General features: G+C 34.7%; 2 protein-coding genes across 3 annotated transcripts; one reads left to right on the top strand and one right to left on the bottom strand.

Annotated features, from left to right (window-relative positions):
* Positions 1 to 13176: 13176 nt before the first annotated feature.
* On the bottom strand, positions 13177 to 77151 carry LOC149785653 (26S proteasome non-ATPase regulatory subunit 2-like). The gene is made up of 22 exons (XM_089979481.1): positions 77043 to 77151; positions 72271 to 72327; positions 66565 to 66729; positions 65797 to 65918; positions 63932 to 64156; positions 56436 to 56594; positions 50437 to 50581; positions 45839 to 45899; positions 43105 to 43251; positions 42423 to 42529; positions 40346 to 40473; positions 39534 to 39621; positions 38402 to 38564; positions 37615 to 37716; positions 36136 to 36206; positions 33453 to 33549; positions 28155 to 28237; positions 27406 to 27574; positions 25710 to 25931; positions 21248 to 21366; positions 18523 to 18637; positions 13177 to 13991 (listed from the first exon to the last, which is right to left on the bottom strand). Exons 1-22 carry the CDS (start codon positions 77127 to 77129, stop codon positions 13924 to 13926), a joined length of 2700 nt encoding a protein of 899 aa, XP_089835607.1. The 5' UTR covers positions 77130 to 77151; the 3' UTR covers positions 13177 to 13923.
* A 2921-nt stretch (positions 77152 to 80072) lies between these two features.
* On the top strand, positions 80073 to 120425 carry LOC149785652 (vesicle transport protein GOT1B-like). Of its 2 annotated transcripts, XM_089979478.1 has the most exons (7): positions 80073 to 80210; positions 90316 to 90407; positions 103161 to 103339; positions 104670 to 104751; positions 105137 to 105169; positions 116167 to 116182; positions 120017 to 120425. In XM_089979478.1, the coding sequence occupies exons 1-6, from the start codon at positions 80186 to 80188 to the stop codon at positions 116176 to 116178; spliced, it is 423 nt and encodes a 140-aa protein (XP_089835604.1). In that variant the 5' UTR covers positions 80073 to 80185; the 3' UTR covers positions 116179 to 116182; positions 120017 to 120425. The 2 variants fall into 2 exon arrangements, with proteins under 2 accessions (XP_089835604.1, XP_089835606.1); XM_089979480.1 differs by lacking the exons at positions 116167 to 116182; positions 120017 to 120425 and having other exon boundaries at positions 105137 to 110874.
* The last annotated feature ends 6224 nt before the right edge of the window (positions 120426 to 126649 follow it).

Raw genomic sequence — 126649 nt, 5'->3', positions numbered from 1 at the left:
TGGTAGAATATGCTGGATCGGTTGAAAACTCCATGCACCTCGATTTACAGGCCTGAAGGCCACACTCTGACATACAGGTGGTTTTACGCCACCTGGGTTGCCTAAAAGTGGAGGACTAACCAACACTGTATCAGAATTACCTAAGAATTTAAAACTTTACGTCATCGTCACCCACTTTCTTTTTTTGGTCGACTTTTGATAAAACCATTGTCCAAACACTCTCGGACCATATGAAGCCCACACTACATGGTACTGATGCAGTACATTTTGTACACGCAAGGCACGACTCGTGCAGGTCTTCCTTGCCTACAACTTGTTGATTTTATTACACTTCGTTGACAGGTTTTTTACTTCAACAAAAATGAATAAATTAATAATCCAGCATGTTAATACGTATATTGCTAACTGGTAGGCAAGAAATAGGCAGTGTACACGAAACCTTCAATAACAACATGCATCAACGATAGGGTTTCATCATGCGATAAAAAATGACGAAGTCCAAGAAAGTGAAAAATTTAATAAAATATTTGCAAAATTTTAAATAAGTATTTACCATCTGTTTAGGAATGAATATTAATAAAAATAAATCCCAAATCCTGTTTGGTTAATTCAAAGGATTATATGGAAAAAAGGCCATTTTCTGCCCCCCCCCCCCCCATGTCATTATATGATGTATACTGCTCACAAGACATGGTTAACATTTCTGACATCGGTTTTGTGTTCACATGTCTGCTGCCATGGTTACTGGGTGTCAAAAAAGACATGAAATGTAATCTTGTCAATTTACTTATCATAGATACTGCTTTACCATGAACTGTTCCCTCAGTTTAAAAGTTTGTAATATGCATTTTTATTATTTTAGGGGTTATAAACTCTATAAATAAAGTATAATTTTTGAAATTATTCCAAAATGGTCCCTTGAGGCAAAAAAATCCAACATATGTCGGCTTAAAACTGCTAATAAAAAAAAAATGTTCCAAATTAAATATTATTTAAAATTAATGAATGTTAAGATTATAAACGAGGCATTAATAGGGGCCTGTAAGTTTGCTTCTTTGCTAAATATATTGGTTTGTTACCTTCACTGGAAATGACAAATGTTCTTGTTATATTTTAATCCTTCTACTTTCATGGGAATATAACACAAAAACACACACATACACAAACATTTTATGTTTGATATGTTTTTTTTAATGGTTAGTGAGCTCCCCCCCCCATGTTTGTTTCCCGTATAATAGGTAGGTGGGCTCTATCTTTTAGTATTATTACTACTGCTGTTTATTATTTATTATTACTAGTAGTAGTAGTAGTAGTAGTAGTAGTAATTAAAATTCAAGCATGTTGTCCTTTGAAGAAAAGATTTTTAGCTGTAAATGTTAATTCATTAAGTTTGGTTTTGTTATTATACCTGATTAATAAGTGTATGAAGTTATGAGATAAACATTTAATAAAATAATGAAATTATGCCATTAAAATAAATATGCAGTATTTAGATAAACAGATTGAACTAACTTTTTTGCTGGTTTTGGGGTAGAATTATATAACTTTATTTATATCTCACAAAACAAGTATTGATACATACTGAAAAATGTTTGGCACTAAGTAACTTGGCAAAGACTCTAATATCTAAGTCAGTATTGTTTTGCACAACTTAGAAAATGCATACTTGTATTTTAGTATTATTTATTTTAACAAAGATTGTATGTTTAAAATGCTTTACTTTATTGTTGCTACCCACTACCCCACCCAAATATCATTTGATAAAGGAAGACCATGCACATATACTGTAGAAAATACAGAGATCACATTATTTATATGGCCACCTTATATGATACCAAAATGATAAAAGTAGTATGGAGACAATCTCACAGAGTACCCTATTGCATTATGACATACTTATAACTGATATGAAACTAAATATAAAAGGTTTTAACATGGGTCACTTAAATGTACAAGGTAGTGTGGAGAAGAGAAAAACAGATTGAGGTAACATTGTCTTCCAAGGAAAATAATGTGTTTTAGGACTCACTGAAACTAAATTAAATGCTAACCACAATGATAATCTATTTCACTATCAAGGCTACAATAAACCATTACGCAGGGACAGAGAGACAGCAGGGAGAGGTCTTGTATACATTAGGGAAGATGTATATGCAGAAAAGCAACCAGACTTGGAGTCAAGTGAAATTGAGAGTATTTGGGTGGAAATTTCTCAAAATAATGCAAAATCATTCCTAGTTGGTTTCATTTATAGGCCACCTTCCTCCAAGGCAATTTCGAATGATAATTTTTTGAAGCAAATAGAAAATGTTCTTGCACAGGAGAAAGAAACATATATACTTGGCAATGTAAATAAGGACCTACTCAATACTCAAATAAGGAGTAACTGGATGGAATTTATTGACTCATTAGGCCTAGTCCTGCTGGTAAATGAGTCCACAAGGGTAACATAAATATCAGGCACCCTTATGGATCACATTTATACCAACCTACCAGACAATGTGGCTTATGTTACTGTACCAAGTGTTGGTCTTAGTGACCACTATCCTACTTTTTTGACAAGAAAGGCTAAATGCAAGAAAAATAGGAAAAATACACTCAAAACTATCACTTACAGATCTTTCCAAAATTGAAGTAAAGAACAATTTCGAGATGACCTATATAAAGTTCCATGGAATATTATCCAAAATTTTGATGACATAGATGAAGCTCTGGAGGGTGGGTGGGGTGGACTGATTTATGGATGTAGTCTCTAAGTATGCACCACTGAAAGTACATCAAGTATGAAATCCAACCTAATTGATTTACTACTGAAATCCTAGATACTACGAAGTCACAAGACCATTTGAAGGCTATGGGAAATCATGCACAATATAAGTATGGGGAAATAACATAACAAGCATGATTAAAAAGGCTAAAAAAGTTTTATCAATCAATGCTTGAAAACACAAAGAGCAACACAAACTCCATTTGGAAAGTCTTCAATGAACTCATTGGGGGTAACACACAAAGATCAGACAAATAACATTCACTCACTTCTGGTAAATGACACCGAAGTCACTGATGACACTGACATTGCAAATGTTTTCAATGATTTTTTTTCACTAACATTACCACTAAGTTAAAAGAACCAGTGGTAGAAAACAACTTTAATGAACTGAAAAAATCCCTATGCAGGTAAGTTTCTCTATCCCACAGGTATAAAGAAAATTTTGTTAAAAAAATGTCTTAGTAAACTTGATACAGGACATGATCAGATTTGTTCACCACTCATTAAAACTTCTGCCTCAGCTATTTCAGATACCATAACATTCACAATCAATTTAAATCTTGCAAAATATGGAAAACTGCGAAAGTAATGCCTATGCACAAATCTGGTTCTAAGAATGATGCTGATAACTACCAGCCAATTTCAATACTACCAAACTTGTCAAAATTGATTGAAAAACATGTCAATGACTCGTTCATGTCATATTTAATGAAACACATGCTGTTAAACCCTAATCAATCAGGCTTTAGACAGAAACATTTATGTGAGACTGACTTGATGTCTTGAACTGATAAATGGCTTCAAGCACTTTATCAAAGTTGAATAATAGGATCTCTATTTGTAGACTTCAGGTAAGTTTATGACATGGTGGATCATGAAATTCTTTTGAAGAAACTGAAAATTTACCAGTGTGATGAAAGAACAATTAGATGGTTTACTTCATACTTACGTGAGAAAACACAACATGTTTATATAAATAATGTTCTATCTGAACCTGGAACAATTATATACGGAGTACCACAAAGTTCAATTCTAGGTCCATTACTATTTATATTATTTATTCATGGCCTACCACTTTTTACTAAGGGATTCAATTTTATCAACAGATCTCTATGCTGATGACACAACATTGTCAGACATCCAAAACACAAAGCATGAACTAGAAATTTCTTTACAGGATGCCCTAAACAAACTGGACAACTGGTGCACATGCAATGGCATGGTGGTGAATACTGGTAAAACTAAAATATTACTTATCTCAACATGGCAAAAAAGAACAAATCTTGGTAGTGATGAACTATGTCTGACAAGGAAGGATAAAAATTTGCAAATGGTTTGTCATGATAGACTACTTGGTGTTTTGGTAGATAATAACCTATTATGGACTGAACATATCAAACATGTCAGTAAAAAGTTGATTCAAGTTTATGGCTTTTCAGTAGGATAAGACATTTTCTCTCTGAAAGGTGCAGAAAACTATTTTATAACAGTTACATACAACCCTATTTACACTACTGTAAAAACAGTGTGTAGTAATTCAAATGATAAAAACATAGCAAAGCCAGCACATCTTCAAACAATAGCACTCAGGCTAATATCAATCCAGAAGGAAGCAAGGAAAATTTAGCTGGTAAGTTAAAATTATTACCTATAAAAGACTGAATCCAGTTGAGAAAAACCAAATGATGTACAGGATATCCAATAACAGTGCTCCTGAATATTTACAATCACTATTCCAGTATAGGCTACCTGGTAATACTCCCCATCTGCGATCCATGTCTACCAAACAATATAAAATTCCCAAACCAAATAAGGAGTTATTCAAAAAATGTTTCCAGTACTCTGGAACTTTGCTCTGGAATAGTATTCCAGTTGACATTAGAAATGCCAACTCTATTTCCTTCTTCCAGACCCAATATATACAGTGGCTTCAGAGATGCTAAATCATTTCATGTATAGGTATTAGTGATCTACACTAGTGGCAAACAAATTTTCAATACTGTAAGATCGACTTGCTGTTTTTCCATTTTAAGTAATAAATTTATTATTTTTATCTTTTGGGGCCCTGAGTGGTCTAAATCGCTTACCATTACGGATCACTGCCTTCTCACTTCTGTATGGGTTTGAGTCTCGGGTTTGGCCTATATGGGTATGTGAGAAAGCTTGCCAGTAGCTTCTCATATGTCGGTGGTTCTTTCCGGGGTTTTCCCGGGTTCTTCCTCCACCATCAATACTGGCCGCCAATTATAGCCTATCTTGTGCTGAAAAATGGCGTTAAACCCAACAACAACATCCTTTTTTATTTTAAAAATATACAAAATAGTAACAGAAATTCATTGCAATCTTACTTTGGAGTTCAGTGATTAGACCGGACTAGATTGCAATTTTTTAAATTAAAATTAGACCTGTACAAAATTCATATATCCATTTAAGTCTTGTAAAATAAATACTACACTTTTATTCTTCTGATTTAAATATAATGCTTGCCTTAATGTGTATTTCTAAAGCCCCAAAATATGTTAAGATAGTACTATAAATGCACTAACATGATAAACAAAAGGGCTTAATAATCCTAAAATCTTTTATTTGTCCAGAAGTTAGACTGACATGAAGGCATGCAAGAAACAGATTTTCTTTTATCATATCTGATCTAACATTTTTGGGTAAGAATTGAAATTGCTCAGTCTGCTTGACATTCAATTTTTCCACCTCTGAACTGGTGATTACTGCAAATGATTTCTGTAATAAAATTTTTACTTGATTTAATGGCAATTTTGAAACTTCTTTAATTCTTTCAATAACTTGTATGCATTCCTTGAGCATGTTATTGCTAAAGCTTAACATTTTTATGTACAAAATATATACATATCACAAAAGGTATGAATAACTTGAGAGTTATGTTGGCTACATTACAGAAAACCTCTTTCTGTATACAGGATATGCGTAGCAGCTGCCTATGAATGTGTAACTTGCACTTTGCACAGATAAAATCAAAATACTGCATCCATTTACACACAAAATTAAAACTTTGGTAGTTACTCTTACAATACAACATTTGCAATGACTTCCATTTCCAAGGTGGACTTGCAAAGATTAATAATTGATGTAAATACATGATTGTTGTAAATGCTGAAATTTCCATGGTATCATGATTTTAGCTTTCAAGCTTTTTGTACCACATACATACAGGGATTCAGTATGCTTAATCTTTTAAACAAATTGACATAACTAAAAACTGAGAGATCTTCTCCTTCGCCAAAACTACAGTTGATGGTGATTCTTGAGGTGCCAGGTTTCTACAAATTCTCCTGTGATCATCTTCCTTTAGTCCTCTTCACCTCCACATATCCGGCTTTCCCTCAAGTCGACAGATGAAGGCATTCTGCATAAGCTCCCTGATGTGGGGATATGTTATCTTTTCCTTGCAAGGGTAGATCGACCATCTGCTGCTTTTATTTGTTGTAACATCGATACCTGATTAAAGAAAATTTTATTTTCTTAACTTGTTTGACAAGCATCCCCATGCTAACCCATATTAAATTTTCACCCAATATTAGAGCCTCATGACCAGTTCTCAAGGAGTTGCTGAGGGTTTTTTTTTGTTCTTATTTGTTCTATCTACAAAGTATTATGGGAGACAGAATGCATTTCTGCCCATTCCTTCAGAAGGCAACATGTTTTCATAAACAGGTATTAGCTAGTAATCATCATGATGACAGGATCTTCCCCAAACGTCCTGAGGAAATTCCATAAACCCCATATATCCCTAATAAAGTGTGTCAGTCCGCTGGGAAAGTGCTATACATATCATTGGATCTAATTATTAGACTTGCGTTGCTCAAATCAAAATTAATATCCACTAGAATGATAACAATACTATTTACAAGATCTGTATGCATGAAAATATTAAGATTCCTTACCACAAATATTAAAAAAATACATGCCAATTGTTGCAAAATGACTTGTATCTAATACTAAGTTTTCATGACTTGTACATGTGAATAACATTCCATTGGCTTGATGTCCAAGAAGGGATCATAATGTACAATCAATATATAAAATTATTTCTAATTTCCTGTAGTGAAACAAACTTACGCTATCTCCCCTTCTTTGTTTCTCATTACACCCCTGCCACTATGGATATTGTGATCCAAAGCAGTCAGCTCATTCCTAATCCTGTACACAGGAGGGATGTATGAAACTCTTGGCACAGTACATCATGATCTGCTGATGAAAAACTTCAAGCCCAGTTGTGCTTCTGCAATTATCAATAACATGTACCTTGTAACATGTGTCATTTGTAATCTGCTAACAGATTAATACAATTATTAAATAATCATTACTGTTGGTAAATTTTGCATACGTAAAATCTTTACTGCAGTGTTTATTGATAGAGTGTCATGGAATTGTTTATACCTAATGTGCATGTATTATATCTGAACTTACCAAAGACTTGAGAAGGAGAGTCACTGTATCATGTGCACACATCTTATGAATACATACTTATTCAGATCCTTCAAATGGTAAATATATACAATAATTTATTCTTAAGTTGAGATTAACACCATTTAAAGTGGTCTTCACATTTTTCTTTTAAATACCATGCAATTGCTGCAATCCTGAAATGGCATACCTGAAATTTATGTAATACTCCACTGTTTAGAAACCTTTGGTCCAAGAGCAATGTGCCAAAATTTTCAGCACTTTGGCATCCTTCTTGGGATCAAGCCAAGGTTTTGTCCACTCTTCATTCTCCAACAAAGGTTGATGTAAACATTTTATTAATGCCTTGGCCATGTGAGAGGATCCATTCATGTGTATTGGTGATGTGATGTAGGACACTCTTCCAGATATTCTGAAGGAATGCCACAATCTATACCTATAGTACCTAAATCTGGTCTCTTTTGTCATGGTGACCCCATATTGATAAGACAACTTGATTTAAAGTGAAAGCTACATTGTAGAATTGGCTAATAGTTAATGTAGCAGGATTGCAGTTTTGCTCAGATCACTGTTCCTTCAATATTCCACATTACAGTGACATTTCAAATAAATTACTTTTAACAGACTACATACCTAGAAGATTTGGTGATGTATATATATGGATAAAATATACATTAAAAGAAATCAGAAAATAAGGATTATGCACTGTAATTTTGATTTTATACAAAAGTATACAGCAGCAAATATTTACATACATCTGTTTCAAATAAAAGGACTGAAAACTCACCAAAAATTGTTCATAGTTGGTAGCAGTCTTGCACAAAAACCAAAACTGGTTCATGATGTCTTGGGACCATTGTAATAAAGCCATATTTTTCTTTTGTTTGGCAACCTTGAAAAGAAGGTAGATTAAAATAAAGTTAAAAGTACATGAAAAGCAATCATCAAAACAGAAACAGTTTTCCAATTCCAAAAGTTTTAAAACAGTAGAGTGAAAACCAACAAGTTTTGTAAAAATCAACAAATCATTTCATTCCCAAGAATAAAAAATGAAAATTTAAAAAGAACTTACAGTATTGTGAATTAAATCCCAAATAAGTTCTATCACCAGTCCTAATGAATAAAGTTCTGATTAAATGCCAGTGGTGTCCCCCGCAAAAATTCAACTCTGTTATCTCAGTATTAAAAAAAAAAAAATTAAATATGTCCTATGTGCATTCATCATGAGCTAAGTGGATAGATGGGAAGAGGGTGTTAGCATGAACTGCACGGGGGACATAGCTATAAATGGGAAACTGCATAAAGAAAGCATATGAAATATGTAGACACATACTCAATATACAATCACTGGTCCTCTAAGTATTGAGTGGGGGGGGGGGGGAAACCAGCTGTGATTATTGGGTTAGCCAGCACAGTATACTAGAACTTTTTTGCCTAACCAAAACAATGACAGTTCAAATTATGCCTTTTTTCCATGCATCAGGTGGCACAGTTGAAGTACCCCACCCCACTTCTGAGAAAGAGAAATTCAATGTTTTTTTTTTTTCTAACTTAAACTAAGAAAAGTATGAAGTGGGAACTCAGTTATAATAATGTCCTTTATCAGGATTGCATTTGTTACATCAATGTTTTCAGCAGAATGACAATTGTATGACACCCCCAACAACAAAAAAATCTGCAAGAAATTTTTAATTTTTAACTTCCTGATTCAATAGCAAATACTTCAGATACTGAAGGTGTCTTCATTCTCTCAGTATGTTGCAAAAGCACTTGGCCAGGTGTTGATGTGAAGTATGATTATTGACCTTGGGTTCATCTTTTGCTATATTCTTTGTAACTTTGTAACTGAAAAAGTGAATTAAATATAATTTATGTTTTAAATGTTTCTTTGTGCACTGTGTTAAACACTTAGAACTGAAATACTTAATTTTAGCAAGAATACATAATAATAGATCTAAAGAAATTCACATCAATAAAACTAACTTGACTGCAGCTCAAAACTTTAACTGATAACATAACAACCTGTGAGCCATATATTCTGGTAGCACTACAACATCCTTTCCTATCATGACTAGAGATCCTTTTGTAATTGTAGTCAATACTGTGCTTTATAATAAATTTACTAGTAGCTGAAACGTATACAACAAAATCTTAGCATCCAGCCTACTGTAAGCATGAGATCAAAACTGTACTGGATCATTTCTACATTCAGATACAGAAAACCCTATGAACAGATCAACATTAAACGTGTATTATTTGTTCCATCACATTTACATGATAAGGTTAATAAGCTTTTATGCAAGCATTGTACTTGTCACATTAACCCAAGGTATGTGTGTGAGGGAGAGAGAGAGGGTATACATATTGATAACACTTGTATATGCATCCAAGTTCCTTAACGGAATTTAAAGAACCTCTCTCACGAAGGTAGCCTAATGGACATGTATACAAATGACCTTTATGAGCATGCTGTTAAAAAAAAAAAATTAAATTCCACCCCAACATATATAATACACACTATGCAATCACTGAGTGAAATATTGATCAGCCGATCACATTTATTTTGGGAATCTTACAAAACAAATCAAGTCCTTGTGCAAAGATAGTAATAATAAAACAGTGCGCTTTCAAACGTAGGAACAAGATGCTGACAACTGAAAAACACTTTATACATAGACACAATATTGTTACAATTTAGAAACCCCCTCCATTGATTCATGGACGGATACTCCAAATTTTCTTTGTAATGAACCCCTGTGCTGTGCACTGGCCTACCTGTCCAACAACAACTTTGTCATTTCAGTGTCTTATGCCAGTCCCAACTCTTCCATCACTGCTCTCCATCGAACAAACTGGTCCCCAAGATAGGTTCCATTTGGTTTCTCTGACAGCTTTTCGACGTTTCTTCTTGAAAAGCAACAAGCGTAGGCAACCTTTATGTTGTTGACACTCGTGTGTCTGCCATTTTTGTTTATAGTAGATATTTAAATTAGTACCACGTGACTCATAACCCACCCACTAGACAAAGATGACGTGTCTGTTTTTGTGGTCACGTGCGGTTTCCATAACAGTTTGTGACCTACAAGTTTCAATTAAAGCAGGCCCCATCAAAATTCATTTTTTCTCGTTTATTTGTCAATTATCTAATTGAATCTTCACAAACTCTTGGATTTGTGAATTATTTCAGCTTATAAGCTGAACATTTCATTATTTTCATGACCTTTAGAATTCATAAAATTACAGACACTCTGCACTATTGTGCCTTTAAGTTGAAATGAGGAAAAAACTCATAACAAATATTCAACCAGTGGAAATTCCTTCTTGGAGCAAGCCTGCACTCAGATCTTATTTCCAGTTCAATTTCCTAAAGGAACATCTTCTCTTAAATTTTTCATACCAGCCAATATTCAAAGGTCATGTTTTGGTATGAAAAAGAAATTTAAAAGCATATTTAATGCAGAAGAGTGTGATTTATATATCAAATAATACAATGAAACACATGGGCATGAAATTTACAAGAATTTGTTTTCCCCCATAAAAACAGGGGCAGGAAATTGCTTTTATTCAACGTAGTCTTTTAACACAAATTTAAACCACCATTTCACATATTACTAAGTCAGATGTGTTAGAAGAGCCTATTGTGTTAATTTTCATAGGTAAGCTCAGCACATGGAACAAACCCAATATTTAAACCAAAGAGATCCTAGCTGTGATTCATTTTCAAGTGTGATTCATTTTTGAAGCTGATTTAGGAAGCAATTAGCTATAAATCAAGCAGAGAAGTTTGAACACCAGGAGAATCCAGTCTCTAGTGAATGTAGTGATGAATATTAATAACACCTGCATTACCTTCAAACCCTCATTGAATTTATATTTGAATTGTAGCAACTGCAACATTGTGTGACAAATAATATTAAAATAGGGGCAATTTTTGGGCATATGGAAATTGGGAGTCCAGACTTGTGATTTTTTTAACTCACCAGCCCTGAGCCTGTGTCAACAAAAAATTCTTTGAACACTGCTGAGATATATATAATCTATGTTGGGGTTTGGACCGAGACAAGGAAATCCCAGTCAAGGGTTTATATTATTTGTCTCCCCAAGAGGCTTGCCAGAGTAGGGAGACATATAATAAAAACCTGCGACTGGGATTTCCCTGTCTTGGTCCAAACCTCAACATAGATTATTTTTCTTACCCAATATTTTCCCTTAAAGTAAAAAGAATTCTTCACTAGTGTTCACGTCCAATGTTTACATGCGGCACATGAATATAAATATGTTAATGAGGGCTGTGGTGTGACCGTTGCGTCCGAAGTACACAGTTTATACACATGAGCAAAGAAAAATAACATAAAATGTCGCATAATAATGAGGTATTATCACATTTAATATATGGATGTTATATGAAACTGACAATAAATAATTAATATTTATTACAAAAAACTCTTTTATTTTCATCAATTCCAATTTTGAAAAGTTATATTGTAAATAATAAAATGATATTGGCTATTCACCTGTTATACTTAGCATAAGCTGTAATGAAGAGCTTTAGATTATTCATTGGTAATTAGAGATCTGTGTCATTATCGTATACAACTATTCTTTTCTTTGGAGGAGGTGAAACTGTGTGTGACATGCTGCTGTTGTTGTTGTGGGGCTTAACGCCATTTTTCAGCACATGATATACATGACGGCCAGTATTAATGGTGGAGGAAGAACCTGGGAATACCCCAGAAAGAACCACCCACCGACAAGAAGCTACTGGCAAGCTTTCTCACATACCCACATTGGCTGAATCCAAGACTCGAACCGCCGCAGACAGAGGTGAGATGGCAGTGATCCGTAATGGACAGCGCTTTAGACCACTTGGCCACTCGGGGCCCCCGTGTGTGACATACTTGTGTTGTATTTAATATTGATTGTAAAATTACCCCCGTGTATAAGAGACCCTCCAAAAATGTACTCTAGCGGATAACCATGTGCTAAACTTTCAAGTTCACTGATTCTTTGAACATTTATTTTTCTGTCCTGGAAATATGGCAAGTACTACAATGAAATTTGCTTAGGGATTAACGTATTGACAGATAAATGATTCCTTCTGGCTGATAAGTGCATTATTTGTCATTAAATAGTGTAGGTATATTTTTGATTCAACCGGGGTACAATGGTAATGCTTAACATAATTAGAATAAAGCATGTTTTATATAACACTTTTCTGGCTGTTATTAAGTTTTCTGTAGTTGTTAAGAGAGTTGGGAGGCTAAGAATTGTATAGGTCTATAGTCTATGTGCTTAGATCAGTGTTTTCTGTTATAGTTCATTTCATACAGCACTGAGAATTTTATCCTATCTGTAGCACAGTCATTTTTCAGGTCAGCGTCATTAAATGTTGCTAACAGTATATAATTTGTTTCACACAAAGTATTTAAAACCAGTCAGGTAGTTTTAGCTACATTTAATGACGCTGACCTGAAAAATCTACTGAGCTAGGCCTGCATATAGATAAAATTGGCCATGCTGTGTGGAACGAAATAGCATAATACCAAAAAGTTCGACATCATATGTGTTTGTGTCTTTGTCTCTCTCTAAATGTTTTTTATGGTGTGTTCTCAAAGATGGATTTACCTTAAGTTACTATGTTTTTGTTATAGATTTGTTGCTGTTGTTGTTTGATATTAGTACAACTACATCAGGCAGAGCAGAAGACAACAAGGGTTTCTTATTTTAAAAGTAGTTCTGAGCGCGTGGACACACTGACTGAGATAACTGGTCTAAAATGACAAGACTGAGATAAGAAAAGTAAGGTTAGCAAAACAGCTAGATTTCTCTGTCACATGGGTGAGAAAATGGAAGAATCTCATAGAGAACAAAAACGCCTGAAAATCTTGTAACTGAAAAAACAATAATAATAATTTTAAAAAACTTCAGATCAATGTGACATCAAATGATAATCAACTAAAGTGCTGGATTAAACTGAAAATAATTTATTTCACTGACGTATTACGTTACAAATAAGAGAAATCATTTAGCAGAAAATATGGATATTGTTTATTCTTATAAATGAACAACTAAAGATCAGATGTACTTTAAGTGATAAACTGCCCGTAAATCCCATACTTGATAAGCTAATTGCAAGCAGAATTAACCCCCTTTTTGGACTGTCAATCAAGTCACAGACTTTTAGCAGCTTACAGAGGATTTCTTGAATTTTTATGTGCATAACGCCCAAGCAATAAATGACGTAAGGAAAATATGCACATACAAATGGTCTTACGAAAACATGCTTGAGATTTATTTGTCTGAGACCTACTGACAGAAGATATGACTGGTAAAGATGCATAAAATACAAGAAATGAAAGGAATCACATTTCACCCTGGTAATTAACCTATTGTAACATGCCATGTAATAATTCAATAGCTTTAATTATTGACCCAACTGGGTACATATGTGTCACGTAACATGAAAACACTCTTGACAGAGATCAAGAATTAAAATGTGATGCCTGAATTCAATTCATACAAGAACATGTTAAAAACAAGTTCTGGTTTATACGATCTTTACATGATAATAAATGCATGTCATAACTCATGTGAAATAGTTCCACAATAAAGACAAGTAATATATTAAATGAGTGTGTCTCATATGCTGATGTAGTAGTCAATGATTTTAATCATCATAACGCTGAAGAGTGCAACAATTTTTTTCTCCATCATCCATCATAATCTGGGTTCTTCTTGAGAATCACAAATCCTTCCATCACAGGTGTCTGGGGTAGATCTTCACTAAGGTTGAGGAAATATACTAAAATTCTTTTTAATTATTCAAATTAAAATGTGCAATAACGAACATAAATGCATATAATCAATCCTTCACTTTTATTATCCTATTATATCACTCAAATTTACCAAAAGATGTGAAAGATGGAAAGTGTGTACACATGACATGGATGCCAGTTCTTAACATGATACAACCAAAAAGCAAATTGCCAAGATAAACAAGAGCCATAACTCTAAAAGATTTTGTTTACAGATGACAAGACTTATCTTCCTCGTGTAATGACCAATACCATGTTTGATTTTAATCCGTGAAGTGTTACTGTACAGAAACAAACTTAATGAGGGATGTGACATGAAATGGTGCGATGGATGGACATGAAATAGTGGGATGAATGTCATGTAAAATGGGATGGATGGACAAAAAATGGTGGAATGGATGGACATGAGATGGTGGGATGGATGTGACATGAAATGGTGAGAAGGATGGACATGAATTGGTGAAATGAAAGTGACATGAAATGGTGGGATGGATGGACAAGAAATGGTGGTATGGATGGATACAAAACCAATTTTTTCTAATAAAACAAATGTTTCCTCAATAGTATTTACACAATTATAATACCTTAGGAGAACTACTATCATCTCACAAATCCAGCTCTCACAGGCTAAAACTTTAAGCTAAAAAGCTAAAAGTTATCTGCCCACAGAGGTGGAATTAGTGATCTCCCATTGACACTGTGAAAGGTGCAAAATCCCATAAAATCATCAGTTACAACTTGGAGCAGAAGGCACACTGCCTATATGGCTGTAACTGTGGGGAGGCTGGGAGGGTTTATTATGACTGAGTGAATATTATCAAAGAAACATATTTTACTAGAAACAAAAATTGGTTTCTTCTTCAAATATGTTACCCATTCTAATACCTTAGGAGAATAGCTAAGAGGTGGAGGGAGATACATCTATTTACCTCGGAAAGACCAGCTTTGGTCTCCTAAGGTATTAATAATAATAATAATAATGAGGACTTTGTATAGCGCCTAATCTTTAGAAGCTCTAAGCGCTTTACAACATTAGACAATACCTATAAGATAAAAAACATATAATAATATTATTGCAAAAACAAACACCATGAAATTAGAAAAACATTAAAAATAAAAAACATGCTGAGAATATTTCAGGTAGGAAACATTATTAGGTCTTTAAGTTTGTTCTTGCAGTCGAAATAAGTGAGTTTTGAGAGCCCTCTTGAATGTGATCACTGTGTCTTTGTGTCTTCAGTGGGCAATTCATTCCACGTTGCTGGGCCCTGGTATGCAAAAGAACGCTGTCCATGTGACTTTGTTTTCATAGTGGGAATAATGAGTATACGATTGTCAGAAGAGGAGTGTAAGTATCTTGCTGGTGTGTACACATAGGTGAGGTCGGATAGGTATATTGGACTAGTGTCCGACAGTGAAACGTAGCACAGAGAACAAATTTTGTATTTGATTCTGGATCGAATGGATAGCCAGTGTAGGGTACAGAGCAGCGGGGAGGTGTGCTCTGATCGTGCTACTCTAAGTATGATCCAAGCAGCTGTGTTTTGAACTTTTTGAAGTTTCTGGAGCAGATATTGAGATGAACCAGACAGAATTGAGTTACAATAGTCCAGTCTTGAAAGTACTAATGAACATACAAGTGTTTTGGTGGCATCAACTGAAAGATATTTGTGAATTGAGCTGATGCATCTCAGCTCAAGATATGCAGCCTTGCATATGTTCATGACATGTTGGTGCAATGTGAGAGTACTGTCCAGAGTAACACCTAGGTTTCGTACTGATTGTGTGAATTTAATGTTGGTGTTGCTGATATTTATTGTTTGAGGTAAAGGATGTGAATGAGAAAGTCTTTGTGTTGTGATCAGAATGGCCTCAGTTTTATCATCATTCATCTGCAGCTTGTTACATGTTATCCATGATTTCACATCAGAAATGCACCTCTCTCTACACCTTGGATGGTAGCATCAACTTCAGTTGGGTGGCTAGATTTGTATATTTGGGTGTCATCAGCGTACAATTGGTGAGACACTGGAATGATGATCTATGACACTTGAGAGCGAATGTGTGTACATAATGAAGAGAACAGGTCCATGAATAGACCCCTGTGGAACACAACAACATAGATCAACTGGGCTGGAGTGTATTCCATTTGCAGATACAACTTGTGTCCTGTTGACCAAGTAGGACTTGAACCACAGTAAGGATACATCATGAATGCCAAATACATGCTGGAGACAGTGAAGTAATATATCATGGTCTATTGTGTCAAATGCTGCAGAGAAATCAAGGAAGGTGAGGACTGTAATCTTTCTGCTATCCAATGCAGAGAGAATGTCATTAACTACATTTAGAAGAGTAGTTTCAGTACTGTGGCAAGGGCAATATGCAGATTGTACATTGCTAAAAAGACTGTTTGAATTTAGATGAGATACAAGCTGGGATAGAACAAACTTTTCTACGATTTTTTATATGAATGGGAGATTAGAAACTGGGCTAGTTCTTTAAATCGTTATGGTCTATTGTTGGTTTCTTCAGCAGAGGCTTTACAATGGCAGTTTTGAAAAATGATGGGAATTCCCCAGATGAGAGAGAGGTATGAATAACATCAGTTAGTGAGGGCAATACTGGATCTAAGCACTCAAGCAGCAGTGATGATGGAATTGGATAAAGTTCACATGACTTTGGTGCACTCTTCATCAGGATTGTTCATACGAAATCCATAGAGACAGGTAGTTGGAAATGGTGTTGATTTGTTCCTTGACATTAGCTTGTTAGTAATCTCGAAGAGCTCTTTGCAGCTAGAACTTTCCATGATCTTAGTAGTGTAGTGGGCTGATTTTGCTGCATGGACTATATTTGTGACATATTAAGACAGCTTCTAGATAACTTGATCACATATGTTGGGGAGCTATTTTGGAAGGGATGGCCATCTCATTGGAGGGATTCTCCAGCAATTGTTGTGAGAACCATTTGTTCTTAAGGGCGTATTTTTTTAAGATCCAGATGTGCAAGTTGAGTAGCTCTGGTTGGAATGAAACACCTGCCATCATGGCTGCTAAGATGAGGGAATATCTCAAGTCCTGGTAATTCTGTTGTGAGATTCATGGGGTTGATCCAAGATTTCCAACTGAACCTTGCCAGAGGTCATACCTGCACAGGTATTCCCAACAACAGTCCAGAGTTGTTTCCCTGCCTTCAAGATGCAATCTCATATTGTGCGGATTATGAAAGTTGGTCCATGGTCAAAGGTTTGGCATCCAGTTGGACCAGTAAATGGAAGAGGGAACTGACAAACAGAATTTGGTACTAATCCGGCTATCAAGGGGAGATCACTCTATTTGACTGCCACCAAGGTGGGCTGTTAACCTTTAGCATTTTTAGCTAGAAGTTTTGTCTGGAGGGCTGTATTTGCATGGTAGTTCTCCTAAGGTATTATGACTGGGTAACATATTTTTGAAGAAATGGTGGGATGGATGGACATGCATAACATTATATGTTCTCTCCAAGGTTAAGACACAGATAAAAATTAGTTTTAGAATCCCTGAAATCAATGTGCTGTGAACATTAAATACACATCCCATAGTAAGGAAATAATTAAGTGCATGTTAAATTTTTGTCCTACTCTACTACTGATCCAAAAGTATTAACTATAAAACAGGAGGTATTTTAAATTCATAGTATGAAAATTTACCTTGAAATACTTGAGATATAACTGACATACAACAATGTAATAATTACCAAAGTTAGAGAAGTCATTTCACATTAATTATGAAAAGTTGATACATTTCAAATGAAATGCACACCGAGATATACATGGGTAAAACTTCTGAATATACCAAGTATTATCTACAAGCCTGCAAATGAATAACTGTGCCTAAGGAAAACGACTTTCCAATTTTCAACCCCTTTCCCTATGAATTACACCACAATGGTCCACCTACTGGCACATGGATAATTTTTGTAGGTGGCCAGTGCTCATAAAAAAAGTCAGTTCTAAAACTTTAGTACCATTACTATAATATATATGTATGGCCCACAAACTGCATTTCTGGTGCATGTGTTAAAGATGTTGGACCACCCTAAATTATACCATATGATGTAGCTTCAAAAGATTACTGTATATACTCACTTATAAGATGAGTCTAACGGCAAACTGCACAGACAGAGATCTGCTGTCGCATAATGCATATGCATGTCTGGGTGTGTGCAGTTTGCTAGGAGTAATCAGCAGAATATACAATGAAGACCCTGTTCTACAGGTGCATATTGCTATGGCAGATCTGGAACTTTGTTGTTTGCAGTTTGATTTGACTTATATGCGAATATATATGGTATATAAAAACCATTAAATGATCAGTATACAGCTGGGTAAGAAATTCAGTTTACTATCATAAGCTTCAAACTGCTAAGCCTGCCTGCCATTCATGACATTTACCAGAATGTGGATGAGAAGACTATAGCTACCGCAATTAGGATGATTATATAAAAGGATACATTCATCTGTAGCAAGCTCTGCCCTCTCTCCATAAGCAAGCAGGACTGGTGTAGTATGAGTCTGAAATCCTGTGATAGTCTTTGGTTTCCCAGCTTGACCCACTACATCAACAGCCTGCAATAATTAAGGACAAATAAAATAAAATGATGAACAAAAATAACATTCAACAGTTAAAGATCAATATCAATCCCAACCTGATTGTTTCAATATCATACATTTATGACTTTTTTGTTGAGTTTAATATATTGTTTTACTCAGCTGTGAAATGACATTAGCTGATGCAAATATATGCTTTACACATTTCAATGAAACAATGTAATGAACTAAACAAAACCCATAATTGTTTTATTACTTTCATACCATGATCTTAAAATATTGTCCTAAGAGTGTAATATCAAATCACTGAGAAGAAATCAATGCACTGTATTACTCTTAGCGCATGTGACTTTTCAGCTGTCAAAATTCAAAATAATTTTTGTGAAAGTAACAAGTTTATTGCAGTAAAATCTGTACAAACAAATAAAAAAGCCTTCTTTCCAACAACTAAAGGATTTCTTGTTGTTGTGCTGTTTAACACCATTTTTCAGCACAAGATATGCTATATATGGAGGCCAGAATAACTGGTGAAAGAAGAACCTGGGAAAAATCGGGGAAGAACAAGCAATGCATGAGAAACAGCTAGCAAGCTTTCTTATGTTCCCACGCACAAAGATTTGTTTTATTGACTACAATTAATATTGACATGAAAAGTAAATGTTTATCAGTTACTATGGCAATGATATCCCAAATCTTTTAAGTATTATCATACTTTTCAAAAATATTATTGACAGAAAACAAAGGTTACTTTACATGTATAATAGTAAATTGTTGACTTTCGTTCAAACACAAAGTTCAAATGTGTCCGACACTGCTCAACTGGCTTACATAACTTAACAGTGGATCATTTCACTAAACAGGCTTGTGTATTATTATAAGTAAACAACCTATGTCAACTATCCCCCAAACTTTATATCATGCTGATTTTAAATATTTTACTATATCCTGATATAAAATTATTTCTAAATATAAGAAGCATAATTAATATTCAAAGGCTCTTGCACAATTAAGTTTGATGTAGTGTGGTAAGAAGCACAGCTGATGCATGGATCTTGATCTTAATCATTATAATCAATGAACTCATCCAAGAGTTGTTGTTGTTGTAGGGTTTAATGCCATTTTTCAGCACATGATAGGCTATACATGGTGGCCAGTATTAATGGTGGAGGAAGAACCTGAGAAAACCCCGGAAAGAACCACCGACCCACGAGAAGCTACTGGTAAGCTTTCTCACATACCCACATTGGCTGAATCTGAGACAAACAACCCATGTAGACAGAGGTGAGATGGCAGTGATCCATAACGGAGAGCGCTTTAGACCACTCGGCCACTCAGGGCACCCTCCAAGAGTTGAAGATACAAGTCATACTCCAGGTTTTATAAAAATCCTATCAGTTATGGTTTCTGAGTGTCAAGGTAAGCCAATCTGATGCAAGATAACCTCATTATTATGCATCCATGTCAGTCATAAACAAAAAAACCAGTCTAAGATCTCGATGATACAAGCATAGATTTTGAAGTTTGATACAAACTTATTGATGCATGAATAATGCTTATCATTAAACTTGTCTAGATCTTGATGATATGAGGTGAGCAAAAAAGGTAGAGGTTTTTGTTTAACCCTTTACCTCATGCAAGAGCATTTGGACACCTCTACTCCATTTGCATGGAAGCCCCTTTTGATGCTTCTACTCCATTTGCAAGGAAGTGCCTTTTGATGCCTGCTGTAAACATTGGCCATTTTTAGCGGGTTTTCGTAGCGCCACCTTCGGGGGAAACCCCCTATTAGATACCTCATTCATTGCTGTGAATGACCATTATGTCATATTACGTCAGATCACATAGTTGCTGTTTATGCTCTGGTCGAAATCTGCTAATCAAATGAACTGAGTCGCATTCTCCACTCTCCAAAATGGAGGTTGCGGATTTTGTTCAGTACTTTTCATGATTAGAATCACAACTATGAAAGCTTCAATAACTTAGGTAAAGGCTCTAATATTGATGTAGGTAGCAATTAGTTTTTATAAATTATCAAATTCAGATGACTTAATGATGTAGATGCAGACAAAGAATTTGTAAATTTTGATTATGAGAAATGGCAGCTACAGGTGGTCACGTGGCTTCACTGACTTGATGGTGAACAAGTTCTCTCAAGATTTTAAAGCACATAAAAAATTCTTACGTGAAAAATAATTACACAGCTATAATGAATAGACTTTACTCTTAAATTTTCCATACATAATAGATGTGTACCAAAAATGTAAAATGGTTAAAATTGATGTTAAACTTAACATACACTACACTGCTCAACAGTTAACAGACAGGCCTATGTGCATGGAGTTGAATAGGTAACAGGAGTTCTATTTATAGCGCACTGCACTGGGTAATTTTGCTACATGTGTATCGGAGGGCTAAAAGCCATACACTCTATGAGGTAAAGGGTTGATCTCAAATCTTTGTTGCAGACTTTTATACAAAATCTGACTCACGAGTTTTATCAAACTAGATTAGATGTATCACAAGCCAATTTGAAAAAGAGACCATGGTTAAAACGCCAATCAAGATTTCTTTTTATCATGAATGAATGCTTATATAAAAGCTGACAGAAAAAGGAGTCAAGTGTCATACCTGACCGACTCTCACTGCCACAGGCAAGGGTCGTAACTCTTCATCAAATGTGACAAGCATTCTGGGTTGCATGGCTGCTACTAGATGATACAGTAAGTAGTGTGACTTGCCCAGTATAACTGAAATAAAACAAACTCACGTTAAATGCTGAACATTCTGAGGGAGTAAGAAAACAGTCCTTTTGACTTTTGTGAAACATCTTGAAAATGGGACAGGCAAGATGTTTGGATACCTATACTTCTGAAAAAGTTATACCTTATGTCAACCTCAAATATAAACCCTTCCATTCCAATGGCATTTAGCGCTCTAAAAAGCCAGTTTACAAAATAAACCCTCCAACTACCTTGACATTTTGACTTCTAAAGTAAGCTAGCCTAAAAATATAAGCGCCACCCTGCAACTCCTATGAAATTTTGCCTTCTAAAGTAAGCCAGTCTAAAAAATAAGCCCCCTTCCAATAAACTCCCATGTCATTTAATCTAAAAATAAGCCCCACCCCCCATCTCCTATGGAATTTTGCCTTCTAAGTAAGCCAGTCTAAAAGTTAAGCCCCCCTCCCATCAACTCCCATGTCATTTAATCTAAAAATAAGCCCCCCCATCCCAATCCCAATCCTACGGCATTTTGCTTTTTAAAGTATTCCTATGGCATTTTGCCCTCTAAAGTAAGCCAGATTAAAAAATAAGCCATTCAATTCCCTTGCCATTTGGCCTTATAAAATAAGCCAGCCTAAAAAATTAGCCCTCCAATTCCAGTGACATTCTGCCTTCTATGGTAAGCTTATCTAAAAGAATAAGCAACCTAATATATTTAATGTACACATTAAATGGAACAAGTCAGAATGATGAGAACAAATTTACATCTCCCATAAGAAAGAAAAATTGTAAACAAAATGTAAAAATCTAATACAGTAAAACCTGCTATGAGACACCACCCCTTCTGCCAACCAAAACTGGTCTCTCAAGACAGGTGGTCTCTCATAAGAGGTGTGTGAAAATGGACTGGTTTCCAGGATCAATAGCAATATTTAAGAAGACAAAATACCCATACTCACTGTACATGTATCATATCATTCATTCATAAATCTTGTTAAATATTGCATGCATTTCTCTCAAAATAACGTTATATAATAAAGATATACATTTTCAAACAATGTGAATCAAATTTATATTTGAACATCACATGAATACGTTCTTTCTTCCAGTGTTAGAATTTTTTTTTTTTCATCGGAGGTTCTGCCATTGTTATAAGTGCTGACATAATAATAACTAGATGTATTTTGGTTTTTATCAGGTTTTGGGGAAATGTGGAATAAATGTATTTTATTTACCAATGAATGAAACCAAAAGACATAATTATCTCATCAAGAAAAAATACATTTATTTTGAGACAAAGTTTAAATCATAAGCATTATAGCTTGATAAACAAAGGCTGCAACCATCTGCACCTGGGTAAACTGATGGTGGCTTGGTGAAACACTAACAAAAGAAAGAAGAAGGAAAAAATCTGGAAATGATTCTCACTTACTAGTATTAAAGACAAATAGCTCATTCACCCCCACCCCCAAGCATTACAGATTACATGGAAAGACAAACAACCCTACACTGAAGTTCTTTCAAAAGATTTCTCTCTGGGACATTAGGATTACCTGCATTGTGTGGGTTTTCACAAAGATAAAGAACAAATGCAAACCTCTAAATTGACTGCATATGTCCATCATTACTCCCTTTGATGAAAAAATGGTTAATCTTACTGGCTATTCACATGACTTCGGCTCTACAGTGGCAGTTAGTGAAATGTACTTTAGTCTGGTTTACTGCTGTTTACAAATGATACCATACCCTGGACTTGTAAAGTTCACAAAACTTACAAGCCAATTTTTTTTTTAAATACCTTATTAGAACAATCTTTACTATTTATGCGGTTGTTGTTACAAAGGATTAAATTATGGATAGTGTGTTTATCTCGCTATATGGTTGTTCAAATGTTGTGTTACTTAATGTGCACTTTGTTTACATACTACATGTATCCTGAGCTTTCATGTTTACAAAGGATTAAGTCAAGGTCAGCGGTGTCAATCTGGTGTTTTTTTGCGATGCGGTCAAAATGCATATTTTGACAAGACATCACAGTATCTGGTCACGTTCAGCAGGTGGTCGCTCATAACAGAGCATTTATCATCTTATTTCTTCAACAATATTTATTAGTGGTTTTTGAACTAAAATCCTAGCCTTAGGTAAAATATCCCACATTTCTGTCTTTAATTTCTGCTCTTAATTTTTTAACTTGATGTTATCAGTCTTTATGTTATACAAAATTTTTTTGCAGGTTTAATTACACTCTTTTTGATGCTACATCTGAGAGTAATCATTTAATTAAAAAATACCAATATTTTATTTATTTTATACAGTGTTCCACCAAACGTTTGCTGCCTGGATTCTAGCCACCCTTCATTACTGCCAATAAATTTGAACTGATTTGCTCCTGAATTCCCTCTCTGATTTACAACCCTTGCTATCAACCTAGCCAGATCAATGTACAAAAGATGTATAAGCAACAGTCACAAATCACAAACATCAGCTATGTTTGTCAGTTTAAATGATTCAATCAGTGACTTAATGCTAATAGCTAAGACCAACATGAGTACAAATAGCTTAATTAGAAAGCCAATGTCAGTTTGAGTAACATCATTGCCATATAATTTTCTGCAAATTGGGAGAAGCTTAATTTAATTAGTTCCTTTTATTCATCAACAACTCATTTTTAATGATCCAATGGTTGAATTTACCTATATCTATCTACCTATATACAGGTCTCCCTCCATGTTTTACCTTCAAAACAGATCAAAGAGTGCAACTTCCACATGCAATGGAAATCTCACCTATAACAAATCCGAATGTGGAAGGGGATATCACTAACAACCAAATCTTTCACAATGTACTTCCTGCAGGTGCAAAAAAAAAAACTGCCATGGCCATAGACACTTGTTTCATTTCTGCCAGTGAAAAGGAAGCTGTTGACAACACCCACTTCCCTTCCACACATTAACACAATGACTATAATTCATGTTGTTAAAATGTGGCACCTTTCCAATTCTGTCCTAATTTTTTAAGAACCCTGTTGGCATGCTCTGTCACTGATTATATACATTAGCATAAAAGGAGACATTACAAACTTGTTCCCTCACGTGATTTATGTAATTTAAGAGCATTAAACAACCACTTTTGCTGAAAATTTCTGTTGTTTTGTATTTAAATGGACCTAGTTTGAATGCCAATATTTTTGGTGTGTCATGCAGTGAATATGACACAGCTAAATGAGAGCCCTATAAATACACACTTGTCACTAGCCAGATAAGAGTAATATATTTTTTAATTTTTTTTATCTCCTTTCTACTAACCATTCAATAATATTATACATACCTGCTTGCCACTATCCACCCAAGAACACCATATCTACCTGCCTGCCACTAGCCATATACACACCTGCTTGCCACAAGCCAAGTAAAAGCACTATATAGGTGATGTTCATTATATGCCAATTTGATTTATGTACTTTCATTTTAACACCATTCATAATGAAGAAGTAACATATAATTTGTGCCACTGTGTTCGTTTTTATGCCATTGCTGGTGCCATGTGATGTAACCTGTATGCAGATCACATATGTATTATATGTATTGTTTTAAATTATGCATACATAAATTTTTGAAACCTCAAAGGTATAATGTACCCAAGAATTTAATTTACAAATATCTTATGGAAAAATTACTTTCAATTTATGCCAATTTTAATAAGCCATAACCTCAGGATCACATCTAAGGCATAAATCGAGTGCCATCTGTACATACCTGCTTGCCACATGCCATTCAAGAGCATCATACATATCTGCTTGCCAATAACTATTCCAAGTACCATACATACATGCTTGCCATTAACCATTCAATGTACCATACATACCTGCTTGCCATTAACCATTCAAAGTACCATACATATATGTTTGCCATTAACCATTCCAAGTACCATACATACATGTTTGCCATTAACCATTCCAAGTACCATACATACATGCTTGCCATTTACCATTCAAAGTACCATACATATGTTTGCCATTAACCATTCCAAGTACCATACATACATGTTTGCCATTAACCATTCCAAGTACCATACATACATGCTTGCCATTTACCATTCCAAGTACCATACATACATGCTTGCCATTTACCATTCAAAGTACCATACATATGTTTGCCATTAACCATTCAAAGTACCATACATATGCTTGCCAATCACAATTTTATTCACTGATATAATGTCTCTGTCTTAAAAGGTATGAGTTGGAAACATAACACACACAAACACTTATGCATGTGAGTAAAACTTAAAGAAAATATAAAACTTCTTTCCATAAAAGATGTAGGGGCAACGAGGCTAAATCTAAAGTACAAAGAGAAAAAAAGTACCATTCTTAACATCCAAACAAGAGACAAGGGTAGCCAGTAAACCTGCAACAGCTACTGGACTCATTAGGGCTCTGTCACTGTGGTATGGACAAAGGGTCAATGTTCCCTTTCCCAAGTGGGTAAGACCCTGGGCAAGGCGAACCATGAACAAGTTGTTGGCATCCTTGGAGTGGTACACAGCCAGCTGTCTCAGCATGGCAGCAAGGCGGGCATTGTTTGTTCCTATGGTGAAGGAAACATGAAATGATCAACAATCACTTATATGATATTCAATACTTAGCATGTTATGAAGTTAGCAACTGATTATCTGTGGATATAAAAACAGGCGTGACTGATGTTAAAACTAAAAGAATATATGGAAATCATCAAAAATAACCAAAACATTATTTTTGCACCCATCCATCCCAGTCATATCCCCACCACTATCCCCACTGCCCTCGCCTGGCTGCTTTCAAAAACTGAAACCTTCACTGCCATCTATTCATCCTCCAGAAAAAGCAAACAAAATACGATCACACTTCATTTGGTGTATATGGAGTTCAGGTTACAAGGGAGTACTTATTTTATGTGTTGGTGAAATTGGGTCCAAGATACTGAAAGAGTAACATACATGTATCTGAAAATATATAAAACAACCAAGGATACATATTAGGTCAGAATTAACAAGTTTTGGTGAAGTGACTTATTCATGATGCATCAACATTACCAATTTCCTTCAGTGAAGACCCTGCCCCCACCCAAAGACAGTGAGGTGTATAAAACAAGAAGCCAAAACTACAAGACAATAAAGCATGGGCGTTAAGTCAAAGTGACCTACTTTTGGAACTGTTAAGTTATTCACCTTGAGAGGCATCCTGAATGTTGGTAAAATGGAATCCATGATAATGATGGTGTTACAAACAAATAGTTGAAAAAATACTTAAGCCACCCAAGTGTGCAAATATGGTTATAGTTGCCTAATTTTGGTACCACTCAGTTACTTCCCTTGAAATATATCCACTTAATCAATTTTCATGAGGGTAGGTGAAATAAGGTACAAGTTAATGAGGGTGTAATCAAATAAACAGTTAAAATTACATAATCACTTATAGGTGGAAATGGGGACACAGTGATCATTATTTGGTATAATTAATTCACTAATTCATGTAAATTATGTCACAGTGACCTAGGTCTGATTTAGTTGAGTTCCTCTTGTTGAGATACATCCTTATACAATTTTCGTAAGTGCTGGTGAAATAGGATCTAATATATTAAATCATGAGGAATAAAAAGCTAAAAATACAAGCACTAAACGTGCAGATTAGGTCACAATCAGCCTGTTGTGGTGTGGTTGCAGAATTACATATCCAAAGAAGCATTTATGACATTAAAAGCAGGTCCATGACCATGAGGACAAAAACAAATAAGAGCCTAATAATATAAAGGTAACACAAGTATCAATTTAGGTCAAAGTCACCAAGTTTTGATATGACTGTGTCCCTCTTCTTGAGATGCATTTAGATAAAAACAATTTCATAATTGCAAGTGAATTATGGTCCATGATACTGTGGGTGTAATCAACAAAGAACTGAACACACAAATAAATGTACATACATAATTTATGAACACAATGTCATGCCTCTTTCAAGCTCTGTGGATGAGGGGGCAACAACATGTGGAAAATCTTCACTTCAATAAAACATAGCAAAAATCTTACCAGCTCCCACCAGTCCCATGGAAAAGATGGCATTATGTGCTACCTCTGGATCACTGTCATGTGAAAACTTGCTGAGAGTGTCCAAAATCTGCAACTTTGGATTTGACACTGAGATAAGACCAAGGGCTAGTGGAACTGCTCGCCGAATTCCGACCTCACCATAACGTAGCTACAACATTCAAAGTGTTATTCATGTTAACACTAATAATGCATTGAGAAAAATATGCCACAATAAATGAACAAAACTTCCACATTGTTACTTACAGGTATTAACAATAGCCATGCATGTGTAAAATTGTTAGAGCTGATGCAAGTATCTTTATATGATACTCTGTGTGCTGAAATTGACAAAATGCAATTTCAAGTATGATGTTCACATTTGTAGAGTCTATGTCTAACATATAAAAGGCACATTTAAATATAAATGATAACATTTAGATTTGAAAATTAAATAATTTTTCCTATTTTTCCCTGAACAACACAATGATAAACTAATCCATATCCAATAACTGGAAAATTCACTAATATGATGCTGCATTTCCAATAAAAAGGTTAAATATGAGAAACAATTGTGTATTACATAACTGAGATGTTCAAAAACCAACAGTTTAATTCCTAATACAGATATTCTAACCCAACATAAACATTTGCTTACAGAATGAAACATTAACAATTGATGACACACAGATTCAAAGACAAACAAAACCAAGAATTCTTTATCTCTAGATGACCATGCAAAAAGAACTTACCAAGTGACCAAACGCTCTGAAAGACATTTCTGAACCAATTTCTTCTCCCATCGCAATAAGAGCAATACCAAGGACAGCTATACCTGTAGTTATAAAAAGATGATGAGGGTGATATAATATTCTCTAAAGCATTTCTTGATGTGGCCTTATTTACCAGATAAATAATATTGTCCTTGTAATAGAATGGAAATATTTTTGTAAATTACATTTCTCCACACAGCCACATAACAATTTTAGCAGATTAATTTTGATAGAAATAAATTTTCAATCTAAAATAAATAAGTTGCAAAAAAATTCTTAACTGATGAAATAACCCTCTGTACATTATATATAACCGCTCACACATTCTACATGTTGGTGTTGTTTATTTTATAATTTATCAAGAAAACCTGGACAACACCATGGCATCAACATATGATCCAAGGATTAGCAATAGAACGACTTTTTAAAAAAAAAACAATGGAAAACTTAGCACAGAAACATATAAAAAATGGATTACACGCATGCTTTCTTGTAAATTGTCTGGAAGACAGTCTTGTGTCAAAGAGATTATGTTTAAAACTAAAAATTCATATTGGGAATGACACAGCATCCAAAAAGTTTCACTAATCTATTGACTGCCAATTGGAAAAGTATTGTTTGAAATATGTGAGAGACTAAAAGAAGAACATCAGAGGAGACTGATCAAGATAGGCAAAGAACTAGAAGAACATAGAGATGAACTAAAAACTTTGATAAAAGGAAATACTATCGTTTTTGATGAAGAACTTTTTTTTTAAAAACTGAATCTAAAAAAGATGAACTATTATCAAGTCAACTTAAAAAGTTACAGAATTTACAGAAAGAGAAATACAATTTTCCGGTACAAGAAACATCAGCATCGAAAATTACTAGAGAGAAATCAAAAAGAGATAATCAACAACCAAATAAATCAGCAGAAGAAATTAATTTCATCAATGTCAAAAATAAACGTGCAGTAACTAAGAATCACACACGGAATAAACAACAACCAAGAAATGAAAATGAAATGGAACATGCATCGCCAACAGCAAGAATTACCTATCAATCAAATCACACAGAAAAATTAATAGACCCATTCAAAACAATTCCAAAAATGATCAAGCAAAAAACTTAAAAGACCCAGGCACACAAAAGGCAACCTACGCAAATGCAGTAAAAAATGGGGCAAAGAAAATTACACAGGAATCCAACATAACCGTAATAGCAACAATACAAGGACTAAAGGACTAATGGAAACCCTAAAGGATCTGTTGCAGACAACACAAACAGAAGAAAGAATTGAAGATTTATTAGAATACAAAACAAGAACAGTTGGAAGAAAGAAAAGAAAAGAAAAAAGGAAATTGAAATAGTAAAATAAACTGTATTTAAGCCTTTCTCAGCTAATTCTAACTAATAGTGATTACATTCTAGGTATGGGGTTATCATATTGTCTGAGAACCAAAGTGCATGATAATATTAATTAGCAGAAGCATTTTTCAAATACACAAGATCATTAAAATTAAAATAAATTTTTTCACAATCATGTACATATTCACAATATGAAAGTAGTTTTCATCTACATAATAAGCCCTTTTTCAATAAAAAATGATTCGACTTTTACACCTTCTAGTGGATGAGATATTTATCTCGATTTTTATAGTGAAGCAACTAAACAAGAAGTTTTAAATAGCAGTCCTAAAAGAAAACATTTTACAAACATATCTAAAGAGGATCTAAATTCTTTTTGTTTCTTATCACAAGATGAAAGAATTATTATTAAAAAAAAGCTAATAAGTCTAGAACCAGAGTAATAATGAATAAGGAAGATTATATTAAAGAAGTAGAAAGACAATTAATTAATGAAGTATATTATACAAAACTTTCCTATAAACCTTCAGAAGTAATTAAAGAAAAAATAAGCAAATGTATTAATCTAATCTCTATACATATTTGCTCCATATATGATGAACTAGATATCTTCCCAATAAAATACACAACTCAGTTTTATTTTTACCCAAAATACATAAAACAGTTGATAAGTCACTACCTTTAGGATATCTTGGAAGACCCATTATTTCTACATGCAACTCAATTATAAATAATATATCGCAATATACTGATCATATTTTTCAACCACTGATGAAATCACTACCTTCATATGTCAAAGATACTTTTGATTTCATTACCAAATTGAAATCTTTACCAAAACTGAAAATTCATTCCTAGTTACACTTGATGTGTTTCACTCTACACGAATATACCACACACTGATGGTACTGAAGCGTGTAAATCTTGAAGAAAATGAATATACATGTAAACTATCAAAAGAACATGTTTATGATTTGTTAAAACATGTGTTCGAGAATAACTTTTTTCAATTTGGTAATACAAACTATCTCCAAAAGTTGGGAACAGCAATGGGTAGTCTGATGGCACCTTCTTAGGCATCTTTATTTATGGGGAAATTAGAAAATGATTTTCTAAATAAATGCCTCTTAAAACCAGCTGTTTAGTTAAGAGTTTTAGATGATATCTTTATGGTTTAGAGTTATTTGTTAGAAGACCTTTATTATTTTATAGACAGTTTAAACAAATTACATCCAACAATAAAATTTACAATGTGTCTAAAACTGAAGTATCATTTTTGGATATAGAGGTTGTGAAAAATGAAAATAATGACATTACTACCATGGTTCATGTTAAAAACATGAATATTCATCAATATGTTGAATATTCTTCATGCCATCCAAAATCATGTAAAAATGGGATACCATAATAGTCAAGCAAAAAGATACAGAAGAATTATTTCAGATGACACTGTTTATAAATTATCTTTGACAGAGTTAGGTCAGCATTTTTTAAACAGAAATTACCCTATTGACATCATTAATGCTGTTTTCCAGAAAGTATCTTCTCTTACACAACTTGAATCTTTACAATGTAAAATCAAAATGAAGATATCATTCTCCTTGTTATTCAATATAATCCATGTTTGATTTATTAAAATTATCATGTAAAACACATGGTAAATCGCTACATGAAAGCAAAGCCACACTTGCTTATAAAAGGACTAAAAATCATAAAGATTTCCAAATTCTAAATTAGAAAAGACAAAAAAAGGATCATAACTAAATGTAATAGACCTAGATGTTCACACTGTTCATTTATTAATGAAAATACTTCTTTCAATAGTAATAATAAAAAAGAAACTTTTAAAAAGCATATTGATACTTTGCAAGATTTCTCCTTTCAACCTATTGTTACAGCTGATTCTGTTACAGCTGATTCTGAGAAGGAATGTCTGCTAAAGGAAACCTATTTGATTCACCTAATACAGTATATCCAAAAGGTCTAAATTCCAAAACACTATATGACACTCATTAATCTTTCTTTTTAAATTATGACCCCTGTTTACAGTTAGTTTAATTTTTTATAACATTCTAATTTACAGAATAACTTAACTAGTGAAAGTATAACCTAACATCATACAAATAAGTTTACTAATTCTTTAAAATGAAAGGGCATTTTTAAATTAATACTCAATATATTATGATCATTTATAAAATACTAGATTATAAGTATCATGCACACCATGTTTTGTTGTTGTTGTTGTAGGGTTTAATGCCATTTTTCAGCACACGATAGGCTATACATGGCGGCCAGTATTAATGGTGGAGGAAGAACCTGGGAAAACCCCCGGAAAGAACCACCGACCCACGAGAAGCTACTGGCAAGCTTTCTCACATACCCACGTTGGCTGAATCCGTCATATGTTTTTATTATATAAATTGAGTTCTGATGAAATATTGAACATTCGTCAATAAAATATTAAGATATAATATATTAATTTTTGGGGTTTTTTTTATTTTAAAAAATCTTATTTTTTTAATAAATTTTAAAATATGTGCATTATACATAATAAAAATATTAATAAAACTATTCATTTATATTTATTCATAAATTATATATATATATATACATAAACACACACACACACAATGTGCAATCAGAAATGTTTGTGATGGAGTACACATTATTTCACAGATAATCAAAAATATTCATGAATTAAATTCAGCATGAAAAGAAGTTTGTTTGCTGGTTGTTAAGATTAATTTAATCCTCATGAAATCCAGAAATGGCTGTCTTTGTTGGCTCTATGCACTTGTTTTTTCATTAAGTCTGTCAAAATGTTTAAACAGTCTGTCTGCCGTCACAAAAAACAAGACAATAGGGATATGAAAGCTTACCTACTTGATATGTCATAGCCTTATGATCTAATAATTTCTCCAGGGTATGTACTTGAGACATTAAATCAGTTACTCAAAACATTTTCATTTTAAATTATTTTTTTGTCAGTGTCAGTTTATACCAGACCTTCCAAACAAAATATGCAAAGCCTAGGTCCTAAAAAAAGTTACCAGCGGAATCCATTTACTTTGATTATTATCCTTGAGGCTTGTTTGAGGACATGGTCAAATAAAAATGTAACGTGATATAATCAAATGATATGCATCTCTGAGCTAGTAACTCGGCATGTTGGCAATTATTTTTTAAAAGCAGTAGGTTGGCGCAAGATACAATAGTTGGGTGAAATTCAATAGTACAGTTTTAGACACACAAATATCCCATTATGAATAAAATAAATTAAGAGAAAACAGAAGACCGATGGATAATTATTCAACTGAGGCAGTGGCAAATCAAGAACCAAACTAAAAAATTTCAGAGCATTTAATAACTAAGTATATCAATGTTCACTTTTTTTGTTGCAACTTTTTATGACAAATTTAAATGTTTTTATAACAAATTTCACAAATATCTGCACATTAATTATATATGGGATGGATTGATGGATAGATAGATAGACAGACAGCATGATGTATGCTTTTGTGTAAAATTTAAATTAATTTCTGGTGAGAAAAAAAATTCATCAAATTAAATCGCCACACAAAAGTTTGTTGATTTTATTGAGATAGAAAATAATGTTAAAACCAAATACCAAAAAAACTTCATTCAAATGAAATTGTCTATTTACTCCAAAACCAATTTATTTTTTGTTAATGAAATTGTCTATTTACTCCAAAACCAATTTATTTTTTGTTCCATGAATATTTCTGATTTTCCAGTACACATCATTAATCATGCAGCCTGAAGTACATGAAAAACTGGCTGAATGCAAAACTCGACCAAAGGAGTGAATGATAAAAAGGATTGATATGGGTAACATTATATGCATCCCTGAAGAATTTGTGACTAGGGTGGAAAAATCACGATAACTGGGTTTAATACAATTCTTACCTTGTTGAACAGAGAGATCTGGACCTGCTGGCTCTTTCTCCTTACTTTCTTTCCCATCCTTCTTTTTATTCTTGTCTTCCTTTTTCTCATTGTTCTCCTACATATTTAAAATATGCAGTATAAACATATACACAATGAGTGAATTATTTGCATCCCTAATTTAATACATTCTAGTTACAGATGAAACATCTGATACATAGAAAATCATAAACTGTTGGTACTTTTACATAACTACTGTTAATAAATCATACTGAAATACATAAATCTGATGTATCTTGGGAATTTCTAATTAAAGCGAAGTTTGAGGAATCATAATTTGTAAGTATGCTGCTTGTGACATATCTTCCTGGACATCTCATGGAAACCTAGCACAGGAGTAATTGACTTACTTGGCACCTATGTTAGAGTTATCCCTGACCTGTTTCAAGAAGGCACAATATCATGCTCTCTCAAGGCAGAAGATTGCTTTTTTGAGGAAGGAGGAGGTGTGGATATGCCTTGCCCTCCTGGTGGAAAAGGGGGGGGGGTGATTTGGAATTTTAATGTAGCTTTAACAGTTTTTCAGTCATATCGACTGCAGTGTTGCAGTTTATAGTGATGTCTAGCACTGGGGATCATGCCACAGGCATGTAGCATGATGTCCCACCCAGTAACATTATCGTGACACCAGGTCAACCAGTCCTAACACTAACCTCTTAATGCTGAGTGCCAAGCGGGACAGCTGTAAGTACCATTTTTATAAGTATTTGGTATGACTTGGCTGGGGTTCGAACCTGCGACCTCCTGCATCCGAGGCAGATGATTGAATCAGTAGGCCACCAGAGCAGTAGAAGAGGGAGCATAACTGCAATCTTCAATCTCTAGAGATTTAGTACATTACAGCACCACACCCTGCTTTCTCAGGGGTGTGCCCTGCATTCATGTGTGTGTGTGTGTGTGTGTGTGTGTCTGCCTGTCTTAAATCTCTGGAGGTTAAGTACATTTTATATGGTAACATTCAACATGTGTATTTTAGGCATCAACTTGGCGTTATCTACAGCATTTTTCTCTTGCAGTGCAAAATGTTTTTCAAATGCACCAGCTGAATACATAAAAATGCACTCTTTCTTATAGCGAGTGCCCTCTGAAGCCATTTTACCATGCTCTGAATATCCTGACAGGCAATCAGGACCATGCCCTGACATGTGGTGCTCTCAGGAGAGATTTTACCAAGCAGCCAGCACACTGCTCTGACAAGTTGTGCCCTCATAAGGGACTTTACCACACTTTAAATACCCTGACAGGCAATCAGAACACTGCCCTGACAAGTACTGCACCTTAACTGCCCTGACCAATCAGCACATTCCCTCAACAAGTGGTCTGGAGACAATACTAGTGTGTGCTTCAAGGTTTCATCCTCGTTTCTGGCACTTAATGGGTACATCTGAGGTAAGGGCTGTTCCATATACACATACATGGTACCCAGGGAAGGCACTTAAAAAAAATATATATATCAGGATACTCAGATTACAGAGTTTATAATTAAACAATACAAAATTATAAATTGCATCTATGGGTAACCACTCCACATTAAAAATGCCTTACCTAGATCCATAGTATATTTTACTAGAACAGTCCTAAGTGATTTCATTTTGGTTGTATGGTTTCTTAAACACTACATGACACCAACACCTGAGTTATCTATAGTATGTAGCATAACGGTTACATGACAACACCATAACTATCAAGAATATGCTGTATAAAGACTATATGACAACATCAGTGCCATCATGATTATGCTGTATAAAGACTATATGACAACATCAGTGCTATCATGATTATGCTGTATAAAGACTATATGATAACATCAGTGCCATCATGATTATGCTGTATAAAGACTATATGACAACATCAGTGCCATCATGATTATGCTGTATAAAGACTATATGACAACATCAGTGCCATCATGATTATGCTGTATAATGACTATATGACAACATCAGTGCCATCATGATTATGCTGTATAATGACTATATGACAACATCAGTGCCATCATGATTATGCTGTATAAAGACTATATGACACCAATACTGAATACATGACAACAACATCAAAGCTTTCAAGAGAATGTTGCATAAGACTACATGATACATCCTGCGATGTCAGTAGCATGTTAATGTTATTAGAATTTGTGGTACAATTAAATGAAAAGAAAATCAACTTTTTACTACCCGTATACCAACATTAGAAAATCAAATTTTACAAACTATATACCAATCTTAATCAACATTTTATTAACTGTATACCAACATTAGAAAATTTGGATTTGTTTTTTTTTTTAAATTGTAGTTTTGAAAAAATTAAGTCATATCGCTATGATGTCTGCAGTGTGATAGTTTCCAGTGATATCTAGCACTGAGGCATCATGCCGCAGGCATGTAGCATGATGTCCCACCCAGTCACATTTTCCCGACACCAGTCCGACCAGTCCTAACACTATCCTCGTAATGTTGATTGCCAAGCGAGGCAGCTGTTAGTACCATTTTTGTAAGTCTTTGGTATGACTCGACCAGGGATTGAACCCATGACCTCCTGCATCTGAGGCGGACGCTCTAACCACTAGGCCATCGTAGTGGTCCCAACCTTAGAAAATCAACATTTTACAAACTGTATATCAACTTTAGATAACAAACTTTTTACCAACCTGATCTTTTGTATCGTCATGCTCTGAGCAGATATGCAACAGATGCTGAATCTTCAAAACATTACCAGTGCCTGAAATAGAAACAAATATATCAGACTTAAAGCTTACATTATGTGTATGCCATAAATCTATTCATTTGTTCATCTTACCTACTGAGTGCTAAAACCATCTCTGATATTCTTCAGTGATAAGACTGTCAAATTATTTTCCATGGTGAACATATTGGATTTCAGAGTGGAACTATTTTCATCTACAACCAATAACAGGTATGACCTTACATGATGTACAACATGTAATAACTGGAATAATCTTACAACATGTACTAACAAGAATGATCTTACAACATGTACTAACAAGAATGATCTTACAACATGTACTAACAAGAATGATCTTACATCATGTAATTATGGAAATGAACATACATGTGATATCAGGAATGATCTTACATCCTGTAATGACAAAAATGATCTTACGCAAGAGGAAGAATTTTGCATCATGTAATAAAAAGAATAAACTCACAACATGTAATAGGAGGAATGATTTAAGAACAAGCAATAGCAGGATTGATCTTACATCATGTAAAAACAGGAATGATCATACAAGTAATAATGAATGATCATGCAACATATTATAACTGGAATGGTCTTGCAAAATGTAATTATGAAAATGGACTTGCAACATGTAATAACAAAAATGATCTTACATTATATGAAAACAGGAATGATCATACAACATTTAATAATGAATGATCTTATAATATGCAAAACCTTGTAAGATCTTGCAACATGTAATTATGAAAATGAAATTACAAGTAAAAACATGAATGATCTTACATGTGATTACACTGTGAATTCATTTATTTTCATCAGTTATCATATTTTTTGTAGTTTTGTAAACAAATTATATTTTCATAGGTACTTAAATTTGGGGACAGCATCACATTCCTTCAAATAAAAGATCTTTATTCACAGGTACTTAAATTTGTGGCTTGTAGCAACCAAAAATATTTGTACTCCATAAGAAAATTCTGAATTTACAGTACATCACATAATATATATAAACAAGGCTGAATTGAAAGTACTATAGCAATTCTGTATGATAAGTGAGAATTGGAAAAAATAATAAAGTTTACTTACAGATATAAGAAAACACCAAAGAATTATTCAACTGAACAAAAATCTAAACTGAATTTAGTGTCTGCATGGTCTAAGAAAAAGGCACGCTCCCAAGCACAAATGGAAGTAGCAAATGATTACAGAATTTGGTGCCAGTCTATCCAAGGGGAGGGAGATCACTCATATCTGACTTACACCTTAGCAAGCAGACAACCTTTTAGCATCTCTGTTGCTAAAACAAGGCAAAAGAGGTGGTGAACATCTAATTTAACTTGGGAGGGCTGGATCTTTGAGGTAGTAGCCACACCTGCAACATATTATAATTGGATAACATATCAAATGAAGAAATAAATACATATCTTACCAGCATATGCACAAACATCGACTAACATAGTGGCCATCGATTTCAGTGGTTCACCAATGACTTCTAGTGCTGCAAGAGTGGCTTCTGCTGCTTCTTGCTTACCTGCCAGTAAAAATAAGTGTCTGTCAATACTTAATTTTATAAATGATTTCTCACATGAAAACCCCAAAGGACCTGCCATAAATACCTGTTAACATAGCATTACATATCATCCACATTTTACAGTCCCAAGCTGTAATGTATTGCTTTTAATGGTTTTGCATTCTAGTGATTATTTTAAAAAATTGTTTAAATCCAGTGAACTAGTAAGACAGGTTATAACCAAGATTATGGAAATGGTCATCATGTATTGTACTTTCAAAAGGACTTAGTGCTTACATAATAATAAAGGTGTTCTAAAATCTGTGAAAATTAAATAGGCCTTATTTACAATTTGTTTTCACTTGTTGGTTAATTTTGAGATATTAATTTGATTTGACTAAAAATTGAAGACATACTCTCCAACAATTTCTCTGACGCAAAGATTCTTTTAACAAGCGTCTAAAGTGAGCATGTGACCTCTTATCTGTTTGCATCAGTTTAAAAAGAAAACAATGCAGTACAAATTATATAACTCAAACATCAACCATTATAATGGTATCTACCACTTTCATTAAAATCGAACAAAATAATTGAAGAACCATGCATATTAAATTTATGTTATCTGTGTAAAGTTATTTGTTTTGGAACAATTATGTATAAGAAGAAATTTGAAGAGAGAACTATGTTATATAAATGAAGATCTTACCAAGAAAAGCCAGAGCAAGGCCTAGAGCCAAAAATCTGCCAAAGGTATCCTTGAGATCTGCATCTGATCTCTCCATCATTGTCTGTAGAATTGTTGATGTCACATCTCCATTACAGCTACCCACTGCTATCATACCACAGGTCAGGGCAGATATGCCTATTACCTATACACAGAATTGAAATGAGCAACTATAGCTGCCTGTGTCATTTTATTAGGAACATGAAAAATATGTATAGAAATTTACTATTTTTCATGGGGTAGAAGTTCTCTTACATTTGGTTCTTCCTTTAAAGACCCAACAAACAATTATCTTTATGTTGAATTAACAGGATCCATTCTCCTATTCATGAAATTATATACAGACAAAAATATAATTTTTTTCCAAAATTAATACCCTTACAGTATGGTACATAATGACATGAAAAAGATGTTTGCGTATCTGGTTGGCTTTTAACTACACCTTCAGCAGATTATATTATGCTGAGGAAATGGATGCTTAGTGCCTTTACTGGACACTCCAAGGCTGCCAACCCAGACTGGCCAAAGAGGCCAAAGAGGCAAAGAGGCACTGAACCTGTAACTCTTGAATAATATGTCAAACACTCTACTAACTGGGCAACCATGACTCCCTAACAGAAAAAGTAGTGAACAATATAACTGCTGTAAAACGTTTTTTAAAGGACACATGAGCATCAGCAGAATTTGCTCTTTTACAATCAGTTCTCCTTCATTACACATTTTAAAACTGAGAAGATACTTCTGCAGGTTCTTTTTGAGCAGGTGCTCATTTTATGGAGATGTGAACTAAGATTGGTTTGACTAATTGGTGTAGTAATTGTTTGAGAGCCATACTTGATAGATCACTCCAAAGCATCTGAAAGAACAACTGTACAGAATATTTTTGCCATAATAAAGCTGTATAATGCATAAAATATTAATTTTACCCACAGAACTATTTGTCAAGGCCTGAAAAATATCAAAGTTATTCAGACTGTTTCATATAAACTGAACACCAATGTATGATATTTTGTCTCTATTAAGCAATGTCTACATTTGGATACTTGTTCAATATCGTTAAATATCCACTGACAAGAGTTTTAAGCATGATTGGATGAGGGTATTTTGACCTTACCTCCATATTTGCTTTAGAATCCCCAAGTACTGGGAGAATCAACTGCAAAACATCATCTCTATTAGACCCTGCATATGCCAATCCCAGCCTGAAAAAGTTAGAAACCTACTGCATACAAATTTCTAATGCTTACAGAAGCATTATATTAGATGATATGCATTACATACATAGTAAAGATCTGTTTATAATGTTTCACAGGGGACTTGGAATCTCAGGACATTATAACCGACAAACTTCATATCCAAATTCATTATTTCTTTATCAAAATGTACATGTACTTGTCCAAGTCAAAGATGTTAGACACGTACATATTAAACAATTTATACTGGTATGATTAATTTTCACACAACATGCATTTGCATAAAATTTTTATATCATGAATAAAATGATACACCATTAAGTTTTACAATCCAATGAAAGTGTCAACCTACATGTACATGTAACAGCTGGTGAATCATAAAATTCGGTTTATTGTGACAATATATTTACTAACTAAGCAACCAGTAATTAATCCATTATTTTATCCACATGGAAAGAAATCTTCAATAGTCATCTGTTTTGTATTAATTTAAGATTTTTTTGTTGGTATGTTGTTAAATGACATGTAAACAGTATTAAAAATAAGTTGTCATTAAAATGAGAGGGGAAAAAAAAAATCAGTTTACTTTACCAATATTTATGGTGTGCATAAAGCAATTAACTTGCCACAATAACCCCAAAAATGTTTGTTTAACATCCCCAATAAATGTGAAAGCAAGAGTGACACAAAGAATAGATGGCACACTTTAATAAAAGCTAGCATGTCTGTTTACCCTGTGATAGCCCCTATTCTCATGATGTTGCTGCTGTGCATCACATAGTCAGACAACAAGGCAAGAGCTGGATCACATTCATTCCGGACACCTGAGTTCACTATGCCACAGGCAAGAAGAGCTCCAGCCTAAAGAGAGATTAGAAAGAAAAGCAAATGTATGAAAGACTACTGTGACCAGCTCAGTATGAGCCTGCCACATGTTTAATAGTCCGTTCTGTAGATAACTACTTGTTCCCCAACAATAATTTTTTTTTAAATTTCAGAGTGATCTTAACCTGTGTAATCAATAGGGTTCTTCCTTATCCTAAGTACATGCCATCCACAAAGCTTTGGCCAGATCTGTGATGCAGAACCAATGTTACTGTCCAGAAAACATTTATTTTCTATTAGTCAGTGACCTTGACCTTTGACTCCAATATCAACAGGAAAACTTGAATTATTGTGTGGAGATCGTTATCCAGAAACAATTTTTCTTCATTTAGCCAGAGAATGAGTTCTTCCTTACCACAAGCACAAGTCAATAAATTTATGGCCTGTGTAGATGGTGGACAACTAAAACTTTTGTGAAGAAACTTAACTGGTTAGACAGAGAGACAAAGAGATGGCTGGATGGATGGGCATCACACAAAAATACACTTCACCCTATGGTGAGCATATCAAAATAGTACTGCATAAACCTAGAGTACTAGATGAGCACCATATCTGCATTTTATGCAGACAAATCATCTAAAAATGCATAAAGATATTTTTAATGCATTCAAATTATGTAAAAACAACTTAAGCATTTAGTCCAAAGTTGTGAGCTTATTGCTCATGATAAGCATAATGTTATATGAGAATATATTTCATCCATATAAACTAATATATTTATTCAATCATAAGTCAAGTCAAACTGCACACAACAAAGATCCTGATCCTGTGTAGCATAATATTCCTGCAGATTAGGGTCTATACTATTTGTTGTACTGATTACTCCTAACACACTGCACAGACCTTGATCTGCCAGCACTTTTTGTGACAGCAGATCTGGGTCTGTTCAGTTTGCAGCTGTACTCGTCTTATAAGCAAGTATGCCATTGGTTCAAAATATAATGTTCATGCATGTATGATGTTGTTATAGGGTTTAATGCCATTTTTCAGCACAAGATAGGCTATACATGACGGCCAGTATAACTGGTGGAGGAAGAACCCTGGAAAACCCCAAGAAGAACCACCGACCCATGAAAAGCTACTGGCAAACTTTCTCACGTATCCACATTAGCCAAGCCTGAGATTCAAACCCACGCAGACAGAGGCGAGATGGCAGTGATCCAGAATGGTGAGCGCTTCAGACCACTTGGCCACTTGGGGCCCCCATGCGTGTCTGAAATGAAGGTACTTGAGTCACATAATTCAACAGACATTGTTTTAGTCCTGGTCACTAAGCCATAAGACATGATCAAATTTTTACTGCGATTCAGACTGGTGGAGCAAGTTAATGTTTTACTGTTCTCACTAAATACACCTATCAATTTCAAAATAAGTTCCAAACCAAGAAGTAAAATACCAACTTTGATACAATCTTATCAGCAGTTGTGTAGACCTTATTCCCTAGCTTGTAAACCAACATTCCTTCACACCAGGTATATTATATACTGGAAGACAGGGCTATGACAGAAGCATTTACCTATTAACAGATTTCCATTATTTTGAATCATGAATGTTGGAGTGCCTTAATCAAATAAAATTACATTATCATCGATTTTTTAGGACTTTATTGCAATTTTATGATATAAGAAACAATTTTATACTTAATATGCTCTTAAATCTTGTGGCAACCACACTGAAATTACACGATTGTGAATGACCTCACACAGAACAGGATGTCAAATTCTATTAAGTCAAAGGCAGATGACAACCTACATTAAGCTCCTATATAAGTATAAATTACTGATGAATTCTCTTGTACAAGAACAGTTCACTAGAAATGCAAAGGCCACTCTTTTTTAACCATTCACTATCCTTTTATCTCAATGATTTCCTTCAACCTTAATACTATAACCATACTCCATCCTTTAATCTCTACCATTTCCTACCTTAATGTAATCTTCTGATGAATATAGATATTTATCTATCTGTGTTAGTCCACCATCTACATCCCACAGCAGAATGAGACCGAGAGATGCTGTAGCACTTAACATACCTGTAATACAATCGAGAGAATGATTAATTGTCAAATTAAGAAATTTAAAAACCATTAAATAAAACCAATCTAGACAATCATAGACTTAACAAACAGAATTGCATATAGCGCAAATTTATAAAATTTGTGCATGAATGATTGAATTTTTTTAAGGATGAATGAGAATATATTCCTTTTTTTACTTATCTATCCTTGAAGTTACACATCCCTGTTACATACATGCCAACCCCAACCCCACAGGTATAAGTGTAACTATTGCTATTGTAAGTGGCAAAAAAGTGTAATTTGGGCATAAAAAGTATAATCTATACACAATACATGCCAGAATTACAGCACATATGAAAAAGAAAAATTCCTTATTTTAATGCATTTCACAAAATATTAAGGACTGTTCCTTTTAAAGATACAGGTGGAAGCCCTGAATAATACTTGTTAACTTCCATTTATTATTGAGAAAAAACCTTGTATTTCCTAATAATTTAAATAAGTCCATTTCATGGACTAAAGAGAAATACTTGAAGACAGCAATTAGTCATACTGTACTAACAGTTTACATCTTTAGACTTGAAACTTACCATGGTCTTTGTTCTTGTACAACCATTTATTTCCATCTTCCATCAATAACTTATCTTGACCAAAGGCAGCATTGACAAAGCCATTCACAAATGAGGAAGCCAAATTCTGTCTTGCCGAGTCAACATTTGAGGGTCCTATTGTTCCTCCTGAAATACAGGAGAACAAAGAATGGAATACAAGTGTGATAGTATCCTGCATGAATCAAACACAGATGCGGTAAGTTTAATAATGACTGGTATATCTAAAAACAAGTGTCACACCTGTGCCTCACCTGCATCAATGCAAAGATAGTCTTCAAACCATATCTGACTTTCAAAAACATAAAATTTTGACATGGCTACAACCAGCAACAACGCAAAAGAGTTACCTGTGTCTCACTTGCGCAAGTGCTCATCTATGTCTCACTTGCGGTTATACTGGTTAAATGACAGCACCATCCTGACAAAATACCACATTCACTTCTTTCCAGCTTTTTTCAACCAAAAGGCAGGGATTCCATAACCCTGACCATCTGGGCATACAAGCATACTAGTGTAATGTCAAGTAATTATTCCTTTAGCCTTCAGGACAAAGATTTCTAACCTAAAGATATAAATGGTGATTGTGGATATATAAAACAGCATAGAATTTCAACACAGACCTAGTTGAGAATCGGGTTGGAATGATTTAGAATAAATTTGGAATGACACCCAATTTATGAGAGGTACAGGTCTGAGAATTGGTGTGTGTGTGATCAATGACCCAAGTGTCATCATAAATCAGACTGGGGGGTGGGAAGGGTGATTAAGTCACCCGGACCATGCCCCAGAGTCATAGTTTTAACATAGAAACTATTGAGATTCCCACCACATAACAATATATACATTTACTGGGTAAGTAGATATAAATTTATACATGCAAATGACATTGGTTTCAGAGTACATTCTACTCACCAGAAACTATGTTCCTAGATCTTAATTAAGAAACTATTGAAAGCTACTAAAAAAGACAATGTACACACTCTGCATGAGAAGATGAATTTAGCTATACAAAAAGTATTCCCTGGGACCATTATTACCCATGGGCAATAAGCAATGTAGAAATGTATTTAGGTTATGTTTTACAAACAATCCAGTTAAAAATGTCAATCTTCATAGCATACTTTCTCGTCTTTTCTTTAATAAATTTCTTCTTCTTAAGTATCGTTAAATGTCAAGCATATAACATCCAAAATGCTGAAATTCCGTTTGTTTTCTCATCAAGACCAACTTGGTTAATAAAGACAAATTTTTTCAGCATGCTGGAAGATTTTCCCAATTAGTTTACTCTAATCAAACAGTATGATAGCTAGCTATTGTAGCAAAATGACTTGATCCATATTATGCACACTGACACACTCTAATCAAACAGTATGATAGCTAGCTATTGTAGCAAAATGACTTGATCCATATTATGCACACTGACACACTCTAATCAAACAGTATGATAGCTAGCTATTGTAGCAAAATGACTTGATCCATATTATGCACACTGACACACTCTAATCAAACAGTAAACCGACTGGCTATTGTAGCATACAAGACTTGATCCATATTAAGCACAATGACACACTCTAGTCAACCAGTATTCTGACTGGCTATTGTTGCATACAAGTCTTATATTAAGCACAATGACACTCTAGTCAACCAGTATTCTGGCTGGTTATTGTTGCATACAAGTCTTATATTAAGCACACTGACACACTCTAATCAACAAGTATGCCGACTGGCTATTGTAGCATACAAGACTTATATTATGCACACTGACACTCTAATCAACCAGTATGCCAAATGGCTACTGTAATATACAATACTTATATTATGCACACTGACACACTCTAGTCAACCAGTATTCTGACTGGCTATTGTAGCATACAAGACTTATCCATATTAAGCACACTGACACACTCTAGTCAACCAGTATTCTGACTGGCTATTGTAGCATACAAGACTTATCCATATTAAACACACTGACACACTCTAGTCAACCAGTATTCTGACTGGCTATTGTAGTATACAAGACTTATATTATGCACACTGACACACTCTAATCAACCAGTATTCTGACTGGCTATTGTAGCATACAAGTCTTATATTAAGCACACTGACAGTATATTCAAACAGTACACCAACTGGCTACTGTAGTATACAAGACTTATATTATGCACACTGACACTCTAATCAACCAGTATGCCAAATGGCTATTGTAATATACAATACTTATATTATGCACACTGACACACTCTAGTCAACCAGTATTCTGACTGGCTATTGTAGCATACAAGACTTATCCATATTAAGCACACTGACACACTCTAGTCAACCAGTATTCTGACTGGCTATTGTAGTATACAAGACTTATACACACTGACACACTCTAATCAACCAGTATGCCGACTGGCTATTGTAACATACAAGACTTGATCCATATTAAGCACAATGACACACTCCAGTCAACCAGTATTCTGACTGGCTATTGTAGTATACAAGACTTATGCACACTGACACACTCTAATCAACCAGTATTCTGACTGGCTATTGTAGTATACAAGACTTATATTATGCGCACTGACACACTCTTAATCAACCAGTGTGCCGACTGGCTATTGTAACATATAAGACTTGATCCATATTAAGCACACTGCCACAATGCTCACATCAAAAACAAAGATGCAACCTGTGATTACCAAACTTAATAATATTTGTTATCACTTACTGGTGGGCTCTAAGTGGGACTTATAAATATCCTCAGGTACTTTTGGTTCCATTATGTCCAACTGAAACATATGAGGTTATAATAAATACAACTTCAAATTGTTCATTATACAATATTTCTACATAATTCAGTTATTCAGATAAATCTGAGTTCCTGGTTTTTTTTATTTAAGCCACAGAATTACCAATATGCTTAACAAATGACATAATCCTTTTCTTTATTTTCTCAAAATGTGGACAGTAATACAGATAACAGCTTCATATAAGTCAGATGTGCACTGGGTCCAATGACATAGTACTGTAAGACTGGATATATTATAGTTTAGCTCTAGACTCCAGAACAGAACAATTTAAAAGTTAGTGTCAAGGAACTTTGTCTTTTAATCAATCTTACCACTTTCTCTCATTTTTTTTCATATGCTCTGGTACAAACCCATTGCTATTAGCATATGTCAATTTGTAATGATTATTTCATTTTTTTTCTTTCCTCTTTCATTTTGAAAATGAATAGTTTGTTGGGAATTCTTCTTTACTCAAAATACTGCAGTCTACACCCAAACCTGGCTGAGAAAGAACTTTAATGTATTGACAGTTCCCTGCAAGAGGTTTTATTATACCATTTTACATAAGCCCCTGGGCAATTTCACACCTGTTACAGTGTATGTCTTATGTATTAGATTAAGTCCAATACCTCATATCGGATTCAGTTAAATCTATTGTGCTATCAAGTTGACAATGAGTTTCTTGGTGGAAATGCCCAATGTTTGATTTGGGCATTTTAATGGCATACATGAACAATTCTGGAGGCCTGATATAACCAGGAGCAGTTTTGATTAATATACTAATGACATGCCCTCACCCATCACGCCCCCATTACTTCATCTCTGGAAGAGAACTCCAATATCCATATTTTGTCTCTCATAAAATTTTCAAGTCATTATATAGCTTCTGAATTACCATCATGCTTAAAGTCTGACACAATCCTAATCATTTTTGTACAAATGTCACAAATACAGCTCTTCCCTGTCATTGTGAACTAGCTGGTGTCCATAACTACTGATTGCATTATGAACTGAACAGCACTAAAATTACCCTGTAAAACAACTTTAGCCTCGTAAACATCCTCTCAACGAATCACTTAAAATCACAATCCTATTCACAAAACAAGCTTTTGAAATCCTGGACATCTCCATTGCAGGACTAAATGACTTAATTCACTAATAAATACTGAAAAGACTAAACTAGATTAAATCTGATTTCATTGGAAAAATGACACCTAATTGTTTGAATAAGACTTATTTGTACTGTAGCTAAGTTATGCAATTAACATCTATCTCTTCTGGGCTGCACTGCAACAGATTACAGAAAGCAGCGACAAGGACATGCTGTAGCTAATCCTTTCTGTGATCTGTTGCCATCCATGTATCAATAAACAATGGTCGACAATAAGCTGATCCACTGCATACACAGTGAGCTGTAATTAGAGACATCAAGTCGCTGATCTGCTGGGGTGGCTTTAGTACTAAAAGAAATTTGACAGTCATGTGTACTTAACTAAATACAATAGCTGATACAGACCAAGGACAATTATGGCTAATTAGAGACATGGATAATTAGGGGTGTTCAATAGCCTGTTAGGAATACAATATCACACTTTGCCTGAATATAACAGTGGCTAAATAGAGTTAAATTGCGGCTATAAAAACGGGTTCTGTCAAATCAAGTACAGCCGTTTTTTTTATGTAAAGATTTTCAACTGAAAGATGTCGAACATTTTTTTAATTTTATTTTCAAATTATAATTTTTACAATTTTGATTTTGGGGGCGCCATGATGCTACCTTTTTATTCATGGAATTATGTTATAGCGAAGCATATTATAACAGGGGAGAGCTGTATAGACATCATCTTCACATGACTCATATGTACAGTGACCAGCAGTCATTGGGATGTCAAGCTAGATTACATGCTGAAACCAATGTGAAGCTAGTTTCTTGCTGGAATAAACCATTCAAGTTGGAGGGATGGAATTGCCATTACAATGAAACCTGCTACTCCCTGTTTTTCTGTGTATTTGGACAAAACACTAGTTAGCAGTATATTTTCAATTGGTATTTGGTCTATTTCATATATTTGTTCCTCACTCTTTTACTCTTTACCCATGAAATTGAATGGTCCACTCCCAAGACCAGGATCTAGTTCTCTGGTATATAAGATGATTTAGTTTCACACCTGTTGCAATGTACATCTTATGTAGAATATGAGGTAAATACCTAGAAATGAATTTGTTTTAAAACAATTATTTATAAAGTTAGTCTGAATACAAGTTAACCAGAACTACAGAAAGTCCAATTTGGGTAATTTATAATCAGTCACATATTAGTCACGTGCAACGTGTCCAACATATATGAAGGCTAGATTGTGCTTCTTTTATCCGAAATCTATTATATTGGTTAATGAGACTTTTACTTTAGACAATACATTTACAACATCCAACTGATTTAAAACATTAATGTGACAAGTCTATCATAACATTTTTGTGTTATTAAAGTTTATGAATCTAATAAATTCAGCATATTGGAAACTGAAAATCTGATGGTCTGCTGTTCAAAAAAATGTATATTATACAACTACTGTATTTTCAGCAGGTTTTCATACACCATAATTCTTTGGCAAACATAATATTTAAATGCCTTGTAATTTTCAGACATCAACTACAATTTCTTTCAGGAATTTGTTTTTGGACACACTCTTAGAAGACATGCTGTATAGTTTTCAAGCAGGGTCTCCATGTGTTTGCAAGTAATTTATTCCAACAGATGATGTTCATTTCAGCTGGTCAGCAATAAATATTTAATGTGATCATGAACTTCCACGAACTAAAATAACTTGAAATCATTTGTGTCTATTGTCATGAAAAATTTCCAGATATTTCATGGGGTCTATTGTAGGTTATATGAATGCAGGTTCAACTTATTGACTAAAAAACAATACAGCTAAAAAATTAACTAAATGTGTAAAAAATAGCATACTGGTATTGTAATTTCAAGTCCTACCTTTTTCTGTTGTTAAATCCTTTGTGTCCATTCTCATAAAATTTTCAGAATGGGCATCAAATATGTGTCTGATTGTTAATTGCAGAACAATGTCATAAAGACTTCAGTAGATGTGTTACATCAGGTATAATTTTTCTCTTCCAAAACCAACAGAATTTGTGCAGAATTCTGAGGGCAAATTTTTTAAAAACTTTTAAAGTAAAAGATGATTCCTCTTTAAGCAAGTGTGATAGTCATGGCTTTGATTAACAACAATGAAAATGGTTATTATCTCTATTTTAATAAGAAACTTTATCTCATTAAGTAATTTTATCAAAAAGTTGGTATGGATTAGTAAATTCAAGGTACTTGTACAATCAAACAAACCAATTATACCTACAGATTAAGTAGAGTTATTTTTCCACTGTTAATTAACCCATTTTCTTTATTAACATGTTTGCTTTATAAAACCAATTAAACAACAGTTGATGATAAACAATGCTTGTGGGTACTAAAAAAATTTAACACATTGTGTCTGCTTTTAATAAAATCCAGATAGCCAATAATTAAGAGTACCTTTTATTTTCACACACATGTCAAAGAAATGCCCCAAATTTTATTATTAGAAATTATGAGATAGCCATCTTGATTTGACATGCGTCAAAACAATCTATGGCTAACTGATTGTTTTGAGTCGACAGGCTCTGCTAATTTTGGAGCTATCTGTAGCTAGGTTAAGAAATATCAAAAGAAAATAAAGAACAGAAGAACGATCACAACAAACAGGTCATGTTTATTGAAAGGCTATTGACATATTGATCAGAATGGGTAATACTTGTATATTGCTCCTTATTTGCTATTTACTCATCATGGACATATGCCCCCAATGAGACTCTAACTCTTGTTCCTTAAAGTAACAGTCATAAATGTATTTTTAACTCTTGATGCCAAAATGTCTGCATTTGTTTGTCATAAATACCTTCAGAATTATGATTCTGAAATCATTTTAAGTAGTTTGTTTTCATTTCTTATTTACATAGAATTATAGCCTGCATGCAAATGAAAGGTAAATTTAAATAATCACTGATCAGCAGAGGGTTAAACAGTGGATTTAGAGACAACTAATATGGCAGTTCTCCGGAAAAAAAAAAACAAGTAATACATGCATAACTGCATTTTCAGGCAGAGGGACATGTATTTATTTAAAAAAACAAAGATTTTTGTTTCAAGTAATGTCAATTTTTCATTATCCAACACATAAAAATAAAAAAATGCCAGTTTTACTTTATGGACACACTGTCACAGGAGCTAGTGGTAACTTGTTCGTTCAGGTGGGGGCATATATTTGTCCACTTGATTATTTTCAGGCATCAAATTATAGACAGTAATATGTCTTTAAAAGACAAAGAAAAATAATTATTTTCTGCTGTCCAAAGCCATGCCAAAGATATGCTATGTAGTTGCTGACAGAAGACAATTTTCATAAATTCAGATGCCTTGCTTTGTTGCAATGATGTTACGTGCATAAAAACTGCACGATTAACAGTAACCTGGTTCACCACTCACCTCTCTGGCTAAGGCAAGAAAATTGTTGTTCAGATGTGTGTTAGACATAATTTCCGTTAGTTCATCATTCTCTTCCGCTTCATCACTTAGTTCTAGGCATATCTGTTGTCTTCCCAGCATAAAAGCCATCTGTTTCTGTATTGTCCTGCATAAAGAAAAATATTAGCATGAAATGTGAGGAAAGCATGCTTCATTGGGGCAACTTAACAAAAAGAGATGAGTAGGTAGCATGAGACACAATAAAAGTAGGCTACATTAGGATAACTTACCCCAAATAGATGGAAAGATAGAATGAAATGTAACAAAAATATGCTACATTAGGACAACTTACCCCAAACAGATGAAAAGGTAGAATTAAATTAACAAAAGTATGCTACATTTGGGCAACTTACCCCAAACAGATGAAAAGGTAACATGAAATGAAACAACAGCCTGCTTCAATGGGAGAACTTAACCCAAATGGATGATAATGTAGCATGAAATATGATGAAAGTATGCTTCATTGTGATGAATTACCCCAAAGAGATGAAAAACTTGTATGAAATATGATAAAAGTATGCTTTGTTGGGACAACTTATCCCTGACATTGTTTTTGGCATACTGTTTGATGGCTGGGCAATATGTAAGCCAACAAATAAAACTCACCATAATCCATGATAAAGGTCAGTCTAATGTGATGATGTATACAGTCGACTCCGGTTAACTGCACAGCCTCGGGCCCATCACGAGACTGTGCAGTTAACTGGCGTGTGCAGTTAACCGAAGTACGGTACAGTACAGCTTTAAATCAGCACGGCATGAATATAGGTGAAGAATAACGTAAAAAGACGATTAGAATCCACTCTTTCAATGTTTACTTAAATGAAACAATAGTCTACAATGAACAGCACTAACGTCATATTGTTGAATCAAACACAATGAAATTTACGATTTCCGAAAGAAATCGGCAATTGGTGTCTGCACACAAGTTTTACTAGTAAGTTGGTGAATTGCCGACTCTACTTTGTAAAACAGTTCAAAAAGCTCCTATTCTCTCTGTTCCATGAATCTGCGTAAATTCTGGAGTGACTGTATAGCAACTTTAGATGAAACCTGGTCATCTACTGTGTCGTCATCATTTCTTTTGTCATTTTCTTGTTTTGTCTCTGTAAGAGCTGCAACGATGATTGAGTCGTCAATTTCACCTTCCGTCTGAAGACCATCATCTATTGCAACATCCTGTTTGAATTCTTCTACATTCATGCCGTTTGGCATTCAAATTGGGTTCCGCCGATATAGGTGGGGTCATCAAGTGACTCGTCATCAGAAGGCACCGAAAAACTGGCCTGCCTATAGCAGTTTGCTACGGTTGACTGTGTTACATTGCTCCAGGCATTTCTAATCATATGAAGTGCATCTAAAGCTGTCAGCTTCCTTGTCTGGTTGGATGCTTTTTCTTTGGGAGATGATCCATCAATGTGTGACAGCAATTTTTGAATAACAAGTATCTATAGAACTTCTTGAAATTCGCTATAATTCCTTGATCCATTGGTTGAATCAGTGAAGTTGTGTTCGGAGGAAGGAAAACAATCTTAACGTTTGATGCCACTGCCATAAGCTGCACAACTGTCGCACAGCATAATGATGCTTCTCTTTTGCAAATGCATTTGATTGTCAACGCGCTTCAACCATCTCTTACAATATTCTGTCGTCATCCAGGCCTTTTTTTTGCCTTGTACTGTACTGGCAGCTTTTTCAAATTCTTAAAACATCGAGGAGATTTGTTTTTGCCAATCACCAAGGCATCCAATTTTTCTCTACCATCCATATTGCATGCAAACAAAATTCTCAAACAATCTTTGGCAATCTTACATCCCGGTGCTTCTGCTCCTTTGAAAGACAAAGTCCCATCAGGTAACGCCCGCCAGTACAGCCCAGTTTCATCGGCACTGAAGATGTCTTTTGGTTGGTAGTCTTTAAGGATTTCGGGTAGAACATCAATTACCCATCGTTCAGCTCCAAAGTTGTCTGCATCCTGTTTTTCGCCGTGTTGTCATTTAAATTGAATTCCATTGCGCATTTTCCATCTTTCCAACCATCCATTTGTTGGTTTGAAATCATGCAAACCCGAACCATTTGCCAACTGATTAGCTTTTTCAAGCAACAGTGGTCCACTTATCGGAACTGCGAGCTTGAGTGAAGCACTGTAACAGCACTTCTTCAACATCTTCGGACTTGCCACCTCGTTTGCACTTCTGAGAAGGATTGCTGTTATTTTGCCAGTCTTCAGTGATCTTCTCCTTGTTCTTGAGAATTCACGAAATCACACTGTGACTAACACGGAACTCAAGTGCAACAGAGGCCTGACTTGTGTTGTTCTCAACGCATTTTATGACCTCAAACCTTTGAGCTAATGTCAGGGATTTACACTTGCGACTAGTCATTTTAGACTGTAAAATAAACACTCATAAATGCAAAGTTGAACTTCCGATGATTACCCCCTAGTTCAAATCACGGTTTAGAGCAATATTTCCCATGCTGTACTATGATTGTTCCCACGCTATTGCTCCCTGGTTGGCAGGGATATACATGTATCTACCATATCTACCACCTATGCCATAGCGTCCTTTACATGTCAATCATTTACAAAGTCGCATTTACCGGCTTAATTGTCGGCTTATTTGAAGCACTACAGCAGTGGACTGGCAATAACTGATCCTGACTATACATTGTGCAGTTAACCGGAGTAAAATTGTATTGAATAATGTGCCACAGGCAGAAAATTTATAGTGCTATTATCCGGAATGTGCATTTAAGTGAAGTACAGTTATGCGAAATTTGTTCCTATTGAAAAGCATTGGGAAAAAACGGGACCAGCGTGACTATATGCAGTTATCCAGAGTGTGCAGTTAAGTGGAGTCGACTGTACTTGCAATTTAAGCAGCTGGTTAGTTGAAGCAATAGACAATTTGAATAGTTAATTAATAATTTACAAGCTTAAGACAATACATGCACATCAGACATCAAGATGAAAATGGAAATGGGAAAGAAAATCAAATTTGGTACTAAATCTCACAGCAAAATACAATGCAAACTTTTTGTATCAATTATTAAGTTTGGAAGTGCTTTCTTCATTTAATCTCTTACTAGTAAAGCAAATAACACCTCAGAATAGATGCAATCATGTTCCAGAATGGCGCTCACTCTCTGGTAAAACATCAATATTGAATGCTACAGGTGTATCTTACATGACCAAGTTTTTAAGTAAATCTTGTGAAGGGCAAAACTAATGTTAGTTATATGATACTTACCTGCTATTATTCAATAGCTACATCTTTTCCAGGTTTTTCATCCCCAGTCCAAAGACATTATTCCCTCCTCAAAGTAATTACTGGGAGTCTAGAATAAAGAAGAACATAACCCCCTTCTTTCCTTGGACCAAGACTGAAGGACATCAGAGAAGGAATAAGGGGGAAGAGTTGTGCAATAATTCACAATGGCATTCATCCGCCTGCACAAGATAATGGATAAGCAATAGCAGTTGGTGACAACTTTTTAGTTGTACTGCATTTCTTCTGGTAGCCAGGAGGTCTTATCTTGAAACAAAAGGGTATGCTGCAAGTAACTTAACTGTGTTCGGCGATACAGTCAGAACAGTGCTATGAAATTGCAGTGCAAGTTGTCTCTGTTGACTGGATGAAGTCCAAAAGGATGTCTGGACTAATGACTGCAAGGCCAGGTTGATGGCTGGCTGGCCTGCAAAATGGATGAATCATTGATACTGGCCCCCATACAGTTCTGTATGCAAAGGGAATGACAGCCAGTATGTGGCATGGCCCGTCAAAGGACTGATCAATTTTACATGTTCCAGCATAATTCTTTTATAAAATGGGTTCGACTACCAAATCCTGCATGAGCCATCATTAAAGACTGGTCTCCAGTTGTCTGGTATGCATGGCCTGCTGGAAGACAAAAATGGAATGTCAATATGGATGACAACATACAGCTCAGACACATCAAGCACCATGAAGTTGTCAACCTCTAGCTTCCCAGATGTGAATCTTTTGAGGGTGAGGTGCCATTGTAATCTAGCTCACTATATTCACAACAGGTAATGATTACAAATGGGGGGTTTAAGGCACTGCCTATTTAAGATTTTGATTTCATCTCTATATCTCTCATCTTTGGAATTTTTCTCAGGAACTGAAGACCAATTTTCCTCTAACCCAGAACCATATACACTTAAACGTGGTTTTGATGAACAATTAGTTCAAGTCAGGCAAGTGACATGACTCTCATCACTAACCTTGAAATTTTCTCGCATCTTGAGCATTTGGTCAACATGTTCTAATAAGATAATAAACAAAACTTTGAAATAACCTGAAACAAATTTCAACAATAACAACAATGAGAAAACAACAACACATGTAATAACATGTATAATAACAATACAACTGGTACCAACAGTACAAAATACATCCAGCATGTATGATACTTATACTGCATGCTTACCAGGTCAAACAAAAACTTTTTAAAAAAATGTCAAAAACAATTTACTGAAAATCACAAGTAAGGTTACCAGTCTTTGCAGAAACCTTAAAACACATTATTACATGACGCTTATTTGCTATTGTTGTTCTGGGTTTAACATTATTTATTTTCAGTGCATGATAGGCTATACATTGTGGCCAGTATAAACGATGGAGGAAGAACCCAGGAAAACCTAAGTAAGAACCACCAATGCATGGGAAGCTACTATATGCTTTACTATATGAACACAGACTCGAACCCACATGGACAAAGGCACACTTATTTGAAGGATGAATATAATTATAAATGTTTGGAGATTCATCAAGGCAGTGTGAGACAATGTTGATCATACCACAATGAAAGATTTAGGTGGCAGAGGATAGGTTCAAAAATTGGCCCCAGTCAAATTTCTCAACTTAAGGCTATGGTGCAACTTTTCCCGCTATTACTGTTTAGTAATTAAAGATATGGATATATTTCTGAACTAGGTGTTATGGGCTTGTGTTGTTCTTGAAATTGATGTCAGGCATGTGCACCTTCTGTAGTTAATCTATGGTATGCAGACAGTGAAATACCATGAGCTGGACTCCCAAAGCAGTAAACACTAGGGTTCAGGGCAAGCAGAATATCTCAAAAACGGCTTGGATGACAACATTTTCAATTACATCAGCCTGTTTGGTACACACTGGTTTGCAAAATCATCATCTAGAAAAGGGCTGTTTACACTGTGAGCATCAAATGGTGTCAAAAATGACCTTTGGACGTGAAAAATGCAGGTATAAATTTGGGGATGGGGTGCATAAACTTCCTTTGCTATGAACTGCCATTGACTTTCCTGGTCAAGTGAATAAAATTCTTATGCATTGTTTTAATATAGCCATAAAAAAATATGGACCTTTTTGATCTCACTTGTGTATTTTATTATGATTTTTTAATATTAGGCCAGTGAATGCAGCATTAAATTTGTGCATAAAAATTGTCCCCTGCCATCTTAACTGGTTGACACCCAGTGATATTAAGGGGAGATAATGGGTAAGAATATCTTCCCTTTGTCTGCATGATTCATGTAAAGACAAATTTTTTGGTGTTCCAGCATTAGAGAGGTAGTAGGGCATATTCTTAACATCCACAAAGTATATGATGCAGAACAAATGCTATTGTACAAAACCATTTTTCTTCTTCCAGTCAGTGACTTAAACTCTGACATTTTGACCTAAAAATTGACTGGTTTCTTCTTTACCAAAGTGCAAACCATCTTCAAAGTTTGCTAACTGTAAACACCAGAAAACTCAAGATATTGTGCAGAAACCATTTTTCATCTTTCAGTGACACTGGCCCCAACCTTTGACTTACAACTTTGATATGTGCTGTAGAACTAAAAAATTATTATGCAGAATAGAAGAGAAAAGTTAGATGGATAAACATGGTAATAACATAATACTCTCCACCAAAATGACTTAAAACAATAAAGCTCATGATTTACAACTTACAGATCAAGGCAGCATTCAAACACATCTTCTATCAACTTAATATCGTTTAGATGCATGGCAAATCGAATCGCCTGAGGGTACTGCCTGAATTTGACATAAAGTTCAACTGCTGTCCTCGTTAGAGTGACGTTCTCTGGATCTGGCACGTAAGGAACACAGCTGAAATGGAACAAAACCAATGTCAGTAAAGCTTTTTCTGGATATCAATTGTTGAGGCGTAACAACTTCTGTAAGTTAATGTACAATAAGGTCACATGAGCTTTGATATAACACAATCCACACTGTCAAATTGTGCTTTCCATGGAAAAGATCAGTTCATAAAAAAATAGCATTTAGAAATGTGTCTATTGTTGTCTGAAATAAACAAAGCTCTTTAACTTGATGTCTCAATCTATATGTATTCCCTCTCTTTCTCTCTCTCTCTCTCTCTCTCTGTATTGTCATACTTGTATGCAAAGTAAGTACTAATCTTGAAAAATTACAACTGAAATAAACGGAATGCAGCACAAATGAAAATAAATGAATGAAGGATGAATGCAAAGCAAACACAAAAGAAATTAATGCATTTTGAATGGAATCAAAAATATAAATGCAAGACAGACTAAGCAAAATCTAGAAGTTGAATACAAAACAGTGAATTATGAAAGAAAAAAATGGACCCAAATGTATTTATAACTGCATGTGAAAATTCACTGCATTCAGAATTTAGATGAATTATAGAAATATATGGACAGATAGTGTGCTTGTAATAAGGGCTTTTCCATTTAAATATACATGGTACCCAGGGAAGGCAGTTGTTTAAAAATATATGCCATGGCACTTTGATTTCACAGAGTTCATATTAAATGACAAGAAGATTCTAATTTGCATTTATTGGTGAGTACCTCACAATAAAAGCTCTTTTCCTGGGTCCCATGTATGTTTTGCTCCAAAAATCCTAATAACATCAGCTTTAAACTAAACTAAAAAAATCATGCAACACACGGAAATTTAACAGCAAAACATTCAACATATGTTTAGTATCTACTTGTAATTATAACTATGAGCCAAGAGAAATTAAAGATACATTAAACATTAAAAGAGACAGGTTGATAATTAGCATCAGAAAGGAATTAGGAAAATGGGTAGGTACATGTACTATGAGGCCTATTTATGGCCCCCAAAATTAAAAGTTTCCAAAAAAGTAGCTGAAGATAAATTACCAGGGCAAAAGCCTAAGAACTTCAAACTGCAATTGCTCTTTAAAAATTATTTAGCAATCGCATTTGGACATGCTCGTGACATAACAGTTGGCTATAAAATTGCCAATGTGTACACAATCTGAGCTTGGTCCATATGCAACAAGCAGTTTGATATTTGTACAGAATATAAAGGTAAGTGCTAAGAACCTATTGAATATTGCTCTGGTTGTCAAATACGGACTGTGTGAGAAAAAAAATGTTATTCCATCAATGTTCATTGACACCTTTATTACTAAAAAACAATATCATGTATTAACTACATCTAAACATGCATTTCTGCTTAAATGAACACATAAAATGATTTTGACAAAACTGAGACATACTTCTGAAATATCCATTGTATGTTACATACCTTGTGCAATAAATGAAAACTTGTTACAGATAAGATTTTTCCTGACAAGTTTAAGGACTGCATGGAGACAACAGTTGTTACATAACTTACGATTATAGAACAATGCTGAATTCGGACCAACTTTGACTAAAAACTTAGCAACAAATTCAAGTGACTGTAAACAGCATTTGTTATATTTATACCACAATGATTATATGCCCACTGTAACATATATACTATACACATGGTGTTGTGAAACACTGAAAAAAAAATGTTCTATTCCTAAATGGACATACGTTCATCAAAAACCTAAAATTTAGCATTATTTCTGCATTTTCAATGACCTCAAAAAATATCAGCACAATCAAGAATTCTATTTTTTGACATAACATGTAATACATTTGCAAATTGCATATGTACTCCTGATTGTGGTTTGTGTTCCTCCCATTAAAAAAAAATGAAGACAATATTCTTCATTCACCCCTTATATGGGCCTAAAAATCAACTATACAATACTTGCCAACCTCCCTTTTCTTTTAAAATAACTCGCATGTAATATCAGTTGTAAGCTGTGTTCTTTTTTGTCCTTTTTTTTCAGATTTCTTTTTGGGGGGGGGGTGTATAGACCTCAACATTGGGATAAAGGTAGCTAATTATAGAAGAGTTGATGCATAAAGGAAATTGACCAACAACTAGCTTATGGTATTATTATATTAATGGGGCCTGAAAAATAAGCAATTATGTTGGAAATAATGATTACAATGTATCATACTTACCAGGATCATTTTAAATAACAATATTTGCTTTAATTAATTTGTAGACTATATTTTACCATTGTATGAATTAAACACACACAAGCTAAGCAAGTAGGGAAATGAGTGCTGAATAAACTTAAACTGCAACATTTGTTTGCCATTTGAATTACTTCAAAAACAACTTGGGCTTCCTACTGCTGACTGCAAAACAGAAATAAATTTGATTGTGGTAGTTCTAGATGAAGTATTTCTTGAAGAAAGGGACACTATTGTACAGTTATCAAATTTACTGTTTGTAATGCTAAGATATGTAAAAAGTACTTTTTTCTTAAAGGAAGAATAAAATTGTTTGGGACACAGTTAACATTAACCATAGAACATCAAAAGACAACATGATGTCCATATGTACTAACTCTCCCGCCATGCAAGTACAACATTTCAGTTTGTAAAGGTAACATGCTTGCCTGTAAACATCCACAAAATATAACAGCAGTTGAGCCTTCCAGGGATCTTTTTTATTTCAGACCTTTCAATTTTATATCAATCGAATTTTTTGTTGTTTAAAAAAAAAAACTTCAATGATTTATGCATGCTTCTTGTCTTGCACTATTTCTCTGCTTCTGTCTTATGGCAATAACTGAAATCATTATCTATCCAAAGATATAAAATAGATTAAAATTGATTGTTGCTTACTATATTAAACATGGTCTGGGATTAAAATAAAATACATAATTAAGGAAAAGTGAGGTACATCTTTATCTATGTCAGTTTCATCTGGATCTGATTAAAGGCCGGAACTGACCCTTACAGTACCTATCCCTTTACACAGGGTCAAGCACACTGCAGTTAAGCAATGAAATTCTTTTATGAGGCTACATATGAAAAGAAAAAATAGACAGATAGTGAGTTACGAGTCAGAGTTGTATTATCACCAAGTGAAATTACTTGGTAGTAACCAAAAACAACATTTCTCGAGTGAAGAAATAATCAAGAGGCCCAATGTGCCTGATATGAGTCACCTGGCTAACATGACTGAGCAGGTAACAATTTAACTAAGCATGTTATTGTAGTATTATAAGAAAAGCAACCCAATTAAATCATTTCCCAAATGTTATATCATGTAGATTTTATCTATTTTTAAACAGGTAATATGCCAAACAATCAAATGCAAGTTCACTTCATTGACATGCAGGATCACTGCTCATTATCAATGTCACACAAACCAAATGAATCAACAGTTTGAGCATAAGATGTTACCAAGTGTGAATACAGGATATGCTCACAGAAAGACTCAGATTGCAATTTTAAGGAAAAGCACATGTTCCTGCTAGATGCTCATTCTGTGTGGTGAGCTGTCACACATATATTCATGTGTTCTGGGAACATAAAGCCATCACAAGCAATATTAGTCTAGGAGTGCATGACTGCATTAAGAGGAACCTCACCGAGCATCCTGGCTGGTGAAGAGAAGATTCAAAATATGAGCGGGAAAGCAAAGAGATAGTGTCAAATTCTGGAACAGTGAATAGTTTTGATTTGTGGCCACATTTACCATACATACACGCATATAAGCCAAATAATTTAGGAAAAAATAAAGGCCTGGAAGGGGGGGGGGGCATTGGGTTATCCGCTGGCCATTGTCTAACTTTACAGTTTTTAGGACTTTTTCTTGACTACTGTAATGGCTGTAAATCTTGAGACACGAAACAATATTTTTTTCCATGTCCTAAGACATAGGCATGTAAAAAAGAGTAACTTTTGGTGACCTGACAATTATTAAACTGTTATAAATTACTATGATTGATTTTGTTATTATTTTGCATGTGCATATTTTCTGATTTCTCCAACACGAAGTTAAATAAAGGTAAATACAGACTTCATAATTCACTGGCCGGTTGAGTTTACCAGGGAGACCATGCTAAATTATAATGTACAGTACTTACACAGTGCAAAGCGTGCATAGCGTCACTTAAACCCTTACTTATTCCCAAACATATTAGATGCAGATTTTGCTTTATTCATTGTTTCGACCAAATTGCATTCTTCCAGATAATATTTCAGCTAATCCTTAATAGGTGTTTCATTTACGTTGAACCATGAACTCACAAGTTACTTATTTTCAATGATATAAGCAATCCTACAAATTGAGGTAATATTTTTTAAAAAGGTACGCACATTTAATTGTACAAGGCACATAACCATCATAATTTACATAGTCACAAAGAGTGGTAATAATAAAGGCTAAAATTCTCATATAGTTCAACTAAGATCAACATCAATCAATTTTATTTTTGTGTTTTAGCTGAACAAATATCATAACTTTCCACACAATGGATAGCTTGATGTGTCTCCTATGCTGATAGTCGGCGAATTTATTTCATTTTGTGACGAGCCCTATTTTCATATTCTGGTCAGCTATGGTCAAACTGCACAATGGTTGAAGATTTGTCTTAAATAAACAAGCAAGACAGCCAGCAAGACTAATTAAAAGTTAATCCTTATCCATGCAACTATTTTGTGAAAACGATTGGCCGTCTGCTGTAATTCAAAGAAACCATGCTGTACACTAGTGTGTGTTATGCAAGCACCAGCAATTGATTGGCAAATAAAGGTTTCCAAATTTTGTTGAACTAAAGGTACCAAAATAGCCAGCCTCATGGTACCGTACATGTGGCAACTATTCTCCCATCTTGGTATATCCGACCTTATTCCCTTAATGTCAGCTCATAAAGCATTTAGTATTGTTTATTAGAAAATGTGTATTCTGAATTAGTTTTTTTGAGGACACATTTGCTATGTGGTATGTATTTTCATTCCTTCTTGTAATTTAATGATGGTAATTATCATTGGTATATACGGTATAAAAATGCCAGCTGTTCACTCGTGTAAATTTCTTCCATGGGAATGGCGCTATAGCAGATAGAGTTACAGCATTCATAGTGATCATTCTTGGGACTGAAATTAATCGTGGACGCTTTTCTTGTTGTGGTTTACTTTTTTGTTGTGGTTTATTTTTTTATTTTTGTATTAATGTAGAGGTAAAAAGATCATTAATTTAAGTGAATAATGTTTAAACTTAACATTCTATTTTGTGAAGAAGTGAATTCTTTATAGTAAAGTAATTATTTTATTACAACAATAATTGACAGGTGATGGCAACAGAACATGTTGGACTTTTCTTGTTTAGAAGAAATGAAAATTGAAGACAATGTAATACTTGGGAGTTCTCTGCAAAAAGCAGAAGATATTATGAAATCAGGAGGTAGGCGTGGAGTGATCCCCAAAATCGGAATCTTTTTTTCCTTCCCGGCGTGAAAGTTGACAGGTATGGTATAAGGTTGCTTACATCAAAGCAAACTACAACTCAGCTTTTATGGTATTAGCATCGACCCGTATTGTTTGTTCATTGTTTTCATATTGGGATTACATTATAATGAGTTAGGTATTTACAATTTCAAAGCAAAGTAAAAACGGAATTACCGGTGCACTGATATAAAATGTCCAATGCAATAATGCATAAACAAGCAATAATAAAGTCAAAAGGGAGAGGTAGTGTTATTGGGTAAATAAATGCATTTAGAACTGACCTTGTGCATCTTGGGATCACTCGGATTTGTAGGTCGGCTTATACATGGGTCATGGACATTTTAGTGTTCATACCTGTTTAGTTTAGGGGGTTGGCTAATACACAAACAGGCTTATACACGAGTATATATGGTTGATATTATTTTGTGAAGAATACGTAAATATATATAAACTGGTGGCATATGGAAGAATAGCTGTGTAAATTTAAAGAGCCAAACCATGGAGTACTATTTGGATCAGGATACAAGTAGAAAAACAGACTTTGGTGAGGTCCTCATGTAGTGTAATGATAGAACTGTACAATTAAAAGGAAGCCAAATAACAGGACTTGAACAATTTCTATGAATTTTATTTCATTTAACATTATCATTACAAAAAGTATTGTGAATGTGTGAGTGTGTGCATTCTCAGTGTTATATCTCAATAAATGTAATATTGTTTGTGAATTTTGTGCTTTTTGTCTTCATTCTTTGAGTAATTATCACCTGTCCCAAACATTCACCCTCTCCCATCTTTAGTATTTGACGGAGTGTATGGAGTTCATAATATCTGATCAGCTTGCCAGACCACCAAAACAGGACAGGTCAGTTAGTCACTCAATAATGTTGCCCTTGTCAGTGTTATACTGAGCATATCATTAGGCCATGCCCATGGGTATTCAGCACTGATGGACAACATTTTGTCTTTTTCTGTAGTCTTGTTGTGTCAGGTTTGTCAGTAAAAATTTTTTTATTTCGTATCATTAAGTTTGTCTTGGTTGACTCATTTGCTTTGGGTTGCATTTTTTAAAAAAAAAAGCCTCACCATTTTCACAACTTAGTTTTACATTTTTTTAATTTCAGATGGCAAGTGCTAAAATTAGAAAGACAATTACTGATGAAAAAAGGCATTAGGTTTAGAGGGGATAGAATTTCTAAATTACTTTGAGCAACAATTACTATGATCAAGAAAGGAGGCAGAGAAAGAGAAATTATTGTTGCTCACAGTAAAAGAGGAAGCAGAGAAGTAGAGATTATTATGTTGTTGTTGTGGGGTTTAACGCCATTTTTCAGCACATGATAGGCTATGCATGGCAGCCAGTATTAATGGTGGAGGAAGAACTCGGGGAAAACCCCCAAAATAACTTAAGACCCACGAGAAGCTACTGGCAAGCTTTCTCACATACCCACATTAGCCAAATCCGAGACTCGAACACACGCAGACAGAGGTGAGATGGCAGTGATCTGTAATAAAGAGTGCTTTAGACCACTCGGCTACTCAGGGCCCCTGCAGATGAAGTTAATGAACACTTAAATTGCCTTAAATTGTGAAATTTAAATGAATAGTTTCATAATAAAAGCCACGCTAACAATTCTAAACACAATCTTTAACATGCTGTCAACAGTCACTAGGACAGATAATACTTGAATCATAGTATAAACTCCCACGTACTTTGAACTGGTGAGCTAAGACTCCTAATACTGATGACATGGACAAAGCAACCCCAAAAATGTGATATGATGGGTCGCTATTTCCTAATATAGGTAAGACAAACATTTTCAATTATTCACAAGCCAGTCAGCAGAAAGTCTGATTCTGTCTTACCTAGTTAGGTAGAGACACACACGAGGGAATGCATTTTCATCCACATAATCTTTCAAAAGGTCCATTCTTTCAATCTCCATCAACAAATCACAGGCCTCAGCTTCTGCATTGTGCATCATGTGGTAGGGCACAATATCTTTGGTCATTTTCAACAACTTCTCTTTCATATCTTTGTCTTTCTCATCCAGATCTTGCCAAGTCTGTGCAACCTGGCCTGCCAAATGCCTGCAATGTTGAAACAAGATCATCAGAACACATGTTATTATGATGAAAAATCAATACAGCTGCCTATTATCCAATGTGAATCATAATGTATTAGGCTCATTAAATATAGTTGCAAATTTAATGCTATAATACCCATCTACAGTCAAGTGTGAATTATCAGAACATCCAAAATATTATTTTGCTCCACAGACTTTACAAAGGAGATAAACAAGAAAATTCCAGCATATATCGTTATAAAATGGCATATGTCAAAGATGGAGATTAAGATATTTCAATGTTCTCTAACTTTTGTAAATTATGACTTCATCAATCTCATTTAATTTTTGTACATTATGACATCATCGAAAATATATATATATATATAGTTACTACTCTATGGTTTTAAATTAGCAGAAAAGATTGAAAACCAACAGAAAAGAGTGAAAACCAACAAGTTTTGTAAAACTGAACAAATAATTTACTTCCCTAATATACAAAGTGACAAATTAAAAATGAACTACAGTGTGGACTATGAAATCCTAAATAAATCCTACAAGTTCTATTGCAGTCCAAAAGCATCAAGTTTTCCAAACAAGTTCAGTGTTATTCCGAATGAAGTTCATCTATTGGGCTCATGTGCCAATAGTCTTGATGTATCACAAGGTAAGATCAAAAATGTCTTTAAATGAATTCACAGTAATTCCAAAACTAAATCCTAAAGTCTGAACACTTTGTAATTCCAATGAATAATTAAAATCAATTAAATCATATCAACTAAAATGAACACAAGTATTTGTCTCCTGCTCAAATGAATTAAACACAAATATCTGAATCCTGCTCAATGTTATCCGTAATTAGAGAATGCAAAGAATGGCATATACAAGTGAAAATAGTCAGGCGTCATGCTAAGCTTACAGTGAAGTGGAGAATATGAATCAAGAAAATGACTATGATATTATTTGCAGGAATGAAATGATCATTTAGTTAGATATTTTGCAAAAAAGGTAAATTACTCACAGATAAATTTCAAGTAATACTGACCACTAAAACAGGATTATCAGCATCACATTGCTTAGCTCATCATATGATATAATCAAATAAATATTTCTCAACAACAACAATATTGTGAAATTCATTAAGAAAATTCCATGTGATAAAAACCTCCCAAGGATTGCTACAGCCGGTTAAAAGTTTTCTGCAAGATCGTTTAAGACAGCATGCTGACTAGGAACTAATCGAATTAGTATCAGGTAACTGACTGGGTTTAGCCAATCTTGTCTGACTTTCATCTTGGCAAGCAAGCAGATGACATGAGCACTTTCATTGCTAAAACAAGCCAAAGATGTGGTAAATATCCTTTTATTGGCTTGGGAGGGCTGAATTTGAGAGGTTGTGGATGTTCTCCTAGTATATAATGACTGGTAATGTATAAGAAAGTACAGAGCAAACTGTATGTATAGAGAACAATCTATTGTACTAGATGAGTGGAAAGTCCAGATAAATACTGTGTAGATCAAGGGTTATGAATCATGGAATAACTAACTTGGATAAGAGCACAGTAAGCACAGTGATACAGTTAACTATCAGAGTACCATCCAGTATTATGTTACGATGATCCAAACTTTTAGTCGTATGATATTCTTTAGTGACAAATCACATACCTGACATATTCATGTCCCCAAGACCCAATCTCTTCCTTGGAACCTAGAAGCCTGTACTTTAAGCTTTCCCTGCTTTCACTCATTGTCATTCCTAGGACAGATATAATATCTGCACAAAATCTCTGCAAAAAGAAAAATACAAAAGACAATCATGGAATGCAAATCACTGCTGGTGGGTGTAGAGTTTATATCAGAATAGTTTTAAAAAATCTTTTGGTGACATTTCTACCATGTGGTCACTTTTTCCCAAGACATCAGCAGAACACCTATATATTATTCATGCATTCCCCCCAACAACAACAAATTATGTTAACTTTGGATTATGGTTATTAAAGTTCTTTATTAATTCCTCAAAATTAGCAGTAGACTGCAAGCTGATGCAAATATGTTTCTAGTCAGGCATTTGAAATGTAAAATTTCAATAGTCCAACTTCACCAAACAGCTAGTGAAGGAATAATGATGATTCATCACGACTACTAAAATTTTAAAGCTACTTTTACTTCTGGCTACAAAAAAATTAATGATAAAAATTCTAAACCATCATATTCAGACAGCTTGTTAGCTATTATAAAACCTCATGTAAAAAGGATACATTCTAACTGGTGTTTTTGAGCATGTTGCAGAAAACATCATTTTTCATTGTGCTGTAGGGCACTGATAAACTGTCTCATGCAAGCAACTTAAAAACTTGATTTCCACCTCTAAATGTAATATCCTTCATCCAACAAAAAGATCATAAAATAATTTATTAAAACATAATACAATACCTTTGTTTCTTCATCTTTAATTTTTTCAAATACTTCCTTCAATGTATCGTAATGAATTCGAAGAAACTTCAGTGGTTTAGGAACAGAAGTCATAGATGTCGTAGAAGCTCTAATCTGGGTGCGCAAACTTTCCAGGGCTGCCTTGTATAGTTTCTGATCATCTTCCTGAAATCAAATATGTAACACGGTAAACAAAGATTATGTTTACAAGTACTCTAACTTTTTAGCATTTCATGGACCATGGCGAATGTTAATAATGCAACAGGAAAAATGCACAAATCAAATTTAGTTTCTAACATATGTTATAATTCACAAATTCATTCCAATCTAGCTTTACTGCATGTATTAAACTATTATATTTTAGTACCACACAATTTTGTGTGGGTCAAACACCAGCATTAATTTTTAAATTTGTTGGACACCATGCATTCCTGTTATTAAATATGAAATGAAAAAATGAATAAGCAGAGCACTGCAATATCTTACACAAGACACCAAAGACCTGCATGCAAAGCCCATAGAGCATCACTGTAAAACGTGTGACCTTGACTTTATAATCAAATGGGGTGAGCAAGCACATCACATAATGAATTGTTTAACCAATATAATTATTCATTCAAATATGAAAAATATCATCAACAGGTTTAGGAAAAATAAACACATGAAATCTTTAACTGAAAACATAATGCAAATTTTCTGACTGTGACCTGGATTACAAGGTCAAAGGGCATGTGGGTGTCACAGAATGATGTCTTAGCTTCAAGTTGATTCCTCCAAAGTATGAACAAAGTACATCAATGGATTTAGGGAACATAAACAAGTAAAACAACTTTAATCAAAACCTCTATGCAAACTTTTCTCTAACTGTAACCTTGACACCAAGGGCAATAGGGCAAGTAAGCATGTCACAGAATGAACCATCTCAGGTTCATAATGACTCATCCCTAGTAAGAAAAAAAGAAATTGCAGGGTTTATGAAATATAAGCAACAAAAAATAAAATTTAACTAAACCTTAACACAAATGTTCTTTGTGACCTTGCCCTCAGGATCAAAGCGTGAATGTTTTGAAGCTTCATGCTGATTCATCTCATGTGTGAAGAAAATCCATAAAGAGGTTTAGAAAATATCAGTAAATGATACAACTTCACCAAAATTCCAACATAGTATTTTTATGAACTTGACAGCAAAGTCAAATGAGCATGACATGTGTCACAGAAGGAATTGTATTTGTTTCACAAAGTTTTGTCCAAAGTGTTTAGGAAATATAAGCAAATGAAATGGCTTAACCAAACCCCAACTGATAACTTGAACCAACCCACAATTGCATATTTTATATGTCCATTACCCTGGCCCCAAAGTAAAGGGCAGGCAAACTTGTTATGGAATGAATTGACTACCTTAATAATGCTTCATGCCAAATATGATGAGAATATATCAAGGGTTAAGGAAATACATACAAATTATAAAGTTTAACCAACACCTTAACTGTTGACAACACCCATACTGCCATAGCAAATATCACTGCCATCTCATTCCCTACCAAAGTGGGCTTAACATCAATACTGCAACACTGTACTACAGGTTTAGTAAAGCTACAGTGTACTAAAATTGAACACATGGGAATGAGTGGATACAATGTTGTACCACAGGTTTAATGAAATCACTCTAGCACCAAACAAATGGGAATGAGTGGATACAATGTTGTTCCACAGGTTTAATGAGATCACTCTAACCCTAAACACATGGGAATGAGTGGACAAATTGTTGTACCACAGGTTTAATGAGATCACTCTAACACTGAATACTAGGGAATAAGTGGATACAATGTTGTACCACAGGTTTAATGAAATCATGCTAACCCTGAACACATGGGAATGAGTGGATACAATTTTGTACCACAGGTTTAATGAGCTCACTCTAATGCTGAACACATGGGAATAGTGGATACAATGTTGTACCACAGGTTTAATGAAATCATGCTAACCCTGAACACATGGGAATAGTGGCTACAATGTTGTACCACAGGAGTAATAAGATCACTCTAACACTGAACACATGGGAATGAGTGGCTACAATGAAATGTTGCACACCAGGTTTAATAAAGCTTTCTTCACATTTTCAGGACTTAACTTTTAATTGGCACTATATAACCAATTTTGTGCTGTCATGCCATTAAACCATTCTTGGAAAAAATTCATGTCAATATGACCATCCCCTCAGAAGAAGTAGCAATAACAAGATTTTCAGATGGCCATCAGGGTCTGCATACTGCATTTTAGATCAGCACTATTTTCATTTAGGACAATCAATGTTGATATGACCATCCATTTGGAAAAAGTATAGATAAGATTTTCAAGCTGGCAACTATGATGGCCATGCAAAATGTCCAAGGGTCAAAACTTTCATTTGGACCAACTGGAGGTTTTGGATGAGTAGTGACAATAAACTTGTGTTCATGGATGGATGGATGATAGACAGAAGGCCACTGCATATGATCTTCTGGTCTGTGACTAATAATTTATAGTCATTAATATAGGAAAATTAAAACGATTTCCAACTGTACTGGTCAAAAAGGGCCTTCTGTGTGGCCAGAGATGTATACAGCATGGATGATATAGTCATGAGTTAAACATAAATACTTTTAACCTAGATCACTGTGACCTTCTTTGGACATAATTAACTAATATGCAAATTATGAATTTTTATGATTTCAACATAAACAGAACAGCACCAAATAAATTAAACAAAATCTGAAAAAGTCATTGAAACAAGAAACAAATTTTTTCTAGTAAAACATGTTTCTTCACCAGTACTTACCCAATCATAATACCTTAGGAGAACTACTAATACCTCACAAATCGAGTCCTCTCAGGTTAAAAACTTTTAGCTAAAAAGCTAAAACATGTCTGCACACATGGGTGGCAGTTGGCCAGCAATCTTCAATTGCTACAGGGATTGAAGCCAAATTTCATGACTATCTCAGTTACTTCTGATCAGAAGACATGCTCTCCATGGATATAACTGTAGGAAGGCTGGAAGGGAATATGTGTATTATGATTGGATAAGTAGTTCCTAAAAAACATAATTTACGAGAAAAAGATTGTTTTTTTCCAATGCGTTCCCCAATTATAAAACCTTAGGAGAATAGGTAGAAGTGGAGGGAGATATATCACCTTACCCCTGAGTGATACTCTGGTCCCCTAAGCCTTGTGAGACTTGTGAGACAGTTTCTAAATACCTTGACTGGAAAAGACTCCAGCTGTCAGGGAGCAGCTTCAAAAAGGGAAAATTTTCCCTCTGACAAATCCAGCAGAAGCCATGATGCTGCATCTTATGAAGATGTTGAACAACCTGGCAAGGTGACCTGTTGGGCCATGGCTATAGGTCCTACCTGATCAAGGTGAGCCCTTTGGGATAAGATAAAAACTGAAGAATGCTGACTCCTATCTCCATCCCACAGCCTGGATAATGTCAGAGAACAGTTCTGGTCAAATGCTACCCGCCTTGAGCTGAAATGCGTAACAAATACATTGAGCTCAGGTTATTTCTCAATATGCTGAGCGAATCACCTACTTGAGCCAGATGAAAGGGTTTGTCCTAATGTATCTTCCTGTTCCTGTTTGAGTGGTAAAAATAAGCGTAATCTCCCTCGATGCAATGACTCTGTCATTTTAAGACACAACTTCAAAGCTCATACTGGATTTTGTAGTTGGTCTTGAGATGATGTGTCCAAAGTTGACAGTAACTTCATTACAAACATTTGGTTATCCACTAATGGCAGTTTGTTCTTGGCAATGAAGAAGGATACAGTCATCAGTAAAACTGACTAGTCTTGTTGGTACTACATGTAATTTGGACTATTGATAAGGCATATATTTCGCTGATTCTGCCTGCCATCACTAATGCAAATGAGGAAGTAGGTCTTGTATGAAAGGCAAATCAATGTGCCCTTGGAAGGCTTCATAAACAAGACTTATTCATGATGAATCATACTTCAACTGTAAGCAGATGGGTCCACCAAGAAATGCATTTCTGATTTTTCCTGCCTACTGCTGAAGTAGTGAGGTAGCAGGACTTGTATGATAGGTGAACTAATTAAGCCCTTGAGAGCAGTTCAATGATGTCTTGTTCAATCAGGTTAATCCCCATGAAAAGCCCTTTGGGCAAGGGTCCAGCGCCATTGGTCAGGTGAAATCCAAACAAATAGTAGATCAGACAGGTTTATGATTTGTCCAATATGATTGTAGTGTGCTAGTGATTTTCGAACAGTAAATATATCTACTGTTTTTAAAGACTGAACCACAATTTGAGCTACAGGTGTTACATGCAACGTGCAAAGTCATTCCTGTGATAAAAATGCACCTTTCCCAAGCTGAAATTGACATCTTGTTCTGGTTGTAACATTTTAACACAGTGTTTACAATGGTCACTGCCTTGATTTATGCTGAACATGCACTGAAGCCAAGTCTTTAATAGGGAGAGACCATTTAAGTTTCAAAAGGGGCGAGTGGGGCAAATGCTTGAAAAGTATTGTCTTGTTCTGATTTGTGGTATAAAGGAGGGCACTATGCCATTCCTTGCTTTACTTTAACTTGTGATGAATAAAATTTAAAAAATACCATTCAGAAATAAATAGCCAGTCCCATACAGTACACTTGCATTCAGAATTGAACAAGTTGGTAGTTGTGTGAATGTATATTCAATCCCATAACAGAGCCAATATTGTGTAAATTCAGTGTTTTCCTTTTTGTTGTTTGTGTTATTACACAGAAGCTGCTGCTATCTGCTATCTGGAATTTAATTGTCTACACTGTCCAAGAGAAGCTCATCAAGGTGGGCCTCTTGTCACGTCAGCGTGTACGTTTTCTAAATGTACAAATTATACAAAACTTTTTAAATCAATTTAAATTGTCCATATATAAATGAAATAAAGATCACTGATTGCTGAAATGCTACTTAATTGTTAATAACTCGTGACATGTCGGTCTTTCCATGGCTGATCTTCATTAACTGGCTATTCAAATGTCCATCAATATGCTGATCAGCCATTCCACGGTAGAGATGCTGGCAGAGGTGAGATGATTTGTCAGAATTTTACTACACCATCATGAAGCATTATTGTGGAGAAAAAGTGGAGGATTAAGTCAACCACCATGATGAACGAGGTTCTGAAAACACACGAGCTGCTCTGTAGTAGTAGTTCTCCTTGCTAGTACAACTGGGTAACATATTCTAAGAAATATAGGCCAAAGGGACCTATTTTTGCAACAAGAGTGTTTTACCGATCACGATGCACCCCTCACAAATGTTCATGATTCTAAGTAGGATAGTATGCATACAGCATGTCCAGTGTTCATGTGGTCATGACCTACAAACAGAAACTTAAACAAAAAGCCAATACAAAAAAAAAAGACTAAATATAGGTCACGCTGAGCTTATTTTATTCTGAGAATGCATGACTTTACAATTTTATACAAGTCCGGGGTCAGGTTGACTGGAAAATTGAATTTGCCCAAAATATGACAACATATCACAACTAAATCACAAAAAGATTATAATAAAATAAAATAAATGAATATTTTAAAAAAACAGAACTTTTGTCTTGTTATTTTTGTTTGTACCTCCAAATGTATTCCTGACCTTTTCCAATTTTCCGGGTGTGGTAAGCCTGCATATACATTATTAATAATAGATGTCAAGCTTACCTTTAATATTTCAACCAACATGTTAAGTTCTTCCTGAAGCTGTTTATCCTCTTCAGACTGAAAAATAAAAATTGCTCATTTTCAAAGCTCAAGCATTATTAAACTAAATATACCATACAATGTAGACAATATATGAATGTGTACATATATCATATACTGCAAAAAGTGCATATTATAGAAATATAAGCACATACAAGGCATCACATTTTCTAATAACTAGACAATACCCAAGGGAAGTAATTAAATACAATCAGAACAGAATCTACAAGCATATTTCTATTTACAAACATATCTCGACCATAACTTGAAATATTCCATGTGTCTCGTCCCTGAAACAGGGTCAGGTTTACTAACACTTTTACACTTTCACTTTGTATTCTAGATAAAAATGTATGTGTGTGTGTGTGATTTGGATTTTTAATGTAGCTTTAACAATTTTTCAGTCATATCGCTACAATGTCTGCAGTGTGGCAATTTAAAGTGATGTCTAGCACTGGGGCATCATGCTGCAGACATGTAGCATGATGCTCGACCAAGTCACATTATCCTGACACCAGGTCAACCAGTCCTAACACTAACCATTTAATCTTGAGCGCCAAGCAAGGCAGCTGTTAGTACCATTGTTGTAAGTCTTTGGTATGACATGGCCAGGGATCGAACCCATGACCTCCTGGATCCGAGCCGGATGCTCTAACCACTAGGCCACTGGAGTGGTTCGAAATATAAATTATCTTTTGAATTTTACAAAGTTTGTTGCTTTTCAATTTATTCTATTACATTATTTTAAGATCACAGAGTTATAATAATGGCAAATGTTGGTAGTTTTCAACATTCCAATAGATTATTGATGACTGGGTTTTAGAGATCCATCAGCAAAGTCACTAACTGCTGGATAGTGGATTAGCATTAATTTCAAGCTTTGCTTAACCCTTTACCTCATAGTGCATAGTGAAAAAGTGCAGCATGCTATAAATAGAACACCTGTTACCTAGCTGACCGCATCCGCATAGGCATGCCTGTGAATTGTTAAGCAATGTAGTGGTGTTACGTTTAACAACAGTTTTAACCATTTTACGTTTTAGGTAGACATCTATTATATGTGGAAAAATTTAAGAGTAAAGTCTGATTGTTATAGCTGTGTAATTATTTTTCACATAAGAATATTTTATGTGCTTTAAAATCGAGAGAGAACTTGTTCACCGTCATGTCAGTGAGGCTGCGTGACCGACTGTAGCTGCCATTTCCCATACTCGAAATTTACACGTTTTTCGTCTGCGTCTACATCACTAAGTCATCTGAATTTGATAATCAATAAAAACTAATTGCTGCTTACATAAATATCAGAGCCTTTGCCTAAGTTATTGAATCTTTCGTGGTTGTGATTCTAATTGTGAAAACTTCGTAAGTACTGAATGAAATCCTGCCTGTGAACTGTTAAGCAATTTAGTGTATGTTACGTTTAACAACAATTTTAACCATTTTACATTTTTGGTACACATATATTAATAAATTTAAGAGTAAAGTCCGATTGTTATAGCTGTGTAATTATTTTTCACAGAAGAATTTTTTTATGTGCTTCAAAATTTTGAGAGAACTCGTTCACCGTCATGTCAGTGAGGACGCATGACCAACCGAAGCTGCCATTTCCGATACTCGAAATTTACAAGGTTTTTGTGTGCATCTATATCACTAAGTCATCTGAATTTGATAATTTATAAAAACTAATTGCTGCCTACATCAATATCAGAGACTTTACCTAATTTATTGAATCATTCGTGGTTGTTATTCTAATCGTGAAAACTTCGTACGTACTGAATGAAATCCGCAGCTGCCATTTTGGAGACTGGAGATTACGACCCAGTTACTTTAAATAGCAGATATCGACCAGTGCATGAATAGCGACCATATGATCTGACGTAATTGTCATTCGCAGAAATGAATGTATTATCTAATGGGGGGATTTCCCTGAAGGTGGCGCTACGAAATCTAGCTCAAAATGGCTGAGTTTTACAGCAGGCGTCAAAAGGCGCTTCCATGTGAATCTTGTAGAGGCGTCAAAAGACGCTTCCATGCGAATGGAGTAAAGGCGTTCAAAGATGCTTGTATGAGATAAAGGGTTAAGATGTTGCTATGCATAATTAATCTGAATTGTTTGATGGCTTTTCTCAATGATTATATGTTATGTATATCTGTGTTTTTTAACTGACCTTAGTCCAAAATCAAGATGATGGTCTACCTGACCAGAGACATTTATTTTGTTCACAACATAATATGTTGCTAATATGTCACTATGATTATAGAGTATATATTCAGATCATAATTAATTGTAAACTTGTTTACCCAGTTTGGGTTTAAAAAAGTCTTGATTCCGAAATTAGAATGTTCAGAAAAGAAGTTTTCCACTGGCAGAGTATTTCCAGAAAACGGTAATTGCAACCTAGGTCATGTGAGGGGTACATAAGCTTGTTCACTTAAGGATTATTCATTCCTGCCTAAACATCCAAAGCAGAATCAGTCTTCGGTTTTTAATTTAGGTGGATTTATTTATTCAAATTATTATTCACTGGAACTACAAGTGCTCAATAATTTTCTTGGACTAAAACATTAATTTGTAATTATAGTGTATTCAGACAAGGGCATTTTGGATTATTGTGATAAATTAAAAGACTTGACACATCACCACATTCCAGGCCATTGAAACTTTAGCATGTTTGAGATTACAGTCACATCAACACATTCAATACTGGAAATTATTTGGAACACCAGTTCAATTGGAACTTCATATATTTGGACTTGTGATAGAATATTTAGGACTATTCAAGATTTAATTCACAATACTATATGCACCTTTTACATTGTCACTTTGTATTCTAGGGAAATAATGTTCTGTTACTTAGTTTAAGACCACCGAGTCTGGACAATATGCATACCTAATCATAAAAATGTAAATATATGATAAATAAAAGTCACATTATTATACAATGCCATTATTAATTTTTACACTGCATCATTATGAAAAGTGTTCCATTATGGGAAGATATCAACATGCCTCAAGAGTTACATCAAAAATATATTAAGTATTACCCGTTTGTACTATGGACAATTCAGATCATATAACTTGCTATTTAAAATGAAGATTTAAAAAAATATATCCAGAATAAATAGAAGTTAACATTTCAATACATCTGGTTGAGAACAACTGAATTAAAGTCCATAAGGGTAAAACTTAGAAATGGCAATTCAGAAAAGGTATGATTGCAAAAATGTTATTTGCATTAAAAAAAACATTTTGATTTTGATATTGTAAACTGAAATATCAACTATGGTCCACTAAGAATAATACACAAATGTCATCTGTATTATGGTCCACAAAGATTAATACTGATATACCATACATACTAAAGATACTAACTTCTGGGATGGTGGTAGGAGGAAGGGCCTAGGATTTAAAAAAATAAAATTCTGAACCCACAAATATCTTTAAAAAAACACTCTTGCTCTAGTTTCAAGGTGAAAAAAAAATCATATCCATATTAGAAGTTGAACTAAATTAATAATCTTGCGGTAAAAGAAAAGAAATATCCTGGTTCAAAAGAAAATGCCCCCTAAATGATTGGTCCCTAATATCATATACTGAAAGCAAAAGTACAAAACATGCACATAGAGTGTTTACTAAATGGAGAAGTAGGCATTATTACACAGTGTGCTGCCTTTGCAGAGTTCTTGAGACAGTCATGAAGCACTTATTTTCTCAAGGCTATGGTGCCCTTGTGATACTGGTGAGCAATGCATCTTCTCAGCACACAGTGCCAAACCTTTAAGTGTATACCATATTCTACAATCTAAGCTTTTGGGTTCTATGGTGACACAATTAACAAGATTCAGGGGTCCTATTACCAGGTGAAGTGGGGGACTAAGTTGGCTTTGCCTTTTTCTAATGTGAAAGCAAAAACAACTTTGCCCTGTGATTTTTTTTTATGTATATTGAGTGACAGTGTTATTTTTCCATTGTTGTGTTGTAGCTCAAGAAGAAATATAGGAATCAAGCCATCAAATAGCTTGTGTTAATTTCAGTTGTGCCAACAAACAAACTCTTTTCACAATCACAGGCATGTGTTTTGATAGCTTATTGACCTGACGATTTTAACTGTCGCATGCACATTATTTTCTTCATAAATTCAATTTGAAACCATAAGTGGACCTCTCATGAAGAAATAATGGCTGGCATAGCTGTGTCCGTAAAGTACCACTCTGTTAAACTGTCTGTTTTCGTGAACATTTGGGCAAATATATTAAGGAAAATATTCAATTCATTGAAAGCAAAGTCTACATATTATGATATTAAGATTAAGCATACGAACGAAATTATTTAGGTTCCAAGTGTATGGGACAACAGACGGCGCGTGTTCAAAATTAATTTGGTAATCCTGTTTGCCGCGATAATACAGCGCACGCGAAAATACAGTACAGCGCTGGAGTATACTTCATTATTCATGTCCTATACCGAACATGTGTATTAATAATGCGTCGTCTGTTACGCTATCGCGAGAAGGCAGCACCTACTTAAGTAGACAGTTAAGTAATTATGTTAAAATGGAGAAACTAATCCTGAAAACTCAATTTCAAACCGAAATCCCACCCACCCCCAACACACTGTTACGTTCATGACTATGCAAAATTGAAGCGTCCACGTTTCACTATTTACTCTACGGTTACGTGAGCGGATGCTTGATAATCAACAAAATATTCTATTTTGAAATAGATTTTTTCACCAGCTCTTGTGTCTTGTCCTCTGTTTTCTTTCCATCTTTCTTTTCTTTATTCTCTACTTCAACCTCCGTTTTCTTTTTGTCTGCCATGTTTACCGGTGTATTTACTGAAAATTTCAACCAGAAGAAAGGGGCATTACGCCATTAGTTTGCGGAATATTTTACAAATAAGAAAAAATGCGGTATCATACCCCACCCCCGTCTATTCATTAATCCAATTTATTATTTTAATTAAGATGCAAGTTTCAGTTATTTTATGCCTAATATTTAACATATTTTGATACTGTGTGCACAGTATCTGGCGATGTTAGAGAGACATATCCATAAAAAGAAGCATACATGAATAAAGTAAAGCGTGAATGTTTCAAGAAAGAGTTATTTGATTTGTTTTCCCAGCAGTTAAGCAAAGGTTTTTGGAGGGTTTATTTTTGGACTGCAGTGGAGGTTAATATTTTTACCAATAACTTTTGTTGTTGAACATTATTATTATTATTATTATTATTATTATTCAGAGAAGCGAGTGTTTTATTCTCATTCATATTAATTATTTTTGTAATCAATACTTAAAAGTCCTTTTCACTTTACATTTAACAATGTGATTCTCTATAACAGATGAACACCCACTCATTAACATAATATTTTCGACCGCTCCGGTGGCCAAGTGGTTAGAGTTTCTGCCTCAATTGTGGTAGGTCGTGGATTTGATCCCCAGCCAAATCATACCAAAGACTTAAAAAAATGGTACTAACAGCTGCCTCGCTTGGTGCTCAGCATTAAGAGGTTAGTGTTAGGACTGGTCGGCCTGGTGTCAGGATAATGTGACTGGGTGGGACATCATGCTACATGTCTGCGGCATGATGCCCCAGTGCTAGACTTCACTATAAACTGTCACACTGCAGACATCGTAGCAATATGACTAAAAAATTGTTAAGCTACATTTAAAAAAATCCAAATCACACACATAATATTTTCTATACTATTAAATATTTTCTTCAAAATGAGACCCTTTCAATAGAAAATAATTTGTGGGCTCATTGTAAAATTTAATTCCAGTAAGATGAAGGACAGTGTTTTGGAATGTATACATTTTCTTTGGACCACGGGCATACCAAACAAAGGGCTATGTGGGTGAATCGCTGTAGTCAGCACTTTTGTAGGGGTGGCAAAAAAGGGAAAATATAAAACAAACAAAGAAAGAAAGAGGAAAAAGAAAATGAAAAGAAGAGAAAACTTGAAGATCTGATTAGCTCCTTTACCAGTTCAATGTATAATGATTCTTCACAAATATAATTTGTGCAAAACAGCATTAGATTGAAAACCGCACACAAAGACTCATTTTCCTAAGTAGCTGCTTTTTTAATCAACCATTGGAATGGGAACTGTTGACATCGATCTGAAATTATTCATATGTCTGAGAGGATTAATAGAAATATTGTACATTGTTAAACATAAACTAACAGTTATAGATGGATATACAGTTGGCTTTTTGATCTCTGTCAAGCACAAAGTACTCTCTGGATATCTTTATAACATTTGTAAAGGACCAATTTAGTGAACTTTGCAGAGCAAGAAGGACAGTGTCTATTCTACAATTCTAAATGTACAGTTTCTAAGGCAAACACCAATCAATTCTGAGAATATCTAAAATAGGAAAAAAAAGAATAAATTAGCTGAATTGATGGAATTATTAACTGAAGAATCTGCATACACATTGTACAAAGCAAGCAAGGAAAAAATGTACCACAAGAAGTGTCTATGTAACTTACGTGGATGAACAGTGCAAGCAGACATTTTTTGCCATGACGTTATGTCCTACGTACAACCATGAATACAAACAATTCAAACACATCCTGACAGCTATATATGGGGCTTTTCAAAATAAGCTTCACATAAGAGTGAAAACAGAAAAAGGAAATAAAATGCACGTTGCTTTTATATATATCGTTAAAAGAGATAAATCCTGACAAGATACAGCTTGATTAGGGAAAAGATCTTTACATCAAGGATTTGTTGAATAAGGAACAAATCTAGTAATCTTCAACCTACTCGGACATGAAAGCATCATCAATTGAAAGTTTTAAGAGAACTATGAAGACTATATAATGTGGAAGTGTTTAATAAGAAAGAAACAAGAACATTAGCTGACAGTTTTCCAAAGCTAATTGAGGGATCCAGCAATACTCACAGAAGATCATTATACAAAATAGGTCCAAAGTATGACTTAGTCTTTTGGAAATTTGACATATATATATAAGATTCTCTCGATATATTCTCCCTTTATATCTTAGAGTTTGTAAATAGTCGGATGACTTGACAGATTTTTAATTTTCTCCGTAAAGTTAGAAAGATACACCTTTGAAATTAATATATATATCAAGGGAATCTTTCATGAGCAAGAGTTATCATTGTACATAAAACAATATGACATATTCAAATTTGAAACGACTTTGAAGACCAAAAGATCAGTGGAAGAAAATATTGAATGGGATATGATGCATTATTTAATAATTGGAAGCCAGCAGAAAATATGATTCCATTAGCATAAATGGGGGAATCACAATACATAGATAGCTGTATAGAGCAGTACAAACACTTTAGTATACGAAAGATACAAAATTTTTAACAAGTGACAAATGCAGCAAAAACAAACGAACATCCCCCACCCACCCCCAAAAAAAACCACATGCAAAAATTACAGTGGTAAAACCTATGCATCATGTGAATCTTTATTGATCAGAAGACGATAACAGCATTCAAACACATTGCAGTTAAAGAACAGAATGGTACACATGCAAAACGGACAGCCAACTACAATGATATGTCAAAGTAATAATGATATTATACACCAAATTAAAAAATACAACATTGGAAAATATGCAGTTGGTTTAAACTAAATTTCAATAAAGCTGAAAAACAAAAACACCGTAAAAGGCTATAATTTGCACGTAAAATTTCCTGCTCTGATCCGGCTTCTTTTTGGTTTCCGGTTAGGAATTTATTATGATGTCCGGTTAAGAAATTTCCTAAACCAAATCTTCTTAACAAAAACAACAAACGGTACAACCGTGGAATCGGCGACGTGTTCTGTTTCATTCATAAATGGTCTTAAGCTTACGTGAAACATAATTGCATAACATCTTTACAGAATGTTAAACATAACAGATTTTCAGAGTAAGTACATTTTTTTAAATTGTGTTCAAGTGAATTAGATACAGCTGTGTCCAATGACAAGTAGGCTCAGATTTGGGACACTGATAAATTTACCCATCGCAAGCTTGTTACTATAAAACACAAGGGCTTGTTACAAAGAAAATTGGGAGTATCGAGGGCTGAGTGGTCTAACATGTAACAATATAACACAATGTTACATTTTAGACCCATCAGCCATCGATTCATTGACGGATACTCAAAATTTTCTTTGTACCAAGCCCCTGTGTAATGGTTCCAAAATCACGAGAGAAAAAACCGGTATGCAAGAGTGAAAACAGAGGTTGAAAGTTCACCATACCACTTTGACCATTACACCATGCATTTTGGCCATAGTACCCAAACTTTATACAGCAAAATACACATTGTTATGAATTCTAACTGCTAACAGTACCTAGTATGGTATGTTCCTATGATATCGTGGGTTCTATGTAGTCATACAATGTAAGACATAGCACATGTTGTTTTTGTTTTAGTGCCATGCCTTACTATCCAAATAACGGCCTTGTATAGCGTGTTCCGATGTTGTTGACATCGGAATGAGTAATCAAATTTTCAGGAACATCTCACACACTTGGCAGCCTTTATCAACACTCTTCCATAATTTATGTGTAATTAATATACTTACTGTGCTGTCTTTATCCTGGCGGAATGAAAATATGATATGAGGAAATGGACACATTTTCATGTGCCATTGACAAACATTTGAATTTGTTGCAATGCGCCGGTTGTCGATGTATGCCGAAGTAACTTCAGTTAGGTACATGTTGGAAATGCGTTTCTTGAATGAAATGAACCGTTGCTTACAGTTCCAATAGGCATAATATATTTTTATTCATTTCATTAAAGAATAATATTTCAACTTAACTCGATTTCGGCATTCCTGGCTTTCATTGCTTTCCCGCCAACTGAAATGTAGGCCAACGAAACTTGAAAACAGGTCCATTTCTTTTGTGAGAATTTGAATTTATTAGAGAAAAGACATCAGAATAAGTAAAGTCTGCCTAAAACATTATGCCTTTGCGTCATTATTTTAGCTGTCAGTTGTGTGAAATATTCCTGAATATTTGACGTTTGCAATGATGTTAGTGAACATTAAAACATGCTACACAGCGCCGTTAGTTAGGCTCTAAGACCTTGATGCCCAAAACATAAAAATAAACGTCAAGGTCTTACATGTAGGACTAGGGTTCTATGGTATTGTGGTATGTGAATTTTTCTGCATTTTTTCTGCACAGCACCACCTCCCAAGTACTTTTCTTGTATACACTACATGACCACAAGTTACTAGTTCTGCATCACCAGTTGATTTTGGAAAAATGTTGGGATTGCTGATGAGTACACAATTTTAAAGAGATACCCCTGAATATCACTATTTCCAATAATGGCCACACCCCTTGTTCTCAAATAAAATCTATATCTTCTTAAAACCACAGCCATTGTAACAAAACAGTTAACCAGTTTGTCTGATAAAGCCATGCAAAAGCCAGATCACATTACCATATTTGCCAAGAATCAAGAGATTGAATTTATGGTAGCAAATAAGAGTGACACTGAAGTATGGACAGATGTTGTTTTATGGTTGCTTTTGACAGGTGTTGACTTTAAAACTTTGTTGTACACAGGGCTCAAAGAATTTTTTTTTTATGCACAGGCCTCCGGGCTGGTGACAAATAAATTCACAAGCCCTGAATGAAATTCCACAAACCCTGACAGTTCAGCTATCTGACTTGGAGAAAAACCTCACTTGGAATGAAGGACAGGCCCGAACTAAAATTAGAGGGGTTCCTGGAGTCGGGCTATCTGATTTTTTTAACACTGCACACTGTTAATGTCTCTGGCACTCTATACATTGCTTCTTCACTACTGCAGGGATGCTGCCTTCAAGACATTAGAGGTTTTGCTGGAACACAGCAAAAGCCTTTTGTAGGCTGTGCATCTAGGTGCAGAGACATTATTCACAGAGATAATTCATTCATTGGCTGTGCAAGATTTATTATATCTTCATTTATACATTAGTTTTAACTCCATCCACTGGAAATTACAAATTTATTTCACTGAAAGAAATGTTCTCTCTAGGTCCTGATGGCAACCAGTGTTTAGTTGCTGTATTGTTGACTTTCTAACTGATTGGATCAGCAGAGTTGATTTTCATTGGCATTTGTAGTGTGTCCTGGTTTAAACAGTTTCTCTGGATGCTTTTGATATTTTTCACAAGACTGAACAGTGTACTCATTTACATTCTGCTGTACAGGGGCTTGAAACCACCATGATTTCCAACAATTTCACAGTTTTTGCATATTGTTCAATAGTAGTATCATAATCAGCAGGAAAGACTATTTGGATGACTTGGAGTAGTTTTGTTCTCAAAATGCCACAGAAATCTCCATATTTTGCTACATTGAAGTTGAAAACAGAAGTTGGAAAGCCATAGGTCTTTTAAAATTTAACTAAATAAAAACAGTCACTTCACGTTTAATAATTAGTTCATGCTATAGTACTATGGATACATTACAATTACAGACTACAAACTTCTTTCCTTTAAAGGTTTAAAATGCAATTTCATTATCTCTTACAGTTGAAAAACACTGTCTTGCAATCTTTTTCAGATCACTTAGCTATTTGTCAGACAATTGCATGGGTTCCGCTCATTGTGTTTAACCAGTATTACCACTGTAAGATAAGCAGTGGATTTGCTTATAATTCATGAAGGACAAGTGAGTGCTAATAGGTAAAGAGTGAAATATTGAGAATAGAAATAGCGTTGTTCCCAATGCATAGATGGTCATACATTTTACCTTGCACACACAGTTTATACCTTTCATACACTTTACCTTGCACACACAGTTTATACCTTTCATACACTTTACCTTGCACACACAGTTTATACCTTTCATACACTTTACCTTGCACACACAGTTTATACCTTTCATACACTTTACCTTGCACACACAGTTTATACCTTTTATACACTTTACCTTGCACACACAGTTTATACCTTTCATACACTTTACCTTGCACACACAGTTTATACCTTTCATACACTTTACCTTGCACACACAGTTTATACCTTTCATACACTTTACCTTGCACACACAGTTTATACCTTTCATACACTTTACCTTGCACACACAGTTTTGATACAAGTTGGCATCAGATCATGTTCATTAGGGTGAGAGACCTACAAATTAGTTCCCAGTGGCTTTCAGTTATTTTGAATTAAAATACTAGATTTTGTTGTCATGCTGAAGGTTTTGTTGGGTAAATTAAATAGCACTTTTTTGTGTTCTTCCTCCACCATTTACACTGGCCATCATGTAACTGCATAAACCCACAAGCCACATACTTTTTCAGGATTCCTAGTCCTCAGTCCAGGCTAATTAATCTCTCCACCAGTTAATATTGGAGGGCCAGAATAAAAAAGAACTTAATCCTTAGTCATGGCCAACACACATTATCTTTCTCCATGTTGCCATCTTCAAGTGTCTTTTTGTGTTGATTGAATGTTTATCTACTGAATGTTTATCTACTTGGTCCTTGGTTTAATTTATGTTTTCTTTGTTTCTTATGTTAATTTTTGAGGGTGCTTGTACCTTGCCTAGCAAGCGGTGCTTTCAGTAAATTGTATTTCTCATCATAGTTCTCGTGCTAGGGTAAGTATTGTCTACCCTGTTCGAGTATTAGAATTTTTGTTTTGTGTGATTTTTGTTTCTTTCAGAGCTTAATATGTTGCATAGGTTGGGTAAGTGCAGGCATGGCATTTCCCATGTGACATGCACCCTACTTTATCATGCAAGCACATACAAATGTCCATTTTGTTGCCTTTGGACAGCTCACCTGTGGCATACATGCCAACCATTATGCTTTTGGCATAAACAGTATTTGGATTATGCATTTTCGGTATATCCCCTCCAAAAAAATTAATTTGCTTTCTCATTTTTATTAACATCCCATTAATCCCACAGACCATATTCTAGAAAAAATGGCTTCTATATAACTACGACATAAGAGTACACTTGTCCGAAGACATTCTATTTATAGCAGTTGCCCTACTTCAAGAAACATGCTGGTTTCTACTTTCAACTTTTGACCTCAGTTTCTATTTATGGCAGCTGTATGGCATAGATAGGAGAGAACAGACTGATTTTCTAACTTTTAATCTTTGCTCGCAGATTCTTTATGCTAATTAAGAACAGAACCAGTCTGTATGTATTTGGCACTCAAAGTTAAGTCAGATTTATTTTAGTGAATGCGTGCTAGAGCAAAAATATTTTTCAAATAATTTCACAGATGGATTAGGAAAAGATGAAAAACCAATTCAGAGATGAATACATGAATTACAAAATACAGCGTTCCATTCTAGGGATCTTTATGCCCCTTGCAGGCTGCATGAAAAGGATTTTAATACTGGTCATGTTGGTAAAACAAGAAACCTTGAAATAGCTTGTTTACTAACTCCAATACTAAGTTAACTTCCTTTTTTACATCAGAACTAAATTGTGGACAAATTTTTTTAATGCAGATGCGTTATCTACAGAGTTTTTAATAAAACACAGACAGCCCCTAGCGGTAGAAGACTACATTGGTCGTTTGTTCAGATGGATGTTTCCTGAGTCCAAAATTGCAGAAAATATGCATGTGCAAGAACAGAATCATCTAATATTGTTTGGTGTTTAGCAGAAGATACTTCACTTAAAATTGTAGAAGCCATGAAAATTGGGCCATTTAGTATTGCAACAGACAGGAGTAGTGATTGTGACAAAAAGTTGTACCCAATCTGTGTAAGAGACTTTGACAATGAAAAGGGCAAAGTCAGAGTGCTCTTCTGTCATTACCAGAATAAACAGTAGATTCCACTGGAGAAAACATTTTTCTATTTGCTTGATAATGCTTTGAATAAACATAAGTTGGCATAATTGTATGGGCTTTTAAGGTGATACTGCATCAGTGATGACTAGAATTCATAAAGGAGTTGCATTCTGTATTTTGAAAAATATCTCCATCATTGTACATATCAGATTGTCTCTGTCATATGATGCACCATGCTGCAGGAAAAGCTGCTGATAAATTAGAAGAACTCCTGAAGTATCAAGTTGGCACTCCACTCTACCTGACAATGTACTTCATGCAGATAGAGTTGATTTTTTCATCTTATTTCCCAGCTAAAAGACCCAATAACTGTAAGATATAAATTTCCTCTTCTTTGTCAGGTTATGAAAGGAATATTGGTTCTTTACCATTTTAATGCTGACAGAGAGATTGTTCAGTATTGTTAACAAAAGTAAAACTGAATTCAAATCCAGGCTGTCTAACCCAGCACTTAGTGCTCTACTGGTGTGCAAAACATTCATAATCTCAGCTGGTACAAAGTGTTTTGAAATGTAATATAAGAGTCAGTTGCTTTTTAAAGCTCAAAGTGTTATATACAAAAACTTGAAGCAGTAATTGATGTTAAAATTCCAGAGGGATAAATAAATCATGTTGTATATATGCTCACTGAATTTTTATCATCTTATATGTGGATTACTCTTTTTTTCTGCTCAGATGACTCTTTTTGTCCACTTGGATTACACTTTTTCCTCAGCAGGGGTTGGCTTGTATGCTGTGGGACTTAATGAAATTCACTGCATATATAGAAGAAGGCAAGGGTCCATTTTCCTTCTTATCATCACTGGATGACTCCCTCATTTTCCAAGAGAGGTATGGATATCTTCTTGTATTGGGAAAGACAACTTTCCCTATGGGGCAGGAATGTGCCACAACTTCTGTGGTTTAGAGATTTTCTAAAAGCCAATTGCAAATTTTCATTAAGATGCCATTAGTGCTGGTGCGGGATTGATCACAGGCCCCTCTCAAGGGATGAATAATGCCTGAGAATGAGTCATGACTCCTAGTTGGGGATGAGCAGTGTCCTCTCAAAAGTCAGTGTCCTGATAAGATACAAGCAAATCATGGCATCCTGAGAAGAAGAGTTGGTTATCAATGATAAATCTGATCTGGGCTAATACATTGCTGGATGAATCATTCCAGCATCCTAGTATGTGGTCGTTTAGCCCATTTTTTTAATGGATTGGTTGGGCATCATGGATGAGTTCATTCCCCTTGAAAGGATGAATACAAGTTACATTTCTGAGAACATCATTTTTATGGAGACATTTCTGAGAACATCATTTTTATGGAGTTACATCTTCTTTCACCAATCCATACTAACTTAGGTAAGGGAAGAGGTACATGCCCTTCTGTACAATAGCACATTAAGAGAGCATGGAATATGGCCAGAATGTGGGTTTACTCATGGATCTTTCTGCTGCCAAACAAAATGGAAGGTTTTAGCTTATAACTGACCTTTCCATCTTAAACTGACCTCATTGGTAAAAATGCTTCATGCTGGAAACTAGCACCTTGGTCAGGAACACCATGATGCCCCATGTCTCCATTGATTTTCAGGATTCAACCTTCACATCCAAATCTTCCTGCCAGGCAGAAACAGTCCACTGACTTTGTCTCAATCAGGGTATTTCATTTTTAAGCTCTTCTGTTCAGCTTTGCTTCTGCCTCCGGAGCCTTTACCAGGGTGGAAATTGCAACCAAATTGAGGTCTTGAGGATTTCCTATTTTGGCAACATCATCAGATATTCTTTTCTGAAGGACCTCAGTTGGATCTCGTACATTCTTAGGTCTTTATACACATGGAGATGAATTTCCTTAATCGGCTTGGGAGGGTTCATGTTCCTCTGGACAGTATCAGCCAAATCCTGTCCATCTTAACAGTATTCAATCCAAGATTTGATTGGCGTGCCTTAACTTTCTCCCCTGAGACTCGGCTGCTGACTTAATTCCTCCGGTGAGATTTTACTTTAGTGACCCCACTCCAGTTCCTGGTTCTAGAACACACAGAGACCCACCATTAGCTCAGATCATCTTGGGATCTGACTTTCACCACCACCAGCATTGATGGCTAAATCAGGAGTGGTTTTTCGACCCGAGTCCCCGTCCCTGAATTCAACTGCTGTCCATTCACCAATGCATCATAGTTGGAATTGGGTACTCACCAGGAGCTCAAAGGGATAGTTCTTCAGGGATTTTGGTAACAGGAATAGAAGTGACATTTCATATGTTACAGCTCTATGGTCTTAAACTAAGTAATGGAAAAGAGCAAAAACCAAGTTTTGTAAAATTCAACAAATAATTGATGTCCCAGAATACAAAGTGAAATTTTTTTAAAAAAAACTTGTATTTTGAGTTAAATCCCAAATAGTCCTAAAAGTTTAACGTTCAAATGTACATATTTCCAAATGAATTTGATTAGTGTTGCAAATAAATTCCAATATTGATTGTGCTTATTGATTGTACTTTATGTTCAAAGAGGTTTGAATGTGCCAATGTCCTCATCAAGTGGTATGTGCACCACATGGTTGTACTAAGTAGAGTCCATTTTAAACTGTTGGGGAGACCCTTGATGGACTTGTCTGCTACAAGATGGAACAAAAGGTTCCTTTTTCTGTCTCTCCAGTACCAGATCTGAATCCCTGGGCAGTGGATGCTTTCAGTCTAAAGCTGGATTGCTTGTACATGTAGGTAAGCCTTCCCATTTTTCAACATAATTACACAGGCAATGCATCACACTAGCATCTCACTTGGTGGCTAAACCTGGCAGCCCCTCTGTTGCCCCAGTGTTTGTGGTTTAGTGGTCTGCTCAGTAAATGAGGTGGGGAGATTACCACAGAGGAGGTACCTGCTGTTGCAGCATAGGGATTTTTTTAATTTTTTGGCAAAGCAGCTAGCTGTCTTTTTCATGGTCAAGGGTTGCTTATATTTCAACTGTAATTTTCAACACGTTTCTCTTCTTTGACATCCTGGATTTCTGGCTAAGAAACAGCAGCTTTCACTAGTTCCACTTCCTGTTGAGATCCCTGGTCTTAGTTATATACGTGCTGGGGATGATAGGTTCCTTGGCCCAGTTAGTGATTTAAGGTTTTATTTGGCATCCTTTTTAATGACAGAAGAGGGTCAGAATATTCTTTTCCTGCCTCTGAATGGTTCTTTTTATATTTTGGCTGCCACCATTTCAAAGAGAGCGTATTAGTCCGTCAATAGAATTAAAACTCATGCAGTTAGGGATGTCTTGGGCTTATTTGAATTACACTTCTTTGGATGATATTGTGAAAGATGCCTCATGGCAGTCTCACACTATCTTCTTTTATTATCGATCTTTAACAGATTAGAGCAAAGGCATTTTTATTTGGGAACCTATAGTGACAGCACAGCACCTGGCTTAACCTTCTGTCAGCTTATCATACTGAATACTTCTACTGTAATTGCTATTGTTTTCTATACCATATTTGTTGAAGACATCATCATCCATGTTAACTGGTAAATTCTGCAGTGCAGTAGAAGCATGTATTGTATTACTGCTGTTTGATCCACTGGTGTACCATCTGATACAGGAAGGCTATTAGATGAATGTTATTGTTATAAGGAAGAAACGGCATCTTCCTTGCTTGACAAGGATCATTGATCCACTTGTGGTACAGTCTAATTGATAGATAATTGACTAATGAAGGCTTTTAAATGCATGTTATTAAGAAGACAGTATAATCGTCATGAGCCAGTGATCATGAATCCACCTGTGGTAGTATCTAATTGATTAATGAAAGCCATTAGATGCATGTTATTAAGAAGACAGTATAATTGTCATGAGCCATTAATCATGAATCCACCTGTGGTAGTATCTAATTGATTAATGAAAGCCATTAGATGCATGTTATTAAGAAGACAGTATAATTGTCATGAGCCATTAATCATGAATCCACCTGTGGTAGTATCTAATTGATTAATGAAAGCCATTAGATGCATGTTATTAAGAAGACAGTATAATCGTCATGAGCCATTAATCATGAATCCACCTGTGGTAGTATCTAATTGAGGTAATTGATTACTGAAGGCCATTAGATGCATTATTAAGAAGACAGTATAATCATCATGAGCCATTAATCATGAGTCTACCTGTGGTAGTATCTAATTGAGGTAATTGATTACTGAAGGCCATTAGATGCATTATTAAGAAGACAGTATAATCATCATGAACCATTGATCATGAATCCACCTGTGGTTGTATCTAATTGAGGTAATTGACTAATGAAGGCTTTTAGATGCATGTTATTAAGAAGATAGTATGATCATCATGAGCCATTGATCATGAATCTACCTGTGGTAGTGTCTAATTGAGGTAAATGACTAATGAAAGCCATTAGATGCATGTTATTAAGAAGAGAGTGTATACATCATGAGCCATTGATCATGAATCCACCCGTGGTAGCATCTAATTAATGTAACTGACTAATAAAAGCCATCAGATCCATATTCTAAGGAAAATACGGTACCATCTTTACTTAGCAAGGGTCTTTGATCCACCTGTGGTTCCATCTAATTTCGAGGCAACTGACTAATGAAGGTCATTAGATGCATGTTCTCAGGAAGACAGTATCATTTTCACTTGTCAAGGATAATTGATCCACTTTGTTCGGCATTTATCTTTTGTGGATGAAATTTGCCAAAATAGTATCTACATCTCTGCCATCTGATTGAGTGAAGCTTAAAGAAACTGATTTGATGAGACTGTTCATTACATCACCTAGCTGATATCATAATTGTCTCCATTGACAACAACATACATTGCATATGATTTTCTCCAGTTTCAGATTTTCATAGTTTTCCTTCTGAGATAGTGCATGCAGATGTCATTTAACTACATGTATTTATATACATTTACAAGCTCTCTCTCTGGTCAGTTGGCATAGTTTTGCTATGGGCAGTAACCCATCCGCAAAAGACTTCTTGTTCAAAACACTGTTTTTGTTAGCTACATGTATATTCATTGAATAATTGGACTGATGGCTCTTGGCTTTCGAAGATGATACAGAATATGTGGCTTTATGTATTCACTGTAGGATATCTTAAGATGAATATTTCAAGCAAAGATCATGTGTTTTTAAAACAATATATTTTGAATTTTTTGTATCCATTTTGGTTTCAGTATATTCTCTATTGCTTGCTTTTTATTTTCCAGAGATCGGTGTTGGTCTTGCAGGATTTGGCGTGGCATTTCTTATCCTTGGTGTTCTCTTCTTCTTTGACAAAGGGTTATTGGCAATAGGAAATGTAAGTGGAAACAAATATTTTAATGGATACACTGTTTACCTAGGATTCCAGGGCGGGACACTGTCTCCCTGTTGTCCAATATTTTAGGGGCCATACACAATTTCAAAGGGACAAAGAAAAATGCTAGTTATTACTCAGTGCACTAGTAAAGGTAAAATACATTTTTGGTTCATTTGCTTTGACAGTTTTGCCACCTTTACTTTGCTGTCTGCACTTAATCTTTGTTATTGGTCCTTCGACAGCTAGATTATTGTAATGTTTTATCAAATGCTCAGGTAATGTAGAAAAATATCACTTGCTTGGTTTCCCTAAAAAGACCTGCACTGTAGAATTTTGTGTTTAGATCTTTGTGTCGTTTAAGCTTAGTCTTCATTATAATAAGTTCCATTTTTTTCTGAATTGTTTTTCTTTTTGAAACTAATGAGTTATTGTTTAAATGGTGATCTGTTTTTGAAAGTTTTTTTCACACCTGAAATGTAGTCCTTTTTGTCATTAATTCAACCTTGAGAATACCTTTTATTAGCAGTCATCAGTAACTGTGTTCTGCAACTCGGCAGGCTTCTGCAAGTCTTCAATGTTTTGATGATCAAATATGTTGTTTTAAAATGGAAAGTAATTGCCATCAGAAAGTGTGTATCCTCTCATGACTTTGGCCATTGATCGAACCAACAGTGACATCAATAGGTGCACATTAAAGAAAAGTAGACGGATTTTTAAAATTATTCCCTGATGAAAAAGAATGCCCAGAGGGGTACATAGTTGTCAAGATTTGGGGGACATCTGACAAAATATGTAGGAAACCCATGTTTCTACACCTAAGGTGCAACACTGTAGGTGTAAATCTTTAGATAGGAAAAAATAATAATAATTCTTTTTATGTCTGAAGACTATAATGTACATAATAAATATATCCTTTTCATTGTCCCAATTTTAGAAACCAAAAATTGTTATTTTTGTTTGCATACTCTTATTTGCCCTGCATAAAAATGAAAATAAGATGATTCAAGACTGTCTAGTCCATGGGCAGCATGGTAATGTAAAATTTACAATAGACCCACAGTACTTATTCACTGCATAGTAACACAGTACTTATTCACTGCTTAGTGTTACTTGTGGCCTTATTAATTCTAAAAAATATTGAAAAGATTTTAACATATTTATCTTTGACCGCTCCAGTGGCCAAGTGGTGAGAGCGTCCGCTTTGGATGCGGGAGGTCATGGGTTTGATCCCCGGCCGAGTCATACTGAAGACTTACAAAAATGGTACTAACAGCTGCCTCGCTTGGCACTCATCATTAAGAGGTTAGTGTTAGGACTGGTTGGCCTGGTGTCAGGATAATGTGACTGGGTGGGTGCTACATGTCTACTGCATGATGCCCCAGTGCTAGACATCACTATAAACTGCCACACTGCAGACGTCATAGTGATATGATTGTTTTTTTTTTAAAGCTACGTTAAAAATCCAAATCACACACACACACACACACGCATATTTATCTTTTACCAAGTATTGCATCATCACTGTATCTCAACTGCTTTTTTTTAAACATCAATTCTTAAAAATGGTCAAGAGATACTTTTTATTTTCATTGATATAAGTGATCTAACAATGTGTAATCTTATGAAAAGACATGAGTGCTCAATCAATATTTGTAAATACTTTAAGCACTTAAATATCATATATTTATTAAAGAATAAATATAGGTAAAGCTTCAGTGAAAAGTAAAGATCATACAAGATCAATATCGATCCATTTGGTTTTGTTTTTCAACTTGACACCTACTTGGAATTTTTTCTGCTATTTGCAAAACATAATGCCTGGGGTCCATGAAATTGGAATTTTTATGCATAAGATCATATTGGGAAGTTTCTGATTTTGTTTTTTACACTGTTAATTCACACAAATTTAATAAGACAAAGATTCTAGAACATTTAAATAATTCAGTAGTTAATGTTACTTCAACTGTTTAGATCCCTTGCTGCTATCATTATTATAATTTTTAGAAAAGTTTTGAATTTGAAATATATTTATTCTAACAGTGGGAAAAAGAGACAATTTTTGACATTGGGAAAAGGCCCAGAAAGATATCTGGCCTAGTGCCTTATTGCAGTATAGAGCTGGGTACTAAAAAAAAATTTTAAATGTTGTATACTGCAGTATTTCTTCAAAAATACATTACCCAATCATAATACCTTAGGAAAACTACTACTACCCTGCAAATCCAGCCCTCCTTGGCTAAAACATTTTTGTTAAGAAACAAAGTTATCTGCCCACCTATGTGGCAGACAGAGTTATCTCTTCCTTGTTACAGGGATTGCACCATATCATGAAATCGTCAGTTACTACTTCCCCATGTGCCAAGTAGCATGCTGTCTGCAGACAGAGAGGCCTTGCAAAATCTATACAAGCAGTTTGGAAGTTTTCTACCTGAAAACAGGTTGAAGGAGTTTCATCTTTGAAGAGATGTAAACTCCATCTATACATTTCCATCTTTTCTGTTTCTATTGTCAACCATATATACTATATTGACTGCTCTATTTTGTCTAACAGATTTAGACCATGGGTGGGACAACCACTCTGCATGTGTAGTTTTGTCTAGTTGTAATTCCTTGAATGCATGTCAGACTTGAATATTATGGACAGAAGTCATTGAGTGGCAATTCTATGGGTTCTAAGGGGAAGGTCTTGAAGTATATGTGATGACTTCCCTTTGTGCTCCATTTTGATACTCATAAGTTGATTCATAGCATTGTGTCTGTGGGATCAATGCTGCTTCTAATATCTATGGTGATCTTTGAATAGGTGGAACACAGCTTTCCTTCTCCAACCCTGAATCTCATCAGACATATGTTGGAGCATGTTTATAGAATGGCCCACTTTGTAAACATAGAGGTCCAACATACTATGGCCGTGGCCATAACAGCAGCTAAGAACTTGCATACCATCATGCCGTCATAGACTAAGCTATGCTCACATTCTTCATCATCTAATCTCTTTAATGATCAGGTTGATGGAGCCATCAAGGAAACATTCTTTTCATCCGTCACAGTCTCAGCTACAGGGGAGGGATTTGTGATTCAGCAAAAGGTCACAAGGATGTCACTAGAGCACATGGCACTGGGAAGTAGTACTATCGAATTTACATCAAAAACCACAGTTCTCTGGAACTAAGTGGAAAGAGTCATGGGGGGTTGATCATTTTCTCTAACATTTCCACGAGACCTATCTCAAATGACAGACATTTACACCCCCCTTTATCACAGATCCTAGTTAGGAGAAGTCTCCAATGTTTTGTTACTGGATGGAAAAGATTTACAATAACATGTGGCCCCAACAAGTGGTTTCCAGAGGACTTGATATCATGTTCAGCACACCTCCTTTCGACTTTCCCCAAGGTTCCTTCAGCTACAAATGCAGCACTTAGCACTTGGACATCAAGCAAAGTGTATTCAGTCATATCTTTAATGTTCTTGGGTTCACAGTGGAATGCAAATACATTTTCTAAATGCCATCCATTGGGAAAACTATGCAATCATTGTGGACTTGCAAGAGGCATGATTACATGTCCCCATTGCTGCAGCTTTCGGAAGTTCTTTGATTCACCTGCAAAACACAACAGGCAGTAAGGAGGCAGGCAGTATCAGCAAATACATTTCCTATTGATGGACCCATCTACATGTAGTTCTGACAACATGGATCAGTATAACTCATGAAGCCCCTTGCTCTTAATGCCAAGAACAGGCTACCACTCATGAGTAAGCAGATATTAGTAATAATTCCTCTATACACTCCATCTCAAGGTCATCTACAGGATCCAGTGCGAACTCTGAAGCGGTTCTTAAGAAAGGCTGGCTCTTGTATCGAGGGAGATCACACCTAATCTTGCCTTCAAAAGAGGGGAAGGATAATGACATTTTTGTCCTGGATAAAGTGCATTACCTGTGCTGCATATTATAGGACTAAACCCAAACCAGTGAATTTTCCAATGAAGTTAGGACAGTCACCATAAACAGTGCATGAGTGAAACTGTTCTCTATTATCATCTATGCTGTGGGATGAAGATCCAAGTAAACTTCTTTAGTTTTTATCAGAGATCTTTCAGCATTAAAGGCACAATTCGATCTGGCAGAACCTTTACCTGTGGTGCAAATGGTTAATGTTCTGGGTTGTTCATTAGCTTAATAAAGATACGGCTTCACGACTTCTGCTGGATTTGTGGGGTTGGGAAAATGTTTCTCTTTTGATGCTGCTCCCTGACATATGGAGTCTTTTTCCAATCATATTATCCAAAAGCTGTCTCACATACCTTAGGGGACCGAATATGATCTCTCTGGGACAAGGGGATATCCCGCTCCACCTTTTACCTATTCTCCTAAAGTAATATGACTGGATAATGTATTTGAAGAAGAAACGAATTTTTTATAGTAAAATATGTTTCTTCGACAATACTTACCCATGCACCCTCACTGTCTCCCCAGTTACACAATCATGATACTGATACACTCTCACAGTCTCCGCACAGTTGTATCCATTTAGAGAGCATGCCTTCCACACCAGTAGTAACTGATGATTTTGCAAGGTTTGGTGCCAATCCTGGTCTCAAGGGGAGACCACTCAATCTAACTGCCATCATGGTGGGCTATAAAAAAAAAATCCTGGGAGGGCTGGATTTGTGAGGTAGTAAAAGTTCTCTTAAGGTATTATGATTTGGCAAGTATTATTGTAAAAAACATTTTACTAGAAAAAATTGGTTTTTGAATGTGCCATGATAAATGCCATAGTATATCAGAATTCAGTGTTCTGTGGCAGGTATCTGATTACTTTTTTGTTTAATTTCCATCTGTTGATAGCTGGAGAAAATATCTTGCTCTAAATTACAGGTTATTATATCTGTAATATTATTTTTAAAAATTATTAATTATATTGATGTAGAATTAAAAAAAATATTTCAGCTTGAAGGAAAATAACAGACCCCTCTCTCCTGAAAATTAAAAGATATTTGGTACCTTATGGTAGATGCATTGGCTACTTGTTGTACAGATTGCAGTCTAAAAGCTGAAACTAAAGTTGGATGATTAAGCTTACACTGTAGGTGATACTGTGGAAGACATTATGCCAACATTAGAGAGCTTGTTGATATAAATAAGAAGTGTTGATACTGATGTCTACAAATTTCCACACTATTGATATAATATGCTTTTCAATAAGTTACTTACTTCCCTTAGATAGGGAGTGCTGTCATCACTTGATTGATTTAGATTACTCGCTACAATGAGCTATTTCAACAATGATGCATTGGAAAGGTGTAAAATCCCAAACTTAAATCTTACCTGAGAAAGCATGGGCAGAATGTTAGTGGGAGAAAAAAAGAATTAGTCAAGCGAGTGAAGGGGATTAAAGCATTGGGCCTACAAGATGTAAATTGTGTTTTGTTAAGTGAACAGCAGGGACACAATTCAGGGACAACCGAGAAACTGGTCACTCCTCTTGGTGAGAAAATACCATCACTGTTGTCTTTGAATAATTGGATGAAAGATCTGTGTAACATTCCTAATTTTACAGACAATGACGTTTACAATTATTTAGTTTCGACAATGAAGGCAAAATGACAGTTGAAGAGTGAAGTGTTTTTTTCAAGACTGGCACATCCACAAAGTTGAATTTAACAATGTTTCAGAAGAATGTTCACATTGTTACGTGAGATGTCAAGTGATACTGTCACTACCAAACAGTGATAAGATGGATTATACTGTATGGATCAGTCTGTCCAAAGTCACTGGAAATGTGAATTCAGCAGATTGCAATTGTACAGCTGGGTAAATATTTCATTTTTATATATTTTGTCTTGTGATCCTTGCTTTATTAATAGTTAATGTCAAGCCCAGATGCCACGCAAACCTTTTTGTTAATGGAAAAAGGACATAAATTTTCCTATCTTCCCAAATTGGCTTAAATATAAATCTGCACATCCTGTGCTTTTTGGTTGAGTTATTTAAATATCCAAGTTCCAGGTTTAAAAAATACCCAAATATAGTTTTAAAAAAATCTAAAATATATATCATATTTCATTAATTATACTTAAAAAATAAAGTGGAATAATAGAAAAAATATATGGCTATTCATTTTCAACATACCCCCACCCTGCCCTACTCCTAGTTAAATTTAATAACTTAATACAATATAATTATACCTATATAACAGTGAGGGACCTTGTACACCAGTTCTTTTTCTTGACTTCATTTTTTTCAGTCTGGGTGAAGCCTGCAATCATATGGGGGACAGTGTTATATGCACTGGTGGATATATCTGAAAAGAACAAAGATGGTACTAATGCTTTGACTTCTGCCAAGTCAAAATGGTATAATCCCAGGAAACAACGTCTTAGTCCTAAGAAATCAAAGGATTTTTCCTTTTGCCACTTTCTATGTAATATTGTGGAGCCATCATTAAAACCAACTGTTAATGTTGAAAGGTTTAGACAAAAGCTTTTAAAGCTAAACTCCAAAACTGGATGGTTATCCAATTTTGAGAAGATCAAGAATGAAGAAGATAGCATACCAGCACTCAACGACAACATTGACTTCATGTTTTCTGATAAAACAGATTTATATTCTGAAAGTGCCACAATTCATTTCTGTAATCACCTCAGAAACATATCCTATTCTAAAGAACAATGTGTCAAAATAGAACTTGGAGCGAGAGATCAGCATACTAACAATAGGTGGATGGAATATCACAAAGGGAGAATTACAAGTTCAAAGTTTGGCCAAGTGGTAATGCGTAAAGAAACTACTCGACCAGACAGTTTAGTAAAAATTATCATGGGCTATACATCATTTGATAACAAGTATGTCAAATTGGGTAGGGATCATGAACCTGCAGCCCAGAGAACATGCATGAATATCATGACTCAATCTCATCCAGATCTTCATGTGACACCGTGTGGGCTTTACGTTAACACACTTTTATCTCATTTGGGTGCAAGTCCAGATGGAGTTGTTCATGATCCTGTTGTCAAGATTCCTCAGGGTTACTGGAAATAAAGTGTCCAGCATCCGACCGATGGAAATTTAAATCTCCAAGTGAATGTGCTCAATATTTAGTCTTCTTTTGCACATTAGACCTCCATGGCATTGCAATCTTAAAAAGGAAACATGAATATTATTTTCAGGTGCAAGGACAAATGGCCATTACAGGCAAGGATAGGTGTGATTTTGTGGTTTGGACTTTGAAGCGATCTCCATCTATTCAATGCATTCCATTCAATTTAGAATTCTGGAATATTATGGCAGAAAAACTAAATTCTTTGTACTTGAAAGGAATTATTCCTGAAATATACACGTGTGCTTAGAGGTGTTCCTCTCTACCAGTCGGTCAGTGATGACAAGTAAGAGAAATAAAGTGATTGTCAAAATAATGACATAAGGTGACATTTCAGGTAATTTATCAACTCAATGAGATTTGAATAAAAAGTTACACAACAATTTGGACTGAAGAGTTTAATTTTTTCTTTATTAAAACTGCATTAGACATGTTTACTAAATGAGCTTTAAATATGTGTTGTTATATAGGCAGGTGTTTTTAAAAGTCACAATTATAACAGACTGCTGTAATGCATCTTAATTAAAGTTGTATAATACTAATTTGCTTTGCAAAGTGGTGGCTGTAAATTTGTTAATCGTGTACATATCTTCCATATCTTTGTTACTTGTTGTGACATATTTATAGGCATAACAGTTTTAAGAATATTTTGAACTGCTCCGGTGGCCTAGTGGTTAGAGTATCCGCCTCGGATGCAGGAGGTCGTGGGTTCGATCCCCGGCCGAGTCATACCAAAGACTTACAAAAACGGTACTAACAGCTGCCTCGCTTGGCGCTCAGCATTAAGAGGTTAGTGTTAGGACTGGTTGGCCCGGTGTCAGGATAATGTGACTGGGTGGGACATCATGCTACATGTCTGCGGCATGATGCCCCAGTGCTAGACATCACTATAAACTGCCACATTGCAGACATCGTAGCGATATGACTGAAAAATTGTTAAAGCTACGTTAAATATCAAAATCACATCACATTTAAGAATATTTTTATTTTTATCCTTTCCATCTGTCTCTCAATATAGATATGAAGATTTGCAATTGTTCATGTTTGTTGCACTTCTCTTTTGGAGAACTAATTTTTCTTTTGTTGATGAGACTGACACCTTTTGGGGTTGTGATGTCTGAAATAAGGAATCCTTTGTCTGCCATAATGCAGGGATAGTCCTGGCTTTTAAAAAGCTGTTGCCAAAAAAATCGCCAACCTCAATATTTTGTCGCCAATTTTCAAAAAGTGTCGCCAGAACAAGTAGTGTACATTTTTTCAAGTGTTCATTTAGTCTGTTAATGTAACAGGCAATGAAAATTACAAAAGATGAGTTAGTTAATACTCTAATTACAACAAGCATTAACAAAAGGTTACAAAGTGTTGCATGAAGATCCGTCGCGATTTTAGGGCTGCCCACTTGTTGAATGCAGTTTTAAAGTCTAATTTTTCACATCTGTACATGCTGATTCTCATTAAATTCTCGAGAGATGAGATGCAGAGTTTATTTCTGATGTCAGTTTTTATGAGGTTCATCTTACTGAATCCACGTTCACAGTCTACAGTGCTGACAGGTGACACCAGTAGTCTCTCAGCAGCAGCCCCCCCCACCTTATGGCTAGCTTCACAAAGTTTGTAGTGAATTGCTTCCTAAATCCCAAGAATGATCATTGAATGCTGAATAAATTTTCTCGACAAGCAAAATAGGATCCCCATTCCCACGAATGAAACTTACACGAGTCAACACCTGGCAATATTGAACCGTATATATAAGCATAAATTCACACCCAATTTAGGGATTCTTTCACTCCTGTATTTTGAGAAATAAATAATTATTATTAATTATGCAAAACTGTTTTTTTTGTTGCTATTTCTTGTTGTGGAGTTTAAGTCTCTGCAGCTGTAACACAGATTGATGGCAAAAGGAAAAGATCAATGAGTAAAATGCTGCGCTGGCGACAGATATAATTGTGATTGAGATTTTTTCCATTTGCTTTGTATTTATACGCAGTAGTCGGTACTTCAAAGGTTATAAGTTTTCTATGAAGGTTCAGCAAATCTATTGTATTGGTATATGTCAACAACAAAAAACAAAACAACAGAAGGATTAGCCATTCAATTAATTGTATCTATTCTATTCGCGTCTTCAGAAGTCGGTCTGTTGTAGGTATAGTTCAGTAGCATGATTGACTGTATCACAGCATACAGTACTCAGCCCAGATGTCAGCATAAGCAGATTATGATGTAACAATGCATGGTAAAGATGGGGTTGTCAATATGAACAAAGGATTGTTTGTGTAACAGATTGATTCCATTGCATTGCTTAGTCAAGTTTGTGGCTTCCTTTCATTCTCCCTTTTAATTTATCCAGTCCAAATCCATGATTGTATGTACAAATTAAATAACCAAAAAGTATGTCACCAAAAAATCGCCAGATGGGATATTTTTGTCGCCAATAAGGAAAAAAAAATCGCAATTTGCGACATTGGTGAAGCCCAGGACGATCCCTGATAATGGCATTTCCAGGATCACACATGTCAACCAGGGTACTGTCTTTAGTAATTTGTTTATCACTTGCACTCCCTGCCCATAAATATGATACAAATGTGAAAACCCCAGCTGGACTAATTCCAATTAGCCTTTTCCATGTCATATGTGATTTGTAATCACTGTACATCAAAGATTTGTGCTGTAAGGAACTAGACATATCCGTGCATAACTCTGTACAGTCAGTTATCACCCTACAGTTTGGATATTTTTCCTTGAAACAAAGTGGCATGTGTTCATCAACAGCACGTCTTGAAGGCCATTGGATTAGAAAATCTAACTGTATATACAAATAATCAATCCACTTATTAAAAATCATTTCATATGTCGACGTGCCAATGTTAAATCGAACTGCTAAATCTTCCAGTAATAAGCCTAGTCTCAATCGCATCAAGACAAGAAAGAATTCATCTATCAGACGCAAGTGTCTTGGACGTCCCTTTCCACTTGTAGCACCATAGCGAGCTGTCTGACTTGTAGCATCATCCTTAATTTCATCAAATAATGCCTTGAAAATGGCTGAATTTGGAACTCCGGTATAAAATAGAAATTTCTGGTCATCATGTTCAATATCCTCAAATGTTAAAACGGGAATTAACCTGTATCCCGCAATCTACAGTTGTCACTTTGTTAACAGTGGTGCCATAATCAGGTGACATTTCATTAAAATCACACTGTGTAGAAACATCTAGGGTATTGCTTTGTGTTGATTGGTTGTTAATATGACTGGCAGTAATATCAGTTAAATTGATTGGTCTACAATAATCATCTAAACGTATTGAGGTGTCTAGAGGTGAATCAGTTTTTGCTACAATATTATTTATTATTTGAAATATTATTGTAATCATCCTTGTGATCACTCTGTTGTTCAGCAATGTCACCTTGTTCCATATCTTCATTTAGTTGAAAGTCACTATTGGCAAGTTCCAAGGTTTCACTCTCCAGATTCTGAAATTAAATAATTATACAAATATAAACATAATTTTTTTAACAGTTAATTAATATTTACATATACATGTGTAGCATTCACAATTAGAAGTTGATGCTGGTGTAAGTTACAGCATTTCCTTTAAGTACTGGATGGGAAAACAGTTAGCACGCGTAGACATTACAGTGCCAATGGCAACAGCAGATTTAAAGACAATGCAACAGTTGATAAAGGTCATTACAACATCAGATTAAACTACAATGCAGTAGCAGACTACATGCAAATGCACAACTTTTGTTATCTCTGAACATCTGTAAGTAAAACTTCACAGAGAGGAATACACTTAATAAGTTAAATATGGAAAATATGGCTATTTGTTTAAAAGCATACACAATGCTGTTGATTACAGCTGATTAAAAACCACAGAATAAGAATAAACCCTATCCCACATCTCATTTAAAATGGATGGAGCATAATAGTACTCAAGGTAGCCACTTACCGACTTTTGAAACACCTTGTTTGGAAAAACTGAAGACACCGGATGCTCTTTTGATGGCCCACTTCTATTCACGAAATGATGGAACACATTTGGCTGTTAGCTGTGTAAGTGAAATCTTTCCATACTAGCCATGACTGCTGAAGCCAAACTCTACGTTGTTTACATCTTGCAGGAAATCTGTGCAGTGATATTGTTTTCCCATCTGCTTCCTTCCCTCTGAAATTGCTACAAATGCAACAATACTTGTGGGGCTTTCCCACAGGCATTCTTTGACAGCTGATGAACGGGTAGCCCACAGAAGTTGAAGCAACAGCTAACATATGCGCAAAATTTGCACTGAAGAGCTCCTACTAGGAGGAGACAACAACCCTTATTGAAAAGGCCTATAGTCTGGGAAACTTTAAGTGGGATGCCAACACCCAGTGAATATATTTAAACGAGGGGGCCAGTAAAATTAAAACACACTTAACAATCAAGAAAAGATATAGTAGAATCAGAAATTATGAGAAGTTCAAAGAAAAAATGTGCGTTCCTTAAAATCTAATGATGATTCGCAGTCCTACAAAGGAATGCATATACTTAATACATTCACATGTACTAGTAAATAACTAAAACATGACATGTGGGATTTTTGTTCTTGTTTGTTTTATATTTTGATTTGTTTCTTTTAATCAGAAAATGTTCTGAAGGTTCATTTCGGCCCAAATATGTTACAACATTTGATCATTACATTGGCAGATATGAAACCTTCCAAACATGTAATTAAAGGATCATTTATATATTTGTAATATTTGTCATTAATTTGGTGGACACAATCGCTTTGTAAGATTATTTTTAACTATTTTATAATGAAAAATGAATACATGCTGTTAGTTTCGTTAAAGTCACAATAATATTCCTCAGGAATCTCCATGCATTCCTTACTGATGGAAACTACTGGCGTACTGTTACTGTGAAACAGTACAGTACCCATATCTACCACTAGAAAGAATGCCATGGCAAACCAGTACATTGTTAATACCAAACACCTTTATTGCAGTGATTGTTCACTATAAATTTGATCATGATACTGTAACCCCAGATATAACATAGGCATGATCCCATACAAATGGGCAAATTTACTTCTAGTTTTTATCCTTTTTTCACATGGTTTTAGTTTCTGGTTGATATGAAAATTGTTAATGATCTTGTTTCACATAATTGTTGATTATGTTCAGCGTACTGAATTATGCCATAACCTTGCTTGTAACATCTCTGTATTAACTGGCCTAGCCTTTAAGGTAGCATACTTACATGGCAACAGTTTACTATGTTATAATAATGTGTATTATCTAATTATTATATGATGGTGGCTTTCTCGTCAGATCTTTCCTGTGTTCTAAATTGTAATAACCCATTGCTGGCCTTGAGGTACCATAATAATTGTTAATGAGAAATTTGTAATTTATATGATGGTATTAAAATTTAGGAGAAAAATCTCCTTTGGTGACTTACATCATGCTGAGCAGAGCCAGATAGAATTATTTTAAATTACACATGACGAATAATAAGGAAATGACCTTCTCATGGTCTTACGTTTAAAATAAACACTTACAACTTGCCATAAATGTGAAAATTTCGGAAAAATTTCAGATGTAACATATATTACATGAAATTCCATATCATATCTTAATTAATCCTTAAACTCTCCATTTTCAGATTCTTTTTCTGGCAGGACTGGGATTTGTGATAGGACTTGAAAGAACATTGCGCTTTTTCTTTCAACGACATAAAATTAAAGCAACAGGGTTTTTCATTGGTGGGATGTTCGTTGTATTATTGGGGTGGCCAGTAGTAGGAATGTGTCTCGAGATATATGGATTTTTCTTGTTATTCAGGTAAGTTTCCTTACAATTCAAAACATTTCCCATCAGGTTGTTATTGAATAATAAGTACTATTTCTTTCTTTATAGACTTTGGTTGGCACCATTTTGACATGTGTTTGCTGAAGAGAAATTAAACTAATACACACATAGACTACTGCCTTTGGAGTGTTATCCATGACAAGAACTGTAAAAAAGAAGCATGAACTTAAAATTTAATTTTTTAACAAGGTCTTGTGCTCAGAGATTTGAGAAAATCTTCTAGATTTATTCAAATGGTAAACCTAGACTATGTTTGTATACTTAAGAATTACAAACTTGTAATGATTCTTTCAGCTTAAGTTATATTTAGTGCAAATCTTGTCAGAAAAAGTAATGAAAAGAACTGATTGATGAAGGAATGTATAAATTTAGGCGAATTGGGATGTTTAAAATCTGAATTTCTTCAAATATTATTTATTATTAACCACTGCGCCGGTTCGAGTCTCAGATTCAGCCAATGTGGGTATGTGAGAAAGCTTGCCAGTAGCTTCTCGTGGGTCGGTGGTTCTTTCCGGGGTTTTCCCGGGTTTTTCCTCCACCATTAATACTGGCCGCCATGTATAGCCTATCGTGTGCTGAAAAAATGGCGTTAAACCCTACAACAACATTATTAACCATTCATCAGCAGGAGTGGAATCAAGGAAATTTATTTACCCCGGTGTTGTGAGTGTCAGGATTAGTATTTTCATTTCACATGTGAAGCAAAGCACAACTAGACACAACTTTTCTGATGGCATTGTAATTGCATTTTTGGTTTTAACATAGGTGTAAATGTAAAGGTTTTGCCTTCAGCTCAGTTTTTCTAACTGTTGTATATTGTCATGAAACTTGATGTATTCGTCATTGAGGGTACTACGTATCACAGGCAAATGAGCAGAAAAGAAATTATCACCATTTGTCTGGTGATGGAACAACATTTTTAGCTATGTTGGAGGGCTGTGATCACTATCTGTGAGAGGTGAAATAGGTTAGTCTTGAGACCTGCTTATTTCACTGATAATTGTTTATGTTAGTCTGAGACCTGCTTATTTCACTGATAATTGTTTATGTTAGTCTGAGAATGCTTATTTCACTGATAATTGTTTATGTTAGTCTGAGAATGCTTATTTCACTGATAATTGTTTATGTTAGTCTGAGACCTGCTTATTTCACTGATAAATATTTATGTTAGTCTGAGACCTGCTTACATCCAATGCAAAAATTTGAGCTGAGTTTGAATGTGGGAGTTGTTTGTAATCTTTGAAGCAAACTGAAATTGAATCAGATGAATAAGGAACTAATTACCAATCTCCCTTATTTTCAGCGGGTTTTTCCCTGTGGCTGTGAATTTCTTGAGAAGGTTACCTGTGATAGGATTGATACTAAATTTACCTGGAATAAGATCAGTAAGTATTCTGTAAACAGTTAATGACATTTTTTATGACTGATATAACAATATTCATAAACCTGTATCCCATTTTTCCATTATCATGTGCACTGAACTAAAATAAATGATTGAAATATGAGTATCAGAGTTTCTTAATGTGCTTAAAATCCCCAATCTATTTTGTACAATTTAAACTTGCCCATTAATAATTGTTTTTTTTGATAGGTTGTTCATTAGGTTGATATTATATATATATATATATATATATATATATATATATATATATATATATATATATATATATATATATATGAGCTTTATCTTAATTGTAATTAGAATAATCTATTTTTTTTCAAGTTGGATAATCTCTCCCTAATGGAAGCCAATTTTGATTTTTTTTTCAGGTAGCAGACAAACTGGGAGAATCCAGTTCTATGGTATAGCATTTCCCACTTTGTATATTTTTATCTCAGACCATTATTTATGTTTTAATAAGCTTTAGTCTTAATGAGATATTAAGACTAATATCATCTGTACATGGACTTGTTTGTATATGCCCATCACTAGACAGAATGTATCATTGTACCATGAGGTCCATCTTTTCCTTGTTGCACTTCCTCATAATGTCTCAATTTTGATACTAAGTTTACCGAGAGCATGCATTTGGGATAAGGAAGAAACCTTTCAATTTTGGGGTTAATAGGTCAAAGGTCAGAATAACTGATTGAAAGAAGAAACAAAGGTTTCTGTTCAATGTCACAAACTTGGACCAAAGTGTGTGAATGGCTTGCACATGGGGTAAGGAAAAAGCCCAACAGTTTTAGAAATACAATTTAGAAGGTCAAGGTCACTAATTGAAGAAAAATAAAAGTGATTTCCAACCCATAAGATTAGTCGTACATAACAAAGCTGTATGAAACTTTGTGGATGGCCCATCCCTTCTGCACAGAATGAGTGGCCTTTTAAAATGGGAAGATAAGAGGTTAAAATTAGATTTATTGCATTATAAAAACTTGGTGGTCGGTCTGGATATTTGGCCACTCTGTGTGTAATTTATATGTTGTTGGCTACAAGAAGAATTTTAGAGCAAACTTGTGTCAGTAATTATGCATTTAGAATGTGAATATTTCAAGCCATGTTGTGTAAAGAGAGATCCATCTTTGTGAATCTTCATGTGCACTGCATTCTGCTGAAGTTGTTATTGAAAGGGGTTTCATGTTGCAACATTTCAAGGATCAATTGAGATCAGATGGACACTGATATAAGGTCATGTTCGGTTGACCTTTTGATTTACCAGTTTTACAACATATGGTTTTTGACCATAACTCTCCCTAACACAAAATGCAGCACTTCATCTGATAGGTTTTTAGCCTGAGTCTGACAAATTTGCATGTTAAAAGTAATCTTGATTGTAATCAAATTGATTTAGCATTAAGGTGAACTTTGTTTCAAGAGTGGATATTTGTTAGTTTTTATTTCTCAATTTCATTTGATGTTCTGTGCTGGTTATGGAATTTAAAATGCAAATCTTTTTTGTTTGTTAATAGTCTATACACTGAACCATAATTCTCTTTTCTGTAATGAAGCACACATGATTATGGCATTACAAACATTTATTTTTGTGTTATAGGTACCAGTAAGGATGTGTAAGTTTGAATGATTTATATTAATTCATCATGATACTGTGTTTGATGTCTTGATTTTTTAAATTTGCAGAGTGTTAACTTTCTGTTCACCAGTTTCTTATTTTATGTCCAAAATATAACATTCAGTTTTTGTGTTGAGGATATCTTGAAGAAGTCTAGATTTTGTCTTGAATAAGTCTAGATTTTGTCTTGAGGAAGTCTTTAAGAAGTCTTGATTTTTTGTTTTTGAGAAAGACCTGAAGGAGTCTTGATTTTATCTTGAAGGAGTCTGTCTAGATTTAGTCTCAAGGAAGTCTTGAAGTCTAGATTTTGTCTTGAGGAAGTCTTGTTGTGTCAATAAAAAATAAAACAATAAATAGTGCTACTCAGTATCCGGATGTTTATTACACAAGTAAGTTTACTGCTGTAACGTTTCATCACCATAATGTTTTCTTATGCACAGTTGAGTTGCCTGACCTCATCAGTTATCTACTTCCAGATGTACATATTAGCATGGAAGTTTAGAATGTGGTGAATAAATATAATTAGATTTGAAACTTTCATATGAGCTTGAAGAATTTTTTTTATGAATTGATTGTCTACAACATAGGTTTGAAAACTTCATGTGAGTTTGAAGAATTATCTGTATGATTGGATTGTCTACAAAATTGGTTCCTGAGAATCATGAATGTTTAATGGAAGAATGGTTATGATATCTGGCCTATGAATTTCTTTATTATTGCCAAAAGGGACAAATTTCTGACATGAAATAGATTTAATGTTGTTACAGCCAGTAATCATGTTTACTGCATAATAGATGTTTTGTTTAGCTTTGTCGGTCATAGATAAAAAGAGTGATGGACTGTTGTTCATATTCCATGCTTCATGGTCATCTGTCTGTTAGCACAAGTTTGTTATCTTTACTAGCCCTGTATTATTGAGCGTTGTAACAACTTTATACACACATTCATTTTAAGGTCTAGTTTTGCAAACCATACCTAATTAACCTTGGGTTTGACTCAAAGGGCTTTGCTTCCATTTTTATGCTTCATTGAGCATATGAACACAGTGATTTCAACATATATAAGTAATATTTGACCAGAATTTGTATTTAGTTGCATTCCATTGAACAAGTCCATAGTCAGCACTCTGACATTGATTTTTAGATCCAAGGTCTTGATTCGGGTTTTTAGTTGTGCTGGAATGTGAGTACTATAAAACAAAATGTAGATAGATTTTTTTTTAATTATCAAGCCTAGTTTCTGGATATATGTGAATAAGTTAAAAAGACTGCTTACAGAACTTTGTTTTTCTCCCCCTCAAAGTATGAATTAATAATTTAACCAGACCAAGCATGTATGTAAATCTTGATATTGTCTGAGACAGGTTCAGTGATTTCTGTCCATGGTATCAGGTCAGCATCCAAAGGCCATGGCAGATAATTCTTGTACTGTACATACATCTTGAGGGCATGTTTACTCTGACTTGTAAGAAATTATTTTTGTTACCAAATTTAGCATTTTGGAGTTTCTTAAGAATATCAGAAATCGTTTTAATACTCAGTAGTTAGATGGAATAAAAAGACATAAGAAATCGTCTTATGTCTGGAAGTTCTTTTCAACCAGCAGAGGAGGAGTCCCTTTGAGGGACTCTTCTTACTTCTTAAAGACCCACCAGTAAATAACTGCATCTTGACATTTTTATGTATAGTAAGAACCCATTTTATTACTGGCTTTTGTTCATGTATGTTAGTGGAGTTATGACCAACAGAGCTTTTAATTCTTCATTTGCTTGTAAAATACACATGTATCTAATCTCAGTATTTGTTCATAATCATGACAAGGGAATGAAATCATGTAAAGAAGATATGGTTGTCTCCCTCAGCATTAGTTTTTTTGGGGGCATAAGCAACAGATGTATGTATGTGTTTTTAAAGCCATTGTAAGCCAGTTTAAATGATTTGTACTTGATAGGCTGTGTGTGCATTGAAACAGACTAACTATTCAAGTGTTTTCTTGTAATTTAAAGTAACAACAAACCCATTATCTTTTTATCCTTACTTTCTTTTAGTTCTTTTTCAATTTTGGCTTTGTGTAAAGATATATTGTCCAGTGATGTAGATTGTAGATTAATTAAGGTCAACACATAATAATTAAACATGAACATTGCTTTAAAAAGTTTGCAAAGTGTTTATATTTACATTTTTTGCATGCCAAAGGTATTCACTATTAAAATGAAATAAATTCATGTTTGTAAAGACTTTCTTTTTAACCATTGTTATTGTTCATAATAGTGTACTGTTTTAAAGAGGTGTTCATTTTATAAGGTGCAGTTACAATGAATTCTACTTGAAACAGATAGGAAAGTGAGACTTTTGAAACTCTTTTGGTAATACATGTACATGCAAAACATATGAAGCTCTTATGAATAAAATCTGATAATAAAGTCATAAATATTTACTATATTTTTGTCAAAAGTGATTTACACATTGGCCTCTAAGCTTTATGCAAAGTAATTACCAATTACAAATATGACGTAGCCATAAAGAAACACAATAAGTAATTACCAGTTAGAAATATGACATGGCCATAAAGAAACACACTAAGTAATTGCAATTACAAATATGACATGGCCATAAAGAAACACACTGAGTAATTACCAATTACAAATATGACATGGCCATAAAGAAACACACTAAGTAATTACCAATTACAAATATGACGTGGCCATAAAGAAACACACTAAGCAAATTAAAAAGGTTTCATGGAACAGTGCATTGCCATACATTCATACTGCTTGTAGAGGGGGATCCATAACTTGGTCATGTCTGTTCATCCGTCCATACATTCATACTGCTTGCAGATGGGGATCCATAACTTGGTCATGTCTGTTCATCCTTCCATACATTCATACTGCTTGCAGATGGGGATCCATAACTTGGTCATGCCTGTTTATCCTTCCGTACATTCATACTGCTTGCAGATGGGGATCCATAACTTGGTCATGTCTGTTCATCCTTCCATACATTCATACTGCTTGCAGATGGGGATCCATAACTTGGTCATGTCTGTTCATCCATCCATACATTCATACTGTTTGCAGATGGGGATCCATAACTTGGTCATGTCTGTTCATCCTTCCATACATTCATACTGCTTGCAGAGAGTATGCTTAATTTGTTGAGATATTCATCCTTCCTTATATTCATATATTTGTGGTTTAGAACATCATGTCTTTCCTGAGAAGCTTGTTAGAAAGGTTACACAAAATCATCTTGATGTAAAATGTCAGGTATATATTTAAGTATAGGTAGATGATCATATTAGACTTTTATGCCACTAAGGTAATTTTTCCATTTTTTTTAACTCACCTGGCTTTAAGGTGCTGCATCTCTCATGCATTGTCCGTCTATTACCAAAAGCTTTTTACCGCACTGGAGTCAATGTTTCTCATCCGATTTTGATGAAACTTGGAATATGAGTTTATATCATCAAAATCTTGGGTGAGTTGGATAATGAACAAGAGGTGATCTTCCATCTGATGGCTAATGTTGTTTCCGATCTGTAAGCCATTTTTTTATATCAGATTTTCAATCAGACTTTGAATATATTTGATGTTGACTTAGATTAACACATCCTAATTGCATTCAACTGGCATGTTATCACTCTGGAGGCAGTATTTCTGATACCGTTTTTATCCATCTTGAGATATGGGCTAATGGATTGGTTCATTAATGAGTGAAATTCATGCATATTAGTGAGGTTATTGGATTATCTGGAGGCCATTATTTGTTATTTGATTTTGATCAAGCTTATTATTTATGTTTAAATCATCAAAATCTCACATGAGTTAAATAATGACCAAGATTGGACCGCTCCAGTGGTCTAGTGGTTATAGTTTCTCCCTCAATTGTGGGAGGTCTTGGGTCTGAACCCTGGCCTAGTCATACCAAAGACTTAAAAAATGGTACTAACAGCTGCCTCGCTCAGGCACTCAGCATTAAGAGGTTAATGTTAGAGCTGGTCGGCCTGGTGTCAGGATAATGTGACTGGGTGGGACATAATGCTACATGTCTCTGGCTTGATGCCCCCGTGCTGGACATCGCTGTAAACTGTCACATTGCAGACATCATTGCAATATGACTGAAAATTTTTTAAAGCTACATTAAAAATCTAAATCACACGCACAAAACCAAAATACACACATACTCGTGAATTGATCTTTGCATGTGATTGGCTTTGTTGCCACTCTAGAGATTGTATTTCTGGTACAGTTTGAGAAAACATGTTCAATAGGCTTAATTCATCAAGATTTTGAATGTATACAGTTATGAGCAAAGCTCATGCATTTTAATTGGGTGATTTTGGATCTGACTGCCTGAGCTTCTGAACACTATTTGATCTTATTACTAAGTTGTTATACTTTACACACAGTGTGCCATTTAATATTTTGCTATATGTCAGCATGTTTTTAGTTTTTATAAATTTGATTGGTTCAAATAAACCCATGAAAATCTTGCACAGTTTTCTCATTTTCCTTGCCCCAGCTTTTGGAACCTTTTTCTTTCTTGTATTTGGCTGCCACCTTTCCAAATGATTGCCCTAGAGGTATTGAGAAAAAAAGTCTGAATATGGCCAAATTATCCCAAAAGACATCATTTTATGATTGCAAATGAAGTTAAGAGTATTGGGCAATGGATAGAGGCTGTGGGGTCCAAACCTATTGTTGGCAAACCAACTCCTTGACAAGCTTGGTTTAAATGGCCTATAAAAAAGAGCAAATAAACTTTTTAAAAAAAAAGAATGTCAACTGATCCGGTTTCCTAACTGACAGAAGGCTATCCAACCACAGCTTTCTTCCAAATCAGATACAAATATCTGGCTATCTTGAATCGTTATTATTCACAGGAACACCATTGTAGTCTAGATTTAGTAAAATGTCTGTATCCAGTAATCATCCCTTCACACAAATACCCAACAACTGGAATGCTACTTTAGTTAAATCAACACACTTTAGATTGAAACAGTGTAAACAGTCTCATCAAAATCCATGTATATGGTGCATCAACTACTCAAAGCAAGCAAACCATGTAATACTACACAGGAATTTCCAATGGAGATCCATTGTTCAAAAATATTACTGGGATTCAGAATGTGCATTATTTGTTCAACTCACCTCTAGGACTACTTTTTCACACACATAAATTGAAAGATGCAGGATATAGTAAAACCAAAATCATGGGAAAAAGTTTACAATACAACATAGACCTACTTGGTGAAATGATCAAGTTAACATCTTGATACAGCTTAGATTTTTATGTCAATTAAAGCAGTTTATCAAAGTGAAAATCCGGTTCGAGTCCAAGGCTCAGCTAGCGTGGGTACGTGGGAAAGCCTGCCAGTAGCTTCTCGTGGGTCGGTGGTTCTTCCCTGGGTTTGCCAGGTTTCTTCCTCCACCAGTTATACTGGCCGCCATGTATAGCCTATTTTGTGCTGAAAAATGGCGTTAAACCCTAGAACAACAACAACAAAGTGAAAATCCATTTTTTGTAGTGTTGCACTTAAAATAGGCAAATTCACTAGAATTGCTTTAAGCATATGACCTGATTATATATTTTTTTTTACAGACCCAGTGAGTTAATGGTATATCCATGTGTCTTTGTCCGCATTTTCCTTCTTTACTCATGGGACCTTGCTTTTTATGCAGGTTTGATCAAATATAGATAAAGGGATTATTTCATCACATCTTGGACAAATTCAAGTGTGAGTTAAATCAGTGAATATTAATGATGTGATCTTGCATCTCATTGGCTGAGCTTGTTACCTATCAGGAGATTATGGTTCTAATTCCAAGCTGATAATTTCTTCACACAATTATAGATATTTGATTGCAAATTAAAAAAAATTCTAATATTGATTTTACTCCATTAAAAACATTTTTCTTGTAAAAGCTTTGGCAGAGTTTATAAATTTATTTCCAGTGAATAGATTCTCAAAACTTGGATACATTTGAAATTCTTAAAAATTTGGAAGCATGTTTAATGTGTTTGGTGCAATAGAATGCTAGAATTACTATGTCAAAGTGCTTGAAACAATTGTTTTGTATCTGTTGTCACATATATTTTGCACTATTTTATTGCATTTCATAGATCCAGTGTCATTACCCACAAAATTTGAGATGGCAGAGTAGTTCTAAGGCTCTAGCCTTTACAGATTACTGACATCTCACTTCTGTCTGCATGGGGCTGAGTCTCTGATGTATCCAACCTGGGCATATGAGAAAACTTCCTGTGGGTTGTTGGTTGTTCCTATACCAGATATACTGGCTGCCATGTATATCCTTTCATGTCCTGATAAATTGTGTCAAACCCACAACAACATTAACAGGACCTGAATGGATGCTTGGATTAAATGACAACACAACACCATGTGATGAAAGAGGGAAGTTTATGAAATGAATTAATACAAATATGTATATACTCTACAAATACAGTGTGATTCATTCATGCTCTGAACTCATTCATTTACTTTACACAAACATTCACAAATGGGAAAACAAAAATGTGATTCATATATTCTCATTTAATGAAGGTAAGATTCATATCTCATGTAATCTCATGTAGTGAAAGTAAGATTCACATGATCTCACATAATGAAAGTGAGATTCAAATAATCTCATGTAATGAAAGTAATATTCAAATAATCTCATGTAGTGAAAGTAACTCAATTATACTCAATTGAAACAATATAATCACTTGAAACAAATATGTTCAGTTGTAATCAGCAAAACATCTGTACCAAACGTATGACTCATGATTCAGTCATTTGTACAGCCGTATGGTTCACAACCACGTATGACTCATAAATACTTGTAAAAACTTGCAAAGGAAACATTTTGACCTGGTTCATGTGTCCATTGTCAAACCACACAGTTCTCCTGAATTCTTGGGTTGGCCCACACTTGTATTTGCCACACACCCTTTCATGGATCCATCATGCACACAAGTTTACAAATCAGCAGCTCTGTCCTTGTATGGCCTTGATGGTCACACCTGCTTCCATACCCATACAGACATACAGACAGCCTGACAAACAGCCTGATATACCCACACACACATACATACAGACAGCTACATTAAAACCAAACTGGTCATAATAACAGGCACGGAATTAAAATTACAGATACATGCTACTAAATTAAACTCTTAATAGCAACCTGTAACATTTCAAAAGTTCATGTTTCAAATCCACATAGTGGTAAAGGCAACATTTCACGCTACGACAGTAAAAACTTTATATGCTTCACATATCAAATAAAATAAAAATGTAACACCCCTATGGCTTAGAACAAAAATGGAGAACATACACTCCTTGACAAGATCCAAAAGACCATTGTGTCAATTAGAGAAGTTGCTTGCCTAAAATCTACAGGAGAATGAGTATTACCGGTAATAAGGGTAAAATACCTGTGCATGCAGTGCTTTTTGTGTCTCTCGCCGCAAGCAGTCTACAATGAGATGCATGCTAGTTCAGTTGCTTAACTAGAAAAACAATTGTCCACCTTAGGTAATGTTGTACGCATGTACGACCAAAATATTATCAAATCATTCTAAGGCGAAACAAAGTTATTTCTTGCCTTATTCTGTGACAAGCACAAATTTTGAAATCTTTATTGTGTATTTTTAGTTTTTAATAAATTGGTTTGGTTTGGTTTGGAGCTTTATGGCACAGCAACACTAGCTGGTTATTTAGCGCCAAGGTGATTGGAAGGGAGTGCCATGCCCAGTGACTCACCTTTGTAGCTGTCTCAGGCTGGTCCAATGGAAGGACTCAAATCCACACCCTTTCAGTCTGGTCATATTGACTACTGAGCCACTGTGGTTCCTGCTTTTCAAAACAATATCCCAATATACATTCCTCAGGAAACACAGATTTATTAGCCAAAATTTAAAAAAATACAGACTTAAAAAAGCAACTTATGAAATACAGTTTAAGTTCTTATAAAAGTCATGTGACGTTGTACACAATAAATTAAAGATTCATCTGTAGACATAATTTTTTTTAACAATCTTGGATAACTTAAGAACAAGAGACTAGTATGCAGATTAAGTGTGTCCTTAGTTTTGAAAGTTTTTTTTTACACACTACTGTAAAATTTAAAAACTAACCTTGATGAAAAGTTTGGTTGTGTTCCTACCATAATATACAAGTCTGCTTTGTGAAATGGTCAGCTGTCAAGTTATGTAAACTAGGTGAGAAATATTAGGCCCATTTGGGCCTCTTGTTCCATCTTTCTTTTTCATAAAATTTTGAACTCTGCCAACTTTGATTCTTTTAAATTGAAGTGGAGCATATTTTGCAAACACAAATGTAGCAGATTTATTTTTTGGGGTGTGTATGTGTGTATTTTTTGCTGAAATAGTGATCTAGGTTTAATATCATTGGTTCCTTGATTAGTAGTCTGATTCTCTTTATATTTAAACAGGAGCAATGCTTGTGCTTTTGGTAGAGTGCCAGATTTGTAATTCAAGGCTTGTGAGTTTGATACCCAGACCAATCTGGGTTGGCTGCTTTGGTGTGTCCTTGGTAAATGTACTTAGCTCTCATTTCCTCTGTATGATATATCAATGTGTTCAAAGCGCTGTAAAAGAACTCCAACTGTGATATTCAAACCAAAACAGATCCGTGGTTTCTAACGTCTTTAAAACACTTTAGCCACCAGTTGTCATTGGATAATAATCTTTTAAAAGGGGGCATAATTTAGCCAAGGCTATCTAGTCATTGCTGAGGTACATGGAAACTGGGTCATTGTGACCTACTTGTGTTGTTTAGAGCCCATTTATATAGTGAAACTTTCCTAAACTAGCCGCTCTTTAACCTGCACTTTCCAGTAGACTGTTCACATGTTATTGTCTCCAAAAGGCTGTTCAAATACTACATAAACCTCTTTATAAAGGCCACCGTTATAAAAGGGTAATATTATTTGGACCTTACTGTGGAAAAGTTTTGCAGTGTGTGTAGGATCATTGCCAAGTGTATGAAAAATAGTTCATTTGACCCACTTTTGGGATGATGGTGTTGGACTAGCTTCATTTCATTTTCACAATTTCATTTAACTCGCAGATAAAAAAATTATGACCTTGGAATGCAAAGTATGTCAACATGCAAAGTATGTCTTATGTACTTTTCAGATATATTTATGAAAAAACAATGACATGACCACTGCAGTTGATGATCTATTTATTGGCATGCAATAATATGTAATGTACTTGTTCTGTACTACAAGAATCACTTTTGAAAGTAAGTTAGAGTGACCTGTTCTTGGGATACTTGTACACAGTTTTGTATGAAATGAATCACTGTGTTAATTACCATAATTTAGACTCAACCTAAAAATTACAGGGCCAAAAATTTAGGTCACAATACCATTTTCACAAAGATGTGGCTATTCATCAAAATTCATCTGTGCTTTCCAGTAAGAAAACAACCAAAAAATTAATTTAAATCACAATAAGTAAATAAGTGTAAATGCATGTTAATGAGAAAGTGCCCTTTTCAACCTGTACAGTGTGTGATCCTATCAATATTACATACCAACAAAACAAATTTCTGTCAACCATACTGGTTGCATGAAAAAGTTCATGCAGTTATTGAACAGGTTATTGCGTGTTGCATGGTTGGAATGATGACAATGGAGAGACAGCACAATGTTTGAAGGAGATGATTTTAAAAAGTTTTCTCTAACAATAGTAAAAACTGTTGATGCATCAATAATACATGTTTTGAAATAAGTTTGACTTTTTTTTGCAGGATCTAGCTTAAAAATGTAAGTGCTTAACCAATAATTAATAGCCATGGACCAGCCTTCGCACTGCTTATCTTTATGTTCTCTCTTTAACCTCCACCTTAGCTGTAATCGCCATTTTGTTTTCTTATCTGTTAATCACTTAGAATCCTGGAAATGCTTCATATATGGACATCCATTTTTATGTATTCAAAGATTGATTATTTTTGTCACCAAATTATATACTTTCATGGTATTTTCTGGTTTGCCAAAAAGTTAAAATCATCAGGCGCTTCCTTCATATATGAATCGCTTGACTTTTCACAAAGGCACCATCAGTTGCTTTGGATGAATCCTTGTAATTGAAGTTTTAGTATAAACTTAATTAAATATTTAAAAAGTTAAATTATAATTTGAAAATATGTAACTGAAGTTTTAAAATAAAAAATTAATATAAAATATTCATAATAATTTGGCATACAAGGTAAGATACTGTGGTTTATGGTAATTCTTTTGCAAGATACTGTATAAGACCGAATGCTTGGGAAATTCTTTAATGCAGCCTTTCCAGGTATGGGAATGTAGATGGTGAATTGAGTTCTGATTCTGCATAAGTTTCACCAGCATGCATTTTACTTTTTGAAGGAATAAAATAAATTTAACCTAATCAAATTAAATTGTATTTATCTGGGCATAGCTTTGCATGGTGATGGGTTTCTAGCCCTTCCCCTGGCTGCCAATTTTGACTTTTCTGCATTCAGCAGAGTTCGCATGAAGCATTGCCTGTGTCTGTACCTCACATTTCAGCCATCATCTCCATAAAAATTCATTTCCATTAAATAACTTTGAAGGACTTAATGGAGTGACATCAAATTTGATATAAAGGTTTAAAGTTGAAGGCCTTGGTCAAGTTCAGGTTTTATTGTATATTGTTTTATTGTTTACTGGCAGAAGGGCTAGAAAATTCTACTTTTTAATGACATTCAGTATTAGTTACTGTATAGGATGAGTACAAATGGTGTTGGGCAAGTAAACATTCCAAGTCACATGCCCAGCATGATGAGTAGCTATCTGAAAATTTGTTGATCCCATGATTTATGTTATCTTTATGTTTGACTTAAGATACCTCAGTCCAGTTCAGATTTAACGGTTTTGTTGGAAAGTTTTATGTCCTCCGTTGGACTTAAAAATTTGCCCTTCCATCTCATTTCTGCTCAATAACTTTGGAAAGACATAATGAACTATGTTCCAATTCGGTATGAGGCTTTATGTTAGGTGAATTTGATTTTTGCTGTCTTCTGGCAAATCTTTAGAGAATTGTGGCTTTTGTTTGACTTCAGAGTTTGCCATTCCATTTCTGCTTCAGTAACGTTTGAAGGACATGATAGATTGGAATCAAATTTGGCATAAACAGAGCTTGATTATGCTTTCGAGCAACATTTAACAATTTTGGCCAGAGTTTGACTTGACCAAATAACTATTGAAGTAATTAATGAACTGAAACCAAATTTGGTATGAAGCTTTATATTCAGATGGCAATAGATGAATGAACATTTTTTATTTGAAATCAGTATATCCATACTACAACAGTGAGAAGATAGTTCATTGGTGCTTTTCACAGCCTTCTTCAGTATTATAAGAAATACCTTTAACATTTTCATAAAATTTGTCTTTTAATTCTTAATTGGGAAGTAACAATGTTTTGTTTGCCCAGTTAGCGTTGGTATAATTAAAATCACACATAACACATATGTGGGGTTGATTTCAGTTCTTATCAGATTTTATTTTCTCAATCTGCTCTTACAGCAAGAGAGTATTAATGGAGTGGCAGCTTGGCCCTCTATACCAACTACTTATTTAGTGGAATTGTCCATTCACTACGACTTTATCCCACGCATATTCTGATCTATTGTACACTTCAACCAGCGAAATTTGTGTAAGACCTTTATATACCAGTAGTAATACCCCGCTGACCTCCACCACGTAAGGTTCTATCATTCCTGTATACATTATAACTACATTCCTCGGGAAATAACTCAGAGGTGGTGGCTGTGTTATCAATGTTAGTTTCCTGTATAGCAATGATGTCTCGATTTTCACCATCTCTTAAAGAAAGTGACTACAACTTTTTACCCCATTGATATTTATATTCATTGATATAAGCGTCATATTTGTTGTTCAGTTTATTGCTATTGATTTTTTGGTTTGTATATTGTTACTACTCAATGGTCTTAAACTAAGTAACAGAAAGAAGCAAAGCCAAAAAGTTTTGTGAAACTTAAGAAATGATTTAAATTTAAGAATAACTTACACAATTATGAATTAAATCCAAAATAATCCTAAAAGTTCTGTAATATATCCAAAAGAATAGAGTGTTCCGAATGAATTCCAGGTCTTGAATGTGCTGAAGTGCCAACAGTCTTGATGTATCCCAATGGCATTTTCCAGAACTCCTTTGATTAAATTCACAATAAGCCCAGCATAATATTTAAGTCGATAAGTCAGTGAACACCTTGTAGCTCCAATTAATAATCCAACAAATGATTCCTCTCAAATTATATAAAACACAACATTAAATACATCTGCAGACTAATTTTAAAACAACAACGTAGGAAATTTATTGAATTGATTGCCCAATTCTTCGTCCTTATACACATTAAAGCTAAAAATTGCAATATTTTCTTACACGATCTATGTCGCAATACCTCCTCGTGACATAGTTCACTATACATCCCCGTCGCAACATAACCTGACTCAAATCATCCACTGGAAATTACGTCAAAATTGTAAACAGGTTCTTTATTAAGACTGATTTTAAAACTTTTTGTTCATCATTGCAATCTACAGTCATGCATCAAAAGTAAAGACACAATATTAATATACATAACAATGGGTGCCTCCACTTCTTTCCCTTTTTAAGATATATTTAATTAAAACCTTTTTTTTAATTTGAACAGATGTGTTGTTTTCAAAAAGGAGTCCAAGAAATGTAGAATGTCACATTTAGGACATATCCAGGTACAAGAAGTAGTTTTAATCTCAGTATAAATAAATAACCAAGGAATTGACAGTCGTTTTGGATTTCAAGGTTACATGAGTCACACTGGACAGCCTTGTGTGCATCTAAGACCATGGGTCTCTGGTTTCCAAGTTATGATTCCAAGGCCAGATAAGCGACGATGACCACTGAACCTCTTGTTCGGTTTTATTCCTGTTACTGCTAAGATGCCATGTTATATTCATTTAAGGTCAGATAGGAGATATCTTTTCTGATCAGAATGCTTTTCATGGACACACTTCTTAGCATGGAAAAGCTCATAATTGTTTGACCATTTGCATTTCTTTCTGAAAAATTTACAATGCAGATATACATCATCACTTGACTTCACTTATACACAATAGAAACATAATTGACCAAAACGTGTTCTTAAACGGATATATTTAGTTTACTTTGACCAAGCGAATATGCGTTTTCTTTTATGCGTTGTCCATCCATCAACAGTGTTATTTTCAGCTTTTGAGAAGGCTGATCTTCAGATTTATGCACAAGATGTCATTCCGCCATTATATGTGCTCCCCGTTTGTAACATTTACGCAGCTTTATTGTTTTTAAAAAGATGCTGAACAGAATTTACCAACTTTGACAGAAAACATTATGGTATAAAGACGTTTAAATATTTATGCAGATGTGTCAAAATATTCGGATGAGAACATTTTAAAATAGAGAAACCTTTACACAACTATTTAATAGCAAATGCACAACAACAATGGGGGAAATCCCTCCGCAGAAAGCATTATACTGCCCCAGATTTATTAGCCAGATGTCAGCTATTATTGAACTCGTATAATCGTTTGTCTTTGGGTCTTTTTTTTCAGATATGCAAGCCAATGACGAACTCAGCACAATCTTATCTTTTGCACGCCACAAGTTAAGAGCCAAAGACAATAAATTCTGCAAGCGTTGATAAAAAAAGCATCTTACACAATAATCAAAGGGCGTGAATATCAAAACATAATGCAAAAATAAATAAAGAAATTATTAATATAACGACAATAAAAATAAAGAAAATTTTAAAAAGCTACTAATGATGATGGACGGGATACATCGAGGAAGGAAATAGTCCCAAAAGATCATGCTGATCGTGATGGCGACTGGTTTTGTTATGATGTTTGTAACTCAGTGACTACGTTATTAGAATTGTCTGCATTACATGTAGTTTAACCCCTATACACCCAAACCATTAAAGGGCAATCTTCAGATAATAAAAGAGTAATTGACTTCAAATTTTCTGCCATACTATGTATGTGTGCTAGCAATAAAAAGGGTTCAAACACAGTTCCGTGGGAAATCCCAGCAGTGGGGAAACATGTTATAATATACCTTATCTGAGTCCGCTACATGACCCTTAAAATGCTTCCATACATAAAGAAAGCTTTCCCGTTGTGTGATTTTCCGATCACCAGAAATATTTTCATGCTCGTTCGTAATGTTGGTTAACGGAAACAACAGATGCTTGTGGCTATGTATTTGTTATATTTCTTAAACTCTGAGCAATGTTTCCCAAAACAGCACAAAAAAGTATAAAGAAGAACAGTTAGCTTGATATTTCGGTGTGACGAAATAAACCTTAGCTTACTTGCTCATTGAGCGAAGTGAGTTTTTGTTATGGCCTGTGTCCGTCATCTGTCCGTCCGTCCATCAGCAAGACCTTATTTCTTATCCAGTTTTGATCAGATTTGGAATATGGGCTTATTTTTAATCATTTGTACGATGAAAATAACTATGACATGCTGCAATCGATTTGTGCGAGAGACGGACAGCGTGGATGAATTCGAGGGATTCGGCGCCGAGTCATTTGCAACAAAACATGTTTGGACACATATCCCTTGAATTTACATTTTTAAATCTTGAAACAATTACTTTGGAAAATTTGTGACATATTAGCTTCTGGTGCCCATAACAGTCCTACAATTTTTTTTTTGCAATTTCTTTCTCATGTTTCTTTATAAGAGATTAAAAATATAATAAATATATTAAATGGTGTATGCAGCGTTGCACTTTGAGCGCGTGATTTTGGACACCCCTCAATTTTGTCTGCTATGTCCTAAAATTGTGATCATGTGCGCACCCTTGGGCACGCTTTATCATCGGAAGAAAAACAAAAAGATGCATACAACTTTTTCTTTAATGGATGTCAGTTTGCTTCGCTTAATGCAATAAACACAAATGGCAATGAATATCCACCTCAAATCAATGTATCTGGCAATCAAAACATTCAAGGTCAGTGGTAGTCGGCCGAGTTGCAATGTAAACAAAGTCTTTGGAAACTTAGGGTGCATCAGTACGCCTGTGCCGCATATCCATATGTATCGGGATACACAACTTAGGATACGATACATTATCGATACACATATCTACTTGATGGTCTTGTCATCTTTAGAAGACTTGTCAATGATAGGTAATGCCGTGTTTTATGCGTCAACATATTATTTGTATTTCCAGTATGCAGCTGACAGACAGACATAGAGTGATCTAAACATAATTCCTGTTAGTAATCTGTAAGCTTTTTCAGACTGCTCTTGGACCATTTATTTGAATGCAGGACTCGTCTTGGTCACCATGCCCTTTCGTTTTGCAATGACATGTCTTCGCATAAATTTGGAAGGCATTCCAGTGTTATCTTCAAAACAGATGTAACAGTGGAATTTCCTCGTGCAAAGAGAATCTTATCTAGAACAAATCAACTTGTTGGAACGGAGTTTGATAACAACCAAATCCATCACATTATGCTTCCAGCGCATGAAAAACAACTGCCACGACAACAAACTATCTTTTCGGGCCGCAAAAAAAGGGACACTACAGATTAAACACACTGACTTTGAGAAATAAACACAAGGTGAAATTCGAAGTCTGTCCTAAATCTGACTTTGTATACATACTGTTTTCATCCTGTCGGAACGTTCAGTCACTGATTACATATATCGAGTTAACGGAGACACTCCAAAACGTGTCCCTCATGTCCGATTGAAATACTTTAATGATCATTTATATACGCTTTTATGCAACGTTTCTAGCAACTTGGATAGAGTTTAGATGCCAATACGTATTCTAAATTCTGTTCTGACTGGTGGTTATTTTATACCCTGCAGCAGAGCAAAGAATCACCAATCAGAGTTTAAAGTAGCTTATATCCCTGCATGGCACACTGGAAGTGAATCCTGCTAATTGGATCCAGGGAGACAAAATGCGAAGCAGCTGAGAAACTTCGTGTAATAGCTGCTATTAAATGGCCATTTAATTACTTGAATCATATATAAGAAACAAGTTTGGTATATCTCGCTTAAAGTTTTAATATGCTTCCAGTGGCTGAATATATAGACGGGATAAAATAATTAGCATCTACGGAGATTTTGAGCCACGCGAGTTAGTTGTCTTGCGCTAATTTGTAGAAGGAGAGTAGGTGTTGTCATTAGTTTGTCGTTTTTACGGACAGAAATGAGATCACGTGCCAGCAGCAGATATCTTTGATGCAGTTTTAGTTAAAAGGCAAATAATTGCAATGCCAGTAGCTGGTAAAGGAAAGTAACGTTTCCATAGGTCATAATGTTACCACGTGATCAAAATGAATCGCGTTTATTTCTGTATGAACAGTAAGAAGAACTACTTTTCTAAGAATACCCACTTCTATAAATAGAGTCACGTGTACAGCATAATAAACACTGCCAGTTAAGGCAGACCCCAGGTGCTCGACGCGAGCTTGATGTAAGAAAAAAAACAAAACAATAATCTAAAGGAAAAAAATCATACAGAGTGACAAAAATACCTTAGATTACCCCGATGACCCGTTCTGACATAGGACCCTCTCTATCATAATATATAAGAGAGAAGGTACAGAACTTCCAAATACTTCGCTCCACCCATGACCCTCGATTTTCTTCTGCTGTTTCCGTCTTTAAAGGCACGCGACCATACTATATGGCTTGTTTTACTTCTGAGATATTTTTCTATCCATCAAGCCATTATTGACTTTTCTGCGTTGTACCAAACTGAAGTTACGGGCTCCGAAACGTGCGATTTTTCTTTGTGAACACTTCTGTGCTCCTATGATAATAAGTACAACCTTCTGAGCCAATCATATTTCATATTTTGAAAATAGAGATGCATGTATACGATGTGTTGTGCAGTGAAGAAGACAATGTATAATACTTGCATGGAACATGATTCCTAAAGTTGAATCGAGTTAATGATAAGTAAAACACTTTTGCATCTACCGCTGTTCTGTAATTCAAGAAGGGATGCACCGTAGAGTTGAAAACATTGTCCATATCGCTCTTGTCACCGGTTTTCAGATGAGCACGGAAGTGTCCACAAAGGACGTTATTTGCTGTGTAAGTCGGCAACTGACAATTTATACAACGATAAACTCAGAAAAAACAACGTTAAACTCTTAAAAGACTGATAATTATTCATGACTGCTAAATATTTAAGTAGCTGAAATCGGAGCTTCCAGTCGGCCCTAAATAAATGTAGCAGAAATATCCTTAGCTGCACGGATCAACTTCACTTCTTTAAAAATATATGTGCAGAATCAGAACTGAGATGGAAGCCTAGGTTCTGCCTAGTATCAACATTTACATTTTGTGTTGTTCACAAAACGCTGCTTTAAAAAATGGAATTATTTTTAAGCAATAGAGAAAATGCCAGATTAAGTTATTATCTACAGCCCTAAAGTAAAGTAGGAGGAAGTATCCTTAGTTTAATTATGTAGTACATATATGATTAATAGGTAGCTTGTAGCCAAGTATATAAGATCACGTGGCCACGGAGGTCAGGTACACATTTTGCTCATCTTAAATATTAATTGTTGATCAAAGATTTAATAGCAATATATTTTATCCAACATATTTTTTAATCCTAATTGTGTAATGATCTGCACCTTAACTGTCATACAAAACGTTCGAATGAAAATTATTAATCGCTATGGATATTTACTTTGATGACCAGGTACTAAACCGGCTCAAGAAAAAGAGGAAATCATATATATATATATATATATATATATATATATATATATATATATATATATATATATATATATATATATCTGGCTGCACGGATTAACGTGTGTGTGTGTGTGTGTGTGCAATAAACTGACAACGAACAATGCAAAACAAGTTTCTAAGCAGCCTAAGTACTTTCGACTCCAAATGAGTCTTTTTCAAAGGCAAATACTCTTTCAGAGATGAAAAAATAAAAAACCTAAAAAGGTTGAGTTGCGGTATTTCTACAGTAATAAGCTTCAAATATTTGATGTTTTAACTAGTATGTGTGCGTGTGTGTGTGTGTGATTGTTCGCCGACTGAGTTCAGTTTTCAATTTTCTAGAAAGAAATGGAAGCTTGTTACAGGATAAACATCACGTCTACCAGCCGTGACCTTGAATCAAGTTAAAATTCTTACTCTTAGAAAGAAAGAAAAAGCTGTTTACCAAAATTTTCACTGACTGTGAATCAAGGTCAGCAACTGTATACAATGTTTCATTTATTAGCTGTTTACGTTGAAAATAAAAACTATAATCAAATCTGTCAGAAATGAACCCTATTCTTGACAATATCAACTCCAGCACAACAAATTACATTACAAGTAGCATGTAATGGAATTTTTTTAAAAAAATCTAACAGACAGACAATTAAATTAAGTATACATAACAATTCCTATGGCTATTTATAATATTACCTTTCTACTTTTCCTCTGTCCGTCCCGTTATGTTATTTCTATGGACATTTTTAACATTACCTTTCTGGTTGATATCAGGCCATCTTATCATCTTATTCTATGAATATTTTAACATTTACGATCCCCTTAGAGTGTCATTCAGAAACGATTATCATGACCATCATATCTCTCTCTCTCTCTCTCTCTCTCTCTCTCTCTCTCTCTCTCTCTCTCTCTATATATATATATATATATATATATATATATATATATATATATATATATATATATATATATATATATATATATATTGTTACGACTCTAGGTCTTAAAATAAGTAACAGAAAGGAAGTGAAAACAATACTGTAACTAAAATTCAAAAAACAATTTATTTCACAGAAATAGAGTGAAAATACAAAAGATATTGTTAATTAAATCCCAAATAATCTTAGATGTAATATCACAGGTCCAAAAGTACAGAATGTTCCGAATGAGTTCAAATAGTTTTGAATATCTTTATTTGCAACAATGATTCAATCCGACATGTCTTTAAATGACTTCTCAATAATCTCAAAAATTCAACAAGTATTTTGTAATTCCAATGAATAACTTAAATAATTCCTCTCAATTTATATATGAACACAATTATTACTTTAACTACTGATCATAAAACAGAATAATTGTTTACGAAATCTCCTTATAAACAAATATCACTTAACCTGAGACGCAATGGATTTCCTACAAAAAAATCCCACTAACTCGTAAACAAGGGCAGATCTTGAGCTCAAATTCAGTTTGCTCTTTAGAATCATAACAAAAATGGCAGGCATTAATTTCACAACCGTTAATCAGGAACAAAAATTAAACACAACATAGTTATACGTCTACATAAAATATTTGGACTAATATTTTATATCCTTTGTCCCGAAACAGTCACATATTGCTTAACCTTTGAACATTTTTGTTTTAACATTATATTTTCCGTTGTCCACAGAGAGATATCCTTTCCACTGGCGTTATTTTTCATTGTCCACAGAGGGTGATGTCTGTCCCCCGAACGATCCCCATAACTACTGGCATGAAATTTGTATACAATTAAAGATTTTCTTTCAGTGTTATCACTTGATTAGAAATTAATTGCTGGTCTATACTGTAAACTGAGCTAGAACTGGAGGAAAGATAGTGTTTTTGAATTATTATATGGTCATCAGGCAAACTTCTTAGGTGTCAGATAACAACAGAATCACTCAACTCCTGGTTAAAGAGACAGAATTTTACGCTGCTATGCAATATTCTCAAAGAGTTACACTTATAACATCACAGAGGAAATATTCAAAATTTGAAAACTAAAATAAACATCCAGAAAAAGTATGCTGTACTCGTGAATTGGAACGGATATTAGTATTACTTAATAGCTGGAAGACTGCAGAAAACATTATGCCATTCACATAAATGGCACAATTTCAATACATAGCACAAACAATCTGAGTATTTGAAAGAGAAGGATAATATGCGACAGACGCGGTTAAACAAAGGAGGTAAAACCTGTACATCACCTGTATTGATCACGACCAAAGAAGAAAAAGAAACAAAACATCACAGTTAAACTACAAGCGTACATATAAACACATGTGATCATAAGACTACAGTGCAAGGTAATACAGATATTACAGAAGAAATAATATTCTATAACATGAAGTTCATTTGAACTATATTTCAGAAAAATAAGAAAAAAACTTAAAAGGATACAATTTTCACGCAAAACGTCGTGCTCTTATGCGGTTCCTTTAGTTT

The sequence above is a fragment of the Sinohyriopsis cumingii genome, chromosome 13, assembly GCF_028554795.1.
Source record: "Sinohyriopsis cumingii isolate HCF-2022 chromosome 13, ASM2855479v2, whole genome shotgun sequence".
NCBI classification, from domain to species: domain Eukaryota; kingdom Metazoa; phylum Mollusca; class Bivalvia; order Unionida; family Unionidae; genus Sinohyriopsis; species Sinohyriopsis cumingii.
This window is presented reverse-complemented; position numbering and strand designations above follow the sequence as displayed.

Bases quoted from the DNA above. Each gene is read 5' to 3' on its own strand.
- LOC149785653 (XM_089979481.1), bottom strand. From the start codon at position 77,129: ATGGCAGACAAAAAGAAAACGGAGGTTGAAGTAGAGAATAAAGAAAAG. The intron at 40,474-42,422 runs GTAGGAAATGGT...ATCTCTCTTTAG, and splicing joins CATCAGAAGATTACATTAAG to GCTGGAGCTCTTCTTGCCTG. The intron at 28,238-33,452 runs GTAAGAATTGTA...TTATAACTACAG, and splicing joins AGATCTCTCTGTTCAACAAG to GTATAGCTGTCCTTGGTATT.
- LOC149785652 (XM_089979478.1), top strand. From the start codon at position 80,186: ATGTTAAACATAACAGATTTTCAGA. The intron at 80,211-90,315 runs GTAAGTACATTT...TTTATTTTCCAG, and splicing joins AAACATAACAGATTTTCAGA to AGATCGGTGTTGGTCTTGCA. The intron at 90,408-103,160 runs GTAAGTGGAAAC...CTCCATTTTCAG, and splicing joins GGTTATTGGCAATAGGAAAT to ATTCTTTTTCTGGCAGGACT.